Consider the following 144,179-nt stretch of genomic DNA (forward strand, 5'->3'; position numbering starts at 1 on the left):
CTATAGGCCAATTACCACCATCCTGTTCCTACTTAAGATCCTGGATTGGGCAGCCTATATGCAAGTTCAGGATTTCCTGGCTAAATACAACATCCTGGGCCAGAGACAGTCTGGTTTTTGAAGGGCGCACAGCACAGAGTCTGCCCTATTGGATCTCAAGGCCAACATGAAGATGGTCTTGGAGTGGGGCAGCTGTGAGAAACCTGAGGGTATTCTCACTTCTAAACCCCCTGGATCCTTCTCTCAGGTGGCTAGGGAAAGGTAATCGCTTTTGGATCCTGGGGGTGGAGAAGTGAGGGAGGATCACCTGGGTGGAGGGTTGCAAGTGTATAAAAAGAGAGCCAGAGAGCACGGCGAAGAGGAGAAACAGGGAAGCCTGTGTGGAGAGGACCAGCAGGGGACCTGCTTTCGTAGGTGGCAGCCATGGTGGGACCTGTAAAGCAGCCAGGATTCCGGCCAGCAGCCTAGGGAGGGAGCCTTCCTGATGAGAGAACAGCAGCCGGAGCTGCAGAATTATATGAGCAGAGCGGTAAACAAGCAGGACTGGCAGAAACCGGCTCATCGACCTACGAAGAAGGCAGAAGCAGCCATAGCCGGCTGACAAGCAATGCTGGAGACCAGTGATTGTCAAGGAAAGGCACTGGGTAACAGGGGCGTTCCGAGCGGGCTGTGAGTGAGGTAACATTTACCGCAATGAACGAAAACATGAAATTGAGCAAAGTGAATGCATGAAATTTTCTGAATTAAATGGAAACCTAAAATTAAGCTTAATGAAAATATATTCAATACCAAAACTAAGTACAAAGTTGAACTTAAACTTATCAATAGCATATTGAATACCGAACCGAAGGAAATCTTGAAATCAAGCATAACGAATATCCATTCAATATCGAACTGAATGAAACCTTGCAATGAAGCATATTATAATGTGAAATGGAGTAAAACCTCAATATGCAAATCAGGGAACTGCCAAGGAGGAAATGCCCATATGAAAGTTACATATGAGAACACAGTGCAAGTGTGAACGAGTGCCATAGAAAAGTGGGCATGAACAAAACCACTACAAAGTGAACTGTAAGAGTAAATGCAGTGCGGTAAGGCCCACGGCTGGCAAGAGGTGTGTGTGACACATTATGGCAGAGCCAAGAGACTAACCAGGAGAAGCCAGAAAAGTGTGAACCTGCATGTAAAGTCAATAGGCCAACAAAGAGCAGTTAAGTGAAAGTAACTCTGGAGCCTGCGAATCCTGGTTGCGTGACCTGTGATGTGTGAACCGTGTGGTCTGTCAACTGCGCCTAGACCAGTGAGCCCTGACCTATAAGAATTAAAGACATTGTAAAATCAACCAAGGAGACATACTACAAGTGAACTGGTGAAGCAATCCAGAAAGAGGGTCGGGCTTACCTTACGTTGTGTTAACCCTTTTAAAAGACTGAAACAAGTACAAGTGATTGAGTTAAAGTCTTGGAGAAGGGAACCAAAGAATTGAGGAACTGCAAGTATTGTCTTGAGAACAGAGTCTCAAGACCTTGGGCCTCATTACGACCCAGTCGGTCCGGAAATAACGGTGGCGGTAAACCCGCCGCCACCGTTGTTTCTGGACCGCCTGAGTCTGACCCCTGCAGGCGGGAGGTGATGTTCCCGCCAGGTCTGACCTGGCGGGTTTAACACCTCCCGCATGCAGGCGGACGAGGAAACACCGGCAGCATTACGAGATGCTGCCGGTGTTTCCATGATCCCCATTTCCATCGAGTCCCATAGGACTCAATGGGAATGGGGATTTACAACATTCTACCTCCGTGATTCCCAGAAAACCGGGGTTGTAATGCCCCGGTAATTCCGTGAATCACAGAGGCGGAATGGTAATACGAGTCCGGCGTTAACCAGGCGGTTTTACCGCCTCGGTTAACGCCGGACTCATAATGAGGCCCTTTGTCCCTTGTGAATTGTGTTGCTTGGAACTCGGGGAAGGGAACCCAGAGAATTGCCTGGAACTGCATTACTTTGAAAGTGAGAAAGGAGATTTTGCGACTTTTTTTCTGTGGAACTTTCTTGAACTTTGGGAAGGGGAGCTGCAAAGGAAGCTACGAGCTGGAAGAAGCTCAGAACTTTGTGTTGATCAACATTTCTTTCAGTTTTAACATCCCTACACATTGTTTAGCTTTAGTTGTGAGGGCAAGCATATGTTTTGGACACAGCCAGACTTTTAAGTTGAACTCTTTGACTCAGACTTTTCCTTAGTTTCGTTCAGGCAGGGATATCCCACCTTATTGCAGGGCAAGTTAGGCCTTCTACCACCCTCACATTTAAGTTAATAAATATTGTTTGTTGGCACTTTAAGTCTGTTGTCTGTGTCTTACTTCATGATGCCTTCAGACAGCACAGCTCTCTTCATGCTTGTAGATCTGTCGGCTTACTTCGACCTGGTCGATCAGGATATACTGGTTGCTATGCTTGTCCATTCTGCCGCCTTCTCGCAAGCAGTAGCCAGCTGGGTCACATCGTTCCTGACAGATCGGGCTGTCAGAGCGTTCTATGGTGAGGCCAAGGCAGATGATGTTGGGGTGACTTGCAGAGTCCCTCAAGGCTCCTGCTTGTCCCCCACATCATATAATATCTTTAGTAGGCCTCTGTAGGATCTACTAGATGCCGAGGGTGTATGCTACTCCAATTATGCTGGTGGTACTCTGTCTCATCCCCCTTTCGGGTTATTACACCAGGGACACTGAAGTAATCAATGAAGTCTTCACCCGCCTTCAGATCTGGAGGACGGATAATGGACTAGCCCTGAATGACTGCAAGACGGATCTCATGATAGTTGGTACAGTGACTCAACTGAAAAACTTGAGTCCATATTTTCAGGCATTTCAGTTAGCAGGCTGTGTCAGATTCCCACTTCCTGAAGTGAAGACTCTGGGCATAGTCCTTGACCAAGAACTCAGCATGAGGGCGCATGTGAGTAGCCTCATGTCGTCCACCAAGCTCGTACTATATGAAATTGCTTGTTCAGCTAAGACCTTTTTTGACTCATGATAACTGTGCCACCGTTGCACAAGCAATAATTGGGCCCAAATTGGATTATTGCGCTAGCCTCTTGAACACAATGCGGTCAGGGCTGTTGAAGCTCTACGCAAAAAAGATCATGTGTCAGAGGCCAGGAGGACCTTGCACTGGTTGCCTATTGCCAGTAGAATTACTTTCCTACCATTATGTATTACATATAAGTGCCTGTATGGTGCCAGCCCCGGTCACTTATCCAGCAAACTCTCCTGGCTGCTTGCACGTAGAGTGCTGAAGTCGAAGAATCTGACCCTCCTTCATGTACCCAGGGTCTTAACTGTGTCATCCAGGGATCTATTTCCTATGCAGCACCAAGAAGCTGGAATGCTGTTCCTCCATACATAAGGACATGCCCCTCGTTTGCAAACTTTAAACATGGTTTGAAGACATTTTTGTTGCACTGGTTTCTCTGTTTTGCTCTCCACGTTCCTGGCACCTGGTTCGATTTATGTTTTCTGCCGTTTTTGCCTTGTTAGCGCTATCATGCCTGCGGTCCAGTTTCTGGTGCTATATAAATGAATAAAGTAAAGGTGAGGAAAAATATGTAAGGGATGGGGGATGGACAAACAAGTACCGTAGGGGATATGTGGGCAGCTGGCAATGGGGTGCAGAGGGAGAATCCCTGCGAATGAGAGGAAAGGAAAAGTAAGAAAGGATTTAAGGAAGAAAGGAAGAAGGAAAGGAAGAAAACAAGTGATGAAAGAACAGAAGAAGAAAACTAAGAATGGAGAAAGGAAGGAAATGGAAAGAAGGAAAACAGAGCAAAGGAAAGGGGATAAACAAAAGCAAGAACAGATATGAAGTAAATAAACTATGTAAATGCAAAAACAGGCATGTCTTAGCACAAGTTGAAGACCCTCCAACTTCCAAGGATGCACTCGGAATGGCGGCAATTGCAGCGAGGTAGCCCAGGAGACAACTAGTCAGTCCACCAGGTGGTACAGGGACATTTCGGAAGACTCAGCAGGCACAGAGCCTTGAGCAAGGGTCGAGACTGGTAGTTACCACCAGTCAATGGGTTAAAGCACAAATGAGGGCCTTCTTGAGATCACTGCAAAGGAGCAGAGCTTCCCCGGGACAGCACTGTAGTTGATGCTGGTCAGCTGCAATGGTTGTACTTAGGTCTTCAGGGTGCTGCACTTATTCGTACAGGTCTTGACACTAACAATGATCTGTTGAATGACTGCAGGTGTCCTCCTTTTATCCAGGATTTGGACTGGAGTCGCCAGCAGGCCCACCAATGGTAAGGATCTGCACGCTTCAAACTGGCAGTGGCTATCCAACCATGAATAGTCACTGCCCAAACATTCTGCCCAGCAACAGACAAACAGGGAAACTTAAGTGAACTAGGACCTCACAGCCGTAGCCCCCACTCCTGGCAACACACACAGTCCGCCACTTTGCTCGGGAAATCATATGCTTCGCCTGGGAATTCCAGACCTGAGAAGGAAGAAAGAGGGTCAAAGGACATCATGGCCAAAGGACAGGCAAAAATCATGTGGCACGGTCATTTTAGATTATATGGTACTGTTTATGTCATTATGCGGATAAATGCTAAAATGCATGAGTAAAAAGTAAAAAACACAGTAGAAAAATATCTGCTGCCACCTGCCCATCCTGAACACATTCCATTTGTAACCTCAAAGTTACCAAAGAAAAGGTTATAAGAATACAAATTATCCTAGCCGCACTTCATGTTAAGGTGACGTGTGCAGCTTTTAAAATACAAGAAATTCATTAAGGGAGACACTGGGGCTCATTATAACTTTGCTGTTCCGGAAAAAATGCTGGTAAGTCCGGCACCAGCACTTTTTCTCGACCAGCAAATTTCATGCCTGCCAGTGGGGGCCCAAGTATCTCCCGGCAAGCCTGACCTGCCGGTAGATCGGGCCCCCACCAGCAGATAGATGTCTAAATCACTGGCACCAGTAATGCCGGTGCCGGTTATTCAGAAGTTCCCATCCCATGGGGTCCTATGGCACTCCATGGGGATAGGAACTTACCGTTACTCCACCATCCGATATCCCAGTATGCCGGCAACCCTGTAATGAGGGCCATTGTCTCCCATTAGTGATAGTCTTGGGGACTGATCAGTTTCACCGTAAAAATGAGCACAAAGCAAGGGAAGTAGAGACTAAGGCTTTATTTGCCTCCACCAAGTCAGGCCAGCAGCCAAAACAAAGCAACAAGAAAGGGTGTCCTATAGAAGTATGTGGGACGAAAGCAGCAAAAAGTAAATCTTTCCTGGACCTGGGCCATAGCAGATTCATGCACCTCTGCTTGATTTTGAGAGATGATAAAATCACATTAACGTGCCTCCCCTGAAAAAGGGGGACCATTGTCCATTTTTGTTTCTTCTGGTAAGCCATGACTTGACAATATCCTCTCCGAGCTTCAATGATCCCTCTGGCTGCCGTGGAACCAATTAAGTATATTTCAGGGTACCGTGATCATTGGTCAGTGACAACCAGAAAGTGTTGGTCATTTTTGATCGAACCAAAATCCAGGCTCAGATGTGACCGAAGGACTTTTACTTCAACCTCGAGATTAGATTGGTTAAAAGCCTAGCACCAGACACACCTATCCACACATTTGTCAAAATTAGATTTCAAGTTAGGGAGCCAGACCTTTTTCTTTAACATTGCCTTGGTCTTCCGGCTCCTGGGAGGCCTGCCAACACTCTCCTGAAGGTGTAGTGGAAGACCTCATCCACCGACGATATTCTAAAGCTAAGTCCCTTATATTGGTATAGACCTTGGTGGGTTGTAAAGGTGGTAATATATCAGGCATGAATGAAGGTTCAGCACCACCTGATGGTAACTGGCATTATGGTCTAATTTGGAAACAATTTATGCTCCCTGAAAATCATCCCCCACATCATTGATGGTGGGTGTTAAATGTCTTTAGCGCTTTATGGCTTTATGTGGGAGGTGCATGTCTACGCAGGTGCTCAGAGATCGAGGCTTTTTAGGTATTGTTGCGATGGGCGATACCCAGGGAATGGGGCCGTTCACCTGTTCAATTATATCGTCTACACATTTCAGTTCTTGCTTCATTTTGTTTCTCATGTGGAAAGTTAACCTTCAGTGCTGCTATGCCACTTGCTGTATTGTCTCATCAAAGAGCAATCAAATCGGTTACCCTTCAGGCACCCTAATCCCTGAATACTTACTAGTGCCTGCTTACATGATTGGCCAGATCTTTGATATACACTCTGAATGCAAAGGTCACCATCTGGAGTGCCTCTGCTGTTTCATTCCCTGCAACAGTGTCCTCGCTGATCTTTGTGACATAGAAACGAGAGCAGATGTTTTTCTGTCTGTGGCACATTTCTGCCACAAATGTTCCCTCAATATGGATTCATTCGGTGCCCCAAACATATATTCTCTCAATTTCATGGGGGACAGTTCAGTTTTCTTGTATAATATGCAATCCAAAATAAGGTGACCGGAATAATATAACCCATGCCCTCAAACACTGGGATTAACTATGTATACACCAAGTACCTATGAGGAGCATGCTAAGTATCACCAACCGAACACAATTTGAGTTATCTCGGGGTCATGTGTGTTATATAAAATATAGATTCAATACAAAAAATATATTCCCTTTTAGTACCCGGCGAGAGTCAAGCAGAATGCAACACGCATTCTGATTGGCTCTCGCCGGGTCCTTACCCGGCCGAGAATCCTTTGATTCTCGGCCGGGATTCCACCCGCCTTGTCATCGGCGGGGGGGGGCGTGGCAGCTCCTCAGCCAATGAGGAGGCTTGAAGCGGGGCCATCCCCGCTCCGAGCCTCTCCACGGCTGAGAGGCTGCCTTTGCCCCCCGCCGGGGAACTTGGGTAAGCTTTTTCTTTTTTTTTTCTTTCCCTCCCTGCCCTCCCCACCCCATTTACCTTCTATCCCTTGGTCCCCGGTGGGGAACGATGGCAGCCTCCTGCTGTGTGGAGACTCGGAGCGGGGCCATCCCCGCTTCGAGCCTCCACACGGTTGGACGCTTCCATCGTCCCCTGCCGGGGACCCAGGTATGTTATTTTTCTTTTTCTTTTTTTTTTTCTTTCCGCCCTCCTAACCGCACTTACCTTCCTTTTTTTTCGGAAACCGACTGTTTTCCCTTTCCCGGCAGCCATTTTCTTTGTCGTCTTCTTCTTTTTTTGAAACGCTGCAGCGTTTTGAGGAAACAAAAAAGCTTTTAGTGCCCTGGTCACACAGTTTTTGCGGGCCGGGGTACTAATAGCTATATGCCCCGAGTGGCGGGGGCATTACGGACTCTGATAATGCCCCAGGGACTTCGTTAAGCTATAACTATGGGCCCCGGGCATTACCTGAGTCTGTAATGTCCCTGCTGCTCGGGGCATATTGCTTTATTCAATACTTCCAGACGTTTGTAAAGGGTTCTACGTGTGTAAAGAAATCAGCAATACATATTTAATCTATGTGTATTCTATGAATTTGATTATGTTTTTCTTGCATGGAACTATGATAAAATTAAACAAATCTGCTGTCATTCCTACTTTGGAGCCCTTTTAGAGAGAAGGTATGGTGCGGTAGGGTGGTGCAGGGTGGGCACGTGAGTACATCGAAGCCTGCAGGTGGCAGGCCCTTTTGTGGCACCAATAAGGCCCTTGAGACAAAGGCAAAAAGTAACGATTTTTGGCAGAGTGATGTCTGGTGTCAATATCATGCGAGGCTACAATACAAGGACTACCAAAAACAACATACATAATGATATCTCGCTAAAATATTCATATAAGAATAATGGTAATACATGAAAATGTCCAAATTAATCTTTGTGGAAAAACGCAGGCATAGAGACAGTCTCAGTTAAAAGGCGCACTTTGAAAATGAGCCAAGCGAATGGGGTGAAGGCAATGCAAAGTACACTCAATGGATGGCCTGATTGCTACTGCATACGCAGTGAGTGCGGTTTGGGGGCTCCCAGCCTGGCACTCAATAATGTCTGAAGGCCTGGAGGATGAAAAGAGCAGGTGAAGGCCAGCTGCAGGGTGGTGCTGTCGGGGTGGGGAAGTAGGGTTTTATGATGAAAATTTCAGCTTGTTTCTGTGTATAGTATGGGATGCTTTACCAGTCACCTCCGGAAGACGACGCATTGGGAAAACATCAGGGAATAAGTAAGAACAATACATAAGCAACAATAAATACTGAACACATCTACTGGCCCCCAATGCTTATTTTCCCCTAACCAAAATAAATGGAATAAGATAAAAACAGACCCAAAAAAATAGAGGATACAATTAAATAAATAAATGAATACACAATGCAGTGCACTCAGTAGTGCCCAGAGAACAATATTTCTTTGTTGTCCCATCTGCAGTACAGTAGTTACTTTTACACTATACTATCTCCTAACAAGCAGAAATAATAAATACCTTAAAAGAATGTCTACAGCATATTATATGCCTTGACCACTCAGGTGTTAGATGTACTGTTTAGTGAACTCATTCACTGTGCATTAAACCAATAAATAATAAATAAAGAGTAGTGTCCAACATACATATGAGATAATGATATGAATGGAGTGGATTGAAACCAGGTGCCCAGTTGATTGAGGGGTCCGCCAGTTGATGAGGTGTTTGCCCAGTTAATGTGGTATTCATCAGGCGTAAACCTTGGCATGCAATCTATCACATGTCATCAGATGCTACAGGTGGACATGGGCGTCTGAATGCATGTGTGCTTGAAATGACATGTGTGAGAAGGCATTGCAGTGCGGCAGTGTCAAGTCCCCTTGATGGCCCCTGATGGGCTAAAAAACCCTGCACTCAGCACTCACTCCAGTATGAATGTGGGGAAAGAGGAAGGCAGTGAGGAGATAACAGCTTTAGCTGAATATCGATTTTGAAGAAGTTAGTGCTGCCTGGGCGATGCAAGGGGGTATTTGAAGAAGTGCAGATGTTTCTGTGTGTTTCTGTGTACACTATGTGATGCCTTTTCAATCACCTTTGCAAGCTCAAGATGCATGTTGAGTGTGGTACGTGCAAACATGCTCAATGCATTCTGGGACATGTAGTCCTAGATCTCGTATAGGGAGAACAAAAATGCAGCTGTTACTCTCGACTGAAGCACTGGCCCAAGTCACATAATGTTAACTCCCCACCCCTCCACTATACTTTAGCTCAATAAAGCAAGACATATTTTAATAGCAATGATACTGTAAAATGGCTTGGGATAAAAAAACAAATAATAAACAAGTAACAATAAATAGTGAAGAAATTCACCAACATCGCTCACTTTTTTTCTCCACACAAAAAATATTAGAATAGATCAAAGCAAACCTAAAAAATAAGCAGGGAATACTTAAAAACAAGAATTTATAATAACAATAATTCTTATTTTTAGGGTATTTATTAAGTGCAGACCTAGCTTCAGAAAGCAACAGAGCACTTGGGGGAAGAACACAGTGTAGGGAGCAGAGAAAAAGGGAGTGGGGAGCTAACGGGGGAGCGCAAGGGTGGGCACTTGGCACCAAGGGATCTACAAGCAACCAAGAGAGGAGACAGTGGGGAGCAAATCGCAGAGTCTCGGGTAAGGCGGGCAGTGCAGTATGTGTGGGCCTAGGCAGTTGAGTGGTTATACTAGTTAATCATACTTGCCTAAAGTATACATGATGCTGCAATTATGTTGAACAATAGAATCAGTGTGATGAATTTCCTGTCCATGAAATTAGCTTTATTGCATCCCAGTGTAGTCTTGATCACAGCCAACATGTGATTCGACACAAGGTCCTTGCTGTTCACTCAAGCCCATTAAAATTCCGGGTAATGTTTATCCGCTATACCCTAGCTGGTGTTATGTGTATATTATGTTCCTCTCTTTTAGTTCGTTACCCCATTCCCTGATTTTATTAATGTGGGTGCAGCAGATTATTATTTCTCCTTTGTCAATGTGCTCGTTGTAAGGCTGCGTTTCTTTTATGGATTCCCCGCATTTATCGCGTGTGTCAGGCATAGGCGTTTGTAATAAATAAGCAAATAAATAAATAACTAAGGTATTCAATTTACTGTTTACCAAATACATCCCAAAAACATTGGTTGTAGGTGATGAGGTGTTCGACCACTTGATGAGGCCTTCATCAGGCTTAAACCTTGGTGCTAAATCTACTAAGAGTAGGGCAGGCACCCAACTTTGTGTCCCCCGATGTTAAAGAGAACCATAGCGCCTGAACATCAATGTGCTTGAAAGGTTACATACCTCACACTCTACTCCTCTTCAAAGCACATTTGTGGCCCTGGCCAGCACATGCAGGTGTAGGTGCTTCAGCCACCTTTGAATGACAAGGAGTAACCTAGTGGTGAAATGCTAAACAGGGTTTGGAAAGGCTGGGTTTGCTCCGTATCGGACATAAATTGGGACCAAAACAATGGTGAAGTGTGTCGGCAAAATGAACAATTCTGCTAGTAAAGTAAGCAATATGTACAAATGTCGCACTCCAGTACAGTACCAAGGATCTATGTAATCACTGCGTGGCAGAACATTTCCCAAACGGAAATTCCAAATGCGAAAATGCAGGCAGGACTGGTTTTACACCAACCAGCTTGCACCCTAGGTGGGAAGCATCGTTGACGCCCCCCCACCAACCCCCACCCCAAAAATGACAACCAGAAAAATGGTTGTAAATAGTGCACTCAATAAGGAACTAGACGGAAATACAAATGCAATAGAAAATGCACACATTAGATACTAGGTGGCAGTCTTAGAATGTTTCCTGTATTATGTGTTCAAACAGTAACCTTTCTTGACTTTGCCCTTGCAAATTGAAGCACAGCGTCGGATAGATCCAGTAATTGGCCAATGTCAGTTTCAATTGATAAAATAGAAGCAATGTCAGTCTTTCATCAGCCATTGTTGATCGGAGGTATGTTTTAATGAGCTTCAGTTTGCAGAAGCTGCACTCACCACATGCAACTGTGACGGGCAGAGTGAGCAGAATCTTCAATGATATCCAGACATTTGGGAAAATGTTCTTCAGGTTAGTGTCATGAATATACTGAAGAACTGGTAGTGGTGCAACTGTCCCTCTTGGTAACATGTTGCGTATATTGTCCAATTCAGCATGAAGATCCTTGCCATTGATGTCAGAAGATTCATCGTGTTTTAGTGTCTGGTGAAGGTTTGCAACATGAAAGTGAGTCTGGTACCCCTCTTTCCATTCCCCAGTGTTCTAAAACGAAGCCACAATTAAATCAACCACAGATGCCTCACATATAGACTACTGTCTAAAAACCTAAACCCAAAATGTATATAATGATTACAAAAGACTTTATTGAAAAATATATTATTTGCACATGTTGTATAGCATTAAAAAGGCACTAAGTGCCAAACACACAATAAGACACATTTTAAGGCACTTTGCCAAGTCTTTTTGACTTATTTTGAAGAAATTCTGTCCTGAAGATGGCCATAGAAAAGAAAGTTTAAAGACACTAGGGATAGTGTCTGGAATAAATTAAAGGCCGAAACATGTCGACAACGATCTAGAATACCCATGCTAATTCACTATGGGATTGTGTTTCACATGAACAAAGTGGTTAGAATGATATGAAACCTTGTTATAACACCTTTTTGTGTGTATCCCCTTTCTGAGACGTTTGATTGTTGAACAACGTTTTTTTGGTTTTTCTTGTGATTTATACCTTTTTAATCCATTGGCAAAGTGCCTTAAAATGTGTCTTATTGTGTGTTTGGCACTTAGTGCCTTTTTAATGCTATACAACATGTGCAAATAATATATTTTTCAATAAAGTCTTTTGTAATCATTATATACATTTTGGGTTTAGGTTTTTAGACAGTAGTCTATATGTGAGGCATCTGTGGTTGATTTAATTGTGGCTTCGTTTTAGAACACTGGGGAATGGAAAGAGGGGTACCAGACTCACTTTCATGTTGCATATTGTGCTCATCTACGAGCTAGTTCCCTTTGAGTATTGGTCCCCCGATAAAAAAGTTTGGGAACCTTACCTGTTTTTTGGTAACACTGGTGAAGGTTTGTACAATGCTCCAATAGTGTTTTTTGTCCATAGAAAGCTTGCCAAGGTCATACAGAAAAAAGCCCCAGCTTCTTTCATGATTCTACATTTGTCCAGATCTTTCTTGAATTGAACCATGAACTGTGTCAACAAGCACACAAAAAATTATCTATTGAACTTTTCTTCTGGACTTTGGGTCTGTGTTACATCATCTCTGCCTTCATAATCAAACTGCCTCTTTCTTTGACGAATACCAATCTCCTTGAAGGCCGGCTCAACTCCTAGATCAGCTGCCATTCGTTTGGCAGCAATGATGGCATTTTCATATCCATTGTCTCTGTAGGCTACATAGGACTGAAGGCATCCTTTCATCAAAGAAGTAGCAGTCACAATGTCCACAGACGTATTTTGAAGTCAGTTATCTGGTTAGCCAGACTTTGGGCCTCATGTCTGACTCCTGCATCTGCTTTGCTTAACTACTAATTCCATTGGTGTGTCATAGATGTCAGCCACTCTCCCAATGGGTGTCGCTTAGTGGCTTTACAGTGAGATTTCTAACATTCTTTGGGAGGACTTTCCACCTAATAGTAGATGCTGAAAACAGAGTGTATATTCTTTGTAGTAATCCAAAGAGAGTTACTGAATCCAAAGATGACAATGCTGCATCAGATTCAACCAGATTGAGGGAATGGCAGCTGCAAGGCACAAAAAAGTCTCTTGGATTAAGAGCAAGAATCCTAGCCTAAACGCCACTGTGTTTACCTTTCATTTTTGCGCCATTGTCATATCCTTGACCACAGCAGTTTTCAAGCATTATTTCATTTTTATTCAGGACATTAATAAACAGTTCAGTTAGACCTTTTCCAGTAGAGTTGTCCACAGGCTTAAAGCAGACAAAGTGTTCCTTTACTTTCATTTGTCCATCACTGTCATCAAAAAATCTCAACGTCACTGACATCTGTTCTATGTGACTAATGTTGAAAGTGCAGTCCATGATAACTGAGTAGAATTTTGCTCTGCAGAGTCGCATCAATATGTTCTCAAGCACCTTACTTGCCATAATGTCAATCAATACATTTTTAATTCTTTTGCTGCAGTAAATGGTCTTTGCGAACTACTTGTTTTAAATGCGTACACATGACATCATCATATTTGCCAAGGAGCTCTACCAAACGTAGAAAATTGCAATTATGATCAGTGAACAACGTAGCTAAGTTATTCTTTGCGAGGAAGAGAGTAATAGAGATTAAACGTTGAAGCACATTTCTCCAATGAGCGATTTCTGAATTAATTATCAGCTGGTTTTCTGAATCTATGCATTTGTTCTTAGTCTAGACCCTGCTTCTGCCCATTTTAAGTAAGCCATAAAATGAGCATGTGACATGTTCTGATTCTTTAGAGCATCAGGAATGTTAGGTCAACAGTTGTAACCAGAAAGTGCAAGCATTGATTTTTCAGCCCTATCAAATATTTTACAACAGATGAATACTTTATCACCTAATTTCGAGTAAACGAGCCAAGGTCAATGCATGATCTCACCACTCTCATGCACTCTTTGACAGTGTGATATTGAGAAGTGTTGCTTCTGTTTATTCACTGGGAATCTAATGGCTTTGATTTTACTTGGTCCATTCAAAATGATCCGGTCTATATCAGCAGAACATAGGACCTCTTCAGGCCACAAAGCAGGATCTGATGCATCAAAGCTTGATGTGTAATTTGCTTTACTGCTGGTTCTTTCCCCGGATTAATTGGTCCCTTTCTTCTTCATATGTAACAGATTCTTCGGTTTCATGTGTTAATATCCCCGCAAAAATATCGCCTTACAAAAATATTGCCATATATTTGCGGCGATATTAAGGCATGGAACCTGCGGGGGACACCCCTGCAACCCCTGCATTATTTTTAAAGGAGCAGGGGACACCCCCGCAAACCCTGCTCCCAAAAACCCCAAAAATTATCCCCCCCAAAAATATTGCCTATGGCCATTCCAGACTACCATATATATGGCGATATTTTTTGGGGCGATATGTAGTGACACTGATTCTTCTTCTGCCTTATCCTTCCCTTCAGGTGAGGCACATTCCTCATTATTCTCACTCAAGCTGCATGGTTAGTTTGATGATTCTGCATCATTTGCAGACTGAGCACCGCTCACTATTTGCTCGGTATCGCCCTCTGACTGACCCAAACATGTTTTCATCAATTTTGCAGATTTCTGTAAATCAGATTCCAATTGAGCACTTTGCTTCTTATTCTAAGCTCCTGACAGTTTCTTTGGAGGCATCTTTTAAACTCTCACCCCTTAAATTAAAAAAGACACAGATTATTTTACCTTTCAGTGTATTGATAAACATGGTTTCAGAAACAAAACTGTACTCAGCTAGTCACCATGAAAGGTTCCCCACTCAGCAAACATTGCGGTAGTCCATCATTGGTGAAACAGAGATTGAGAATGCTTAGCTAATGGCTTGATAACTGATGTGCTAATTAAATGACAGAAACAACACAAATGAGCACAGGCCGGGTCAGTCTTAAAGTTGTGTTACGACACATTTAATATAATTATAATTGTACATGTCCCGAACATCACCACAGAGAATGGGTCATACAGACTGACTGTCCCTGAAATTCAGTAGGTGCAGGAAAGTGACATCCTCCATCCCCTACCCACTCACCAAAAACCCATCGGGGCTGACTGAAAGGAATACTTTGACATGAAGAACCTGGCTTTTCTATCCTGGGGTCCCATCATTTCCAAGTGTCCCAACATGCTCAGCCTTCTTAGGCTTCTACACAAGAGGAGGAAAATAATCACACTCCTTTTGCTCAACATATTTCAATATGAAATGTATGGATTTGTTGTGTTGCACTTTTCAAGTAATTTCTATACAACAGAGTATTCTTAAAAGCCAAGCTTACTGTAACGCTCACCTGGTTCCCACGGGGGCGCTGGTCTAGTCTGGATTGCTGTGGCCTCTTCTAGCGTGATGCGCAGGACCCGGAACACCGATTGGACAGGACCTCCAAATCGTGCTTGCCTGGCCCGTAGGAATGTCCTTCAGCAGATGAGAAAGGGGATTAACAGTCTGCAGAATAGTGTGCTTGCTCCCCCCTTTCCCCCTTCGTTCCTCTCTAACTTCCTCCAAACCCCGGTTTAAGCTCACCTTATGGTTTGGAAGGATGAACTCTCCATCCTGCTTCTGGTGCAGGGGCGCGCGTTCGTCCAGTTACTTCACTGGTTTTCAGAATGGCGCTGGCAAAATCCACTTGACTTTCCTGAGCGATGCGCCGTAAGTATGAAAATTCAAAGTTCAAGTGAGGCCCCCTTTATGTTGTCTTTCTAACCTGTGATCTGTCCTTTATTTCAGGTGCAGAATGAAGGCGATGCGTCGAGGGGTTAAACTGCCGAGGTGAGTAGTGATGAGGGCGATCCCTCTAAATGTCCTTATCATTCCCCAGAAATGTCTCTTGTCCTTTCCCCATAGGGGCCGGGGTACGGTACCTGCCAACGGGGCGGCGCCGACCCGAAATGTGGAAGAAAAGCCGGTAAGTATTATGGCTTTTAATCAGGCTTTCCTTCTATGTTCCTTCTGCTCACCTTTTGTTTCTTCCTCTCTCCCCTAGGTGCAGAGATGTGGCGTCCGATGCTGACAGCCGCGATGGAGCCGGGAGATGTCTCGAGGACAGGTGAGTGAAGCGTGGCGCTGCAGCGAGCAACGCAATGCTTTTAAATGGAAGTCTTTCTTCAGGGATGCTGGCGAGAAGATTCCGGATGCAGGTAAGAAGTTTGAAATAGTCCTTGGTTTTCACCTTTCTCTTCTCTTCCTTCCTTGCAGGTCTTCCAGGTTCGAGGCGGGCATGGCTGGAGTCCAGGAGCAGGAGCAGACACGGTGAGCGTTAAGCTGCAGGAAGCAGAACAACGCGAAGCATGAGCTGCTGTCTGGGCGTGGCTTAAATAGCCTCCAAAGAAGTCCCAGGTATGTATCCTTCCACAACTAGGTATGTATCCTTCCCTGGCCACGCCCGAGTGAAAAAATAGTCCCTATGAAAAAATAGTCCCTTTCAGGTCTCAGGGAGGCCTGAAGCGTGCAGCATGGTCTGCATCAGGTAAGTGCACAAAACACCTCCCTTTATGAGCCTGGCGCCTATGGCGCCAGGACTGATGTCCAACATGAGCCTGGCGCCAAAGGCGCCAGGACTGAGTCCAAAGAGCCCCTATAAGGGGCCGCTGGGCTTTTACCCGAGGGCATGATGCCTGCTTCCAGGGGTGCTGGGCCTGGCCTGGTGCTCCGGGGGTAGGCATCATGACAGCACTCCCCCCCAAGGCCCCTCCCAAGGTCGTTCCTTCTGGAGGTTTCGGTTTGTTTGGGAAATTCTGATGGAACCTTTTTACCAGCTGAGGTGCATGTACGTGATCACTGGGTTCCCAAGACCTTTCCTGAGGCCCGTACCCTTTCCAATCAATTAGATAAAAAAGTTTTGATTTTGAGATCTTAGAATCCAAAATGTTCTTCACCTCGAATTCAGGCTCCCCATCTATCTGAATCGGTTCTGGTGGCTTTGTTAATCTGGTTCCTGGGTGCACTGGTTTCAAAAGTGACACATGAGAAACGGGGTGAATCCGCATGTTAGCTGGTAGATCGAGCTTGACTGCCACTGGGTTGATTATAGCTTTGATCGAGTAAGGGCCTAAATACCTTGGATTAAAAGTTCGAGGCCTCTTGAGTGATAGGTGTTTGGTAGCCAACCATACTTGATCCCCTATTTGATATGGAGGCGCCTCTCTTCGATGCAGATCCGCATTCTTTTTGTATTTCCCTTTCGCATGTTGCAAATGTGCAGTTGCATCCCTGAAGGCTTGAGTAATCGTAGAATGCAAATGGTCCACTGCGGGCATTTCAAGGCTCAGAGGTGAGTCCAAGTCTGAAGTACGAGGGTGATGTCCATATAGGGTATAAAAGGGGCTCTGACCAGTTCCAGAGTGTATCGAGTTATTGTATGCATATTCAGCCACCCATAAAATGTCCTTCCAATTACCCTCCGATTGGTGCAACATACATCGTAGATATTGTTCAAGGGTCTGGTTCGTTCTCTCCGTCTGACCATCGGTCTGTGGGTGGTGGCTGGTCGAGAGTCTTACGTCGATTTGTGCCAGTTGGTTGGTTTCAGGGTCTCTCTGAGACAGGACAGCTCCCATGGCTAAGCTGGACGCGTCGGTTTCGACTATATATGGGAGATCGGGACGCGGGTGCTTCAAAATGGGTGCGGACGTGAACTTAGCTTTCAACTCCTGAAAGGCTTGTTCGGCTTCCTCCGTCCATTCAAAACGTTTATTTTTTCGCAAGAGTGCAGTGATGGGTTGCACCACACGTGAAAACTCTGGGATAAACCTGTGATAAAAGTTGGCAAAACCAAGCATGCTTTGGACACCTTTCACCGAACTAGGTGATGGCCATTTGAGGATGGCATCCACTTTCCGTGAATCCATTCGGACCCCTTTAGGTGTCAGGATGAATCCGAGAAACTCAACCTCGGTGGTATGGAAAACACATTTTTCCAGCTTGGCAAACAGTTTGTGCTGGCGCAGTTTCTCTAGGACGGCCCCGACATGCTTTCTGTGATCAGATTCCGAAGAGGAGTACACAAGAATGTCATCGATATACACGACAACACAGACATCGATGAGTTCCCGAAGGACATCGTTCATGAAGAATTGGAAGGCTGCAGGCGCGTTGCACAACCCGAAAGGCATCACATGGTATTCGAATAGTCCATATTTTGTACGGAAGGCCTTTTCCATTCGCCGCCTTCTTTTACTCGTACCAGATGATAAGCCCCCCGGAGATCTAACTTGGTGTATACGCAAGCGTCCTTCACCTGGTCAAGGAGTTCAGGGATCAGAGGCAGAGGGTAACGATTTTTAACAGTTATCTGGTTCAATGTGCGGTAATCGATACAAGTTCTAAGGTCGCCTTCTTTTTTAGGCACGAAGAACAAAGCTGAGGATGCCGGGGACTTTGACGGGCGAATGAAACCATTGGCGAGGTATTGATCTAAATATTGTCTCAAATGCAGATTCTCTGGTTCAGTAAGGGCGTAAATCCTGCTACAAGGGGGTTGTGCACCGGGCACCAGATCGATTTGGCAATCGTACGATCTGTGGGGAGGTAACGTGTTGGCCTGTACCTTTTGGAAGACGTCCTGAAAGTCTTGGTACTCTGGAGGTAGCTGCACGGGGACAGAGGTTACTGATGCTAGATTAATCTTTGGATTTTCTGGGTAGCAGGTTTGTGCACAATCCGGGAAGGTTATTCTCTTCGCTCGCCAATCAATTCGAGGATTATGTGTCTCTAACCAAGGGATTCCGAGAATAAGCTGAAACTGTGGAGCCTTGATTACATCAAACACAACTGCCTCCCGATGGCCATCCGGACCTACAAGTGTCACATCAGCTGTGGAATGTGTTACCGGTCCAGAGGCAATTTCAGTTCCATCTACTGTGGTGATGACATCTTTGTTGGTTTTAGGACGCAGAGGGAGGTTTATCCTAGAAACCAATTCTCGATCCACATAGTTTCCTATAGCCCCGCTATCGATGTATGCCTTTATAGCATGCAACCGTTTAGGCTGTTCCGGATCTACGAGGACCATTGGCACAATGAAATGCGAGGTCTGAGAGTTAGTTTTCAAGCTCGGCAAGCGGACCCCTGCGCTTGCCGGGCGTGGTCGTTTCCCGACACAGAGTTTTCATGGATTTTATCAGCGGCTCCTACCACCTTCTTGGGCGGCTTAACCGGGCAATCTCGTAGAAAGTATCCAGAGGACCCACAATAAAGGCATAATTGCATCTGTTGTCTTCTTTCCAGTTCTTTTTGAGTTAGGGGTCCTTTAACCCCTCCGATTTGCATAGGCTCCGAGCCATCAGCCCACTTGGGGTTAGCGTGGGTCTTGGCCAACACCCGGGTTTCAAACTTGGACCGATCTGCTTTTCTGTTTTGCAGCCTGTGATCCAATTGGACCACTAAGTCTATATATTCAGTGCATTCTTGGGGCGGATTTACAACTTGTGCCAGGACATCTTTAAGTTCTCCGCGTAGACCTCGATAGAATAACGTGATTCTTTTATCCTCTGGCCAACCAGTTTCCACAATTAGTCTATTGAAGGTTGCAATGTAGGATAGAAGGTCTTGATTGCCCTGTCGCAGAGATAGAAGTTCGTCATCCAGAGCCTGTCCCTGGGAGTGTCGAGCAAATAACCTTTCCATGCTTGTTTGAAATCCTTGAACATCATAAAGAATCGGGTCATCTTGAGTTACCAGTGGGACTGACCAATCGGCAGCACAGCCGCTGAGATATGACAACACAAAGGCTACCTTGGTCTGATCATTAGGGAAGGCCCCAGGTCTGCATAGGAAGTGCAAACGACACTGATTCATGAATACGGCGAATCGTTTGGGGTCCCCAGCAAAGCGTTCAGGTGGGGCCAGCGGCATGTTTCCAGGTAGATTAATCTGCACCGGGTTACTGGAAACCACAGGAGCGGGGTTCCCCCCGGAACCGGGTGAAGGAGTTTGTCCAGCTTGACCTTGCAAAAGCTGTTTAGCCAGGTCATCAGCTCTATCCTTTATTACAATCACTTCCCTAGTCTCTTGACGAGCGGCGTGTACTTCGGCCCGTAATTCCCCCAGTAATTGGGCCAACTGGTCAGTTTCGGAAGTTTCCATAGCGCCTGGGTGGGAATTTGTAGGAAGGCTTTCGCGTTCTGTAACGCTCACCTGGTTCCCACGGGGGCGCTGGTCTAGTCTGGATTGCTGTGGCCTCTTCTAGCGTGATGCGCAGGACCCGGAACACCGATTGGACAGGACCTCCAAATCGTGCTTGCCTGGCCCGTAGGAATATCCTTTAGCAGATGAGAAAGGGGATTAACAGTCTGCAGAATAGTGTGCTAGCTCCCCCCTTTCCCCCTTCGTTCCTCTCTAACTTCCTCCAAACCCCGGTTTAAACTCACCTTATGGTTTGGAAGGATGAACTCTCCATCCTGCTTCTGGTGCAGGGCCGCGCGTTCGTCCAGTTACTTCACTGGTTTTCAGAATGGCGCTGGCAAAATCCACTTGACTTTCCTGAGCCGTAAGTATGAAAGTTCAAAGTTCAAGTGAGGCCCCCTTTATGTTGTCTTTCTAACCTGTGATCTGTCCTTTATTTCAGGTGCAGAATGAAGGCGATGCGTCGAGGGGTTAAACTGCTGAGGCGAGTAGTGATGAGGGCGATCCCTCTAAATGTCCTTATCATTCCCCAGAAATGTCTCTTGTCCTTTCCCCATAGGGGCCGGGGTACGGTACCTGCCAACGGGGCGGCGCCGACCCGAAATGTGGAAGAAAAGCCGGTAAGTATTATGGCTGTTAATGAGGCTTTCCTTCTGTGTTCCTTCTGCTCACCTTTTGTTTCTTCCTCTCTCCCCTAGGTGCAGAGATGTGGCGTCCGATGCTGACAGCCGCGATGGAGCCGGGAAATGTCTCGAGGACAGGTGAGTGAAGCGTGGCGCTGCAGCGAGCAACGCAATGCTTTTAAATGGAAGTCTTTCTTCAGGGATGCTGGCGAGAAGATTCCGGATGCAGGTAAGAAGTTTGAAATAGTCCTTGGTTTTCACCTTTCTCTTCTCTTCCTTCCTTGCAGGTCTTCCAGGTTCGAGGCGGGCGTGGCTGGAGTCCAGGAGCAGGAGCAGACACAGTGAGCGTTAAGCTGCAGGAAGCAGAACAACGCGAAGCATGAGCTGCTGTCTGGGCGTGGCTTAAATAGCCTCCAAAGAAGTCCCAGGTATGTATCCTTCCCCAACTAGGTATGTATCCTTCCCTGGCCACGCCCGAGTGAAAAAATAGTCCCTATGAAAAAACAGTCCCTTTCAGGTCTCAGGGAGGCCTGAAGCGTGCAGCATGGTCTGCATCAGGTAAGTGCACAAAACACCTCCCTTTATGAGCCTGGCGCCTATGGCGCCAGGACTGATGTCCAACATGAGCCTGGCGCCAAAGGCGCCAGGACTGAGTCCAAAGAGCCCCCATAAGGGGCCGCTGGGCTTTTACCCGAGGGCATGATGCCTGCTTCCGGGGGTGCTGGGGCTGGCCTGGTGCTCTGGGGGTAGGCATCATGACACCTACGCACACATTTTTAACAATTAGACATGGGAACGTATATGCTTACGTGCCTAAGTTACAGGCTGGTCTCAAATGTGAGCTTCACCACAAAGTGTGTGATCCTGGACACATGATTTTATCTCACTGTGGTTTATCTGCCAAAACGTGAAGTTATTCAGTTCATACTGTACCATACATGCCAACATTGACTAGCCCAGTCCTGATTTTAACTTTGCAATCTGGGACCTGTAGTCCTGCATTTATAATGTGAAGATCCAGGACGACAAGTCCCAGAATGCAAAGTTATAATCAAGACTGGCCTATCATCTCTTGAAAGGAATAGATATGTTGGCCTGCATGGTGTAGTATGCTATTTAAAAAAGGACTTCTTCAAGGTATTTTGTTTCATGTATTTGTCAGCTTTTTAGAGTACAAACTTCGGTTGGGTGATACTGTATGTAAATATGTTCTATGTAAAGTGTTTTGGTGAAAGCTCTATAAAAACAATGAATCATTACTGTATTTGCTAAACTTCCCCACTGAACAACCTGCTCTCGTACAAGGCTAAGTCAACCCACTATAGAATAGAGGCACCCACACCATAGATTGGTGGATCACTCTACTCAAGCAAGCCCGGCTGAAGATGTGTGGGGGACCATTTCAACAAGATGTTGGGGGCTCCCTCAGAGCAAAAAACGTCTGAAGCACCCATGGGTTGCATTGTGCATACATTACAATAGCGACAAAGATGAGGTTAATAGCTGCCGATAATCACGAGGCGGCCAGCCGGCAGGGAGCTTTAACACAAAATGCCCACTGAAGATGTTCAAACTCTTCTTTGTCAGCAAATGGTTCATGCGGAGGAACCACTGTTAGAAGGCAATGAAGTGATAAGCGCTGCCTCGCAGCAAAGCCTGATGCAGACAACAATCCACCTGAAGTTGGTCTTTTTGACACAGCCAACCCTCTGGATAATTTAGCAAAATCCACAATCTGTTTGTCTATCCACTATTCATCTGACCTGGCAATAAAATGGCTCAAGCCAGGCACTGCTAGGATCAACCAGCCGCTTTTGATGTGTGCAAAGAAGCAAAAAGGCCATGAAATGTGTCTGTTTGATGTAAAATTCACTATTAATCATTTTGGTAAAAAGGATGACTAAACAACTGTGTAAAAGACCTGTCAGCTGAGAGGGCAAGTCACTCCCTCACTCACCTGCCTGAAGAGATGGTCAGTAAAAAGGCATTCTTAAGTGTCAAAAATGTAAAGTAGCAGCTAGGAATAGACTCGAGGGGCTAAGCCATCAGCTGAGCCAAGCCCAGATTTAGGTCCCACTGCATCTGGATTTGTGGTGCCAGCGGCCAACGGATCACCAGCCTTTTCAATAATTGGACCACAATGGGTATCCCGAAAGGAGATCCCTGCGCTGACTTGCTCATGAACATGGAAAACACAGCCCGATAACCCCCTCGCAGTAGAGATCTGCAAATGTTCCCTTGCCACCAATATTGCAAAACCCAGCAAGCTAGTCACCAGAGTAGTGAACGTGTCAGTGCTCTGCTGGTAAAACTGGAGCCATCGACAAGAGTAATGTCACTCAGCTAGCACCAACTATAAGGTCCAAATCCTCTTCAGACATAGCGGGAGATGCCCATTGGCCATCCCCAAGTCCTGTGGCCGGTGTGTTACAATCACATCATGAAATAACAACAGACAACTTTGTAAGGTTATTTGGAAGAAACAAGGTCACAGTTTTATTTTTGGAGCAACCATAAAAATGGGTAGGACCCAGTCACATACTATACATTACACAAGAAAGGGTGAACCATGTCATCCCTGTTTGCCAAAGGCACAAGCGGACTCTGCTTCTGGTTACTACCAATCAGGCACTGGTTACTACGAGTCAGACACTTTTGGGCACTGACAAGAGTGTTGTTGGCCTAACGCCCTGGAAGGTGAGTCAGTGCCCGTCGCTGGATTTGGCTCGGACGCGACCAATCCTGAACCACTACCACCGAACCAGCAGCGTGAAAATCCCTCACTGGCTAGGACCGCCCTGACACTCCACCTGCAACAGAAAAAGAAAATTAGAAACTAAATACTACAACACAATACCATCAAATTATTACTACATCAACACTGCACTCCTTAAGCGATGCGAACGCCTCACCATGAATGCAGGAACCTATCCTAACTCCATCCCATCTACTTTGTTTCTTAACTCTTTTCACCAGTAAATTGACACTATTCAGAAAAACATAGGGTGTGGGTGGGTGGGGATCAACACACGGCAGGGGTTGCTGGGCAAGAGACTGACTCCCAGCAGCTCCTGGTTTATATGCGTGCCCCACGAGCCCGCCACCAGAAGTCAGGCCCTGGGGGACCCCTCTTCCGCCTCCACTGGGAGGAAGAGTAGAGGCTGACCACCCCCCGGAAGGTGGCGGCCAGAGGGGCTGGTCGACCTCTGGTCATGCACATTAAACCTAAGACAATAAAGGGCCAGACATAAAACGGAGTGCTCCCCCTTCCCCTCTGAACACTGGGTCGGGATGAAAGACCTTTCCCGGCTCCTACATCAGACAGTTTGTTAAGTCTCTGAGCTTACAGCATACAAGGCCATCTAATAGACCATAAAACGTTGTTCTGTCTGTGGAGACTAAACTTCCTCAGGACAGTCTCCGGCAGGGGGAACATAAGGAACGCATATAAACTGAAAGCAGCAGCCCTCCGATTCAGGAGAGCATCACCAAAGAATTGCGGTATGGGGAAACTCCCAGGAGCTGTACTGGTGACACCTTCAGTTCAAATATGTAGCAAACAACTCCACCTTTGCAACACTCAACACCTCCAACATGCGGTTAACTTCTGGCTCGTGCAAAAACCACTCGTGAGGCACTGAATGCTGCCTGCATTGCTCAGTGAGTCAGCCCTTGCATTGCTGGGATGCCGGTATACGGCATTGCCTGAGGGAGTGCGGTGACATTGAACAAGGCCTTACAAAAACAGTCAGTGGCAAGTACTGCAAGTGTCAAGCGACAATATACACATTGTGCCCGCAAAGGAGAATGGCGTGCCTGGACAGAAAAGATACATGTTCAATGTGCAGATATTACAATTTTGAAGGAGTGCCAGTGTGGCGCATGGGCGAGCAGCATGTGAGGCCTGTGCAGCTTGAAGCACAGTGCGAGTGATGACGATGGACGAAGCGGTTGTTTATTCTGCGCACCCCCTTGAGTAAAAATATTGTTTCCGGGTTGCCCCACGAACTATAACTGCATAAGTTTTTCTTAAGGAGAGGGGAGAAGGCAGCACCATAGTTTGAAGACCACTACCAATAAACTCTTGCTTTCTCGTCTGATTATTTTACTGCAGCGATGAGAGTTTTTCTTTAAAAGATTTTGCGATGCCCCTTGTTACAGAATTCTGTGTGTTGTCTTTCACAGTTTATTAAGTCTCTTCATATCGTTTACATAGTTGCTGAAATAAAAGTTCCCACTATCTCAGTGCTACTTTGCAACTTCCTAATAACTCCTGGCAGGATCGCACTTGGCCCTGTTTGCTACAAATTGCTACCAACACCCTCCGCTCTGGCATCGTTGTATAAACACGTGCCCTTTTACCAGCTTTCGCAGCAACTGCGCAGGTTTTAGTCCCCTCCCTTCAGTAAACATATGCAACCCTCCTGTTTATTTCAATTGCACGGGCGGTATGAGAATGTTAATTCCGTGTTTCTTAAGCACACCTCTCCCACGTATAAGAGTGTCTGGTCCGGGCAGCGTGCACATGGGTGTCTGACGTTCTGGTCAGCAGACAACATCCTGCCCTAGTAGTCTTCCTACGCGCCGGGAAGCACACCTTGCCAACGGCTTCAAGGTCGGATTCTCTGACTCGCTACACTTTGGGGTGCACTAAGGAGGGGCGCACTGTCCACGAGAAAGAGCCTCCGCGGCCGTGCTATATCCCAGGTGCTGGCCCGCGCCAGCCACATGCCGCAGTGGAAATCAAAGTGCTTTCCCCTCGGCTGAGAAAATCCAGGACCTGCAAATTGAAGGGTCACCTTTTTTTCCTCACAGGGATAGACATGGAAAATGTTTCTCTGTCATGGAAACTGGACTCGGTCTAAAAGTAGAAAAATTGAAACTTTAACCACATAATTTCAGAGTAGGCTTTTCCCAGCAGCCGGCTAATTAATTAAAAAAACTAACATAATAATTTCTACCTACATGCAAATCAACAAAGCAACGGGGGAGGGGCGGAAGATTTAAATGTACCTTACTTTACATTGCACATAATACAAATGAAAGGTTTACCTTCCAACACACAATTAATTTAAATTGTATGAAGGGATTAAAGCATTCATCTGAGCAGAGTAAAAAGGGCTGCTACAAAAACTTAAAAATAAATGGACAGATGCCTGTTCCAATGACCCTCATTTTTCATATTTTAGGAGGAGAGGATAAAAGGGGGCGGGTTTAGCAAACTTTATAAGAGCATCCCCTGTGGGGCCTTGGGCCGTGCCAGGAAACTTTACATTTTTGAAATCGTTCATTACCCGCTTTGTATCTTGGTACACATTTTAAAGGCCTGGATATAATGTATCCCCAAGACGCTGTTATTTTTTCCTTGGCACACGTGCACATTTTCATAGAAATTTAAGCGGGAACCAGCAAAAACAATTCTAAGGTGAAATTGCGACATAAGAGCCCCGTCGCCTTGCTGTCTGCGATAGGGGCGCGTGTTGAACTATCTGTTAATGGCGAGGCGGAGCAGCTTGCGGGCAATTGAAAAATGGTCAATTATGGGATTAAGACACTCTGCTTGGAGGCTTAAGCGCTCATTTTATGGATGTGATAAATGAGGGATGTCACAAACGAATAGAAGACGCGATTTGTCGGCCCCCTTCCTTATTGTAAAGGCAGTGCTCTTGCCAGCTATAAGGTCGATACTGCCAGGACATTGGCAGTAACCATCCTGTATTCAACGTGTTTCTCCTTAAACCCACTGACCTTGCACATCACATAGTATTGCAGAATTAACCCTCATGATACTGGTAAAATCTTACTTACCAATAACGGTTAACGTGCACCATTTTGCCAAATGCCCATTTTGGAAGGCACACAGGCAGCTCCTGGCCTCCTCCTGAGTTCTGCGGTGGCATTGGCACCTGCCTGCTTGTTTGTTTGTTTGTTTATTTATTTGTATGGAGCACCCCACCCGGAGGTATCTGGGCACCTTTTCCAAAAAGGAGGATTCAAGTATACTTACAGCTTAGGTTACAATAGCTACAGTAGATTATAGATACAGTAGGTCATACAAAATAGATACAGTAAATTATACATAATGAAGCAAAGAGAAATATACATACAAAAGATACAGGATAGAATCCATCTGTGGTTAAGGTACAGGTTACATTTCAGAGTCTGGTAGTCATATGTATACACATGTACAGGGCTGAGACTATCAGTTGAGTCCTTAGCTGCAAGCCAATTGATGGTGTTACGCCTAAACATGAAAAAATGTTGGTGAGCTCTCAAGGCCGGAGGTAGGCCGTTCCATGCTTGTGCAGCCATGACAGGGAAGCTACTTCCCCCTGCTTTTTTAGTTTAAATCTGGGGATGACCAGGCAAGATTAATTGACTGTCCTTGTGGGTCTTGTTGAGGATGTTTTGATAATTCTCTCATAGAGGTGGCGAGGGGCAGTTTCATTAAGGCATTTATGCGTTAGAGAAAGTTTTTGAGCAGGATTTTGTCTTTGGTGGAGAGCCATTTGTTTTGTCTCCTTAGCTTAGAGATGTGCTCTCTCATTGGTATTCCAAATGCTGATCTGAGCGCATTATTTTGCAGGATTTAGATATTATTAATGATATATTTACTCGCCCCCAAGTACAATGCATTCCAGTAATCCAGCCTGGAGAGGATAAGGGCTCTAGCTAGGATCATGCAGCTTTCATTGGAAAAAAAATGATTTGCATGCCCTGATCAGCTCACAGGTGTATGCTGTAGAGGAGGCCTGCCTTCTGGACGTCCTGCCTGGCTGGGCGGCTGGGCCTTGATCCTCTGGCAATTAAGTCCAACTTAGCACTAACTGAACATACACTCAAAGAGGTCACAGGGCATGCAGCCACTGCCAGTCCAATCAATGAACCCCTTGTCACTGCAGCGCATGCGCTGAAGGCGGGCATGTGCGGCCAGGCATGGGGCCTGGCCCACCAGGGAAGTGAAAGCAACAAATGTTGCTATTTGCTACCTGAAGCTGCTAGGATAGCATCATAAAAATCAACATGGTGCTTGGCTTTGCTGGACAGCAGCAGTAGCACCGTGAGCACGTATGCAGACTGTCAGCGCTACTGCTCAGTCAAACTGATTCTGAGGCACCGTGAAATGAATTAATGAAAATGTACACACTACAGTGACTACACAACAATATTAATTTATTTAACTAACTTTTATTTTTTTTATGAGATTAATGCAGCAGCATCCTGGACTCTCATAATGCTGGAACAGCGTTATCTAGAGGCTGGCACGTCAGGCAGCCAGCCGCCTGTACTGCCTTACGGCGGGTGCCCGGCGTGCAGGCGCGCAGTGATCACATAGATTGCACAGTTCCTGCCTTGCGACTGAGGGGGGACACCTCCGGAAACCCCCAAACCCATTACACCGTACAAGGTGAGTTGGGGACACCCACGGCAGCCCCTGCTCCCCTTGTACAGTATAATGGGTTTTCGTGTTTTTTTGTCTACTGCCATTCATGGAGTAAACGTACATTGTTTTTTTCCTGACATTTTGGTACGAGACACAGTACCACTAAGAGATCTGTTAGCAGTTCTAAATCCAGCTACCACCTGGGTACACAGCAGCTGTATCTACATTAGAGTTTTGGTTTGGATTAGTACATTTGAAGTTTGCAGTTTATGATCTCCCACAACACTGAGTCACTGTTCTGCATTTGGCGTGACCGTTGCAGACGGATCTATGATGCGAAGAACGACACACTGGCCCTCATTACAAGTCAGGCGGTGGACCATGGTGCTATTAGCACCATGGTCCATGCCGGATTCCGCCATGGTGGATGGTGGAATTACCGCCCCATTCCAAGGTGAGTGGGGCGGTAATTCCCCATTCACCATTTGCCCTTCCCCATTCCCATTTTTGCCCCATAGGGCATAATGGGGATGGGGAAGGCGCTAATTACGGCACCGTAAATTACGGTGCCGTAATTAGCACCAAGGTCGCTTAGCGCCTTGGACTTTAACGCCTGCAAAAAGCAGGCATTAAAGTGTGAATCAGGCATTAAGGGTTAACGGCGCCGACGGCGCCGTTAAACCCTTAACGCCTGACTTGTAATGAGGGCCACTGAATCGGAATCTATGACTTAATGTATCCCGTTTTCCCTGTGTCTGTGTACCCTCCTTTCTCCCATGTGCTCTGGTGTGTTTTGAATGGACGTCTTCTCCAAAATAACAGTGAGATAGACCATGTACGCGAGGTCTCCAAATTTACCGTTTTGAGAGTTTTCAAACCTCCTTCAGTGGCACACGTGCATTGATCGCTGATTAAGCAGGGTGACTATCTCACTGTGGACAAGGAAGACCCAAGCAAAAGCCACACGTGGGTTTGCTTTTTAATTGGATTTATAACATCTCTCAATGGTTGTAAGAGTATTTTTTCACTTGTTTAATGACTTTGAAGTAATTTAAACAGTACATTTTACATCACATAGTCCCGAGATTGGCGACATGCTGTGCCATGATAAGTGCTTTAAACCATGCAGTTGCTGAAAGTGTTTTAATATAAAACCATCCCACAATGATTGAGAGGGTATTTTCCACTTGTTGAATGTGTTTGAAATCTTTTAAACTATATATTTTACATCAGCCAGTCCAGAGATTGGTGGCACGCTGCGGCACTCTGTGGCACATGCCAGATGTCACATTCGGCTCCTACCCATTCTCTTGGTTTGGTTGAGTCTGGCCACCTACATGCTTAGAGCTCACTGGGCCCTAGATGGTGGCATCATGTGTAACCAAGGCCCCTCTTACCTGCATCAAGCAGATTTCCTGAGTATGCAGGAGGGGGCTGCTGCTTGTTTCCTTTGAAAGTATTTTCTTTCTTTCCATACTTCAGTACGTGGCGATGTAGCTATTTGCTATTCTTGTGAGAGAAAAGGTGCACAATGTTCTACCATAGCACTCCACCTATGTGGCAGAGAAAAGGCCTACCTTTCCCAGATCGCATCACTCTGTAAGCGTATGTCTTTGTTTACTGTCAACAAGTCTTTGCTGAGTGGTTCATTTTGAATGATGATTAGATGCAAAGGCAATCCCGGACGGAAGTTTCTATTCTTTGTCTGTAAATGCATGTTCATGCCCTTACTTTTTATTTTTTATTTTATTTGAATTAATTGAATTAACAATTATGTTCAAAAAGAAACTTTTGGCATCAGTACATCAGCTTCGTCCAATTCAAAAAAAGAGAAAAAGAGAAAAGAAAAAGGAAAAGAATGGATTCAGGGGTGTGTCTTTGGTCGAAGTCTCCTGGGCATCAGGCTTTTAAACAAAGTTTAAAGTGGTAGACTTCATCATGGCAACTGAGGCCATGGTCGTTTTGGTTTGATCTCCACATATGAGAGTCCTCCAACAATCCTCTATGTCCATTGTTGCATGGTTATTCAATATTGGGGTCAAGTGTAGCTCTCTCAAGGGCTCCCATCTCATTAAGGTCATCAACAGGTGCTTGTTCGATTCGGTCTCTTAAGTTGGTGCACAAAACCGACAGGTTTTTGAGGTACATCTTCCTTGAATGTAGTTGGTTTTGTTGGTGTCTAACAGGTTTAGTCTCATTCTGAGGAAAGTGTCTCTGAATGATCTATCTGGAAATCTTTTCAGATAGCCTCTCCGATGGTTCAATTTTATTGGGATTGCAGGCAAGTTCTCCGCCAAACTACTTTTACTTGCTTTCTCAGTTGTTTTGACCCAGTCAAGTTCGAAGAGCTTTTCTTTATTCTCAGAGGATTCGTGACCAGATCCCTTTCTGAGCAACCAACTTCCTTCAGTGATTTTTGGAGGCTGTTAACCCAAGTGTTCATGACCCTGTTTGAGGTTTTAGACATTTTGTCGTGGATAACTTCGAATATTGATGCACAGAAAGGAAGCAATGTTTTTCGATATAGGTTTCGTGCCTTCCATTCCACAATCGCTTCCAGTGAAGTTTGAATGAGCTCATTTCTAATTCTAACAGTTCCAGCTGAGTTTGGTAAGTTTAGGACAGATCGCCAGAACTTACCTTCCAATGTTGACCATATTTCTATCGGCATGTGGATCAAACCTTCGGCTCCATATGTTATGGTCGGAACCACCTTGTTCCTGTAGAAGTTGACTAGACCAATGATGGAAAATCTTCCAAATCTTTTGTCCATCAAGCAACCCTGTGTTAGCAAGACTGTGATTTTACTCTTTAGAAAATCTTGGGCCGGTGCCTCTATGGGGCTGTTGTTAAAAATTACTCCAAGGTATCTATTGGAATCCACTTCCTCTATCTTTTTGTCACCCAGAAACCAACTAGGTTTAATCTTTCTCTGTTTTGCTTTTTGAAGGCAAATGATTTTGGTTTTGCTTTCATTTATCTCCAAGTTGTTTTCAAGCAAGTAGCGGGAGAGGCTGCTTAGTTGTCTTTGGAGGCCTACTACTGTTTGATCGATCATGATCAAGTCGTCTGCGTAGTGAAGTCTTGTTAGTTTCGTTTTACCCAGCTTAGGTGGAAAGGACCGAATTGATGGTTCAAAGTCGGGAAGGTCAGCAATATAGAAATTATAGATGGTAGGGGAAAGGGACAGCCCTGCTTGACCCGTCTCCAAGTTGGGATTGGCATACTTAGAAGGCCTCCTCTTTTTAGACGAACTCCGATCGAGGTGTCAGAATGTAGTTGCATTCATGGGTCAAAAATTTCTTGCGGGTATTTTTGCTTCTGAGGTTTTTGCCAAAGTCTTTGCCTATTTACCCTGTCAAAGGCTTGGGTTAAATCTACTGAGATGATGTATATTCTAGAATTCGCCTAATGGCTCTGGGCTTTTAAGATGTTTAGTAGTACGATGTTTGCTGCTGTGCCAATGTTCCGTGTGAAGCCCGTTTGAAAGGGATCGAACCAGCCGTTGATAGTTATCCAGCTGGTTAGTTTGGCGAGCAAGAAGGATCCAAAATTTTGCCTATGACGTCGAGTAACGCAATTGGGCGATAGTTTTGAGGTTTGTCTTTTTTCCCCTTTTTAAAGATGGGCACGATCGTGGCTGTCTTCCACGAACAGGGGATTTGCTGCGTTTTTGCAGATTTTGTCAAAGATGACATTTATAAAGGTTGCCCATTCTTCCGAGTTTTCTTTTAGCATTGTGTTACTTAGGCCGTAAGGCCCTGTTGCTCTAGATGTAGTGAGCATTTTGATTTTCAGTTGGATCTCTTCTAGATTTATACACAGATCCCAATATTCAGAACTATACGCTATCACAGGAGTTAAAGGTGTTCCTCCATCTTTAAATGGAGTCAAAAAGTGTTGTTCCCACTGTGACTCACTAACGTAGTTCTGTTGAGTGTCGTGGATGGTTGAGTGATCTTCTTTTATTAACTGCCAGAAGTCTCTTGAGTTTTTCTTGGTCAGAGCTTTGAGCATATTCTCTGCATCGTTCTGAAGGACAGTTATTTTACATCCAGTTACCCATTTTTTGTACTCTTGGGTAGCGTTCTTAGCTTCAGATTTTAGATTACTTGAGTTGGACTTGGCTGCAGCTTTTTTAAGGCGTCTGCCGATTTTGCATTTGTCTGCTAGTCATAGCAGTGCCGCGACACTTGATCTGGGATTTTCCCGTTTGATTTTTTGAGTTTGAAGTGGTCGAGTAAGGCCACAGAATCCACCTGGTTTGTGCCTTTGGTCACGTTCCCTCTGCTTGATGGGAAAGCATATTTTCCAGTTATTGTTTTTATGTCATTTGGTTTAATCCGAAGTCGGTCACCACTGTTATTTACTACAACGTCGGCTCCCATCATTGGCCTGCGAGTTTCTGATCCCCTTGTAAAAGTCATGAGTCTCAAGTTACGGTCGCTGTTTTTAGGTTGGATAATCTCGTGCTTTGTGATGTAATGTGCCAATTCAATAGAGACGAACACGTGGTCAATGTCGGCTGCCTGGTCTCCTCGCCGCCAAGGTGGAATTGCGGGTTTTATCAATGGACAATTCGTCTCTGTAGAGACTAGACTCCTTGGTGTCATGGCTGCTGACCAGAGTTTCCATCTTTGTTCTCAAAGTGGATTTAATTTGTGTGTGATTGTAGTAAAGCTGGATAGACCGCAGGCAGCGTTTAAATCTCCAGGTATTAAAAATAATAGGATGTCATATTTTAGTAGAGCCATATCGATTGTTGAAGTTATCAGTTCCATGAAGGCTCCATTTGAGATCAGCTCTGGGTTCCAGTAACAATTAATAACGATCAAGTTCTGGGTGGTTTTCTCAGTCTTCGCAGATTCAGCCGATGTCCAATCAACTCGGATTGCCAGAAGCAAAAGATCACAGATGAGCACTTCCTGTACAGATAGGCCTGACCCAGACTTTATTGCCGTTAGAAGCCCAGAAATAGGCCGACCTTTGGGTCCTTTTTTTGCTGGTGCCAGTCTTATGTCATAACCATCCATTAAAGGGGGATAAGCAACCATGTTTCTTGGAAACAAAGAATGTCAAATGCTCCCAGATTTAGGTCACTAGGTGCTGTCAGGTGTTTAAATCCCCTTGTATTCCAGGAGCCTAGTTTTAGCTCTTTACTGTTTGTGTAATTTGTGGTTATAAACTTGTTTTCCTGATAACAAACGTTCTCGAGTTGCTATTCAGTCGGGGTCCTTAAGTGAACATGTGATGTCCACCTCCATGATTTATCAGATGTTTTTTCTTTTCTGGTGCTCATCTATAAGGACCAGTTTTTCTTCTTCCGGTTTGTCTGGGTTGTTGCTCTTACAAGACTGACTGAGCAGCCCCACTAGGGTGTGACTGCTTAGCCCAGCATTGCCCAAGTTGATAATCATTATATGGTTTATGTAGTGCTTGCTAATGTAATTTTTACGGTTTCATAGAGCTTTACTACAATGAAAACTGTCTGTAATGCTTGCTAGCCTGGGTGTTTCAGTAGAAATGTAGAAATAAACTTCTGTGTTGCTTTCTCACTTAATCCTGAGGCTTTATTGTACTCCACTGCTTACTGAACAGGTGAATCTGCTAAAACGTAAGGTGTCCGGGCAGGACGTTTCCTTTTACAAATAACGCGCATGAAAGGACACACTGATTTTAGATTCCCAAAGTCAATGTGAAGAAGTTTAGCCTATTATTGTAAATGGAGTACTGCCCATAAAACCCCAGCAGGTGGCGCTGTGACCTTTGCTATAGTAGATTTGACACACCTTTTATTTTCCTTCTGAGAAGTGTGCTTGCAAAAACTGCGATACAACTTAATGCCAATATGGCTAAAACATCACGAACTTTTAAAACCGTTAAAAACTGAAGCCATACAATATACAGGTCCTCTGCTGTGTTGTTCTATGTCCGCAAAATCTTCAGACAGTGCAGTGACGTTTTAAGACCCATGGAGGGGGGAAGAAAGGGGGCTCCAGACCAATACTTTGGGTGGGCCCTTCCTTGTAGTTTGCATTGCCTTTTTACTTAAGCTCATAGTAAAAACAAGTTTTCAAATATAACTATTATATATATCTTCCATGCCAAACAGGAGGTTTTGTTACGAGGAGCTCCTTTTAGAAATCTTCCTAAATTAAGCAGAAGGGACCTGCTACGTTTGCACCTACGTGCAAAAACGTCCCGTCCAGGCAATTTTCATCATTTGCACTTCAGAGTGAAAATCATGTCCATTAGTGATGGTTCTTGCTGTTCCTGTTTGGTTTAGGGGTGAAGGGACACCGACCTGACTAAGTCTGATCTCCTGCACTTGTTGACTGATGCCTCTTGTCGACCCACTGTACTTCTGCGAGAAAACCTGGTCTAGTTAGAGGAATGGGGATATAACGTCATATTCTTTGTTTTACATCTACCGTTTATCAATGGACAGTAAAGACAAAATATGGCAGCGGTTCAAATGTAATACGACGATGCCACCGCTGCTGGGGCTGCTGGGGCTGCTGGGGCTGCTGGCACTAGGAAAAATTCAGACTCTCCTAGGTGGGCCTTGGCACAGGAAAGCGGTGCAGGGAGAACTTTTGGCGGCGAGATGTGGGACTAACGCAGGACTTGCATTTGTAGATAGAAAGAAAAACCAGGATGCCATGTGCCGGAGAAAGGGGCAGGTTGCCCTCAAGGTTAACTCTGAGATGGGGTGTTTCCTGAGGAGGTATTCACGTAACCTGAGCCAGCAGCAAGTGTCGATGGACGCGCAGGAGTTAGTTCCCTGAAGCGAGATCATGCCCCAGCCCCAGGAGTTGTATCTGTTCTCAAGTAATTCTAATAACAGACCAATTGGTTCGCATAGGGCCTAATTCACAGACGCGTTTTGTAATGGCAAAAACCCAAAGGAAAACGCTCTCTGAATCTGGGCCTAAGCAGTGTAATGTTAATGTTACTGTTAAAGGTATTTATATAGCGCACGGTGACCAACGGAGTTGGTCTCCAGGCGCTCAGGCGGATCTGTAAACAAAAGGTGGGGGGTGGCTTAGTGGGTGAAGAGGGCATAGGAAAGTGAGAGGTGGTGTACTGTTGGCAGCCTCAGTTCGGTTTTCACTGTGCGCTGAGCTTGGGTGTGTATATAGTATCGAAGTGGGTCCTCGTGTGCTGATGTTGGGATCTCTGTGTTGATTGTTTGTTGTTGCGGTGTGGTGAAGTCTGTACGGTTTGCTGTGAGAGAGGTGGTTGTGTGGGTTTTTGTGTGTATTAAGTATGCAGAAATGTGAGGTTTTGGTTAGACGGTTGTATGTCTCATAATCCATGTAGTTTAGTTTATGTATCAGGTTGTCATAATGGGTTGGTATATTCTTTGTCTTGGTTTACTGATGTCTAGTTTCTGTGGTGATGCCATGTCTGGTTCCAGCAGATTAATTGGCTTAGTACCCCAGGTTAGGTGAACATTGTCCCCTACTTAGATAGTGGTGTTATATTATCATTAACCAGCTCCTTTCTATCTATTTACTGTCAGTAGTTTATTGGGGGTGCTTTAGACTTATCTTCCCTTTCCTGACTGTCTAGTTTTAGGGCCGTGGGATGAGGCTGGCATGAGTGTAGTGGATAAACGTGTCTAAAAGACACTAATCTGGGGCATGGACTGTTGTTGCTGCTTTGAATTTAGAAGGAGGGGTGCTGCAGGTTATTGCATTACATTGCAATGTAATAAACTGACTTTTGAAATGTGTTGTTCTTATTTGTTTCCTTCCACTGAGCGGCTTCACTGACAAGGCAAACAGCAGGGGAGACAGCAGGCCGCCTTGCCTTGTTCCCCTCTGCAGTGGGATCTCAGTGGCCAGGTTATTGTTCATGCATAACTTGGCTACTGGGCACTTATACAGAAAAGAGATTATGGAAAGTAAATGGGCCCCCAATACCCGAAAAAGGAACATCCATTCCAGGGAATCGAACGCATTCTCGTGATCCAACAAAGCGGCAACTGCTGAGTCCTCAGGTTCAGGGTAAGACTGGGACACGAAATAGGCCCGGTCACCCAAAAAAAAGTGGCCCACCCCTTGCCTCACGACCCTTGACCTCTGATGACATCACTTCTGGTGATGGCATCACCAGAAGTGATGTCATTTGACACTACCCCAAAGTGACATCCCGGTAAGCGATGAAACATGACCTTTCACCCCTTTGACAAAACAGGAAGGAGCATCAAATAGCATTGTTCCTAAGTACACTACGAAACACATGGTTATGATTTCACTAATGTGATATACATTTCATACAAGAATGGATCACCATATTTATCATTAATATCTGTGTGTATAGATCCATATTGTCAAATTACTGTGAATCCAAGCAGACGTCCACGACCAAATTATAATATGTTATTGTATAGCACTTACGCTGAAGCTCTTTCTTATAGAACAAATATGCATACAATATCACCCAACCTGTGCTGGTACTCATTTATCGACCTAAGAAGGATGAAAGGCTTTTTTTTCTTCATTTTTTCATTTTTTTAAATTCATTTCTTTTTTTCAATAATTTTTTCTTCCACACCGGCCCACACTCCCCAGGGACGATTTCGGCCTGGCCACAGGCCGAAAGGCAGAGGGGCCAATCCGACCCTGCTCAGGTTTAAGTCGGTATAATATACCAAAAAGGCATCCTACCCCAAACAAAATGGATCTTCTCGGTATGAATCCAGATTGATCATGCTTCACCTGGGTTATGAGGGACTGCAGTCTTAAAATGTTGTCCAATATTTTGTTAGAAAATTGATAAGGGAGTTAGGATTGTAGGAAGAGCAGTTTCTGGGCTCTTAGCCTGCTTAAGCAGTAGAGAGATAATGGATTCATTCATTGATCCTAGTAACGTCCCCCAGGACACAGCTTTGTGATATACTTTGAGGAGGTGGGGGCTAATCACCTCTATGAAAGCCGTGTAAAATTCCTTGGAAATCCCACCCGTACCAGGAGCCTTCCCACTTGGGAGGTCTCTGATTGTCCTCTGTACTTCTTCAAGTTTTATTGGTTCGTTGGTAGACAATACTTCTTCCTCAGTGAGTTTAATTCAGCCAACCGCACACAGGTATTGTATCTGGGGATCAGTCTTACAGATATAAGAGGTGTATAAGTTAATGTAGAACCTGACAAAGGTTTCTATGATTTCATGAGTCCTACTGTGGGTGACACCACTTCATCCGTCACTGCTGTGATATTGGTTCTTCAGCTGTCCTGATCTGCCAGACAGGCTAACAGCCTACCAGGCCTATTGCCCGCCTCATAGCATCTCACCAACACCATCAACCTAAAAACCTGACCTCCCCGTCGGCTGCTTCCTGAAACTGTTGACTGCCCCATCTTATATGTGCCAATATCTCATCCCCCCTCTCATCCAGTTTCCACTTTTTGTGTTCTCGAGTTCCCTTAGAGTCGGTCTAGAGCACCCCATGTTCCTTATAGATATAAATCCTCCTAATATAACATTTAAAGGATTCCCATAATGTGGCTTTCAAATAGACTGAGGGTTCCTTAATCTCAACATTTTTATTTCTTCTGGTACCTCAGCCCTAAATACTTCTTCGAGTAAGGAGTGTGGCTTAAACCTCCATCGCCACACTGGGCATTGAACTGCTGGTATTCTAATTTTTGCATTGACTGATGCATGATCGGATGGAGAATGTGGTGGAGAATGACACACTCTTCAATCCACTTGACATGAGAGTCCGTTATAAAGAAATAGTCTATCCTCGAGGAAGAATTGTGGACTGGGGAGTACAATTTGAACTTCTTCTTTAGGGTATTTAAGGTTCTCCATGCATCAGAGAGGCAACTTAGCCCACATTGGTGGAGCAGTACTATGGCCGACTTCGAGTGGTCCCAAGGGGACATGGAAAGCTTATCCATCCCAGGGTCAAGTACTGTATTCATGCCCACTACCTCCAGACTATGTTTGATTCAGTCAGCTTTGCAAATCTAGGGGCTAGCCATTCATCGAATTCCAGAGCCTCGATAATCTGGGCACACATATTTACAATGGTGACCTTATGATTATCTATGGTGCCCACTACTATAAAAACATGGCCATCTTGATCTGTTATGGTTTGGTTATTGCCGAAAGTTGAGAGCTGAGTGTATCAGAATAGCTACTCCCCCGAGAGTGTCCTGTGTATGATGAGAACTATCCATGACACCCCCACCGTTTTGCAAAATTGGATTTTCTAGTTGGGCAGAGGTGGGTTTCTTGAAGGAGGGCAACATCGATGTGATGTCTAGTTAAGCAAAGCAGTGGCTTCCGAGTCTTAATAGGGTGATTGAGACCTTGCACATTCCTGGTCAGCACATGTGCACAGCCTTATGTCCAGCCCATCCCTCTAAATCTTGGGCCTCTGCTCAGATATTCCCAGACTCCCTCCCCATCCCATATAGCAGCCCATCACTGAACAGCTTTGCATCAGTATCATACCCACAAACCAGATGGAACATGCATTCCTCCGCTTGAGCAAACAAAATAAACAATAACATCTGAGGTCAGCTTTCCCCTAAACCCACCCCGATCCCTCGCTGACAAGCAGAGCTTGTCAGTGCAGTCCGCCATATAAAGTAAGATCCCCCTTTAGTGCTTGGAACACAGGGATAGCAATGGCCCGACCATGATCAGCCCACTGTGCAATGTATCCTTAGTATTTAACTTGGGATTCTAGTTGCTTCACCATATGCACCATGCAGGACATGCTCAGGTGGCCCCCTGTGGACCCTGCAGTATAAGTATGTCCTGAGTGGACTCTTGCGAGTTGAAGAAAGGGACCATGCCGCTGTAAACCACCTTCAGTTTAGCAGGGAACATCATTGCATATTTTTTATTCTTGGCTCGGAGAGCCTTTTTCACGCTGAGGGATGATTTTCTGGAGGCCTGCACTGCCACCAAGAAATCTGTATGAATTACATTGTTCTTAAAGTTCAGGATGCCTTTTTTTTCTGGCCAAGTGGAAGATCGTATCACAGTCATGTGGAACTCGTTCGGTATCACATACACTAACTACGCGGACAACACACGTCCTTCTCCCCTTATCGGGTGACTATGTGCTAGACACCACGACTCTCAAAAACGCCCACTCCACCATCCAAGCCTGGATGGCAGAAAATGGGTTGTGTCTAAATGGAGATAAGACCGAACTACTCCTGGTTGGCTCCACTGAAACCTTAAAGAAATTGGACGGCCAATACCTAGACTTCACGATCAACAACACACTAATCACAGTATCCCAGTCAGTAAAAACCCCTGGAGTCTACTTGAACTCCAACCTCTCCATGTCTAGGCAAGTCAACACCATTGCACCCTCAGCGGCCTACCACTCAAAGCTTCTCAATACAGCCAGACCCTTCCTGTCTAAGGAAAACTGCCTCTCCATTGCCAGAGCCATTATTGGGACCCGACTTGACTACTGCAATGTCCTCTTTGCTGGCACGTCAGTAAAAATGTTGAGAAACTCCAGTACATCAGAAACAATGCGCTCCGTGCGGGCATTGACATTCCCAGAAGAGACCACATCTCTGCTGCCAGGAGACAGGCCCACTGTCTACCCATCATAAAACATGTCCTCTTCAAAACATTGGCCGTTAAACATAAATGCATTAATCATTCAGCCCCTAACTACCTAACTCGGAGAATAAACAGATAAGCATCCTGCAGACCAACTGTAACACCTTATGCCAATCTACTGACAGTGCCCGAAGTCAATCGAGCCACAACCGGTGACTCCAGCTTCCTATTCATAGCTGCCCAGCCAGGGCCCAGCCACTCTCCACTTGCACTGCCTCCCTGGCTCCCCCGGCACTGTGGGACTGTCACTGTATCCCTACAGCCCCCTTCCTAGCACTTGCTCTGCACTTACCGCGCACTTGCCACCAGCTGGCCCTTTTATTTATTATTTATTATTTTATTACGCTACTTACCGTGTACTGCACTTTCCCCCCCTCCTCCTCCCCCTGCACTTTCTCCTTTTCCCCTTACCTCTGCACTTGCCCGATCTGAATGACACCTGGCCTAGTAGGATCGTTTGTCTGTCTTCCCCTTGTTTCCCTCCCTGCCTCGTCGCGCCTTGAAACACTTGTGTATAGGCGCGTTACAAATACCATATCATATCATATCATATCATGCAATGGAACGCCCTTCCATCCCACTTCAGACATGTGACTTCCCCCCAAGCTTTCCGTAAAAAGCGATCAAAACACTACTATTTGTTTGAACTCTACAGCTGCTTAGTGTCGTACACTATGCCATGTAAAGCGCCATCTGTCAAATACCTAACTGTATGTAATGCTCTTCATATGAAACTCTGATGAATGCTCTATGTAACTAAGTCGCTTTATAAATGTAAAAAATACAAATAAAATATATGTTAATTCAACAGCCTACTATGGTTCTTGGAGGTTCACCTGGTATGAGTTTGCCTGTTGGAATTCTGTGTGGTGTTTCCACAATAAATAAGGGCGAAAACGCATCTGCGCCAAACACCTCCTTGAGTAGTGTTTCAGAAAAAGACTCCATCACTTTTGACGTGACGTTGGTGCTTACTCCAAGGATCCGTATAGTGTGTCTCCGATCCCTACTCTCCAGGTCCTCGTTTTTTTGACGCCACTGGTTTCAATAGTGCCTACATATTAGACAAGCCAGCAGACACTGTTGCAATTGTGCCCTCTGCCGTAGAGATCCAACCCTCAGCCATGTCGAACCTGCCTCTGTATTTGTCTAGGCGAGCCTTCAGGTGGTACTCTTTTATGTCAAAGGGCCTCATTACACGGAAGGCGGTAATGGTTAACGGTCACCGTTAATGGTAACGGTGACCGTTAACCATTACCGCCTTACTACGAGGTCCCTTAGCGGGTTGGTGCTTTAACGCCTGCTTTTTGCAGGCGTTAAAAACCAACCCGCTAAGGGACCTTGGTGCTAATTACGGCACCGCAAAGTTGCGGTGCCGTAATTAGCACCTTCCCCATTCCCATTATGCCCTATGGGGCAAAAATGGGAATGGGGAAGGGCAGTGGTGGAAGGGGGAATTACCGCCCCGCCAAGCTTGGAATGGGGCGGTAATTCCCCTTTCCACCAAGGCGGTGCAAGTATTTTACCGGAATGGACCAAGGTGCTAATAGCACCTTGGTCCTCCGCCTTCCGTGTAATGAGGCCCAAAGTGTCCAACTTAGTGTCTCGTGCACCAATGCCTGCCTTCAATTGAAGAAGCATTTCTTTAATTTTCATGTTGTTTTCCCCGAGGCCTCCCTGTGTTACCAGATTTTTTCTTAGCAAGGGTTTTATCAAATAAAATCTTGTCCAGGTGCTTTTCAGGCTTCCCCATATTTACACTGGATTGGCTTCTTTGTTGCTGAACGTTTGCCGATCCGAGGCATGCAGTGTGACTGGATTGGGGTTGGAAGCAGTGGAGTAACTTTGCTGAAAATGTTGGGGGGGACATGACATCTGAAGAAAAGGTGCCCCAGCCAAATGAATGGGGACAAAATAGTGTGCCATGAAAGTTTGGGGGGACAAACGCCCCTGTCCCCCCTAAAATTACGCCCATGGTTGGAAGCCTGTGGCTGAAATATTTAAGGGGAAAAGATCGAAAGTTATTTTACAGAAAATAACTTTCAGTGTTCTCTCCCCTGAACATTTCAGCCTTTGCCCTTGCCCCCACCCCCCTACTTACCTTGCAGCGGCACATTTCGTTGTGTGCCGCCGACTCGCTGTGTCCCTGCAACGACTGTTGCCTTTCACTTCCATGATCGGGAATCGGCACCACAGAGTCCTTTCCTTTTTATTTTTAAATTACTTTTTACGGACCGGATGCGGGGGCATCCCCCACAACCCTCTCTCACAGTATAGTGAACAAAAGTGCGGGGGACACCCCTGCGACCGCGCAGCCCTTGCCACTGAATGGGGGATTTGGGCAAACTATTCAGCCATTCGGAATTTTTGAAACTGCCAAAACTCAGCCAAATCTCCTATTCAGTCTTTTATTTTCAGACTTTTTGGACGTTTCCGTGTGACCATTCCATCCACTCCCACCGCAATGTGGTTTTCTCATTAACTTTTCTGGTGGCCGGGTTTCCTGAGCTCCTCTGCGCACCTTGAGACCCACTTCCATCCACCGCACCTCTGGCGACTCTTCTTGACATGATCCTGGAGGAGCAGGCATGGCACCCCGAACGGGAGCTCACGCAAAAGGCTGCAAGCGGATGAGGACTTCACCACAGAGAGCAATATCACAGTGAGGCAGCAATAACAGAATGGGCAAACATTTATAAAGGATACCAGTGAGCAATATCACAGCGAGGTAACAATTAATATGGAGACCAGGGTGTAATATCAGAGTGGGGCAACAATAAGGCAATAATTAACCTGGTGCATTCAACGCGGGACAGCAATGCATATGGACACCAGGGGATAGTGTCACAGGGGGCGGCAATTAATAAGATACACAGGAGTAATATCAAGATGGACACCAAAGAGCAGTTTTACTGTAGGCAAGAAATTAATAAGGGAAACCTGGGAACAATATTATGATATAGTAGGAATTAATACAGACACCAGAGAGCAATATCACTGTTGAGAAGCAATTTTTGGTGAACCCCAGCGGTAACAGAATGGGGAACAATTAATAAGGGATACCAGTCAGTAATATCACAGTGAGGGAACACATAATATGGGTATCCGGTGATTCCATCCAATACAATGCATCGAATGCAAAAGCATTGAATGCAAAAGCCTCGGAAAAATGAATTTGTTTCGTAGGTGAAGTTTTTTTTTATTATAATGGGTTTTAAGGGGTAAAAAAACAGGGGTTGGGGTGGACCCCACATTAAAAAAAATGAAGAAAAAAATGCATTTTTTCCAAGGCTTTTGCATTCACTGCTTTTGCATTCGATGCTATCCCTATAAACCTATAAATACCATAGTGAAGTAACAACATGGACACTATGGAGCAATAGCATAATGGAGCAACAATTGACATGGGATAGAGAGCAGTCGCAATATTAGTTTGTTTGAGCTTACCTGAGTGGTGCACTTTCTGTGGCATTAGCAGGGCTTGGGCAATAAGGTAAACAGATGTCACCCTTTCCATTTACTCATCACCAGCTGCCCAGGTAATACTGCCCTGTGTGAACTGGAGAAAAGGTTGGGAAGGGCCAGATTAACCCCTCTGCCAAAAGGAGGCTGGGAGTTCAAAGGAGATGAAAGGAGGGGGGATGGATGCTTAGAAAGTGCTTTTGGAATTAAGGCCCAGTCAGTAACATTGTTCATAATGCACAAAATACATTAGGAAGGGTAGCAGAGGTTCTGTGGACCGCCAATCTCTGTTCTGCAATAAGAGCAGGTCTCGGGCTTCTTAACTTGTTTTGCTGAGGCAGGGGAATAGGGGGGTACATAATTTTGAGGCCACACCTGAAAGAGCTAAAGAAAAAGGCCTTGATTGTAGTGTGACCTGTTATGGGGGCTACACCCCCAAAAGGATAAAGAGAGGTAGACCTCAGGTGGAGTGTTGTCCCCATTTCTGGAGTAAAGTGTCTTATTACAGCATGAGCTTTAGGAAATGAGGGTGTGTCATAAATCTCCTTTTGGAGAGGCTTAGAACTGACACAAGAAATATCCTATGTTGTAGACGTTGTGGTGCGCATATTCTTTTGCTTTTCAGGGAATGTGGAAATCATGCAAACAGTAATACAGCTGTAGCACCCCTGGACGTGGCAGCAAGGGAACTCTTAGGTAGATAAGGCCAGCTTCCTATTGCATTGAACGTTCACACTCAGTGAGTCTAATTTAAGGAGACACATTGGAACGTTGGAACAGAATAATTATACTTAAGCAATAAGCACCTGTTCTGGGGGCTTCACTGGTTGGTAACTGACGGTTATAGGCCAGAGTACGGCTACCACCCGGTGAAGCCGGTAAAGCCCCCAGAATGGGTGCTTATTGCTATTAGCACTCCAGGTTTTCAATTAGGAAACCCAGGGTGCTAACAGCAATGTATTTTGTTTGAATGAACGGGACGCCAAACAGAATACTTACCCAAGATGGCCACCATGGAGCTGGAAGACAGGGCTCCATATGGAACCCCTCTTCCATTTATTTCCAGGGCAGCCCGCAAGGACATGGAGCGGCAGCAGTGGTTGGGTGCCACTGTCGAAGAAATCAGGTAAGTGGGGCATCCAGTGGGAAGGGCTCTAAAAACCTGAGGTGAAGGGGGGAAGATGGCGGCTGGGGGATGCAGCCATCAGGCTGCTTGGAAAGTAGGGTGAGAATGTCAGATTCAGCCCATAATCCAAGCAACCTGATTGGTTTGCTGCACCGCCCGGCTGCTAATATGGCAATAATAGTCCAGCAGCAGGAGACACACTGGCTTGTAATGGCTGCCTCCCAAGTTAATGGCTTGAGGGTGATGGGCCTTTATCAGACATATGTGGCCTGGCTTGGGGCCATTATCATGATTAGTACCCCTATGCGCCATGTGGGGGGCTGGCAGGCATTAAGGGGAAGAGGAAACGCCAGAACAAATACCTGTGCAGAACAGTGAATGACATGGGGGGGGGGAGAGAGTGAAGATGCACTATGGAAGAGACTGTGGAAGCAGTTGATTAAGGGAGTTGAGAAGAGCAGTGGAGAGGAGGTGCAGAGAGCCGAGTTGGGGCAACGAGAAGGCAGAAGACACTGTGAGGGAAAGTCAGGGGAGTAATAACCGCAGGCCTTTGAGTGAGCATGAAGGAGGCGAGGCTAGTAGGGAATTAATGCAGAGAACGTGGGATTACACCTTCAAACAAAGTCTATGGACACTGGGAGGTTTGCTCTGAAATGAATGCCTTTGGTTCATAGTGGCGCTTTAGAACTATTGGGCTAGGGATGCATAATGCTGCAGAATAATATACGTGTGTTGATAGGTTAAGTACCAGCACGTAAGCACTATCACCCAAGGAATGGAAGGCACCCAGTAGCTCTATTACATGTGCCATTACATAAATGAGTGTCGGAACTCAGATTCCCACTCCCTCTCTTTTCCTCCAAAACAATGATTCATAATTGAGTCTTTATGTTTTGAAGGGAAATGCTGGTGACTGGGTGTCTGTCTCATAAGTGAGCCAGCGTCTCATTTCCTGAGTGTGATTCTCACGGCTGGAAAGACAGTCACATTGGGTGTTAGTCTCAGACAATGGAACATAGCCTCACACACACTGTCGCCTATTGCACAGCATGGCACACCTCACTGGTTGAATGTCAAGCCTCAGCGCAGTTTCAGACTCATTGCGTTTGAGTCTCAAACCTTAAAGCATAGTTCCCACATACTGGGTGTGACTCTGAGTGTCTCTTGTTTTCTCAATCATTGAGTCGCATACCTAGAAACACAGTCTAATGCGCTTGACTTTATGAGAGCATCACATGTTATTAAAAAGCCACACTCAGAGTCTAATATTCGGCACCATAGTTCCCTTTACGTGGGTGTGAGTGTCACACCATGGAGTACAGTCTCAGGGAGCATGAACCTCACACTTAAGAGCAGCCTGTCCCTTTGTTGTGAGCTTGAGAGCTCAAAGTATAATTTCTTGTAGTGGGTGAGTCTTACTCTTTGAAGCCCACCTTAAAGCACATTGGGCCTCATCAGGAGTCTGGCGGTATCCCGGCGGCAATACAGCTGGGATACCGCCAGTGAAAATAGCATTACCGCTATTTGGTCCGGCGCTATTAGCACCGGATCACGAGTAGCGGTACAGTGGTAAGTTCCCATTCCCCATTGGTCCATTAGACCCAACGGGGTTAGGGGCTCTATTACCACCAGTGGTAATTGCGCTGTCGGTAATTGCGCCTATAAGGGCACAAAATGGGCAGTAAGTGGACATTTTTACCTCCAGCAAAAAGCTGAAGGTAAAGCTCCCACTTATCGCCCACCTCATGATTGGGCCAACCCTTAAATGCGGCGGTTATAGCATTACTGCCGCATTTAAGGGCTAAGGCCCGACTCATGATGAGGCCCATTGTCATTTATTGTGTGTGAGTCTCACACCTCGGTTCACAGAATCATTTATTGAGTGAGAGTCCCACATTTTAGAGCACAGACTCATTTTTTTAATTTGATATTTGTAAGGCGCCTATACAACAAATTATGTTTCAAGGCGCCACAAGACAAAAGAAGGGGGGGCGGGAACAAGGGTGAAAGATAACAATAACGGTCCTACTAGGCCTTGTGACATTCGGATTGTGCAAGGGAGGGGATGAGAAGTGCCTGTCTGCACGAAATGTGAAGTGCCAGGGTTTGAAGGGAAGTGCAGGGTAAAGAGGAGCAAGTGTAAGTGAAAGGGGGAAGGGGTGCAGGAGGGGGGTCACTCGGGATGGCTAGGCAAGTGCTATGGGGATGCCAGGAGGATAAGTGCCAGGGAGTGCATAGAGTGAAGGGGGAGAGGGTCCACATGCTAAGTGCAAGGAGGGGGGTGGACTGGGTGGGGGGCTGGTGACTGTAGAACTCGGAGGGAACCAGACAGCCAGTCACTGCAGCATATGGGGGTGCTAGGAGGGGAGGGGAGAGGGAGGAGAGAGAGGGAGGGAAGAGGGAAGGAAGAAGAGAAAAGGAGGGTCTTGAGTTTCCAGAACTTTAAGAGATCCAGCTGAAGCCTGAGAGGGGCTGGTAGACCATTCCAGATGGAGGCTCCTGCAGAGGAGAGCGATCCACCCCCAATTCTCTGTTTAGAGAAGCATCTGATCAGCAGAGATTTGGAGCTAGAAGATGCAAGGGCTCTAGCAGGGAGGTATTTAGGGAGAGAGAGTTGGATGTATTGGGGTCCAAGGGTGGGAGCCAGTGGAGACATAGGGCTGGAGAGACGTGGTCCCTGGGCTTCAGGCCATGGATAAGTCTTGCAGTCCTAGTCTGGATTAGTTGAATGGGGTTAAGGGAGGATAAAGGAAGATTGAGGAAGAGGCAGTTGCAGTAGCTCAGCCCAGAGAGGACCAGAGCTCTGGAGACAAGGAGTTTCTGGGGAAAGGTGAGCAAAGAGAGAATGCCTCTGAGGGGGTGCAACTTATAGTGGGCCTTCTTGGCAAGGTCTGCGATGTGAGGAGAGAAGGAAAGATAGGAGTCAAAGATGACACCAAGATTTCTTACCTCACAAGAGTGTGAAGGGAGGGGACCTATAGGGAGCGGCCAGAGGGCAGGAGGGAAGCAGGGAGCTGGGCTCCCAATGAGAAGGATCTTAGTCTTACTGGCATTAAGGCAGAGATCATTGGCAGCACACCATGCCTGAACAGCAGTCGGACAGTCAGGGATGAGAGAGGAGGAATTGGAGGAAATAGAGGGAAGCTGGAAGGAGAGCTGCGTGCTGTCTGCATAACACTGGAAGTGAGGAGAGAAGGAGGAGATCAGGTGGGCCAGAGGGGCAAGGTAGATGTTGTAGAGCCACAGCAAGAGGATAGAGACTTGAGGGACGCTGCAGGTGGAGAGTGTGATAGGGGAGAGGAAAAGGCCCTGTTGAAACTTTTTGTGGAGCCTCAGATTCTAAAGCACAGTTTTACATTGTTGCTAGTCTTACATCCTCAAACACAGTCTCTCGCATTGTTTGTGCACCTCACACCTAGGTGCATGGACTCATTTATGCAGAGTGAACATCTTATATAACTTTGTGAAAATCTGACACATTGTACAGAAAAATCAAAGTCAGTAGTCAGTAGGAGCACTACCTCATGTATTGGTGTGAATCCCACACCTTGGACAACAGTCTCACTCGTGTTTTTTTCCCTCACCTTCACACCTCAAGGATTATGTGTAGGCTTGCCTGTTTTCAGTGAAATCCGATAACATCAGATCCCCTCCCCCCCAATCCCCAGGAAGAAAAAATGCCTCTAGGTTTAAACTGAAATACACTGTTTCCCCTATCTTAGTGGTGCCTTAGTGTGATCAGGGATGGGAGGACGTTTGGTGGGTGAAGGGATGGCTGGTGAAGGGGCTTGGCAGACAATAGGAAAAGGGTCTGACTCCCCCCTACGTATGCTAGTTTGCTTTCTCCCATTGCTCCCCCTCCTGTCCACTAACCTTATTAAAAAACACAGCACATTTAATGTTACATCATTTTCTTTGTCAAAATAAATATCTGTATTCGTATGTGGTCAGCGCTATTTTGAGAAATTGTAGACAAATTTGAGCCATTTTTGTGGTTGCTGATTCATGTCTAAAAATTGGCTAAAATTCCTCAAAATAGTCCTCGATCACTGACAAATATTTGTATTGACAAAAAATGGTTTAACATGGTTATTTCAGTGTCTCTGTGCATCTGTCTGAAGTAGAGCTGAAAAGTGTCAGCGGCCTGTCGGCTTTAAAAGGAAAGCTGTGTGAGACTTCCATGTACGAAGCTTGTGTGAGGCCACTGTGTCACGGTCACCTGCAAACCTCCTGTGGCTCTCTTTAACACCCACACCAAGAGACCCATCAGAAACAACAGGGCCCTTAATTGCTGTTTAGCACTTTAATCTTCAAGGAGAGTTTTAAATTAGTCACTTTTAAATTAGTAGCGATTTATAAATGATGGCTCATTTAAGGGACCATTGTTTTGGCCAAGACGCGTGTAACCTTTCCGTGTGGTTGGGAAGCTTGCTCAAGTATTTGGCTACCAGGATTTTACCCAGGTTGTCATGTTACCAGTGCAGACGCTTAAACACAAGAAAACAAGCAATTGTCTCGTATTGGGTTTTGTTTTCCAGGGAATATTTCACTACAGATTGTTGGGTTTAAAAGGTGAGCACCTTTTTATGCTTTAGTTTTTATTTATTTTATTTTATTTATTTCTTACAACACGCCGCAACCCGCAGGCATCAGGGCGCACGTGGAACATAAAGAACAGGGACAACTCACAACACTGATGGACAGTTGGTGGGAGATCAGCAGAGGGACAGTAAATCTAATTGGATAAAAGGGTCATAGCTGTTAGTCAAGCAGTAACTCTAATTAAATAATAGTGTCTTAAGCTGTTTGCGGAAAATGGGGAGGCTCTTCTCTGTACGCATCTCAGCTGGCAGGCCATTCCAGGTGAGTGTTGCTATGACTGGGAATGAGCGTCCCCTGCTGCAGGTTATTTTGACCTTTGAGTGTTGCTAGATCTTGTTGATCTCCCCTGTGTTTGCAGGGTGAAGCAGTATTTTTAGATAGATTGCTGCATGACCGTGCAGGCATTTGTGCGTCAAGGTAAGGATTTTGAAAGTGATCTTAGATGCAATGGCCAGCCAGTGAAGTTCCCGACAGGAGTTATATGATCCCTTTTATAGACATTTTTAATCATTCGAACAGCATCATTTTGAAGAGTTTAAAGTTTTTGTGTGCTGTTCATGCTTGTTCCACCAAGAAGGGCATTACAGGAATCTATGTGGGGCATTACAGTGGCTCTAACCAGGGTTTTGCAGGTCTTGCTGGTGACATAAGGTTTCACCAGTCTAAGTAACTTCAGGTGATATTGGGATTTGTTTACAAAACGTTCCACGTGCGCATCAGCTCCTAGAGACTGATCTGCTAGCACTCCCAAGGTTTTAACTTTGTCAAGGGTTTTGATACGGTGGCCATCAATTAAGAACTCTGAATATCCTGGATCCAATTTCATCCTTGCTTGAGAGGACCCAAAGACCAATAACTCAGTCTTTAGACTGTTAAGGCAAAGCCAGTTAACTGTCATCCAATTATTTACTATGTGATAGATGCTTTGAACATTCCTTACATCCTCAGCATAGTCCCCACTCAGTTCAATCAGTAGCTATGTGTCATCAGCATAATTTGTACATATATTGCACAAGGGACGTAGGTAGATATTAAAGAGTGTGTGAGATAAGCATGCTCCCTGTGGGACTCCACAGTTAGACAGTATTTGTGCAGAAGATGCCTGTTCCCAGCAAACGCTCAACATCCTACCAGACAGAAAAGACTTCATTCACTCCACGGCTGAAGGCAAGCAATGGCCCACAGAGGATAGGGTGGTCAGTAATTTCTTATGATCCAGGAGGTCAAAAGCTGCTGATAAATCGAGCAGCATCAGCAAGCCTGCCTTAGTCCTGTGCATTCAGTCCAGCATCTGGCTTTGGAGGTCAACTAATGCACTCTCTGTACCATGATGTTCTCTGAATCCAGACTGTCTTGGATGTAAAATATTAGCTTTGTTCAGATACTTTGCAACTGTATGGTAGCCACCCGATCTACAGCCTTCAAGAGAAACGCGGCATTAGTAATGGGTCTATAGTTGTTAAACTTTTACGGGTCTAGACCTGCCTTTTTTAACAGTGGTGTAAATACACCCTTCTTGACATCTTGCGGAATTATTCCATGCCGGAAGGTGGCATTAGTGAAGCATGTGAGGAATGGTGCAGAAGTACTGGCGTTATTCAAAATAATTTTAACCGTCAAGGTATCGACATTGCAGGAAGAAGGGCACATTTTCCTGAGAACTTCCTCCATAGCCTGTACTGAAATAGCAGAGAAATTGAAAAGTTGAGACTTCTCATTCAGGGCTAAATCAGTATTCTCAGGCGGTATAGCTGAAGCCGGGTCTGCTGTGATTTTTGCATGTGCCCCTGTAATTTTGTCCGTGAAAGCTTGTTGGATGTTAGAACAGTCATCCATTGTAGGGGAAAACAGGTCTGACTTTCAAGTGTGATTTCTCCAGTTTTTTAAAATTTCAAACAATTTGCTAGTGATGTTGGAGGAGCCTTAGTTTTCAACATTAAACATTTTTTTCTTAGATTTATATATATTATCCCTGTACTGTGTTTCTATATTCTTCAAGATGATTTTATTTTCTTCTGTCTTATTTTTGTTTCGGTGACGTTCTGCTGTCCTCTTCTCTGTTTGAACTTGGTGAGTTATGAGGAGAACCAACTACTGTGATTTTGCCTGTCCCTGATCGTCTTGGTCTTAACAGGCACTATATTATTAAACAGTTCCATCATAACTCGATCATATCTGAAGGCCAGAAAATCTGGTATTTGTCAAGATATTACATAGGCAATTATTAAGATCTTCCTGCCTGATTTTATTTAGATTCCTACTGGTCACTCTTTTAAGTGGGTTTCCTTCCGGACCCTGTTTCCCAGGCAGAGTTATTTTAAAAAGGATGGTCGACCGGTCGGACCAGACACAGGGAGTGGTGCAAATGGAGTCACCCTCTATATTTCTAGCCGCGACCCAGTCCAGGACATTGCCCGTAACATGCGTCCATTCTTTATTATGAAGTTATATGAATATTCTTTCAATTTTGCTCCAAGGAGATCACTTCTTTATCTACAGCATTCCCCTTCCACCTATTAAAATATCCTATAAGCAAAATGGATGAGTTAAGAGTATTAAAGCCTGTTAATATACCCATAAGCGCCTCATTGAAATTTGGCATTTCATTTGGGGGTCAGTAAATTACAATAAGGTAAGTGCAATGAACTGGACTGGAGTTAATTTTTAGGTGTAACAATTCACAACCTTCACAGGTCGATGGGGATTGGAAGATGCATAATTCCTCTTTGGCGATAAGTGCCACTCACCCTCCATTGCCCGACTCTCTATTCTGCCCCAGAAATTCGAAACCCCTATGTTTGGCTAAGTCACTGATAGGACCACTGGAGTCTTTCAGCCAGGTTTCTGTTGAGGCCATGATATCAACATCATTATCCAAGATGTAGTCGTGGACATCTATGGTTGATTTCACTAATGAGCTAGTGTTCAATAGGGCAACCTTTAATGTTGTTCCCTTTAACAAAATAGGTTCCACTACTGCCCTATCTAACTCTTTGTCGTGGGTGACACCAGAGATGTTTGCAGTGTTACCACATGGAGACTCAGTCAAGGGATTGTAAGCTGGGGCAGGATGTAGCGCTAGCTGTTCGCTAGATTTACAATTATCCTACAAGTGCCCCTTCTCTCTCAATCAGAACACCCCCTATTTCCATCTGCAGTATTACTGGCAGTTGAATCAATTCACATGGTTAAGGGATCCCTTGGGATTTTTTGCATACCTGTAGTATTATGCCTTTCCAAGTCGTCTGTATACATCTGTAGGCATTTATCAATAATACATTGCCACGGTAGTTGCCGTACAGCGGAGGTGGAAGAAAGTTCCATGTTAGGCTCCATACCTGGTGTCAGACTCATACTGTCTATTTGCCAGCATCTGTATTGGAACATTTCCTCTCTCAGGTTATTTTTTTAGTGTTAATTCTTTTTAAAAGTACACTGCTCTTTTGTCTTGCACACTTCCTTCTAAGGGGAAGGTCAATTTAACTACATTTGTATATTTCACTTTAAGATATGTTCACTTACTGTGTGTATATTAATGGGCACAAGCTTTTGATTTTCTCCATGAGGACAAATGTTCCCACACAGAGTGAAGCGAGAGAGCTTTGCTCATACCCAGTCCAAACAACACATTTTCCAGGACATGTTGCAGCAGGAACAGGAAAAATGCCATATGATTTATAGGAAGGTATAAACATATAACATCCCAGCAACAATCACCTAACCTGCTCAGTTGCCTCTGCAACATTCTGCTATAGGATCCCATGATATTCTCGCACCTGGCAAACAGTTTTGGCTTCTCACTCCCTCCATGACTCACAAGGTACATTAATGAGACTCCCTTCTCATTCTCTAGTGAGCAGTACTTGATAAACAGTTATTTTCTGCTTGGAGTTTATTTCTTTTGACAGTCAAAATAATCCTTATATCCACCAAATTGAGTGCACCAGGGCAAATCCATTTATCACACAATGCCTTAGCTGCTAAAATTATAAGTCTCTACAATGTGGAAAGGTCGTTTTCACAAATCATAGTCTTAATGGAAAGAAAAGAAAGAGCAAGGATGGGCAAAAAGTCCCTGAAAAAGTATTGCATTATTTGCTACAATAATTTGGACTTGTAGAAATTTTAGATATTACTGGATTAACACATTAATTTTTATTCTCTGGAAAGTTTTCATAACATCATGCCCTGAAAGACATGACCCTACTTATGCACGCAATGAAATAATACAAGAATATTTGTGTGTTAACACTGAGAAAAACAGTTATCCACGATTTTTTGAAAGGGGGCAAATGGAAAAACACTGACAAACACTGATTCTGAAAATATTTGAATACCCTCGATACAAACCCTGCGAAGTAATAAAAAGGAAACCTCTAAAACAGGAAACACCTTTAAGCACACTGTGATTCATTTCATGTAAATCTAACACATCAGCATAGACTCACCAATTCTGTGTATGTCGTACCTTAAAGCACATTCTTATTCATTCAGTGAATTACAAACCTTGGTGCATTGTCTCACTCGTATGATGTCAATTTCTGGAAACAGTTTCAATTATTGGGTGGGAGTCTCCAGTTGAATTCCCTCACCATATCACATCCATATCACATCCATATCACATCCATAACTTTACTTTCTTGTTTCTGCCCCCAGACTCACTCCTCCCTCTATTCTTCTGTCTCCACCCTTGACTTCTTCCTAAAACCAAACCCCTGACCTCACCTCTTATCTAATGGCTGCTGTTTCTGTTAAGGTAGGACTTCAATTTATTTCACTGCATTTTGTAATATGAATGGTAATTGCATACAGGGGACAAATGGACTCTGGTGAGAGGCACACTTCTACTCAGTGCCACAGAGAACAACATATATATATGATATTGCATATGTTTTGTAAGTAAATTGAGAAGTGTGAGCACGTATTGTGCAACACAGTGCCTGACAAACCAGTATGTCTGGAAATAGAGAACTGTATATTATGCAATGTCTCTTTTCTTCATCCTGCCCCTATTCAGCATACTTAAAAAGCTTATGGCACATTGTCCCTAACCTGTAACACGCCCCCCACCCCCAGTGGCAACAATATAGTGAATGGCATATATAACCTGTTATGGCAAACCAAGAAGCCTTTTTAACCATAGTCTCAACACTAGTGTTTAATGAATTGTACCAGTCGCCCCCCTCCCCATCTCACATTCATGGCCTTGCATTCCTTTCCTTGCCCCCAGCAACCACCTGCACTCTCTCAACCCCTGACCCTCTTTCCTGTCTAATGGCTACCTTTGTCTGCTGTTTCTGTTAAGGTAGGACTTCCATTTTATCCACTGCATTTTGTAATATGAATTGTAATTGGGTGCAGAGGATGAATGTACTGAGGTGAGAGGCATACCTCTACACCGTGCCACAGAGAACAACATATATATATATCACATGGCCTGTGGTAGCGGCTCTGTAGTTATGGTTAAGTTGCTCAACCAATAGGAAGAGCACATTTTGGATGGCTCATAACTTTGCCGGCCTGGACGACTCCTCATGAACTTTGCATAAAAAGTATATGGCCCCATCAGATTGATTCTGCAAAGTTTGGTAAGGTTTCATCTTGGTGGGGTGTGGGGGCAAAGTTATAGGGGGGGTCCCTGGACGGATTTTCACCAAATGTGTGCCAGAAGCAGAGGCTTGGTCACAAAAGCGTGCTTTTGTAAATTTGGTGTAAATCCGTCCAGAATGTTCTTTAAAACAGCCAAAAAGTAGGTCAAAACAATTTGTGCTATCTGGGTTCAGTCCGTGGACTCATTTACCTGTTCGGTCCACGGACAGGCCTCCGATTGACCCTGAGGATGACGTGATGTCCGCGGACATCAGACGCGTCCGCTGATTGGATGGTCAAAAGCATGAGGTGCATCATATTTTCTGAAATGCCCACCATGTTGTATCCGCGGACAGTCGCAGCTGACCGCGGACATCGCAGTGGGGAAAAAGTCTGGAAACACAGTTGGGGTTATTTGGTGGTGGAAAGAGGGGCTGGGAAGGGTGGGGGAGTGGAACAAAGATGATATGGGGCTATTTTTATGGTTGTCCGTGGATATCGCGTAAACTGACGGGTTGGGAAACACATTTAGAGTTATTTAGTGGGTGAAAGAGGGTTTGGAAAGGATAGGGGAGTGGTATAAAGATGGTATGGAGCTGTTTCTACAGATCCTGCTTAGTCTGCAGTCAATTTTGGTGTCCACTGGCATAGTTTGCATTGGAAGGGGGGTCTGGATGAGTTTGGTTGTTTCAAAATGTATTGTATGTACTTGTTATATGGTTTCATTATATTATATTGTGTTGGTTGTGGCCACTGGCCACACACACACTATAGTAATATGTGTACAGTAAATATAGGTACTGTAGGGGGAGTATACAGTACTTGTAATATGGTGGCATAGTACAATTGAAGTGCAGTACAATTGAGGGTAGTGGCCATGCCTCCAAGAATCTGGCCACTGCCTCCATACACTATAGTAATATGTGTATAGTAATTATAGGTATTGTATTGTATGTGGAGTGTACAGTATTGGTAATATGGTGGGATAATGCAATTGAAGTGCAGTACAATTTAGGGTAGTTGTTATCGAATTTGTTTTTATTTATTTGTAAACATAGCAAATAGGATTACATTTGGTAGGGTTACTAAGTTGCAGATGGTGATGAAGGAGAAATCTCTGGTTCTTTCTCTGTGAAAATAACACAGAATATAATGTTAAGTGGGATTGTTTAAAATGTTTAATTGCATACAATTTCACATATTCATGTACTTTTTAGAACCTCAAAAACAGTACATTCTATGTACTATGTTTGGTACAACAATAGCGTGTGCTACACTGTTGGTGTATTGACATTAAATAATAATTGGGTCATTGGAGAAAAAAATCCACACATGATTTAAAAAAATCCCTACTACATTTTTGTGAGTGTAAGCTTGATAGTATGTTTATTTGAAGTGTGTTGTACTTAAGGGAATGATTAAAGTGCTTAGATTCTTGTTGCTGTATTCTAAGTATATTTGATGTTAGAAGAAGTGTTGTAGTAAGAAAAATTGTGAGATCCTATAAATGTCATGATTCCTGCCCCACATGTCCCCAGCCCTCAAAGATATCAGGCTGGAGCCAGGCCACAATCACCTACATGGCCCTCAAGGGCCTCTCCATCCCTCCAAAGACTCACTTGGAGTCAGACTTGGTGCTTGAGGCACCAGACTCACTCACTCCCGTAGGATAACATTGGGGATTGGACTTGTAGTGCATTGATGGGGACAAGATGGATGCCCCCACATATTTTGGTTCCCAGAACTGCATGTGCAGTCTAGTCTTTTGGGTGTGGTTCAGCCCAGAAACACCTGGGATACCCAGAGACTATTTAAGCCACGCCCATGCTGAGAAAAATGCTTTGCGTTTTCTGCACCTGCAGCGTTACACTCACCGTGTTCGGATCGGTCTCCAGTAGGCCAGCATCTTTCTTCTGCGCTCAGCTCCTGCAAGAACAAGAACACTGTTAGGAACAGCCGGAACAGCCTTACCTTGCAGCGCTTCTGCCCAACATTCATCGCTCCTTCTGTTCTGCGGGCATCTTCGGCAGTGTCATTCCCATCCCGGCACGCCTCTTCCTAAGGAAAAGGGAAAAGAACAGAAAAAAGGCATTAGTAAGCATTCTGCAAATCTTCGCTTATTTTTAATGACTGTACGATCTTCAAACGCTTACCTGAATCCCAGCCACTCTGGGGGAACTCTGTCTCCGGAACTTTTCATCCATCTGCAAGAGGGAATGACACTCCAGGTTAGCGTGGAAACATCTAGAGGCGCCGCATATCACGCTTACCCACTACATTTGTTCTTCATAACCGGTATCCACGCTGAAAACGTCGCGGCACCTAAAAGACACAGAAAAAGAACTCAGTTCACCAAATACGAAAGGGGTGCATCGCGCTCTCACTCACCTTCAGCGTTACTCATCTCAGTAGCATGCCGCCATCCCCGGATGCCGGCCATCATCTAAGGAAGGAAAGGAACGAAGTTAGAGAACTGTTCAAAAGACTCATTATACTTACCTGTCGGACTCTTGCCAGTGAAGTAACTAGGCAGCAACGAGCCTGCATCAATCAACGCGCCCCTGCGCTGAAAGCAGGACGGAGAGCACACTAGACAAGAAAACAAGGTGAGCTGTGGTTCAAAGGGAAGGGTTGGACCACGGGGAAGAAGGGGTTCAAGCACACAGAGACAATAGGGAGTTAAACTCTACCAATCCTGTGTTTCAGGCCCAGTCTCCAGTCGAGTAGCCTCCAGGGAAGGGTTCGTGGTCGTAAGAGGTCAGAACAGGCTGAGTGACGTCCCCGTGGATACCAGATAAGCGTTACAATAAATCGTCCAGCAATCAGCCAGTTACTTGTGGAAATTGTTGAGCAAATTCAACAGTTACCGGATCATCTGATGAGTTTGCCTGAATAAGAAGAGTTTTTCTTTCCTTAAAAACTAATTACAGGCAAACATGTTTTCCATTGAGCATATTGCAGGTCCAGACAGTGAGCAGAGTCAACGATGAGTAGAGAGACGTCGATGGTGGAGCCACATGTATTGGTGTATAATATATGCTTGCTCTATGTTTATCATTGTTTTTCTGATTCTGCTAATTCTTGCTTTGTATTTCATTGATCCAAAGAGAGTAGTGGTTCCCTTGGTTCTTCCTACTCCAGTTACCTTGGACAGAACTAGACATTGTTAGAAAGCCAAGGCCTTATGTAATTGTACCTAATCCAGTAACTCATGTAGAGGCACCTATACATATGACAAAGGACCCACAGTTTCCCTTTGGAGGAAGATCTGTTTTTGATTTACTTTTTGGTCATTATAGGGAAACGTATTTGGCAAGAATGAAACAAAGATCTAAGAGAAGTGCAAGGGAGGATGATTATGAATTGAACAATTATTTGGTCAGTACAGCACATTTGGGGAACAATATCTTGTACCAGCACATGAAAGAGGTGGTAAAGAGAACCTCTGAGGAGGATTGCTATGTATGTGCACTTCTGCCTTATGCTATGGGGAAGTCTGAGATATTCATAGCTATTGAAATAGATGTTCAAACAGCTCATTGCCTCACTCACCTTGCACTCTGCCTCACAAAATGTCAATTCCAGGGCAGAACCGCATCTTTAATATGGGTAACAGAATGGCCAGCACCTGATGAAGATGATTATGTACAAGACATAAAGACAAGAGCAAGACCACATACCAGGAATCATGTGATAAGATAAGAACAGCCTGCTATGAAGGGAGGAGGAATCCGATGGGAAATCAACCGAGGACTTAATTGTCAAGGGAAAATATGATACAGAGGTTCGATGATGCAAAGAAAGAGGCCAGATACATCTGGGGAACAGTGCTTTCTCCAGACGGATGGGAAGAAGGTGTGGTTATATGCAAAGCACGTGCAGCACAGGGATCACATAAAAAAGCTGTAGAAAATGCATAACTGTTGTGCAAACCTTTACGGCCCAAGCTTGCAAAAATGCTGACATGGATTGAAGACAAGGGAGGTCCATTGCAGATAGGGCCTTTTGCTAGTGCAGAACTACGCTTCAGAAACAATGGCACAAGAAAAGTTGGAGAAAAGAAGCAATGTGGATGTATTTTGGGCCTACCAGGTATGGAGCATGGGACAGCAGTGATAATGGTTCACTACTGGGCCTGTGGATGCAGAGCTTACATGAAGCTGCCCAGAGATTGGGGAGGACTATGTTCTATAGTGAATGTTCATGTTCCAGCGTTAGTAATCCTGAAGAGTGACTTGAACATTGGTGAATTTCCTAAAGCAGAAGCTCACCTGAGGAAGAAAAGATTTGTTGAGCTCCTGAATCAGAAGAAGAGGGAGAATTATTTCTCAGCCAAGTCAATAGAAGCCTTTGATACCATTCCATATGAACACAGATTGTTTAGTAAGGCATCATCAATATTCACTATAATCTTCATGCCCAGGATCCAGATGGAAGCAAACACTAAATGGTTACAAATAACCAGCTGGGAGCTTTTGCAGATGATCAACATCACCATAAAAGGATTCAATGCTACCAAGGAGTAGCTGAGAGCCATAAGACTGATGACTCTTCAGAACAGATACGTCCTGGACATGATCACAGCTATGGATGGAGGTGTTTGTGCCAAAATGGGAGAATCATGTTGCACATTCATTCCTTCTCATGATGACGAGAATGGCACCTTGACAGAGGCCATAACAATGTTGACAAACCTGCATGTCAAGATGGAAGATGAAGTGATGACAGCTGATTTGGATCAATGTTCTCATGGGTTCCACAATGGATGGCGAACATTTTCAAGTTACTTGGAGCCCTGCTGGTAATGATCATGTTTGGATTCTGTGTGATCAGGATAATAATCTTACAATGCAAGAATACTGCAAAAAAGGCCGTAGGAATGAAGATTGTGATTGATGTTGAATCTGGATTCGAACCAAAGGAGCTGACAAATGAAGAAATCAGAGACTACGTAAAGGCCAGCATTCATGGACCTGTGGGAACGAACTCCTGTATCCTAAGAACCATAAGAAGTTTGTGGGGCGATGGATTTACTGCAATCCCAGTGGACAATGCATGCTTATGACTTGGAGTGTTGATGAGCATGTGAAATCAGCAGGAGGCCTGAAAGAAGTCATAAAGATATGGGTCCCAAAGAAGCATTTCTTCAGAAGAGGATGTCTTGATGTGAAGGGTGAGAGAATGAGAGAGTGGTTGATGAATCGCCCAGAGGGGGGAGTGTAGAGGTGGAATCAAGTACTCCAACCAAAAGCTCTACCCCCATGCTGCCTATATGTTGGGAACCGGAAATTGCAATACGTGCAGTGCCAGTATGGATCCCTGTATCGCAGAAAATCATGGAAACAAGGTGCCCATTAAGAAAACCATATATGCATTCACAAAGGAATAACAGCCTTTTGGTCAAAGTCCCGGAGGAAGTGTGAAAATGAGTGGAAGAGAAGACTGGTGACGCCATGCGGAGCAGAAAATGACACACCTGGAAGATGTATGAGGCAGAAGAATATAGATATTCTATAAGCTCTGAAGAGAAGATGGAAAATAGGAGCAACATCTCGGGCTCGAGATGAAGATGCTAATGCTACAGAAACGCTGAAGAATAAGTAAACCAGTTTACATTTGTACAGATGCAGTAACACAAGTAGACAAAGTAATCTTAAGGCTGGCTACGTAGTGAATAGTTTTTGGCGATGCACCAATATATAATACATAGGAATGTATCGAACCTGGATATTCCACAGTGCACTTTTAAGCAAGGCTGAAACCTGTGATTGGAAAGAGTTTTCAGTGTGGCGTAGATGGAAAACTGCTGATGGTGAGAGAGAAATTCAAGAAAGGCCTGGCTGGCCCAGCACCAAGAAGACGAGGCCACCGTGAGCCTGGATGTCCATCCAGTAGTTACAGTGAACATGAGAAAGAAACACATTTCTGTTTGAACTGGAATGAAAAAACACAGAAGGCGTCAAGAGTTCATCATTTAATAGAATTAAATGCTGTAAAAAGGCTTGAAACTGCAGTCTCCCAGTCACATGGTCAGATAAAAATAGACTTTGGGTTGAGCTACACCGAAACCAAGAGGATAATCCCTTTATTTCTCAGGTGCAGAGAGCCTCCACAAGGCCATGTTCAAAGCCCAATTGACTGTCAGGCTGCAAGAGTGATGATAGATGTGGGGCTAATTAGAAGGGGAGGCATGATCACGCCGACCGTCCATGCACCTGGAGTGGTAGCCTACATGCTGCTAGCGTGTGGAATATTCCAGAGGGGTAGTAAGGTGCCAAACCAATGGTAGAGGGCTATGTATCAGAGAGCCCTTTAGTTTGTATAACCAATGAAGTGTCGAGTATTAGAGTGACACGACAGATGATTTGCACTTAGGATGGGCTTAGTTGCCCACCTGAAGTAGAGACCCAATCACTTCCCCTGTTAGTATGGAACGTATACCTAGATGTTCCTTGTAATCCTAGCAGTAGGATTTTGTAGTTTACCACGTAGAGTGATGTCACTTTGGATGTGTTTTTGCTATAAAAATACTGTTTTTTAAGAAATGTTCCGAGAGACATAGGGCCTCATTACACGGATGGCGGTAAGGATTTACCGGTACCAGTATTTTACCGGTACCGGTAAATCCTTACCGCCTTACTACAAGGTCCCTTTGCGGGTTGGGGAATTTAACGCCTGCTTTTTGCAGGCGTTAAAAACCAACCCGCAAAGGGACCCAGGGAGCTAATTACGGTACCGCAGTTTGCGGTACCGTAGTTAGCGCCTTCCCCATTCCCATTATGCCCTATGGGGCAAAAATGGGAATGGGGAAGGGCAATGGTGGAAGGGGGAATTACCGCCCCGCCAACCTTGGAATGGGGCGGTAATTCCCCTTTCCGCCAAGGCGGTGCCGGTATTTTACCGGCATGAACCATGGCGCTAATAGCACCATGGTTCTCCGCCATCCATGTAATGAGGCCCATAGAGCGAATGTCGAATGATGTCCATTGTAACTCCCTGTTTTAGATCATTGCAAATCAAACAGCACCATTTTGCCAACTTCTAGAGGCGGTTTGATTATTGATGTTTGAGTAACTTCTGCATCTCCATCCATCTCAAAGTATTGCTACCTCGTCTTAATGCGCCCTAGATCTATGGGTTCACCAAACTCGGTTGTATAAACGGCCCCGGCTAGCTAAGCTCAATCCCCATCCAAAGACCCTCCACTAGTAACACGTGAATCAGAATTGTTTACCGGATGTGTGAAGAACTCCCTGTTGTGAATATGAACCTTGATTTCTTTGCCCCTATTAGTAGTTTTGGCTCTATTTAATTCTGTCGAAGCCTGGTGTGCAATTGAAAAACCCAATCAGTGCAGGTTAAATGTTTCTCGTCTTATCACTTCTGCTACCAGGTTGGATCCAACATAGATTGTTGCAGCATTGGTGCGTGGTAACTCATGGAATTCGACATGGTCGATGTCTTTAGGGCTTATGACAGATAGATTCGGGAGTTCAGAGAAAACTGAAAAAATTGCTAACCTATTGAGAGCAATTAAGTAATCGTTCTTAAATATGCTCTCTGTAATAAATGCATTTTATTTGGATGTTTGTATTGGATGGCTGGTCTCAGATATCTGAATGCTGTTCCTACCTACCTTGGTGCCTACATTTTCAGAAGGTCTATTATCGCAATGAGAGTGTTTACCATGGGCACCCCTCAATACACTGTAAACCTGTGGTCTTGCATTAGAATCCAAAGAAATTTGTTTAGGAATATGTAGTGTTGATAGAGACTGTTTATCATGAATTAAGGTTGCTTTATGGTCCAGGATGGTCAGATTTTCACGCATCTCTGGGTGCTCTTTTCTCTGAGGGACCATATTGTCCAAAGATCCTTCTCTCCTTGGATTTATTTGATCCCTCAAATTTGAGACTGTCCCGGCATAACAGGAGTCCAAGCCTTTTCTGTCTTAAGTACTCCATCTCTCCAGGCAACACCCCTGACCTCCACTGGATGCTGCTGGAGCAGCGACCCTTCATTTAGAACAAAGGAAAGCTCGCACAGGCTTTTCTGCAGCTGGGTCTCCATACTGTTGGGGAAGTGGTCAGCGAGCGCTTTAACGCTCGACAAAAATCGAGTGATTACTTATGCATGTTCTGGCCTGTTTATTAACCACAGCCACACTTTCAAATGAGGGTCTCGCCCCTGCTGACTGACCGCAACTATAAAGAAATACTTTTTAAAATGGCCATCGCATCGGTGTGTGTTTGATCAAGACTTTCACTGAGTCTGCTCCCTTCCTGCTGTCTCTCTGATTGGGCAACCCCTGGCCTATTTTGGCTAATTGCGGGCACCAGCAGGTGGAACCCGGCCCCTCACTACCAAGGCCCCCTCAGTAAGGCTCTGTCTGTGCCTGTCCGGGCCTAGGAGGGTGGGGAGGGCCCTCACCACAAACTATGCTGCAGCCTGCTGTGTACATCCTGCTCTCCCATGAACCTAAGCCTCAGCACCCCTTTGATCTGTGGAACTTCCAGCGAGTTATGGCTGAACCATTCATTTGCCTCCTCCACTACACCCTGGTCAATATCTGTGCCTTTCTCACTTTGTTTTTCATTTCCTTCCCTACTCTCTCTCTGCTTTTTGTTCATTGCATATTTCTGATTTTAGCAATGTCTATTTATATCCTGCACCCTAATTTCACTGCATATGTGTCTTTTCATTGAAAACCGATTTTAGCTGTATGTATTTACACCCTGCACCCTAATTTCACTGCATTTGTGCCTTTTCATTGAAAACTGAAAAAGCACAAAAAGGACATCCTGCGTGCAAGCCTCGGCCTTTCCATCTCAGACATCTATGTCAGCGCAACTTCTAGAGAGGTGGTCATGGATATCATTTTATCTATCCGCTCGCCAGATCTACCTCTCCCCTTTAATTTCCTCTCCCATTAACAGGGTACCAATTTGGAAGTCCTCTTGGCTGGCTTCTCATCATCACATTGCATCGTTAATGTCTGCCACACTGGCACTATCCTGGTTCAGGGTCCTCAACCCAACCTCCTTCTCTTTGACCGGATCCTGCCTTCCTTCATTAACTTACTTCCTTCAGCTGCCTCTCCCCCACCAATCTCTGTCTCTCCCCCTCCAAGCAGAGTACCACGCCCCTGTACTACTCCTCAGAAAACCTTCAAAGGCAGAGACATCCTCCACCTTGCGACTCTTAACGTCCGCTCAGCCAACAAACACTCTGTTGACATCTGCCTCCTTCTTGAAGACATTGACCTCGACATTCTTGCCCTCACCAAGACTTAGTTCAATGCCAACTCTGTCACTGCTTTTGACTCCCTCCTCCCTGACAGCTTCAAAATCATTTCCAAGTCTCGACCTCAATGTGCTGGTGGTGTGGTCTCCTTAATCTATCCTGAGTGGGTTCCTTCTTCCATCGTACCCACCCAGCTCTACTCTTCCTTTGAGAGCGTGGTTTGCAAGTTGGTCATCTCTCCCTCCTCCACTCTGACCATTGCTACCATTTACCAGCCTCCAGGCGCTTCCACCCTGTTCTTCTCTGAATGGGCTGATTTATGCTCCTCCTTACTTTCAACCACCTCCAACCTCCTCATCTTGGGTGACTTCAACATCCAATTGGACTCCCCTATCGCAGCCTCAACTCTTTTCATTGACATCTGCGCCTCTCTGTCCCTCTCCATTCTCAACTCCAGACCAACCCACTCGGCGGGACACACCCTTTACACCATCAACCATGCAGACCTTTTTCTCGCTCCCCCTCTGTTCACCCCTCTCTCTTGGTCAGACCATTCTCTCACCTCCTCCCACCTGGGTCTATATATGTATGGATGCGTGTATGCTTGTGTTATGAGTGAGTGCATGATGGGTGCTCATGTTGTGTGTGTGTGTGCTGGTCCGAGATGATTTTGACGAGTGGGGGTAGGAGGTTTGTACAACAAAGGCATTTTAAAAATGCCTTTGTTGCACAAACCCCCTCCCAACTGGCCAAAATCAGCTCTCCGTCTGAGGTGCTGTGGGGCTCAGGGGACATGGATGCTATTTTATTACTGTAAATCTTTGATATATGTATAGTAAAAAAATACTTGCCCCCGCCCCCCCCTGTCCTCCCAGCGCCTTGCACACACATAATCTCTTTGATTGTGTGTGTGTGTTTGGCGCTGTGCGGCCCAGGGGAAAGGCATGGTATTTTTTTTTTCCAGATTATTTTTATTACAATTTTTGTATTAAGATACAGACCACAACATTGAAACAATGGGACTGTCCCCCAGCCCTTAACTCTTTCCCTCCCGCCCCCCCCCCAGATGTCGATTATTGACTCAGATCTTCAGTCGAGGCCTCTAGAGTTTTAGTCTATTTAAACATGTCCAAGATGCGGATTTTGTGGGGGCACCATTTTAACATGTGTAGTTGCTCTGCAAATGTTCAAGCGCAGTGCCCCAGTCTGTGAAGAATTTTTGGGTTTCTCCCTGGATGCTGTTCGTAATTCTCTCCATGGCTATATGGAACCAGATTCTTCGGAGCCAGTACAGGTTGGTCGGAGGTGATTGCTGTTTCCATTTTTGTGCTATTTCTATCCAGGCCGCTCTTAGGAAGCCCATAAAGTTCTTTTTTGAGCGGTCGACATAGTTTTATCTCCGGAGTTCCACATACCACACATCCATACCTCTTCTTGAAGGTTTTCTGCCCCGTTAAACATGGCGTGCATGTGGGATTTTACATTTGACCAGAACTGTGCAAGTTTCGGGCAGTCCCACCAGATGTGCCTCCAGCTCCCTGTGGAATCGCATCCCCTCCAGCATTTGTTCTGGATGGTATTATATATTTTATGTAGTCTTTCGGGGGTGTACTGCCATTGGATCATGATTTTTATCCATGCTTCTTTTATCTGAATTGCTCTGGACCATTTTGGGATGATGCACCACACATAGTCCCATTGCTCTTTTGTTACTGCTTTCTCCAACGTTGTTTCCCATCGCTTCATATATAGCCATTTGACCTTTTCTGTTAGGGTATTAAGAAATCTGTATGTGGACGATACAAATTTTTGGGATCCGGTGTGTGTCAGAATGTATTTTTCAAATGGAGTCGGGTTTCTGTTCATCGCGAGTTTTATCTGCAGAGAGGATAGCCAGTGATATAGTTCATTGTATTTGTCTTTTTCCGATAATCCCATTAGATCTCTGCATTCTGCGAATGATCTAATTTGTTGTTCACTAAACATATCTCCCACTTTAGTGCAATCTGCTTCTTCCCATTTCTGGTATTCACCCCTCTCCATGCCTGGTTGGAATTCCGGGTTGCCTTGAATAGGCATGAAGGGGGCTGGGTCGATTGTCAGGATCTCTCTTCTAGTTGATTTGTTCCATATGTCAAGAGGTGTTTTTATCACTTCAATGATCCGTACATTCTGGTGCATATGCTCTGCCTTGGTCCATAGGAGCCTGCGAAGTCGATTCCTTGCCACCGCTCTGTCTCGTGCTGGGAATTGTCTGGGATCCATTCTTTGAGAACCCACAGTTGGGCCGCTTCATAGTATTTTTGAAAATGTGGGAGCGCCATGCCCCCCCTTCTCTTTGCGCTGTGTCTGGTTCGATAATCTCGGGGGGGTTTTCTGCCAAATGTACGCCGTTATTGCTTTTGTGAGGGATTTAAAAAAGGTGTGCGGGATGCGGATGGGGAGCGCATGGAAGGTGTATAACAATCTGGGTAGGACCGTCATTTTTATTACTGTCACCCTTCCCCACCATGAGATCGATAGCAGGTTCCACTTTTCCAGATCGCCCATGATCTTTTCTAAGAGGGCCGTGAGGTTTTCTGAGTAGAGGTTTGTTATGTTGTTTGTTAACGTGATTCCCAGGTATTTGATCCCTTTCTTTGCTACTTTCAGTTGTAATTCCGCTGCTTGATTATGGATTTCTTCGTTATTGCCTGCCAAAATTAGGGTTTTGGATTTTTGCCTGTTGATTTTGAGCCCCGATATAGTGCCGTAGGTCTCAATCTCTTTCATTAGGGCCAGAAGGGATTCCTTCGGATTCGACAGGGCCAGCAGCATGTCGTCTGCATACGCCATCACTTTGTGTGTTATCCCCCCATGTCAATCCCTTGTATTTCTGGGTTGTCTCTTATCTTCTGCAGGAGTGGTTCCAGAAATATAGTGTATAGTAGTGGGGAGAGTGGGCACCCCTGTTTGGTTCCTCTTTGTATTTCAATCTTGTATAAGAGCTCCCCATTCACAGCTACCCGGGCCGATCGGGTATTGTAGTTTGTCCGTATCATTTTTATAAATTCTTCTCCCATTCCCATTTTCTCTAGGATGTGGAAGAGCAAAGACCATTCTACTCGGTCAAACGCTTTTTCTGCGTCGAGCGCTAACAGTGTGGCCGGTGTTCCTGTATGAGAAGTCTTTTCAATCAGGTGGGCGACCCGTCTGATATTATCATGGGTCTTTCTGTTGCGGATGAATCCCGCTTGGTCTTGATGAATTAATTTGGGGAGCACTTCCGCCAGTCTCCTGGCCGAGATTTTGGTATACAGCTTCCCATCCAAATTTATTAACGCGATGGGACGGTATGAGCTTGGGGTTTATGGATTTTTCCCTTGTTTATGGAATACTAGAATCTCCGCTTCGTTCATGGAAGGTGTAATATTTGCTTGATTTTTAAAGGTATTCTACAGTTCTAATAAAATCGGGGCAGTTCTCTCGTGTATGTTTTATAGAATTGTGAGGTGAACCCATCCGGTCCCGGTGCTTTATTGTATGGTAGGTCCTGTATCGCTTCCTTCACCTCTTCCTCTGTGATGGATTCGTCTAGTCTTTGTTTTTCCTCCTGCGACACTGTCTGCAGTGTCACATTCTTCAGATAGGCACTCTGGTCTTCTTCTCGGTTCTCGGTGGCGTATAGTTTTTGGTAGTATTGTTTAAAGACCCTTCCTATCTCGGCTGTTAAGGTGTGTACGTGGCCTTGGTCATCCTCCATGGCTTTTATCGATTGGGTTAGTCGCTTGCCCCGTAATTGTCTGGCCAATAACTTATCTGCCTTGTTCAAGTGCATGTAGTACCACTGCTTCAGGTGTAGAAGATGTTTTTCCGCTCGCTTGGTCCGTAGGGCCTCCAGTTGGCCCTGTACATGTCTGTATGCTCGTTTTACTTTTGACGAGTTGTTATGTGCCATTTCTTCTCTCAACCCCTTGCTCTCTGCGTCTAATTCGGCTTCCCACCTGTTGTTTACCCCTCTCTTTGTGCTTTAAGCGCTATGATGTGTCCACGGATCACCGCCTTATAGGCCTCCCTTAAGGTTGACTTGGTTAAGTCTGGCGTATTGTTCTCTTTTAAGTATTCATCTGCCCGTTCTCTTATGGACTCTCTCATGGCTGGGTCTTGAAGGATTTCCCCTAGTAGCGTCCATCTCCATAGGCGTGATTGCTTGCAGATGGTGGGGATCGAGATCCAGAGGGGGTCATGGTCCGATAGCAAAATGTCACTCACCTCTATTTCACAGATCCTACCCAACAGGCTTGAGGACATCCAGATGTAGTCTATTCTGGCGATTGTACCGTGCACATGCGAGAAATGTGCATATCCCAGGGTCGACCCCCTGAGTTTCCTCCATGTATATTCAAGGGCTAGGTTGGCCATAGCCTTCTGCAGAGCCCTTGATGGAGTGTTCTGCTATGAGTGACTAGAGGTTGAACGGTCCATGCCGGGGTCCCATGCGATGTTGAGGTCTCCTGTTAAGATAATTTCTGCCTTCGTGAAGGATTCCAGTTTATCTATGCTATCCCTTATAAATCCGTCCTGGCCTGCATTGGGAGCATATATCGTAGCTATTGTCAGTGGGCACCCCTCTATTATTACATTTGCGAACAGGTATCCTCCTTGTTTATCCATCATTGTTTCATGGATGCATATCCGCAGGGAGCTGGCGAATGCTATTAACACCCCTCTTTTCTTCTCTAGGTCGTTTGCTTGGAGGATGTGCGTAAATCCCTTAATTTGGGTCCTCCCTTTGTCTTGTTTTTTGATATGTGTTTCCTGTAGCGTTAGGATGTCAAATCTCTCTTTGTGTAGGTAGTGTTCCACTTTCTTCCTTTTAACAGGGGAGTTTAACCCTCAGATGTTATATGTGAGGATTTTCAGCCCCATCTTTTATGTGCATCTTCTTGTCTTTTATGTCTCGACTGTCTCTGATGACTTGGGTCATTCTCCTTCCGGCGTGTTCCCACCCCCCCATTCCCAAATTCCCCCCTATCAAACCTCCTAACTCCCCACCCCCCAAACATCCCTGAGGAGGGCTCTGGGCCCTATGATCCCTTGGGCGTACAGCCCTTCGCGCCATGCCCTCTCAGTCTCAGGGCTAACTAGGCATGAGGCGTTCTAAACTTCACTAAATGTCTCTTACGGTTCCCTTTCGATGCCAGTTCGCCGCTGCTCATTGTCAGCGGTGGTCGCCTTGCTGTCGTAGAGTTTTTGGTGGAGGTCTGCCGGTTGCGCTCTGTGTCAGTCCGGCGATTGTGGTAATTATTTATGTCTCGTAGATTTTGTGGCTCGTCTAGATTTTGCCTTCACTATGGACCAACCTCCTGGGATCCTTTTCCCTTGCACTGGTTCTCTCCCCGTGTGTTGCATCCCCTCTTTCTCCTGTATGTTCAGGATCCGCTCTCCCTCCTCGCTCGTGACAATCCTATGCTGCTTTCCTTCCCATGTGAATAACAGACCAAATGGGAATGTCCATTTATAGCGCACTTGATTTGCCGCCAATTGCTTAGTTATGTGCAACATCTTTCAGCGTTTTTGCAGGGTTGATACTGCCAGGTCTTGAAACAGTTGTATTTCTGTCCCATTCATTCTGATGTGGTCCATCGTGCAGGCTTTCCGAAGGATCCGCTCCTTTTGAGGGTATGACGCTATTGCCCCAAGCACGTCTCTGGGGCGGGCACCAGGTTCTCCACTGTGTCGCGGGCCGACTCTGTGAATCCTGTCGATCAAGATCACTTCTCTGGATGTCTCGAAACACCCGTTGGACCGTTGGACCGCTTGTTTAAGGTCCTTGTCTTCCACGGACTCTGCCATGTTTTTGATCCGGATATTGGATATTGGATCTGCGTGAACGATTTTCTAGGTCTTCGCATTGAGCTTCTAGTTCTTGGGAGAGTCTCACCAGTTGTTCCTGTGCTTCTGCGACTCTTCATCTAGGTTCTGTACCGTCTTTTCCAGTATGTCGGTACGTTCTTCAAGGTTCCCTATGTCTGTTTTCAGGTCCTGGATCGCCCGTTTCATTTCGCCCTTCATGGACTCGAATTGGGTGTGCATAGAGGACATGAATTGTTCTTGGAATCCTTTGAACCATTGCTTCATGTCTTCCTTGGTAGTCATGTCTGTGCTGTCTTCCTCCCCTCTGTCTCTTCCCCCTTTCTCGTTTTGAGCGATAGTTTTCTGGCTCGTTGGTGTGTTCGCCCCCCAGAGACGGTCCAGGTTCAGATCTGGTTTCGACTTGTTAGCTGTGGCTTGTGTTTGTCTTCCCCTGGATTTGGACATGTGTGCTTCTTCACCGTAGCGGTGGTTTGAGTGCTAGGACGGATCTCTGTAGGCTGCACGGTATCTTGGAGGTATATTGTGGAGACTTTATGCCCCCCGTTTCCTATGTCACCCTACCCTGTCATTTATATCGCCTTCCTGTGGAGACTGTGTTGTGGGGGGGTTGCCACCTTGGACTGATGTGGTTTGGGGTGGCGCAGTCTCTGGCTGATTGCCCCCCTCCTTCACCCCGACGGTGGCTTTCAATTGTTAGCGGGTGGTTGACCCCCACTCTTGGGTATCCATGGGGGTACGCCTTGCGTCTTCGGCCTCTCCTTATCCGTGTGATATTGGAGGGGAGGTGGCTTTCTCCTCGGGCAATGTGGGGGTATGCCCGAATCTGAGTGGGCTGTGCTGCGAGCAAAAATGGACTGGGAGAGTTCCTTCAGGTGCCCCGCCAGTGGCTTTGTTGTAAGCTGGTGGCTATGAGCCGGCCCCCCATGGGGTGCCCCAGTCGTCCCTCTCACCAGAGACAGGGGCGGCGTGTTCTGTTGTGGGTGGGAGAGGGGTGGATCCTCTCCCCCGTTGTTCCATATGTGAAACCGGGGGATGTCCCCGCTGGCCTGGGCCCCCCCTCGCCCGCTCCTCACCTCCGCTGCAGGAACTCCCTGCTCTGAGGCGGGCCCCCACAGGGGCGGCCCCCTCTTCCTCAGTCCACCGGGGCCTCCTCTTAGACCGGGACTGCTGGGCCTCCCCCGTCTTCTTCCCGCCTCGTTCCCTGCAGATGCTAGTGGTGGTGGCAGTGCGTCGGGGACAGGGGTTCTCCTCCTATCTGGCATCAATCCACTGGGCTTTCTCATCTGCCTGCGGGACCTCTCCTTGGCCGATTCCACAGGGGTGGGAGCTTCACTCTGCAACGGGTGGCCTGAGGCTGCTACCGGGGCCTCGCTCCTGGTGGTTTATGCGGTCCTGCTACCAGGAGCTGCAGGCTGGACAGCTTCACGATCCCTGTGCCTTCTCTCTTCAAGGCGCAACCGCCTGGTCCTTGCTCCCCTGGGGCCGCGGCAAGTCTTTATTGTCTGGTTTATGTCGCAGAGTTATGCTGGCGGATGGAGCTCCACTCACTCACGTCCGTCCAGCATCGCCGCCATCTGGGAGTCCAGGCATGGTATTTTTTTTTACTGTACATATATGATAGATGTCTAGTATCAAAATACCATGCCTGCACCCCTGGCACTCCAGCACCTTGCATACACACATAATCACTTTGATTCTGTGTGTGTGTGTTTGGCACTGTGAGGCCTAGGTGACAGGCACAGTATTTATTTTAATAGATGTCTAGTAAAAAATACCATACCCGCCCCCCCCTAATACCTCTGCGCCTTGCATAATACACACATAATCACTTTGATTGTGTGTGTTTGGCAGTGTGAGGCCCAGGTGACAGGCATGGTATTTTTCTACTGGACATCTATTATAGATGTCCAGTAAAAATACCATCCCCGCCCCCTGCTCCCCTGGTGCTTGGTATACACATATAACCACATTGATTGTGTGCCTGTGTGGGAAGCTCGGGACCCAGGGGACAGGCGTGCCATTTTTTTTGTACTGGGGATCTATGATAGATGGTCAGCACAAAAAACATGCCTTACCCCACTGCCCCCCAGCGCCTCGCAATCACACATAATCATATTCATCATTATTGTGATTATGTGTGACTGCAAGGCGCTGACACACCATGGAGCAGGCATGGCATTGTTTACTGTGCATGGTTGATAAAGCAAGCATGATAAGTGTTATTACGAAGCAAGACTGACATTTTTAATGCTACCAGTCTAGCCATTTCTCATTGCAGTATGACATTTTGTATTGGGCATCTCTGATGAAGCAAGCATGATAAGTGTTATTATGTAGCTCGACTGTCATTTTAGTACAGCCAGTTTGGACATGTTTGCATATTTTTACATGCATTTTCAATGGTGAAGCCAAATGGAGTATGTTCTTATGTGGGGATACAGTCATATATTGGCAGAGCAAACATGGACATGCGTTCTTATAGTAGCATTACTGGCATTATGCCCAAAGCAAACATGAATATGTTCTTATATGGGAATAATATGGTATAATGTTGCAGTCAGCATGGAAATGTATGGGCACAGCCAGTGTGAACATTTTTTATATTGGAACATATTGTGGGAAAAGGCATCATGAAAATGTGTTGGAGAAATGCTCATGTGCGCTGTTGGTGACATGCATCTATTGGATCTTTATCAGGAGTTACCCTACAAAACCCAATTGCAAACTGTTTGGCTTTTTACCCAATTTTTCTAAAATGTGTGCCTCAAAATGCACCATTTCCCCCCATTATTAAAAAATGATTATTGAACGCCCCTTGAGTGGTGTGGGCTCCATCACTATGCTTGGTGGGTGTGGCATATCAGGGACACATATTTACACCACTCCAGTCAAGAAATTCACCAGCTGCCACTGACACCCTCTCCCGCTTTATCCAGGGAACCCGGGCACTGAGCCCACCGACAGATCGTTACTTGAAGCCTTCGAGAGATCTATAGATCACTATTATGTAGAGAATTGTTTACAGCCCACCCCTGAAGACTGCACTGCAGAAGATACCATCCAATTTGAAGAATTATGAGGTGATCACAGAAGATGGCTCAAAAAGATCGCAATCTGACTGTGGTCATAAAATGGATCACCTGCGTAACATAGAGGAAGGGCCTGCATTTCACGCTTCCCCACATTGCCTAAAAGATGGACTCTGTGGGCAGCACCACGCATTAATCATCAAGTTTGCAGATATACCAGCAATTATTGTTGATCCCATGGAACCGATGAGTGATCTAAGGGACGAGTTAGCAGAAATGTCCAAGGAAATTGTGGGGTGCCCGAGCCCCCATGGAACCAGATTGCCTTATCTATTTCAACAACACCTGATCAGATCTCCCTCTCATTGGAAGATGATATTAATTGGGGGCGCGAACCAGACAGATTTGAGATCTTACAAATTGATACTGATCATCAACAACAGTCACAACCTCGACAAATCGGACAAAACAATATCACTAATATGGACCAGCAACCCTTAAATGGGAATAAGAGAATATTGGAGCTGTGGTTGAATCACATACATTCTTCTGTGTCTGATATTAGGGCTGAGATTCGTATATTACAATCTCTAAGATCCAGAGATGAACAGCACCTTGACAAATGCCTAGAAATCAATTTGAAAATTGTTGAGGTCAGTGCTAAACAAGCACCCTGTAGAGTCAATGAAGAGCTGGGAGGGTCTGATTTTGGAACCCAGACTGTACATTTACAAGATTATGATCGAAGCCCCTTTTCACTGGGAAATCAACCTCACACTGATGCAACCTCCATATTGCATCCACATACTACTAAAGCTATATCTCTGGCAAATAAACACCACAAGGGTCTGCATGGAGAAGTACCAGCAACGGCAGAAAAGAACCATCAAGCAAACTCAGGGACTCTAACACTTGTCAAAATGAAGCACAATTAAACCAGACATATTCTAAACCACTTGCAACAATTGACAAAGTCAATTCAAAAGAGCCAGCATTGTCCAGATCCATTCGCGGGTTGGAGGAGAGATAACAATTTGCTGCTTCAAAGGCCTTAATCATGGAAATAAGAACTCCTATAAAAGAACATTGATTAAGGCAGTGATGGAAACCTTGGGGATCTCTGAACTATCTTTCAGGATCTTCACAGTCACACAAATTCTATCAGATTACATGTACTGCGGCAGGTGCAACGTGAGGTTTGGGATGTCAGACCAGTATCTTCGAGCAGCCATAATGAACTACGCAGAACGCTGACATACAGAGGCATAGAAGTGTGTCAGGATTCACAGCATAATATATGTCACGTACATGATACTTGGCACGTAGCACTATATGACACTCATACTTCAAAAATGCTCACCCATGAAGTTGTGCGGCTGAAGAACATCGGTACCAGTGGCTCTCAAGGTTTAACAAACATGATGGACATGAGCCAAATTGCCCTAGAAGACGCATTGATCAGATCCGCCCTACTTTTGCTAACAACTAGGATGAAGGACACAGTATATGGCTGTATCACACACGTTCTGCTGCCTAAGTCCTAATAAAAACAGTAATTGTTCGTGTACTATAGAAATTGTCTCATGGAATATCACCAGATTGGGAGGTAGACTCAAATATACAGAATTGTTGGCATTTATGAAACAAGCTGACATTTTGCTGCTGCTGGAAATATGGGCATTGGACACAATTCACTTGGACAACTTTGAAGCCTTTAGTGTAAAGGTGTTACCAAGTAAAAAGGGTCAAAATTGCAGTGGCCTGGCAACTTATGTCTCAAGTGCATTGGAATTTAAGAAGATTCGAATATACTTTCATTCAACCACACTAATGGTTATAGATATAGAATGGGCAAAGAATATTTTGTAGCACATAGTGAATTTCTACAATTCAACTCATTGCAACATGGGTGGAGGGCCACTATTGGAGTTGTTAAATATAATGCACACTGCTAGAAACCCTGTAGCCACCCCGACAAACATCATATTCTTAGTAGAGGGGGAGATTTTAATTTGAAAATGGGGAATTTCAGCAGGTGTGCTGATGATGTTGGAGAGGAGGATTTGGCCTTTGTCATCCAATCGCCGGCCTTCAAAGTAGCAAGTAGTGACAACAAAGGTAGTACATTCGCAGATATCCTCATTGAACTGGGGTTTAGGGCAACAAATGGGAGACTCTGTTAGATATCCCAGGAAAGATGCATTTCTAAATGCTAGATACTGTTCAATGATCGACTGGTTCATATTAGGCATAGTAAACTGGTGCAGGGCCCTAGAGTTTGAAGTGGCCATTAGGATGGAAAGCAAGCACGATCCCCTTGACAATACGAAATGGGGAGGAACCAACCCACAAATGTAGTCCCCAGATGGTAGTAAATGGGGTTGATAGTGGCGGGTATAAAACAATATGTTTTTGTAAATTTGGTGTAAATCTGTCCAGAATTTTCTTTTAAACAGCCAAAAAGTAGGTCAAAACAATTTGTGCTATCTGGGTTCAGTCTGTGCACTCATTTCCCTGTTCAGTCCATGGACAGGCCTCCGATTGACCCAGAGGACGACGTGAGGTCCCTGGACATCAGACGCGCCCGCTGATTGGATGGTGAAAAGCATGAGGTGCATCATATTTTCTGAAATGCCCACCATGTTGTATCCGCAGACAGTCGCAGCTGACCGCGGACATCGCAGTGGGGAAAAGTCTGGAAACACAGTTGGGGTTATTTGGTGGTGGAAAGAGCGGCTTGGAGGGGTGGGGGAGTGGAACAAAGATGATATGGGGCTATTATTATAGGTGTAAAAAGGGTGTGCTGGTGTAGCGGTAGTCCGCGTGCATTGTGGTTGTCCGTGGATAGCGCGTGAACTGATGGCTTGGGAAACACATTCAGAGTTATTTAGTGGGTGAAAGAGGGTTTGGAAAGCGTAGGAGAGTGGAATAAAGATTATGTGGAACTGTTTCTACAGATCCTGCTTAGTCTGCAGTCAATTCTGGTGTCCACTGGCATAATTTGTATTGGAAGGGGGTTTTGGGTGAGTTTGGTTGTTTCAAAATGTATTCTATGTACTTGTTATATGGTTTCATTATTTTGTGGTGGTTGTGGCCATTGGCCACACACACTATAGTAATATGTGTACAGTAATTATAGGTACTGTACGGGCAGTATACAGTACTTGTAATATGGTGGCATAGTACAATTGAAGTGCAGAACAATTGAGGGTAGTGTCCATGCCTCCAAGAATATGGCCACTGCCTACATACACTATAGTAATATGTGTATAGTAATTATAGGTATTGTATTGTATGTGGAGTGTACAGTATTGGTAATATGGTGGGATAATACAATTGAAGTGCAGTACAATTTAGGGTAGTGGTTATCGAATTAGTATTTGTTTATTTGTAAACATAGCAAATAGGATTACATTTGGTAGGGTTACTTAGTTGCAGATGGTGATGAAGGAGAAATCTCTGGTTCTTTCATTGTGAAAATAACAGAATATTATGTTAAGTGGGACAGTTTAAAATGTTTAATTGCATACAATTTCACATATTCATGTACTTTGTTTGGTACAACAATAGCGTTGTATTGACATTAAATAATCATTGGGTCACTGGAAAAAAAAATCCACACATGATTTAAAAAAAATCCCTACTACATTTGTGTGAGTGTAAGTTTGATAGTAAGTTTATTTTAAGTGTGTTGTACTTAAGGGAAGTGCTTAGATACTTGTTGCTGTATTCTAAGTATATTTGATGTTAGAAGAAGTGTTGTAGTAAGAAAAATTGTGAGATCTCATAAATCGTCCAGCAATCAGCCAATTACTTGTGGAAATCGTTGAGCAGATTCAACAGTCACCGGATCATCTGACGAGTTTGCCTGAATAAAAAGAGTTTTTCTTTCCTTAAAAACTAATTACAGGCAAACATGTTTTCCATTGAGCATATTGCAGGTCCAGACAATGAGCAGAGTCAACGACGAGTGGAAAGACGTTGATGGTGGAACCTCATGTATTAGTGTATAATATATGCTTGCTCTACGTTTATCATTGTTTTTCTGATTCTGCTAATTCATGCTTTGTATTTCGTTGGTCCAAAGAGAGTAGTGGTTCCCTTGGTTCTTCCTACTCCAGTTACCTTGGACAGAACTAGACATTATGAGAAAGCTAAGGCCTTATGTAATTGTCCCTAATCCAGTAACTCATGTAGAGGCACCTATACATATGACAAAGGACCCACAGTTTCCCTTTGGAGGGAGATCTGTTTTTTATTTCCTTTTTGGTCATTGTAGGAAAGGTATTTGGTAAGAATGAAACAGAGATCTAAGAGAAGTGCAAGGGAGGATGATTATGAATTGAACAATTATTTGGTCAGTACAGCACATTTGGGGAACAATATCTTGTACCAACACATGAAAGAGGTGGGAAAGAGAACCTCTGAGGAGGATTGCTATGTATGTGCACTTCTGCCTTATGCTATGGGGAAGTCTCAGATATTCATAGCTATTGAAATAGATGTTCAAACAGCTCATTGCCTCACTCACCTTGCACTCTGCCTCACAAAAGGTGAATTCCAGGGCAGAACAGCGTCTTTCATATGGGTAACAGAATGGCCAGCACCTGATTAAGATGACTATGTGCAAGACATAAAGACAAGAGCAACACCACATACCAAGAATCATGTGATAAGATACGAACAGCCTGGTATGAAGGGTGGAGGAATCCGATGGGAAATCAGCTGAGGACTTAATTGTCAAGGAAAATATGATGCAGAGGTTCAAAGATTCAAAGAAAGAGGCCAGATGCAGATTTGGGGAACAGTGCTTTCTCCAGACGGATGAGAAGAAGGTGTGGTTATATGCAAAGTACATGCATCAGAGGGATCGCATAAAACAGCTGTAGAAAATGCGCTACTGTTGTGCAAACCTTTATGGCCCAAGCTTGCAAAAATGCTGACATGGGTTGAAGACAAAGGAGGTCCATTGCAGATAGTGCCTTTAGCTAGTGAGCTAGTGCAGAACTATACTTCAGAAACAATGGCACAAGAAAAGTTGGAGAAAATCAGCAATGCGGACGCATTCTTGATGTACCAGGAATGGAGCATAGGACAGCAGTGATAATGGATCACTACTGGGCCTATGGATCCAGAGCTTACATGAAGCTGCCCAGAGAGTGGAGAGGACTATGTTCAATAGTGATTGTTCATGTTCCAGCGTTAGTGATCCCGAAGAGTGACTTGAACATTGGTGAATTTCCTAAAGCAGAGGCTCACCTGAGGAAGAAAATATTTGTTGAGCTCCTGAATCGGATGAAGAGGGAGAATTATTTCTCAGCCAAGTCAATAGAAGCCTTTGATACCATTCCATATGAACACAGATTGTTTAGTAAGACATCATCAATATTCACGATAATATTCATGCCCAGGATCCAGATGGAAGCAAACACTAAATGGTTACAAATAACCAGATGGGAGCTTTTGCAAACAATCAACATCACCATAAAAGGATTCAATGCTATCAAGGAGTAGCTGAGAGCCATAAGACTGATGACTCTTCAGAACAGATACGTCCTGGACATGATCACAGCTATGGATGGAGGTTTTTGTGCCAAAATGGGAGAATCATGTTGCACATTCATTCCTTCTCATGATGACGAGAAGGGCACCTTGACAGAGGCCATGACAATGTTGACAAACCTGCATGTCAAGATGGAAGATGAAGCAGACGACATTGGTGATGACAGCTGGTTGGATCAATGTTCTCATGGGTTCCACAATAGATGGCGAACATTTTCAAGTTACTTGGAGCCCTGCTGGTAATGATCATGTTTGGATTCTGTGTGATCAGAATAATAATCGCACAATGCAAGAAGACTGCAAAAAAGGCAGTAGGAATGAAGATTGTGATTGATGTTGAATCCAGATTCGACCGAAGGAGCTGACAAATGAAGAAATCAGATACCATGTAAAGGCCAGCATCCATGGACCTGAGGGAACAAACTCCTGTATCCTAAGAACCATAAGAAGTATGTGCGGAGATGGATTTACTGGAGTCCCAGTGGACAATTCATGCTCACGACTTGGAGTGATGATGAGCATGTGAAATCAGCAGGAGGCCTGAAAGGAGTCATAAAGATATAGGTCCCAAAGAAGCACTTCTTCAGAAGAGCATGTCTTGATGTAAAGAATAATGAGAGAGTGGTTGATGAATCACCCAGAGGGGGGAGTGTAGAGGTGATATCAAGTACCCCAACCAAATGCTCCACCGCCATGCTGCCTATATGTTGGGAACCGAAAAATTGCAATACGTGCAGTGCCAGTAACGATGCCTGTGTTGCAGAAAATCATGGAAACAAGGTACCCATTCAGAAAACCATATATGCATTCACAAAGGAATAACAGCCTTTTGGACAAAGTCCCAGAGGAAGTGTGAAAATGAGTGGAAGAGAAGACTGGTGACGTCATGCGGATCAGAAAATGACACGCCTGGAAGATGTATGAGGCACAAGAATATAGATATTCTATAAGCTCTGAAGAGAAAATGGAGAAGATGACCAACATCTCGGGCTTGAGATGAAGATGCTCATGCTACAGAAACGCTGAATAATATGTAAATCAGTTTACACTTGTACAGATGCAGTAACACAAGTAGACAAAGTAATCTTAAGGCTGGCTACATAGTGAATAGTTTGCGGCGATGCACCAATCTATAATACATAGAAATGTATAGAATCTGGAAATTCCACAGTGCACTTTTAAGCAAGGCTGAAACCCGTGATTGGAAAGAGTTTTCAGTGTGGCGTAGATGGAAAACTGCTGATGGTGAGAGAGAAATTCAAGAAAGCTTTGGCTGGTCCAGCACCAAGAAGACAAGTCCATCGTGAACCTGGGTGCCCATCCAGTAGTTACAGTGAACATTAGAAAGAAACAAACTTCTTTTTGAACTGGAATGAAAAAACACGGAAGGCGTCAAGAGTTCATCATTTAATAGAATTAAATGCTGCAAAAAAGGCTTGAAACTGAGGTCTCTGAGTCACATGGTCAGATCAAAATAGACTTTGGGTCGAGCTACACCGAAACCGAGAGGATACTCCCTTTATTTCTCAGATGCAGAGACCCTCTACAAGTCCAAGAGCAAAGCCTAATTGACTGTCAGACTGCAAGAGTGATGATAGATATGGGGCTAATTAGAAGGGGAGGCATGATCATGCCGACCGTCCATGTACCTGGAGTGGTAGCCTGCGTGCTGCTAGCGTGTGGAATATTCTAGAGGGGTACTAAGGTGCCAAAACAATGGTAGAGGGCTATGTATCAGAGAGCCCCATAGTCTGTATAACCAATGAAGTGTCGAGTATTAGAGTGACACGACTGATGATTTGCACTTAGGATGGGCTTAGTTGCCCACCTGACAGTGGAGACCCAATAACTTCCCCTGTTAGTATGGCACATATGCCTAGATGTAACCTTGTAATCCTATCACAACCCCAAAGTAGTTTTTTGTAGTTTACCACGTAGTGTGACGTCACTGAGTTTTTGCTATAAGAATACTGTTTTTTAAGAAATGCTCCGAGAGAAATCGAGCGAACTTCGGATGATGTCCATTGTAACTCCCTGTATTAGATACTTGCAAATAAAACAGCACCTTTTTGCCAACTTCTTGAGGCAGTTTGATTATTGATGCTTGAGTAACTTCTGCATCTCCATCCATCTCAAAGTATTGCTACCTCGTCTTAAAGGGCCCTAGATCTATGGGTTCAACAAACTCGGTTTTAGAAAGGGCCCCGGCTAGCTAAGCCCAATCCACATCCAAAGATCCTCCACTAGTAACACGTGAATCAGAATTGTTTACCGGATGTGTGAAGAACTCCCTGTTGTGAATATGAACCTTGATTTCTTTCACCCTATTGGTAGTTTTGGCTCTATTTAATTATGTCGAATCCTGGTGCGCAATTGAAAAACCCAATCTGTGCAGGTTAAATGTTTCTCGTCTTATCACTTCTGCTACCAGGTTGGATCCAACATAGATTGTTGCAGCATTGGTGCATGGTAACTCATGGAATTCGACATGGTCAATGTCTTTAGAGCTTATGACAGATAGATTCGGGAGTTCAGAGAAAACTGACAAAATTGCTCACCTATCGAGAGCAATTAAGTCATCGTTCTTAAATATGCTCTCTGTAATAAATGCATTATATTTGGATGTTTGTATCGGATGGCTGGTCTCAGATGTCTTAATGCTGTTCCTACCTACCATGGTGCATACATTTTCACAAGGTCTATTATCGCAATGAGAGTGTTTACCATGGGCACTGCTCAATACACTGTAAACCTGTGGTCTCGCATTACAATCCAAAGAAATTTGTTTAGGAATATGTAGTGTTGATAGAGACTGTAGTTTATCATGAATTAAGGTTGCTTTACGGTCCAGGATGGTCAGATTTTCAAACGTCTCTGGGTGCTCTTTTCTCTGAGGGACCATATTGTCCAAAGATCCTTCTCTCCTTGGATTTATTTGATCCCTCAAATTTGAGACTCTCCCGGCATAACAGGAGTCCAAGCCTTTTCTGTATTAAGTACTCCATCCCTCCAGGCAGGACAGCAGCACCGGGGATAGACGCCTTCACCCCCGACCTCCACTGGATGCTGCTGGAGCAGCGACCCTTCATCTGGAACAAAGGAAAGCCTGCACAGGCTTTTCTGCAGCTGTGTCTCCATGGTGTTGGGGAAGTCGTCAGCGAGCACTTTAACGCCCTACAAAAAGTGAGTGATTACTTATGCACATTTTGGCCTGTTTATTAACCACGGCCACACTTTCAAATGAGGGTCTCACCCCTGCTGACTGACTGCAACTATAAAGAAATACTTTTTCAAATGGCCGCAGCATCGGCGTGTGTTTGATCAAGACTTTCCCTGAGTCTGCTCCCTTCCTGCTGCCTCTCTGATTGGGCAACCCCTGGCCTATTTGGGCTAATTGCGGGCACCAGCAGGCTGAAGCCGGCCCCTCACTACCAAGGCCCCCTCAGTAAGGCCCTGTCTGTGCCTGTCCGGGCCTAGGAGGGCAGGGAGGGCCCTCACCACAAACTATGCTGCAGCCTGCTGTGTACATCCTGCTCTCCCATGAACCTGTGCCTCAGCACCCCTTTGATCTGTTGAACTTCCAGTGAGTTATGGCTGAACCATTCATTTGCCTCCTCCACTACACCCTGGTCAATATCTGTGCCTTTGTCACTTTGTTTTTCATTTCCTTCCTTACTCTCTCTCTGCTTTTTGTTCATTGCATATTTCTGATTTTAGCAATGTCTATTTATATCCTGCACCCTAATTTCACTGCATCTGTGCCTTTTCATTGAAAACCGAAAAAGCACAAAAAAGACATCCTGTGTGCAAGCCCGGCCTTCCCATCCCAGACATCTATGTCAGCGCAACTTCCAGAGAGGTGTTCACGGATATCATTTTCTCTGTCCCCTCCCCAGAACTATGGACCCCTCATCTCATCTCTACTCTCTCCCCTTTCATTTCCTCTCCCATTAACAGGGTACCAATTGGGAAGTCCTCTTGGCTGGCTTCTCATCGTCACGTTGCATCATTAATGTCTGCCACACTGGCACTATCCTGGTTCAGGGTCCTCAACCCAAACTCCTTCTCTTTGACCGGATCCTGCCTTCCCTCATTAACTTAGTTCCTTCTGCTGCCTCTCCCCCACCACTCTCTCTTGTCCTCCCCCTCCAACCAGAGTTCCACGCCCCTGTACTACTCCCAGAAAACCTTCAAAGGCAGAGACCTCCTCCACCTGCGACTATTAACGCCCGCTCAGCCAACAAACACTCTGTTGACATCTGCCTCCTTCTTGAAGACATTGACCTCGACATTCTTGCCCTCACCGAGACTTGGTTCAAGGCCAAATCCCTCACTGATTTTGACTCCCTCCTTCCTGACAGCTTCAAAATCATTTCCAAGTCTCGAAGTCACTGTGCTGATTGTGTGGTCTCCTTAATCTATCCTGAGTGGGTTCCTACTTCTATCGTACCCACCCAGCTCTACTCTTCCTTTCAGAGCCTGGTTTGCAAGTCGGTCATCTCTCCCTTCTCCACTCTGACCATTGCTACCATTTACCAGCCTCCAGGCGCTTCCACCCTGTTCTTCTGTGAATGGGCTGATATCTGCTCCTCCTTACTTTCAACCACCTCCAACCTCCTCGTCTTGGGTGACTTCAACATCCAATTGGACTCCCCTATCGCAGCCTCCACTCTTTTCATTGACATCTGCGCCGCTCTGTCCCTCTCCATTCTCAACTCCGGACAACCCACTCGGCTGCACACACCCTTTACACCATCAACCACTCTGACCTCTCTCTCGCTCCCCCTCTGTTCACCCCTCTCTCTTGGTCAGACCATTCTCTCCCCTCCTCCCACCTGGGTCCATATGTGTATTGGTGCGTGTATGCTTGTGTTATGAGTGAGTGCATGATGGGTGATCATGACTGTGAATGCTTGCTGTGTGTATGTTGTGTGTGTGTGTGCTGGTCCGAGATGATTTTGACGAGTGGGGGTAGGAGGTTTGTACAACAAAGGCATTTTAAAATGCCTTTGTTGCACAAACCCCCTCCCCACTGGCCAAAATCAGCTCTCCGTCTGAGGTCCTGTTGGGCTCAGGGAACAGGGATGGTATTTTTTTTACTGGAAATATTTGATATGTGTATAGTAAAAAATACCTGCCCCTTTTCCCCCCAGCGCCTTGCATATACACATAATCTCTTTAAGTAGACCTAAAACCGCAAATTGAAGACCTGAAAGATAACGGCAAGATCGCACTCCTCCTACTCTTGGATTTATCAGCCGCTTTCGATCTGGTGAACCACCAAATCATATGTCAACATCTCAGAGAGGCAGCCCACTTCTCTGACAAAGCCACCACTTGGATCAAATCATTCCTGGCTAACAGATCTATGAGGGTCTTCTCCCCTACTGCGTCAGCTGATCCTGCTCCAGTCCTTCGTGGTGTCCCCCAAGGATCTTGTGTTTCACCTAAGCTTTACAATGTGTTCAAAAAACTGCCCTTGACCATCTGGGTGTCACCTACATTAATTACACGGATGACATCCAGATACTCATCCCTATCACCAGCGACCATACAGCTGACACCAAATCCTTAAACAATGTCTATTTGATTATCCAGGCGTGGATGGCCCAACACGAGCTCCCCCTTAACGATGGTAAGACAGAGCTCCTCATCCTAGGCTCTGCCAACCGTCTGAACAGATTAGACCTCATATTCAAATCCTTTGTCATTGATGGCAACACTATCAAGGTGACCAACGACACCAAAACCTTAGGTATTTACTTTGACTCATCTTTATCGCTATCACGACAAACCAACGCTGTGATTTCAGCTTCGGCAACCTTTCATTTCCACAGCTAATTGCATCATTCTTGCTAGAATTTTAATTATGTCCAAGCTCGACTACTGCATTGCCCTTTACCTTGGGACCAGTCAACAAACCCTCTACAAGCTTCAGGTCACCCAAAATAATACCATTAGGGCAGCCCTGAACATCCCGAGGAACCAATAAATATCTGACACTCGACGTAACTTGCATTGACTCTCTGTTGCCCAAAGAGTTTCCCTTAAAACTCTTGCCCTTACTCATAAGTGTCTGACTAACAAGGCACCCCATACTTGGCTGCCCGGTTTTCTCTGCACACCTCCACCCGCCCTCAAAGAGCAGCCCAAACCCATTGCCTGTCAGTTCCCAGATTTAAATTTCCCGGTCCTTGCTTCCAAATTATGGAACTCTCTGCCTACTTCCCTCAGATTGGAACCTTCCTCCTCTGCTTTTAAGAACAAAGCCAAATCTTGGCTCCTGGCCCAAGACTCATACAACCACTCACTGTAAAACCCTCCAGCAAGATCTGTTCTATCACTACAACTGTCGTAGTCTGTTTTGTAAATATTCTGAAGATTTTGTCTATAAATATGATGTATATACCTTACAAATGTATAGTATGCTTTTATCTGTAACTGTATAATACCGCTTCCCTTGTAACCTAAGATGTGTGCCCAGATGCCCTTGGGCCAGATGCGTGATATAAATAAAGAAATACAATACAATACAATATGCTCGGTGGCTCTGGCATGTTAGGGACACATATTTACACCCCTCCAGTTAAGAAATTCACCAGCCGCCACTGACATCCTCTCCCGCTTTCCTCAGAGAGCCTGTGCACTGAGCCCTTCGACAGATCGTTACTTGAAGCCTTGGAGAGATCTATAGATCACTATTATGTAGAGAATTGTTTACAGCCCACCCGTGAAGACTGCACTGCAGGAGATACCATCCAATTTGAAGAATTGTGAGGTGATCACAGAAGATGGCTCAAAAAGATCGCAATCTGACTCTGGTCATAAAATGGACCCCCTGCGTAACATAGAGAAAGGGCCTGCATTTTGTGCTTCCCCACATTGCCTAAAAGATTGACTCTGTGGGCAGCAAAACGCATTAATCATCAAGTTTGCAGATATACCGGCAATTATTGTTGACCCCATGGAGCCGATGAGTGATCTAAGGGACCAGTTAGCGGAAATGTCCAAGGAAATTGTGGGGCGCCTGAGCCCCCATGGAACCAGATTGCCTTATCTATTTCAACAACACCTGATCAGAGCTCCCTCTCATCAGAAGATGATATTAATTGGGGGCGTGTGTTATGTAGTTCGATCCCTGATTCCAATAGATGTCTGACCATGGATAGAGTTGCCTGTTGGGGTATCTTAGTATACAGGGACTCAATATCCATGGTGACGAGCCATTCGGTGTTGGGGTGAAGATGAAGTACCTAAGATGAGAGTGTACATAAAAGACTCCACCGCTATGTTGGTTCTACTGGACACGGTTCAAGGATCGAACTACATAAGACACCGGTAGGGCTGATAGCACAACTAGCTGAAATAGTTCTTACAAGGAATGTTTTCCTATGCAATGACGTCTACTACCAACAAATATCTGGCACAGCTATGGGTGCAACCTTTGCCCCTAGCCTTGCTAACCTCTATGTAAATACATTTGAATATAATTCCATCTACCATGAGTCCAACCCCTTTCTATCTCAAATTAAAATCTGGAGAAGGTATATAAACAATGTCTTTTTGGTATTCACAGGCACTGCACATGAACTCGAAGCTCTCATGCCTGGATTAATACACAAAATCCACATTTGAAATTCACATTGGAATATAGCAAAGAAACAATCAATTTTTCGGACTTACTCATCACTACTAATGGTGACAAACGATGTTCAAAAGTGTACAAAAAAGAAACCGACAGGAATTTATTACTAACTTATTCCAGTTACCATCCACAGGCATTCGAAGACAATCTGCCCTTGGGGCAGTTCTTGCGATATAGAAGACTGTGAACTCAAATATCCGACTACGAGGCCCAAGGAAAAAACCTGAAGGCTCAATTTACCAACAGAGGGTATCCAAGGAAGATAATAAATACCACCTACAAAAGAGCATGCAATATTCCTAGAAGTACCATGCTGCAATAATACCCTAAACCACCACAACAAGAGAACATCATGGCAGTCCTTAGTTACTCCCCTATGGTGAATAAAATGAAAAGGGAAATTAAGTCACTATGGCCCATCTTTAACACCAGGCAATACACACTGGCAGAACCCAAATTTGCCCTGAAACGCAGAACCAACCATGGAGATAAACTTGTGAAAACGCTACGAGAAGACAGAGTAGTTCAAGCTCCCACCATATGGCAAAGTAATCCTCCAATTGGGCATTCTCTGTGCGGCAATTGTCCATGTGCCCACAAACGGAGCGGACAAAAGAAATCGTCCTCGGTATGAAGACTCCCTGGAGGCAACGCCATTTTACAAATTGCAGCACAGCAGGAGTAATATATTTGATAGTCTGCCCATGCAAATTGCGCTATATAGGGATGACCTTGAGACCTATAAAAAAATGGATGATTGAACACCGCTCTTGCCTCAGGACTAAAAAACGTACGGCTCCATTGGTGACGCACTTTGTAACTGCAGGGCATCGCCCTGACGATTTTAAGTGGACAATCATAGAAAAAATACAAATGCCTAGACGAGGTGGCAATTACCACAATATCTTCTTAAGAAGGGAACAAAATTGGATCTTCAGATTAAACACTCACAAGACAGGACTCAACGAACAGATCCAATGGAATGAACTGGCTGTGCTTCCAGGATGAACCCTGCACCTCATCTATATTACCAGCAGGGGATGTCGTTTCATTTACATTCATGATGGCATGTTTAGCACACTCCCATTATACTCTTAGACCTGCATCTAGAGCTAGATATGTTTATCACAGAGTAGTCCACCAACAGGGAGGTGCCCCACACATAGCTAGATACCACTAGAGTTAGTATTGAACATCTCTCTCTACATTAAACTCTGCAGTTGGCATACACACTCATTCCATCAGTGACCAACACTCCTGCTTTAGCATGCACACGCAGATGCCGGATGCATTTTCCGGAATTTGTTAATGATTTTTTCTAAATTGGGCAAGGCCTATGATTCTACGCATATATAGTTACCATACGTAGCTCTAGTCTAAGAGTACTATGCTAGTAACATGATCCTGACTAGATACACTATCTCCGTAGACACGCTGGAGTTATGATTTCAATTCACAGCACAAGCTCGATCATCACTAGCTTCATCTAGATTAGCCATGGAGCATTTCTGACCCAATCCAAGACGGCTGCTCGATACTCATGCGCGTCATCATCCAAGATGGCGCATGTACCATAGAGTAGTACCCTCGTACGCGAGCCCATCCTTATCTAAGATGGCCACGACACTCGTTACAGCATACCACATACACCTCCACGAACACGGGCACGGCATCCAGCAGCAGTGCAACGGTAAGGGACACTCGCCGAGGGAGACATTCGGGCACGTATTGAGTCATTGATGCCTCATACATTGGGCCTCATTATGAGGTGGGAGGTAAGGGCACCAGTGCCGGTAATCCCTTACCTCCCTACTACGTGTTCCCTTTGCGGGTCCTTGCTTAACTCCTGGTTTTTGCAGGAGTTAAGGACGGGACCCGCAAAGGGACTCTAGAGCGAATAACAGTACCGCAATTTGCGCATAGGAAAATCTCCCTAACATCTGGGTTCTACTATTAATTATGTGTTTAAGTTCCTCTCCCACCAAGGGTAAATGGGGAGCTAGGGATTGGAGAGGAGAACCCTTTAGTCCAGGAACTTTTATCAATATACACACACCCTCGACTGACATGCGTTTTGTTTTATATACACACGCACGCATGCACGCACACTTACACTTACTTTCAGTTTTGCCTTCCATTTGAGTTAGTGGATGTGTATACCTTTATTATTGTCGGTTGTAGACACTGGACTTTTACATTGTGGGCGAAACCAACTCCATGTGCAAGTCACATGTTTCTTGAAATGTTCTTACCTGAGTGGTACAGTACAGACTGCTGAGCCCTGAAAACCATGCCTCCAGATCTGCAGACTTGACCTGCGAGTTTGAGGACCACCCCAATTTCAAAACAAGCATTGGCATAGCCAATAGTTTTTTCTACTGCGTAGGCATGGGGTCAGCATTTCCCACGCACTGCCACAATGGTACTAGCGAACTATAAGATGGCAAGAGCTGGAAAATGGTGTTGGTACATCAACATTTTATGGTAGTGCCTGGCAAATGGCTATCTAATGCCTATACAAGAGCCATAACGGTTGGCCAGTGCTTGTTTTTAGCGGGAATTTAGTGCAAGGAGACACATATTGCTCATAAATCAATTAGCTGAAAGCGCACTTGGTGAAGAGATTTCTATAGCACCAGAAGCTGGTTTATAGGTGCAGGTAAAAAGCGAAAACAATTTTGCCTAGTGCACACCTTTTATTTAAATTGAGTAAAAGTATTAAAATACTTAGCGGGGTGCAGGGGAGAATATCAGCCCTGACACTGGGTTGTACCTAACTATGTGAAAACAGCAGGTGTCCACAACCTTTGTGGAACACTCCCGTCCCTTGCACACCCTGTAGTTGAAAAAACAACCAAATTCTCTTGCGTAATCTCAAAATAAAACTTTATAAAGAGATGATTTTGTCATCCATAAATTCTAATTTTTTTAACAACAAATAGACTGTGAGCATGTTGGATTTTTCCTCTAATCAAGAGACTGTGATCATTTTAAATGTCATGTTTTTTAGATCCATGTAATAGCTCAATGGACCTACATTACCCACCATTAGATATGTTTAAAAACAGAGGTTCCAACTTAGCCTTTTAGACTCTACCCTGTTTTATAAATACTGCGCATTATATCGTGTCAAAAGTAAACATTGTGACGTCACCACGTTGTCACGCATTGACGTCATTACACAATATAAACATTACGACAGCCATTTTTCTCAGTTGCCGTTCGTACGAGCATCAACACAGGATACATGCACAAGGGCGTCCCCTTTTCAGGTAAGCTGTACAAGAACCTTGTGACATTTATACTCACCACATAGAATGACTCAATAGCGTTTTTTCTAACTGGTAAGAATAGCCTCTGAGGAACCTTTTCCGTCTACAGGGCCCTCGTTACTTCTGATTGTGCTGTTAAGACCCACTACAGGATTACAGAATTTAAATAAAGTGGGAGATTATCCAAAATCTTGACTACGACCTGCAGATCAGGTAATTACTAATACCCTTTTTCTAATGGATATGTTTGAGAATACAAACGTGGTTGTTTATATCTAATACCCTCACTTCTCACTACGGTGGGGACTTATAGCCCCCTTTTTTATTATTTTTTAGGATTGACAAGAACATACTAATCAGGATGGAACTTGAATTTCAAATTGAGAGCATACTAAGACACTAACAGGTGATTATATATAAGGAAATATCCAGTCATGACAGACAGATATTACTATATATCACGATGATTAAAATAACAATATACTTTTTACTGTTGATACAGATAAATTGAAGAAAAAACAAGTCTAGTAGACATCTTCTGAAGAAGGGGCTCTATTGGCCCCGAAACGCGTAAAGCATACTGTACTTTGAAGACTTTGGCTCTGTCTGCTAAGACGCATTTAACATATCACATATTACTGTGAATGTCGGACTATGAGTTAAAATCAAGTACAAACTGTCTACTATAAGCCACATGAATTGTAAATGGAAGATTTTGGTTGTCTGGACTGTAAAATATAGTTACCATTTGTACCATGTACTGTAAAAAACAGTTTACTTTATGTTATATATGTTGGTTATGAACTGATACAAATTGAATGTTGAATTATTGTTTGTCTAAATTAACCCTAACTGGGGTATAGAACTTATGGATGACAAAATCATCCCTTTATAAAGTTTTATTTTGAAATTACGCAAGAGAATTTGGTTGTTTTTTCAACTACAGGGTGTGCAAGGGACGGGAGTGTTCCACAAAGGTTGTGGACACCTGCTGTTTTCACATTATAGGTGCAGGTAAGCCAATACCTTTCAGAGGACTGCGGAGAAAGCACAGAGCTAGCTCAAAGAGATCCCAGGAGTATGTGTTTTGGGTGGGGAAGAGCGGGTAGTGGGTGGGAATGGCCATCTTTTTGCTTGGTTGTATTCGGTTGTCCAGCAGCAGCTCGGCCCTGCAAACAAGCACATCTTCCCATGCATGCGTTAGTGCATGAAAGTGGCACTGCAGCTGAGGCAGCAGTGCCACACCCCATCCTTGCATGGCACTGCCTACAGTACGTCTGAGCAAACCTACGCCATCTGTATAACGTACATACATTTGCTGCCTTGATCAGAGAATTGAAATCTGAGCCCTCTCGGGCTGTGATGGGTGGTAGCTAGGGCTCACATCCGAAAATAAAAGTGGGAGGGTTCTGACGTATGCAGTGGGGTGTGACGTCAAAGTCAGTGAAGGTAAGTTGACAGAAATGTGCATATTTCATTTTAGGATGTCTTTCCCAACTCAAGAAAGTCCATTGGACAAATATATGCATTTCCCCAGAGAACATGCTTTCTTAAAACATTGCTTTATTAAATAGAAAAGGTGTGCACCTTTTTTGTCTTACAACCACATCGGCTGGGCTCTGTCATTTAGGGCTGCTTGGTAATGTGCATTTAAAGTGCGAGTGGAGGGGGACGTTTAAACATCCCTTGCGTTACTGCTCAGTTTAAAAAGCCTTCTTAACCAAGTCTTTCTCCGGTTGAAGCCACGCCAACCAGTTTGGTAATTAATGGAGGACCTATATTCGATTTCACAGTTAATTCAGTTCAGCGGCTCCTACCAATAAAACCAATACGGCCAGTCAAATTTCATATTTTGCTATCCTTGCTTCTGCTTTTTAGTACAGGGAACTTTTTGGTGGCCTCACAAGCTTCTGCAAACAAATCAATGCGCAGCCGGTGCTTCTGCTATTTCATGCCGTAGGCGTCTGCCAGTTACCATGCCAACGACAGAGCCACCTCCTGAACTCCCCTTTCTCTCTCTCTTTTACCAGTACCAATGTTTTAGCGTTAAGTGGCGCTAGCGCCAACAAATACGTTTAAACCAAATAGTCTTAAAGAGAGTTTTATTCCTATCTTTGTGACCTTCAGGTAGCATCAATTTACCCACAGGGTGTATCCCTTTCACCATCGTCAGCTGACCTGACCATCCCAGTGTGCTTGCTCCACTCAGCTATGTAATAATAGTGTAGGCTATTATTGCATAGCTGAGTGGAGAAAGCACACTGGGATGGTCAGGTCAGCTGATGATGGCTAAAGGGATCCACCCTGTGGGATCCAGTCTATCACCACTGTCATCAGGCAACCCAGATAACTACTGGCCTGTGCAGCCAATGCACACCTGCTGCAGTATTTTATGTATTTGAATTTATAAAGCGCACAGCGGCCCTGGGGCATCGTGGTGCTGTTACAGGATACTTGCCTAGGCGAAACATGTTACAATGGTATGATACAGTAGTAATGGCGATAGTACATAAACATTAACATGGCAAAAGGGTACAGTTGGGCGGTGGAACAGTCAGGTGATGGGGATATACTTGCAGGGCAACTGTGCCGCGGTTTGGGTTCAGCTGTTGCTAGTGGGGAACCCTGCGCTGTGGTGGGGCTAGTTGAAGAAGAGATGGGTTTTGAGTACCTTGCAGAACTCCTGTGAGGGATGTCTCTTTCCTGAGAGCGGGCGGTAACGCATTCCAGTTCTTCGGTGCTAGGACGGGAAAACTGGAGCCTCCTGCTTTGGATCTTTTAAAGGTTGGGACAACGAGCTGGTCGCAGTGCTGGGCCCGCTTGGGTCTGTTTGACATGGCATGGTGAATAGTTTCAGATAAGTAGGGAGCCGCTGTGTGAGATCGGCATGAGTGTGTGATGGAGAGGTCAAGGGCACATAATTTTAGGTAAGAAAGAATAACATCTGTGTGACCAAGGAATGCAGATTAATTTCACCCTACAGGTCTTGGATGTATAGCAACAGCAACAGGCTCACTGTTCCACAAACGGAGCACGTCTCTAGTCATGATGAATGCCACATAGGACAGACTCTATCTAGTGTCTTGCACCAAGACAGCATCCCAGGATTGACTCACTGCATTTCTACAGTAGCTGAGAGCAGCATTTGGGCATATCGCTTTTTTATATTTATAATCCGGTGCATACGTCACATCTTCCTCAGAGCTCTTTGGTGGGTTGGGCCTGATTTATCTTCAGTACTGATCATACACAGCATTTTGAGATGTTGGTGGCGCCTTACCGTTCAGCTGAGGTGGACGCACCTTCATGAGCGGTCCCTGCCCGCAGCCTAGCTGCGAGTGGGAGGAGAGTGTGACGTGGGCATCCTTTCGAGCACATCAGTGTTTCAACACCCGCCACTCTCTGTAGCAGCAGTGGCTGCTGGGCTGAACGCATACCTAGTGCGTCCATGACAGATTAGACACCAGGGTTTGAACTTGCTGTGAGACTCGGCAAATGCCTCATCAACTGGTTGGACCCTAAATCAACTGGCCCCCAGGAGTTAACCTGCCCCACCTTTATTACTTACATTTTGTTCAGTACATCATACATTTTGCAGCTGCCACATTTATTTTTTCCGAATTTATACTCTGCTTTTTTTTTACATGTGTTTTTGTCAGTGGCGTCACCAGGAATCAAATTTAGGAGGGGCACAGAGTGGGCCAAAGACGAAAGTAGGGGGGGCACAGACAAAAGTAGGGGGGCGCCTATGAAAGGTAATGAGTGACGCAGTGGCGTAACACAAAATGTGGGAGCCCTCCTGCTCGGCAACAAATCACGGTTCGCACCACACTCTAGGCCGGCCTAGATTATCACGCTTGCACAATACGCCCAAGCGTGCTGCTGAAGGGGTATGCCGCATACTGCACTAGGAGAAAGATATAAATGTGTTTTTAATGCAATATACAACACAATTTTATGAAAACATTTGGCTACGAAGCCATAGTGTTTGCAATTGTTTTGTAGCGTAACACCAATCCAATACGTGCAAGTCACCAGCAGTGCACAGGAATATTAATTCTTTGCTATTAAAAATGCCATGCCACAATCAAAACACGTCCAACTGACTCCACAATGTAGACCAGTGTAGACACGTAGACACGTAATAACATTACAGTAAAGCATTCCAGGCCAAATTTAGACATACCTCGACTGGTTCCACCAAAATGCCAGTCGAAGCAATAACAATCATCAAGAAGAGAGCACACATTAAAGCCTGCGTCTCCACGGTCTCTAACAACACGGCCAAACTCTTTACAATCTGGAAGGAAATGGTCAATACTGTTGCGGTCTCTACCACTCCTGTTCCCTCCCAGGCCCTCTGTACATCTCTGGCCTCACACTAAATCTCAGGACATCCTGTCCGCTATCTCCTGTTCCTCTCCCTCTTCCTCTCTCGGCCTCCTTTGGCCATCTCTACCTCTTATCCTACTTTTTCCTCTTTCTCTCTGACAACACCTGAAAAGGTTTCTAGACAAGTCCGATCTATGAAAATTTCATCCAAACAGGTGCTCACCTGCTCCTCCAGAACCATCAAGGACCATATTGACACCCTCTCTCCAGCCTTGGGCGATTTCTGTAATCACTCTTTTGCCACTGGAACATTCCCCTCTCCTCTTAAGCACTCCTTTGTGGACCCACACCTCAAGAAGCCGTCTGCCGATCCTAACTGCCCGGCAAACTATCGGCCATTCTCCATTTCCTCTTCCCTGGGCAAATTCTTGGAAAAGCTTGCCATCTCCCAGCTTACTCTCCACAATGAATCTGTTGGTTGTCGCCATGACCATCAGTATGGCTTCAGAGCTGCCAGAGGCACGGAAAATGCTCTCCCGAAAACCTGTGAAGATCTGCTCACTAACCGTGATTCAAGCATTCCTTCTGTCCTCATCCTCATCCTCCTTCTTTCCTCAGCTTTCGACATGGTCAACCACGCCATCCTGATCAATCGACTCTGTGAGAACCTGGGCATCACGGATCAGGCCCTGTAGTGACTGATCGCCTTCCTATTGGACCACCCCTCCCCTCTCAGGTCCAACTTGGTTCATTTCTCTCCGCCACCTCTCCCCACCTGTGGCATTCCCCATGGGTCTATCCTCTCACCCTGGTTTTTCAACCTCTTCTGGACACTTTGTCTCACCTGATCTCTGCCTTCTCCTCTAACTTTCAGTGTTATGCGGATGACTCAGCTTACCTTCAGGCTCCCCTCAGCCTCCTCTCCTCTCTCGCTCATTCCTGACTGTCTATCTACGATTCAAGGTTGGTGTACCTCCAACGATCTCTACCTTAATGCCATGAGATCCGTCTCATTGGGACCCATGCCCCTGCTTTCCCTCTCTCACTCTGGCCTCCCACTATGGGCCCCCTTCCTTCGCCTTCCTGAGAGGCAAAAAACCTTGGTGTTATCTTGGACTCCACTCTCTCTTTCTCTCCTCACATCTCCGACGTCGCCAAGATGTCCCGCTAGCAGCTGCTCCTCCTCAAAGGGGCTCTTCCCTTTCTTACTTTCCACCAGAGGCTCACTGTATCCAGAGCAATGGCTCTCTCTAGGCTGGACTAATGCAACAGCCTCTTTCTCAATCTGCCTGCCTCTACTCTCCGTCATCTGCAACTAATCCAGAACAAGACTGCAAGTCTTATCCTTGGCCTCAAGCCCAGGGATCATATCTCTTCAGCCTGAAATCTCTCCACTGGCTCGCAGTGGTGGCAAGGATCAAGTTCAAGACCCTTTGCAAGGATTTCTGGGGCCATGGCCCGCACTACATCCAACGCTCTCTTCCAAAATCCCTCCCTTCTCGAGCCCTTCGGCTCAGCTACCTCCAGCTCTCTATGGGTTAGACCCTTCTCCAGGCAGATAGTGGGGGGTATATCTCTCACCTCTGCAGGTGCCTCTCTCTGGAATGGCCTCCCTGCTCCTCTCAAACTTGAGGCAGACCACCTGATGTTTCGGAAGCAGCTCAAAACGTTCCTCTTCTCCTCTTCTTTCTCTCTCTCCCTCCCCTGCTGACCTACCTGTCTGCTGTACCGACTGGTTGCTTGGCTACCCTCAGAGTCTCTCTGAGTCCAGGCACTTTCTTGATCGGTTACCCTTTCACTTTCTCCGGGCCTACCATGCACCTAGGGGCTGTAACTGTAACCCTGAAATCCCTTGTTCTCCTTGCACTACCCAGAGCCGTGCTGCCCTGGCTGCACCTACTCAGAGCATTGCTGCCCTGTTTTTCCCTCCCCTCCTCCCTTTCCCCTTGCACTTCTCGTTCTCGCACTTGCACCATCTGAATGACACATGGCCTAGTAAGATTGTTTGTCTTGTCCTCCGTCTATCTTCCCTCCCTTGTCTTGTCACGCCTTATGTACGGGCGCGTTATAAATGACTTATATCATATCATATCATTTTATCACAGATGCCCAGAAAAATATGAAATGCAGCAGTAAGAAATTACTAGACTGGCAGCACTGAAATGGCAATCTATCCCGGTAATTACACTTAGCAGGACTGCTTTATCAGAAATGCCCAGTTAAAAGAAAGTCATACCAAACTGAGGAATGACTAGACTGGCTGCATCAAAATGCCTCTCTAGCCACTAATGCCATATATCATGCCTGCTTAGCCTGGACATGGACAACCATTATGATTTATCACACAATCCCGCCCCTCCAAACCTCCCCTCTCCCACCCCCTACCCCAACCTCCAAAATCAGCTCCTTGGCCCAGAATTACCTCCACGTCCCTCGTTCTTGTCCAAGAGCTTACGTATGAGGCTCTTTGCCTCATAGGTAAGTACTGGGGTGAGGAAGAGTGGGACTAGGAGTAATGAAGATTACAGGTAGCTAAGTCAGACATTACCGCCATGTACCTCTTCCTCACCCCAGTATTTGTGTATGAGGCAGAGTGCCTCAAACACAAGTACTGCCTCATGCATAAGTACTGGGACGAGGAAGAAAAGGGCTAGGAGTAATGAAGATTACCAATAAGTAATCGATGCATTAAACACAAGTAGTAGTGCAACACCATTGAGTTGACTGTGCTTCTGCACTCCCCCACCCCCTCCTGAAATTTTGTGCTATGTTGACTCGACCTGGCTGACCTTTAGAGCAGCTGCTGGACAGAATAGGACTCAGATGTTAAACGGCACCTGGGTTTCACTGTTAACAAGGGCCCAGAAATTACCAATGTAAAGCATTTCACTGTTAGTACCTGCCTTCAAACGCCACATTTTTTAGGCAATTGTGATGTGGGATTAGTACTTGCATGCCAGGGGAGTAATTGGTAGGGTGGAGAGGGAACAGGAGACCGCTCATTCTCACAGTAGTCCATAGCTTGGTGCTTTTAGACTTAAAGGAGAGAGTTAACTGCTTGTAACCTTGAATAGTCTCATTAAAATGCGTAAAGAAGTTAGATGCCCCCACACAAATACGTTTTCCCCTCCCCACCGCTCGTGAAGTTAGCGCCTCTACCAACATTTGAAGGATTAGCCCACCCGAAATGTAGGTTTTGTTGCACCCCTGAACATAAGCACAGGCACGATTCACCATATACACACATATGCACACCCAGCTATCCATACATTTAAGTGTGCACCCTTTCACCATACAGGCACACAGGCTGCCACCTATACATTTAAGTGTGCACCCTTTCACCATACAGGCACACAGGCTGCCACCTATACATTTAAGTGTGCATCCTTTCACCATACAGGCACACTCAGGCAGCCACCCATACATTTAAGTGTGCGCCCTTTCACTATACAAGCACACACGCGCAGCCAGCCACCCATACATTTGTGTTCACCCTTTCACCATACACTCACACAGGCAGCCACCTATACATTTAAGTGTGCACCCTTTCACCATACACTCTCACACGCACACGTCATGGGGTTGAGGGGAGGCCTATTACTTCAAAAAGAAATGTTTTTTTTTAAGTTACTCTGACTTCATTAAGAAATGATTTCCGGTAAGGACCAAACCATAACGGAAATGATTTCTTTATGAAGGCAGAGTGACTTCAAAAATAAACTATGGGCCTCATTCTGAGTCCGGTGATAACCGTGCTGTTGCCACGGGAGGATTGCCGCCAGACTCGGAATGATTTACAGCACCTGACTTCCCAGTGCCACCGGGAGATTACAACCCCGGCAGCCCAGAAAGTCAGGCGCCGGTAAAATGTTTCTCCCTATTCCCATAGGACTCTGTTAATTGTTAATGGTGCTGGTGCTTGCATGGCGGTCTGCCTACCATGGGCGCTGTGCTGGGCAGGGTCAAACCTGCCGGCACGGTGGCTATGGCAGGCAGACCTGTAATATGCTGGTCCGGAAACAACGGTGCCGGTAAGCTTACCAGCACCGTTGTTTCCAGACCGGCCAAGCTGTAATGAGTCCTATTTCTTTTTGAAGTCATAGGGATCCCCCGAACCCCATGACATGAAAGCCTCGAGCCTAGGGTCTACCATGTCATGGGGTGGGGGAGGTAGGGGAGGGCAGACTTCAAAAAGAACATTTCTTTTTGTAGTCACTCTGCCTTAATAAAGAAATGAGTTTTGTTAAAGAAATCATTTCTTTATGAATGCAGAGTGATTTCAAAAAGAAACAAAACTTTTTTGGGGGGGGGAGGGGAATATTTCATTTTTTGTCTCAAAGTGGGACCCCCTCCCAGGGGCCCCCTGAACCGTGGGGGCTGCGGGGGCCCTCGGTATGCCAGTGGTGGCGTCACAAGCACTCCTGCAGAGAGGCTTTTGTGCACACCAACTACCCACACCCCACGCATCTCCCCTCCCTCCCATCAAAATGCAAGCATGAAACAATTCAGTGACTAATGGCCCATCATTAGCAATTTGGTGGCTACATTCTGATGGGAGGGGCTGCAAGCTGCTCGAGCACTACTCGCTTTGAGACAAAAGGAGTATTGCCTTGTGATATGCAGACATTTGCCTCAGTGAGTGTCACAAAACCACGAACAGAGAACATGGTCACTGCGCGCCTTAGGTAGGGGGGGCACAGGACTTCAGAGGGGGGGCACTGGCCCCCCCATGCCCTCCCTAGCGACGCCACTGGTTTTTGTATACTCTAATTCCTTGGATGGAGGAAATGAAATAGGCGCTGACGGATGTGTGCAGTGTACATTTATTTATTTTTTTGCATTTTTAAAGCGCTCACACAGGGGGCATCGAGGTGCTGTTACAGATATATGACTTAGTTGCATATTTATAACGCGCTTAATACCCAGAGGTTTCTAAGAGCAGACCCGGGGATCGAACCTGTGTTGCTTCGTGTCTTGTTTCCACACGTTGCCACTGAGCTATACTCCCGGGACGATACATGTTTACTATGTATTCTTATTTTGTATGCCCTCCTGTTTTGCAGTGCACGTTGAATGCAGTGGGAATACTGCATTCTACGTACAACACAAAAAGGAACAATCTATAGTACACCTCTTGATGAACCCCCACTTCACCATCTTATTTAAAAGTGTTGTTCTGTTCAAGCGCAACCAGCATTCACCTCTCTCACCTCCCTTTCCCACTGACAGCGCCCGGATATCACGTGACAGGATGCAAGGTGCAGACACCTTGCACAGCGACAGAGGTGGTAACGAGTACTCTGCAGGAGGACAACTTCTTCATATGAGTGGTGCACTCCCACTGCATAGCCACCACAAGCCACAATTCTAAGGTGTTGTGACAGTAAACAACACTGCACAATCTTTGTTGTCTTTCTGTACTCTGATTGTTAGTTTTATGTAAATTATTTTCCTTGGACCTCATTATAAATGTGGCGGTCACAGTATGAACGGTGCCGGTAAGGCACCGGCACCGTTCATACCGGTCCGTCGCATTACGAGTTCTGCTCACGGGTTCCTGACTGCCCGCCAGGTCTTACCTGGTGGGCTGTGCGGCACCCGCGAGCAGAACTCATGATTGCACCGGCACCGTTAGAAACGGTGCCGGTGCAACCATGCTCCCCACCCTATGGGCAGAATGGGGATCGGGTGCCCGGCATTACCGCCACCCGCGAATGGTCTATTACCGGCCCATTCATCTCGTAATGGGCCGGTTATTGCCCAATCGCGGGAGGCGGTGCCGGTAGTGAGCATGGTGGTAGCCGTGCCTGCCATACAGGCACAGCTACCACCATGCTCGTAATGAGGCCCATTGTGTTTTAGTGGTACCAAGCCTAATTTACATACAGGGCTTGATTTTGAGTATGGTGGTGCGGGACAAAAGTGACGGTAACAGAATTACCGCCACTTTTCTAGCTGTACCATACTACGAGTTTAGCACTGAAGTGGGGGAATTTACTTCCAGCATCATGCTGGTGGTAAATCCTCCCACTTTCTGATGAAAAATCGGCAAAATTGGCGGAATTAATGTGGCGGTAATTCCGCCGAAATGCCCAATGGAGTCCTATGGATTCCAAATTAATGGGGACTAACACTGCCACTGCCACTTGTAATCCAACGGTAAATCCACCAGACGAGGTGGTGGTAACAGTATTTCCGTTGGGTGGTATTCCGTCTGATTTACTGCCTGAATACCGTCCAACTCGTAATGATGCCCATAGTCTTTCCCCTTCTGTAATGGCATGGCAGGCTGAAAGACGATGGCATTGAGGGTTTCCCAGAGCAATGCCAGATATAATAATTAATTGAGAACCTTTCAGCCATCAACCTTAAGGTTATTGGTAAAAAATGATACTATAATATTATAAGATTTTTTTTTATTAACAGTGGCCTCCCACAGCGTCTACCTGCAGAAGCAGAGCGCTATCCAGTGAAACATGGCCGGCAGATGCAAAGGCTGCAAAATCTTATATTCAGACTTCAACATCTAAATTAGTTCTCTGGACAAAGTAAAGAGATGCAAGATGCTTGAAAGTGGTCTAAAACAATAAGGGCCGTCCTTTAAATCCGTTAGAGTAAGTTGCCTCAAAGCGGTGAAACGCTATGAGGTTTTCCCAAATATAAAGAATATTCTGAAAACAAGAAATGTTAAAAATCAAAGCAGTCATCATGTTTTAGGACCAGATCAATAAAACATATGATGGAACAACTAAATGGAATCGATTTTTTTTTATTGAAGACTTCAAGGGAATCAGTGCTGAGGCAATCAAATAAACTGCACATGCTTCCATTGTATATTTAGAGTTCAGTATTTATACTACGTTAACATCTTCATATTCGAGAAGCGCCCTTTCTCCAAAGGAATTGAAATACGAAATTGAAATGGGGAAATTAAAAAGGTAAAGGAGGGGTATCTAAGGAGTCAAAGCGTACTTAAAATAAAAACGTGATCCCTAACAGTAGCACATCTTTGATTAGAGGGGAAAAAACGGTTCCATGTCTTATAAACGAATAACTAAATAACATTTAATACCCCCAACCCCTTTTTCCCCTTGCTAAAAACCCACCGCGACCGGTGGACTGGGAAACGAAAGAGGCCCTGGATATTTGTTTTGAGGCGGCTCTATATTACACATTTTCAGCAAGCCCAACCCCTTTTCCTTTTCCAAAATTTGGAAATAAAATAGGTTACCACACAAAAGAGGCCCAGGGTGCAGAGACCTACCGGGAAATCTCCAGAGTACCCGATAGGCCAGTCCACCCCTGCCCACCCCAAACCCCTCCCCACAAGATTTAACTCTTTACCCCACCCCATATATATTTTCTTTTAAAAAGTCAGTATTTTTCATTATTTATGTTTCGTTAGAAATGTCATGCTTTATTTATTTTTCGTTATAAACGCTGCATCCCGAAAGAACAGTATTGGATAATGGTGAGAATCTTGGGAGTTGTAGTCTAAAACATCGGGAGAGTTGCAGATTGCAAAATCATACACAAAAGCCAAACTACCCTTGCCATGCTGGTTTTCGCTAGCTTTGAAAGAGTATAACTGGAAGCATTAATAGACATGCTTGGAGAGATAATGATCCTGGCATACCGTGGTGCAGAGCAATGTGATTGCCACTTTGTAGATGAGTTCACTGTTTGTGTTTGGGGATGTGCTAATGATCCTCTACGCTTCTCTCGGCTTCATCTTCATGATGTTGGTGATAGTGTTCGCCTCTAGGGGTTTGGTAGCTGGAGATAGTCTCTCCATTCATCGAGACACCCAGGTATTGTTTGAAATAACACCTCTAGGTATCAAATAGCACAGGTTTGGAAAATCTTGACAGCCAATGCCGCTTTTGTGTAAAATAATAATAAGCACAATGGTTGCTCTTTATTGTGGCATTTTTATTGAAAAGAGTGTTGTGGTTTGGACTGCCTTTTTTAATTTCTTACCTTTCTTACTGTGCCTTTACATTTCGGGTTTAGGCGGTTGCCTTGCTGTAAATGTTAACTTAGTAAACAGAGCTTAATACTGGTTGTATACGAATTGTTCGAACTACAATTGTTCGAATTACAATTGACCTTTGCACAATTGACCGAATTGTGAAGGTCAATTGTTACATATATGCGGGGGGAAACCCCCCCGCAACCCCTCATAATATATATATATATATATATATATATATATATATATATATGGTCAATTGTGCAAAGGTCAATTCGGACCCTCGACTTTCGGTCAATTAGGTAATTCCAACAATTGTGTTCGAACAATTTGGGTAATACCTTAATACAGCCTCTGTTTGCACCTTGCACACCCGGTTGCTTCCAGGTATGAATGAGTGGGGTAGGGTAGCTTGAGGACTTAAGAAGTGAAGTACACATTTTTTTTAAAAACATACTTTATTATAATTTTAACATGAATGAGAGAAAAAGGAACACATGGTACTTTAAAGGGTGGACAGAAAAAAGGGGTGAGCGAGAACATGTGGAAAAAGGACAAAGAGAAAAAAAGGGGTACAAAAGAAAACAAAAAAACAATTAAGGAGACAAGGGGGGAGATTAGTGAACCTAAGGGATTTTTTTTTAAATTTATTTTATTGTTTATGGTAAAAAAAACCTTTACAATACCAACATTTCATCAATGATTACTTAAATAGCATTTACAGTACAATTAAACATGATCAATTTAAATTAACAATAAGCAATAAGAAATCTGGAAAGAGGTATGCTAAAAAAGACAAATAAATTCAACAAATCTCATGCAATACATTGTTTTCTAATCAGCTAAAAATATGTCATTTGCTACATAAAATACCAAAATATAATCATCAAATTGCAATTTGGCATGATTCATTCATGAAGTAAACAAACTATCTAAAATAAGTAATTGGCATTAATCATTCTTTTTGGGGCCATAGTACATTGTTCCCTCTTGTAATACATTTCGTTAAACTAAGGAGTAGGGATTGACTCTCTCCCCACATGCACCTTTCCCACAAGCACTCTCTGCTCAAATGAGAAGCAGTGAAAAGGTGTACACCAAGGATTAACATCCTATCAGCCTTAAAGTAAGGGCAGTAAACAGTTAAATGTTTCATCGATTCAAGCACATTAAAAGAATGACAAAATTTACATCGACCCAAGTTTAACCTATCTTTATCTTGATACCAATGCTGCAATTTTTCATTGATTTGAATTTGCTTCAATCGAAAACGAATATATGTTTTCCTTAATTTATTACAGGGGAAAAACTCTAGGTTTCCTGCTCGATGACCCCATTGACGAGTGAATTTTGCATACTCATAATATGACTTACTCTTACTTATTCTATCTACTAGGAGACATCAATAATAGCGCTGAAATTTGAGTTTACAAGAGGGGAGACCCATAACTAATTCTTCCTTAGAGATCATTGCAGCAAGTAAGATCGCATCCATTTTATTTCTGAATTTCAGAAACGATGGAGGACTTCCGTTTTTGATCATGACGGCCAAGTCCTCGTACAGGGGAGCTTTTGGTGGCGCCAACATTTTCCCATAACTGGAATTTAGCAGACAGAGGTAATAACCCTAACTCGTGACAAAGAAGCATGTTAGGAGTAGATAATGCCAACCACAACACTATTTTCCACATTCTCCCCTGAATAACATCTAAGAGCTCCTACATGTCATATAAGCAAATGTCCAGGGAATACAATAAAATGGGTTCAATTTTTAGTAAATAAAACTGCAAGTTGGGAAGTAAGGAAAAGTTTCCAAATCTTCGTAATATAATCCTCATCTGTGAAGTAAATTCCTTAGCCTTGTGATTCAAAAGTTCCTTCCAAGCAGCTACTGAGTAAGTACTGGCAAAATTATAGCCAAGGTAGCGCATTGAAAGAGTCTGGGGAATTGGAGTACCATTTAGGCACCATGTAAACTTCAATCACTTCCTCCTTCCCTTGACAAAGGACATGATAGAGGACTTGGTTGGGTTTACGTGTAGGTTGTTATGAGCAGCATAGGTAAAAAATAAGTCAAGCTTCGTCTGTAGACCAAACGGAGTACGGTCAAAGAATAATAAGTCATCCACAAAGCTTAACCAAGTCAACAATAAACCGCCTAACTTAACTGGAAAGATAATTGCCTTATCCCACCCAACATCAAGGTCCAACAGATATAAATTAAATAGGACCGCTGCCAAGTTGCAGCCCTGTTTAAGCCCTGTGGCAGTAGGGATCAAGTCGGTTATGGCTCCATCTTTGGACAGCCGTATTCTATAGTTGGAGTGACGCTGTAATGGCAACCAACTCAACCGGAAATCCATACCTTAACATTTTTCCCCACAACAAGGCTTTGATTACTGAGTCAAACGCTGCAGTAAGATCAAGGGCAGCCATATAGATGGGCCCTGTTTTAGAGAGTTTGATATGTAGGTACAGGTGACTAATTATAGTGGCATTAAGAGGACATCCCATATTCTTACGAAACCCTACTTGAAATCTAGGTAACTAGTTAGCTTGTGTGATGTGAGACTGAATTGAATCTAATAATAAGCGGCTGAAGATTTTAGCTGAGGCATCCATCAGTGCTATTGGTCTAAAATTGCTTGGATCATCCATTGCCCCCTTTTTATATACATGAATAATAATTGCCGAACACCAAGAGGGGGGGATGGTTCCATGCAGATGGATCGAGTCAAATTTAGTTTTTAAGATAGAGGCCCATAAATCCGGCTCAGCTTTAATAAGGCACGGAAGGATGCCATCTGGCCCTGGAACACTTGGTTTTAACAATCACCCCACGTATATCTTGTATAGACCATAGACAAGTTCTAGCAATTGAACTCTCTAAGTTGGGGTACCACACATTTACAAAAGCACTAGGCATTGCAAATTTAGCTTTCATAAAATCAACCCATGTTGATGCTGATATTGATGGTTCTATTAATGAGTCAGAGACCCCAGTAAGGGTTTTCAACGTACCCCACACCTGTCTGGTGTTGTTTCTAAGTAATAACTGAATCATATTTTGGTTATCATGAATAGCAATTTCACACTTTAAAGTTTTCAACTTTCCTTGATATATTTGCATAATTTGTTGTTTATGGGTATGATATGCCTTTAGATCAATATCCATTCCTCTGAGGCAGCGTAGCTGTCTCCTTTTTTCTTTTCTTAGATTCACTATCTTGCTGTTATAGAAATGCCGATATATGGCTGGAGCTCTAACGGCATACACGACCATAATTTGGTTCAAATGTACATGGATTCTCCTCGTGTTTTGAAGTTCGGCAAGTATACATTCCATACCACCCTGAGTCACTGCTAAAACAAACCACGGATCGTCTAGCATATTACTAATCAATTTTTGACATATTTTTGCGTGCCGTCTAAGTGATAGACTTGGCCAATCGTATTCAATAACTGTCAATGCCGGTACTACAGAAAAAGTACCCAAATGCAGATGAACCTTTGATTTCAAAGCAAGATGATCGCCATATTGCAAATTACATATCGATGTTGGGTCAATCATCCCTAACAACCTAGTCGATACAAAAACATAATCAATCATAGAGCTCCAGGCTCCTCTTGACCAAGTATGTCCATATGTCCCCCTTGCAAAGGGTACCAATTGGATATCCCATGCGATAAAGTAATCAACCCACATTTTTTCCATTTTTAATTGATGTTATGGCAGGTCCTCATACACTGGAGCTATCGTCCTTTAAAGAATATTGGCAAGCAGAATTAAAATTGCCCCCTATCAAAATCCCAACTCCTGGGTTGGAGGGATAAGTATCTTCAAGGATTTGATTGATCTGTTCTAACACATTTTCAAAGGAAACATTAGTGACATTCCAGTATAGATTAATGACTAAAATACTCCCAAGGTTGCTTCCTAATTGCCGGAGTTCCACTGCCAAAAAAGAATCCTCTGCGCACACCAGCGAGGAAGCAATCCTTAGGCGTTTATCAATCATAATGGCAAGGCTCAGAGATGGGCGACCCTGTAGGCCCCTTTGGACAGGTTGAAAATAAATCTCATATCCTTCCACCTGGAAAGCACCCTGATACATGGTTTCCTGGATCAGACAAATCCCTGGGCGAGACAATACATCCAGATTACTGGCCCATGACAGCAAATTGCCTATATCACAGGAATTCCATTACATCAGGGTCAGCCCTGTGTCAGAATCCTAGTGCTTTTCATTTGTCGCCTGAGCTTGAGTCAAATTGGCCATTCCAACTCCTGTCATTCCTGAGAAAGCTGCAGCAAAGCTCATAAACTGCTTAAATAAATCTTCAGTAAATTGTGGGGAGACATTGCCAAGCATCAAACCAATCAGAGTCTCAGTCTTTAAAGGTGGTGTTACAACAAAGGCGTTAGCTTGTTCTTCTGAGATAAATATGGACGGACTCAATCCCAAAAGTTCGAAGTCCTCTCGTTGTTCCCATATCATTTTCATTATAATATGTGACTGGTAACCACAAATCATCCCAGTCGGGTTATTAGGTGATAAACAAACCCAATCAATATCATCGCTTCTAATTGTTCTCAACGCCGGAATTGCCTGAAAAGCCTTTAGCATTGCAGAACGATTTAGGTTTACTTTCAAGTTAAACGTCAACTTTGATTCCCACTCCATAATCGATGGAATATCAGGGGTCAGTGTCAGCATATCCGACTCAGGCACAGGCTCTATCTGATCTTTCCTTGGATCAATATTAATTCCGACATATTTTACCCTCAACTCATTGATTGACCCATTAGGATCACATACCTCTGCATTGGCCCTCCCATCATCAGTCGGTGCTGGAATAATCACAGTTGCAATAGCAGACGGAAACACTTCTTGTGTAATATGTTGTTTTTTAGATTCATTTATTCCATGTATGTCAGACTGAGCCAGCTGAAGTTTTAACCCCACTGGGTTCTGCTTGGTGGACTTAGTATTGCTCACAATCTTATTTGGGCCTGCCACTTTGATTTTATTTAGCACCTTCTTGATGTCTAATGAAGGAAAGAAATTCAATAGATCTGATTGTTTCTGTTTGGCCAGGCTCTCAGCATAATTTTGTGGTAATTCATTAGTGATTTTTAAACCTGGTTTGTCACATTGAACAACTTGTGGTACCTTTTTGATTTTATCTAGGTCAATATTCAAAAGAACTTTGGATTCTTGATTGAGTTGTTGAAGATCAATATTCTCTTCTTCACTTATTGGATATTTGGGATCAACCTTTGATAACTTCAGAAAATCATTTTATGTTTTTTAATTTTTTTCACTCAAGTGATTTTGCTTGATGTACTTTACGTTTTTCTGCCCTCAACACCAATCTTTTTTGCTTCCTAGTCAAAACGGGTTTGGGAGTCAATTCGTGAGCCATGTTCTCAATAGTCGGCTCATCTGGCCCATGTTTTTTATGTAGTTCATCATCCAAATCTATTAAATTGGTGAGGGCTGAGGGACTATCCATCTGATAATCAGATATCGGACATCCCTCCTGCGTATTATTATGAGGTAATTCTATCTTACCCAAAACACTTTGTTGCATAATAATTTTCCCCTGCAATAGCTGCTGAATTGCAGTAGTATTTGCTGATACCACCTGGGCCAAGTCATTCCTTACCCCGTTCAGCTCGATCTCTTCTTTGTGGTCATTTGATGCCACTAATTCAGCAAATGTTTTAATTGTGTTACCAGCCATCCTCGAATCAGCTAACGTTTGAGTACCTTTGTTATCCGTGGTTAGAATCACATCTTTTTTACCAACAGTTAATGCTGCAATGGCCGCCATCTTACTCACTTTCGTTATGACCTCCATTAACAATCCATTTACCGCCACAATTTGAGCATGAGTTTGCTCGTGCCCCATGTCAAGCAAGTTAAGAATCCTTGTAAGGACAGGAACATCTGAACCTAAAACTGAGGCTTCCAGCAAATTGTGGTTGGTCTCAATATCTGGCTCAGAGATTCTGGGTCAAAGATTGGAAGGAACATAGCTATTTCAGGTTCCGATAGAGTACGAGTGCCCAAAGAATTCACAATGCCATGGATTTCAGAAGGTGAGTTTGATTTAAGATTCTGGAAATCTTGAATGGTATCATTGCATTTAGGATAACTGGCATTTTCAATTGGGAAAATTCCACCCCCTGCTTTTCCCAGCATATCTGGGGATTTAGTAAACATGTGCACACCCTCAATGCAATATCTACTTTGCTTAACCGGGGTCGATGGACCCAATGAAAATCTCATTTGCTTCTCTAGTACAGCCTCAATGGCCGGCGCAATCATTGAAACATCAGAAATTCTGGGGTTTGTAGTAATAATACCCATTTTGGATAGTAATTCCCCTTGGTTAGGCAATTCAGGGTAATCATTAATTGCATTGTTATCTCAATCTTGATTCATGTCCTTCATTTTGAAAGTCTTCAATACAATAGCTCCACCTATTTTGTTACTAATATCAACGGGCTGTGCATTCTGAGTTTCGTCATTAGAAATAACAAGGTCATGACTGAGTGCTGACAAACTTGCAACACATTGTTTTTAATCACAAATCGAGGTACCAGCTCCTTGCAAGCATTCACTTTCACTTATATCCAATGCAGTCACAGAAGCAGACTCAATACAACCTTCTAATGGGTGCATCATCTGCACACTCTGTGTCTCATGGATCTTTCGACCACTGTGGAGCCCATTAACCATTTTAGTAACACTGTAAAGGTTGCAAATAATAATCGCAATCAGTGGAAATGTACTCACACCTGACTGGGCAACCGTGCCTTAGTAAACTTTTTCTGAAATTCAGAATCAAATAGCAAATACTAAGGAACAAAGTGACAAAATGCCCGTATAGAACTAGTATGATAATAACTAAAAAAACAATGATGATAGTGTATCTGGCCAAGCCCAGCCCCTGGCCAGTCGAACAGTCCAACAGTCCATGCACTTGCCAATGCACTTCCTGGATGCGTGCGCAGGATGCGCGTGCACCAGGACTAAGTAGGAAGTTGGAGACGATCCGTGGGCGGGGCGTAGGCTCTCAAGCAGCAGGCTCGAATTGGAGACGTTACTTCTATTGGAAAAGGAAAGGGAGACTTATTCAGTATGCAGTACTCGTAGTAGTGCTCATAGTACAGCAGTACAGCCGAGCAAGAAGAAGTAATTCACACCAATACCCAAGGTCCAAAGTAACTTGGGACGTGTACCGCTTCACGCTTTTCTCTTCACACAGTGATTCCTCTTGCCGACTCCCTCTCAGCAACAGAAGTCAATCTGGGAACACAAGACGAGACGAGTCAGAAACACGGCCAGTCCAACAGTCTGTGCACTTGCCAATGCACTTCCTGGATGCGTGCGCAGGATGTGCGTGAACCAGGACTAAGTAGGAAGTTGGAGACGATGCGTGGGCTCTCAAGTAGCAGGCTCGAATTGGAGACGTTACTTCGCTTCACGCGTTTCTCTTCACACAGTGATTCCTCTTGCCGACTCCTTCTCAGCAAAAGAAGTCAATGATTTTGGGGTTAGTTACATAGTATAGTATTTTGTCTCCATTGTCTCCCAATGCTCATTTTGATCTTGAACGTGGATACTCATCAACCAAATAGAAAATATTTAATGTTTCTGGCAATCCACGACCGTCTGGACCGGTCAGACGGTTCTCGCCGCTCCTCTCTCAAGTTTACGCTGCTCCCTGGGGCTGGGGTTACATCGGGGCAGGGGAGTTGCTAGGTCTGGAAAAGACCCGGGGCTAAGATGATGTCGGAACTGTTGGGACTGGGGGCTAGCTAGTCTTTTGGCTGTAGCTCCTGAGATCCTATCCGGGGCTACAACCAAAAGATCAGGGACTATAGCCCCCTTAGCCCCACCCTAGCAACGCCCCTGCATCGGGGTCGTACGCAGATTGACATCAAATGTACTGTCCCCGTTTATTTTTTTGATGAGCCAGCAGGCGTCGCTGTACACTCTAGGAGGGATTTCAAACATATAAGTCATTAAAGGCTTTATAGACCAACAATTGATGGCTGGCTACAAGATCTGACTATTCTATGAAACAGGGAGAAAATCAATTATCAACGGGTGAAAAGAATGGACAAGTATCTTGCGATTTGGAATGCCTTTAATGACTTATATGTTTGAAGTTCACATTTTAATATAGACGTCTGCTTAGTTTAATTCTATAGCTCTGTAATAAATAAGATGTTTTAAAAATAACCAAGGTCAATTCCAAAAAGCCATTGGCAGAGGTGGTTTTCAAAGCCAGCTCTCATGACTGCTCCTCATTCACAGACCCTATGTCAAAGCCACTTGCCAATCCCACGTGGGCGGGCCAAGCCCACAAAAGCATAGATGAGCTTTCACACACCCCCATATGCCACGATGCACTGAGTTTGAGCATAAGATTGCGCATGGGCAGCACGAATTCTGTCTGGTGCCACACTGTGGAGAAAGTGGGGAGATGCAGTTAGCATATCAGCAAAGGCAAAAAGGTCAATCGATGATACAAGGGGCCAAACGTGCATCGTGTGCCAGCCAACATTTCAAATGGTGGTGACAGGCTCTGTATGATACACCCAACATCTTTCACACATACACAGGCAAGTATGTGAGGCAAGTATTTGATGCAGCAACAAGAATGCAGTGCAAAAATCAGAGCTCTTCTGTGGCCGTCACATATGACAGCCAACATGATCCACTTGGCAGACATACCGACAATGCACCCTTCCATCGACACACACACAGACTTTGGCTTACAACTTCTGCACAATCCAACAACATTACAAGACTACACTGGCTAGGCTCCCTGAGCTTCTGCATCACATTCCACCCTGATGGCCGGATCATGCCATTCCACGTATTGTAACACCCCCTCTGTATCTCATATGTTACACTGAATGACATGTATAGCACTTGGTTGCTTCCTAGTAAGGTTCACACTATATAAAACACAATGAAAACAAAAATAAAATACAAATGCAGTTTGCAGATGTCCAGTACGCAAATGACAATTAGTGTAATAACAATCAAAATGAGTCCATAAGCGCCTATCTGCGAGAATGAACATGGCCCGTTGACCTGTTCTTTGGGAAGGTTCCCACTCGAGAGTCTGCAGCCACACTTCGGCTCACTGTACCTTTCACAGGTGGGAAATACCCATTTGCATATCAGTCTTTGTCCCACCCACATGGGCAGTCCAGCACCGAAATGCAATTCCCTTCTGAAAAAGACTACCAACATCAACCCCATACACGTGTTTCAGCCTTGTTGGGCCTCATCAGTGAGGTAGAGCTATGCCTCTCTGAGCACAGTGAGAAAGGGCTCTACGTCTGGATGACGCTAGCAAACTTAGGGTGATTAAACCAAAGTCTCTTAAATAATCAAAAATAGTCCATAGGCTGTGAGAATGAACATGGCCCATTGACCTGTTCTTTGGGTAGGTACCCACTCGAGAGTCTGCAGCCCCACTTTAGGTCACTGTACCTTTCACAGATGGGAAATATCCATTTGCATATCAGTTCTATGCCCCACCCACTGGGCAGTCCAGCAACGAAATGCTTTGGCAATTCTCTTCTGAACAAGAGTACCAACAGCAACCCCATACACGTGTTTCAGCCTTGTTGGGTCTCATCAGTGAAGTGGAGCTGTGCCTCTCTGAGCACAGTGAGCAAGGGGTCCACGTCTGGACGACCCTAGGAAACCTATGGCGACTAAACCAAAGTCTCTTAAATAATCACAAATGGTCCATAGGCGCCCCTCTGCGAGAACTAACATGGCCCATTGGCCTGTTCTTTGGCAAGGTACCCTCCTGAGCGTCTGCAGCCACACTTTAGCTCACTGTACCTTTCACAGATGGGAAATATCCATTTGCATATCAGTCTTTGTTGCACTGTTTGTTTTGGGTGTGTCTGCTATTTAGATTAATGGATGTTGATTCAGTGGTGTTCTTTGGTTGACAAATTGCATTTGAGATGCATTTCTTGGATGTTTCTATGTTCTTCTGTGGCCTGTTTGATCAATCCAGTGGAGTCATCATGGATTCTCGGCGATGACCTCCTCCCATGTCCTATGTGGCCTGGGGATAGCAGTCACTTCGTTATCCTGACCCTGGGGACCTCTATATGAGGGAGGATGACATGGGAGGAGACAACTATCAGGGAGATGTCATGACTTCACTGGACGAGACGCAGTATCTCCCCTTTCCCATGAGGAAGACCCTCTAATACCCAAAACCTTTTTACCCTCAGGAAAACCCTCCAATGCCCAAGACGTCATGGCCTATTGTCAATTGTATATTCCCCCTTGTAAAGGAAGTAAAGAAATCTCTTCCCCATATTCTTTGGGTCAAAAACCTATTTTTAACTTAGACACACAAAGCTCCAACAAACCCCTTTTTGCTTCCCATATACCTTTTTGTGAAAGGGTTCTCTTATGTGAAACCACAGAGAAAAACTACCAGCATGCTATTTGTCCGATCACATCTATGGACTCCAACTCCCATAATCCCTGCAGTAGCAGAAAGAAGAAGATGATGGAGTTGCTCCAAGGTAAGGAAAGCCAGTCAGTCAGTCAGAGAAACTTTATTTCAGACATTATGCCATAAATGTTTTCGCAGCAAGTACAAAACCATCAGATTTAACATGCACATTCCATTCAAAAGTAAATTAAACTTGGAAAAAACAAAATAACCTAGGGATCCAATAATGACTCATAAATGAATGGGTTTGTAACAGCAGAAAGAAAGTCATACCGCTGAAACATCAATGCACCCTAAGTCGTAAAAGTCTGGGCCAGGTGATGTCACCTAACAGCCCTTTGCCCAATGGGACAGCATTTGCTCCGGAGAGTACACACTGTTGAAGCGTTCTTTCCAGAGGATAAGCACTGAGTTCAATCGCACTATTTGCCGGTGGATGGCGTTTCCGGTAAAAACTCAGTATGCTCTCGGCCAAAGCTGGGTCCCTGAAGTCAATTCTAATGGAATCATGGGCCTTTCCCCCCTACAAGCATATTCTAGTGCAGCTTACAATTTCCTCCGGGGCCACAAATAAACATCCCCTCACTGCCCGGAACAAGTGCAGACATTTAGTAAAGCATCCCTGGGTTCATGGCAGTTCAGGGCTAATTTCTGGACCCTGTGGAGATATATTGACCACACTGCCTTAAATGGAAATGATCTGCTAGTTCGTACAGAGGAATAGATTAGAGCGCGGGACGTCCTATCAGATGGGTTATTTGCTCTGGGTGGATTGACTTCCTTCAAGCTGGGACTCTGCATTGGTGGAGAAAAAGCAGAATGATGTGTTCCCTATCTTGGATCATATCCGCTTGAACCCAATTTAGGCTGTATTCCATTGGTCTCTAGGGGGAGTGTGGGGCTAGGGCTTTTTTCAATCCTTTTGGTGGGTTCCCTCTCACCCTCAGTGGCAGCACTGTTGTGGATTGTGGTTGTTTGCCCGTAACGGAAAAGATTGCGGTCCAAACGACAGTAGCTAACTTGACTGTTACGGTCAAACAACCCATACATTAGGAATACACTCATCCCCCAATCACCCACTTACCTATTTGCAGCACACCTACTTGGGTGCTGCTGCCGACTCCCCTGACTCCCTGTGACACTGATTCTATGCACTTACGGGCTTGGGAGCCAGAGCTGCAGGGTCCTTTCCTTTAAAGAAAAAATCTTTATTATTGGGATGCGGGGGACACCCCTGCAACCTCCATTCCCATTATAGCAAACAAGGGGAGTGGGGACACCCCCACAACACTGATTCCCCTTGTTTGATATAATGTGATTGAATGGCATATTTGATTGAATATTTGGTTGTACAAACTTTTCATACAGCCAAAATTCAGTGAATATATGCCATTCGATCTTTTAATTTGGGTCTTTTGGGGGTATTTACACTGTTGTTCAGTCTGATTTCAACCAATGGCACTCCAGAGACCACCAATTTGTCAGGTGCCCTTTTCTCCCCTCTTGATTGTGCATTCAATCCCCATTATTCACTCCTTTCGCAACTACTTCAAACAAGTACAGAACATATTTTTTAATATCAGTAGTTCATCTAGTACAGTGTTACGCAGACAATCTTTCGAGTCTATGCCCCCCTCACCAGACTGTTTTGGGATCTGCTTTACCACTTGCTCACGGAGAGATGTTGATTTAGTTGATCCCCTATCCAGTGGGACGCCACTAGTTGCCCCTATGGGCATTTACTTCGCTCCGCTCAACCACATTACGCCGATTTCCAGGCTTGCCATTAACATCACCTAGCAATGGTCCACTTTGAAAACCATGTGGGCAGATAGAGGGAATTATAGGCAAAGGGAGCATGTCATAACTGACCATTGGGTGGGTCGCTAGCCCCACCCCCCACTTGATGCAACAGTACCAGCCGTTCCAACAGTAGCTAGAGGGGGATAGAGCTGGATGAGGGGTTCAGCGGCAAGGGGTATAGTAGTTAGTGTTAATGTTAAAGGATATTTGTACCGCTCACTATCATCACCGGAGTGGTCCCCCGGCGCTCTGGCGGCTCTGAAACAAAAGGAAAGGGGGGCTGGGTTAGTAAGAATGATCTGGAAAGTGCAAGAGAGCAGTGATGTGCTGTTGGCAGTCTCAACCCGGTATCTCTGTTGGCTGGACTTGGGATGTTTTCCGGCCGGTAGCCGTCGTGCGAGTCTATATGTGGTTTGTTTTGTTGTTGCAGTGTAGTGAAGTTTGTGCGGATTGTTGTATTTATAGGCTTGTGGTTGTATTTGGTTATCGTTTGAGACGTGTATGCAGAGGGGTGAAATTGTTAGTGGATTAGTTAATTGGCATAGCTAACATTCACGTTTCTATCTAAGTGTGGCACATACTAACATTCATATCTCTATCTAGATGCGACACCTAGTGTTTAAGATTCCATCTAAGTGTGGTACATGCTAACATTCAAATTTCTATCCAGGTGTGGCGTGTGCCGACAAACCCCAACTCAATCCAGGTGTGGCACTTTCCCCCATCCACAATCCCATTTAGATGTGTCTATGGCCAATGTTCACAATTCCAACCAACTGTGGCCCATGCTATCATCCACAATATCATTCACAAAAGTAGTCACCATAGTGGCAGCAGGGATAAGGGACCCAGTATCATAATCAGGACCTTCCCCCGAGGTCATACTCGAATGGACTCCAGTGATTTCAGGCTGTACATTGCAAGGCCATAGATAATCAGGGCAAGATGGGCACCCCTTGTCATGCCCCAAGTGACACCCAAGTCCTACATTTACTTTCTGAGCAAATGCAGATATTTCAGTAATGAAGGCGGCCTTAGTATTTGATGAATTGTGTCCCATCCCCTCCCCCCCCAGCCCCCGAGGGATCCAGGCTAACTGGAGCGTTAAATGCACCCAATAACTGATGGATTTCACTGATATGGGAATGCACCTTTCCCGGAGGCCTTGCAGACTTGGGTCTCTCCAGAATGTAGTGGGGGAAAAGGGGCTGTAGATTGAATTTTCCTTTTTACAATCAGCTTCCTCCTGGCAGATATTGGCACAAGGGCTGGCACAGGTGTGAGGTCAGGCGTTACCAGCGCGTTAGAGAGTGACACGACGAACGGGCTTTCCGGGAAGTAAAGGTGGCTTTAAAAAATGTTAATGGTCACTATGCAGTCCTTCGACACTTGGGACCATAAACATGTCAGTAGCCCATAATAGTCAAAGTTAATCTCTGCTACCTTTAATGATTTGAGACGTTGTAGCACCTCCTCCTCAGGTCTTACCTTGAATCACGGCTTTAGTTGATTTACTTGCACCAGTGCCAGACTCCAGAGCTTTTCTCTCCCACGTGATAGGCCTCATGCAGAACTGCAAAGCTACTCCAGGTGTCAGCCAATAACGTTGTCGGAACGTTGTGAAGCAACCGCATCTCCCTCCTGAGGTCTTGCTGAGCTTCAAAAGATCTCCCAGTGTCACTTTTTACAATCCCAGCCGCGAATGCCCTTCAGACGCAAACGCTGGTGCTCTTAACCCACACAGGCTTCCCCCTCATGGGTGTTAGTGTTGTTAATAAGTGTTCTGGAGGGGGGCGGGCGGAGCACCAGTCCGGCAGCAGCAAACAGCAAGGGGAGGCAGAGGCAAAGCCACCCTACAGGCGCAAACACCTGCGTCCTTAACCCCTGTGGGTTTCGCCCTCACTGGAGTAAGTGTTGTTGATACGTGTTCTGGAGGGGGTAACAGAAGCTCAAAGCTTAATGTGCAGACTTGTTGATTTTACAAATCACCTGTGCGTGGGACATTTAAAGATGGAAACCGCACAACTGTGCGTGGCAGTGCAGGAGAAGATGTTGGGTTCTATGCAGAGGCTTCTGGACGCAAGAGACACATACCGATGTGGCAGAGAAGAAGAATCCGTTGAGGCAGAAGGAGAACTGAAGTGCACAAGCAGGAAGAGCTGTGGAGACGCCGGGAGCCGCAAGAGAGTTCCTGGGCGCTCGCCAGCTCGAAGAGGCACCGTTCTCCAGACCGGGATCTGAAAGGAAGCAGGCATTTTATCAGCCAATGAAATTTGGTATGTGACTGTGTGGGTGGGGTCAGTTGAATGCCTAAACCCTTTCAATTACAGAGCGGAGCCCAGAGGTAGCTTATGCAGCAGAGCCATGTGCGTTCAGTGTGGCCTGGTCAGGGATTTAAGTGGGCTCGGTCAAGCCGGGGAAGAGTCGCGGCAGCCTACAGAGCTTGTTTCTGAGACGGGGCCCTGTCGGGTATCCCTAAATTCCCCTGCTAGCCCCAGCCCACTAGGCTGCTAGAAGGCAAGGCTTGTTTTCTAATGTCTGAAGTTCTTGTGTGTAAGCAAAAAAGCATTGCATTTTCATTGTGTCGGCTACTCCCCTGCCAGCCACCCATTTCATTAGAGATGCAGGGGTGATAACTCGAATGAAAGGAGTGCCTGGCAGGGGGTCAGCGACATAATGAAAAGGTGAGGATTTTTTTTGTACAGTCTGAAGCGCTAGCATCTAAGCAAAGAGTTTCAGCCCACTTAAGGCACTGGGCCTGGCCCTTGTTGACCAGTAAGCAAGTATGTGCCACTGCCCCCAATCTGTCCCGCAGCTCGACTACTACTCCATTTAATGGACCAGTAAAGCAGGAGTCCCTCCTCTGCAGCCGCAATACAGCAGTCTTCCGTTCCCTGCAGTTTTCAATGCTCTCCATCACTCCAGTCCCTTCTGTGACAACATGGTCATTGGGGGGGGGGATTTGGAGACTGTTGGCAATAATTACTTTTTACCAATAATCATGTACCTACATGCATTTAGCCTATATGCGGGTTGTCATATTCAGTGTCAGCCATTTGCGCATGGTGTCAGCACTCCACTTTTGACCTGATGGTGCAAGCCATGACCTCACTTTAGCCCCACTGCATAATATAGCCACATTTCGCATTCTGCATTTAACCTAACTGTATAAGATAGTAAACTCAGCATGTAGGGATTGCCGATACTCGCCACAAACCACTCTTGGAGAGATTCGCAAAGACTAGCCATGCATCAGTTAACACTCAGTTGGATTCAGGGGTTGAAATGCGATGCATTTAGATGTCTCTCAAGGGTAGGAAATGGTAGACTAGATGTTTCCCCCTTCATGCTTTGTCTCAAATCTAGGTGTCTCGCCCACTAGTGGTGTAGGCAGCGGGTACAGCCACTACTGTACTCCACTAACTACCCCACCTTTCTCATTACCTAATATCCTACTCCCCCAGGCACTCAGCCCACCTATGCGTATCAGCCATAGTCAGCATTTACCACACTTGTATAAAGAAGCAATTTTGAAATCAGCCTCAATGTGTAAGGTAACCATACTTTGCATCAAGGCAATCGTGTTAGTCAGCCACAGTTGGCATTATTTGGCCAGTTATGGATGGGGTAGAATTGTGAAGATTAACATGCGTTACATCCAGATAGAATTGTGAAAATTAACATGCGTCACATCCAGACACAATTGTGAAGAATGTCATGCATCACATCTAGATAGAATTGTGAGAATTGTGAAGATTAGCATGCGTCACATTTAGATAGACTTCTGACGAATGGCCTTGTGTCACATCTAAATAGAATTGTGAATATTATCATGCGTCACATTTAGATAGAATTGTGAAGATTAACATGTGTCACAACTAGATTGAATTGTGAAGATTAACATGCATCACATCTATGCAGAATTGTGAAGATTAGCATGCGTCACATGTTGATAGAATTGTGAAGATTAGCCATGCATCACATCTAGACAGAATTGTGAAGATGAACATGCATCACATCTAGATAGAATTGTGAAGATTAGCATGCATCGCATCCAGATTGAATTGTGAAGATGAACACGTGTCACATCTAGACAGAATTGTGAAGATTAACATGCATCACATCTAGATAGAATTGTGAAGATTAGCCATACATCACTTCTAGACAAAAAGGTGAAGATTAACGTGTCACATCTAGACAGAATTGTGAAGATTAGCATGCGCCACATCTAGGTAGAATTGTGAAGATTAGCATGCGTCACATGTAGATACAATTGTGAAGATTAGCCATGCATCACATCTAGACAGAATTGTGAAGATTAACATGCATCTGATCTGGACAGAATTGTGAAGAATGTCATGTGTCACATCTAGAAAGAATTGTGAAGATTGTCATGAGTCACATCTTGATGGAATTGTGAAGATTGTCGTGCGTCACATCCAGACAGAACTGTGAAGAATGTCATGAGTCACATCTAGATAGAATTGTGAAGATTAGCATCTGTCACATATATACAGAATTGTGACAATTAGCTTGTGTCACATCTAAATAGAATTGTGAATATTAGCATGCGTCATATTTAGATAGAATTGTGAAGATTAACATGTGTCACAACTTGATAGAATTGTGAAGATTAGCATGCAACACATTTAGATAGAATTGTGAAGATAGCATTCATTGCATGCAGATTGAATTGTGAAGATTAACATGCATCGCATCTACGGTGAATTATAAAGATTAACATGTGTCACATCTAGATAGAATTGTGAAGATTAACCATACATCACATCTAGACAAAAATGTGAAGATGAACACGTGTCACATCTAGACAAAATTGTGAAGATTAACATGCGTCACATCTAGATAGAATTGTGAAGATTAGCCAAACATCAATTCTAGGCAAAAATGTGAAGATTAACATGTGTCACATCTAGACAGAATTGTGAAGATTGTTATGCGTCACATCCAGCTAGAATTGTGAAGATCAGCATGCGTCACATGTAGATAGAATTGTGAAGATTAGCCATGCATCACATCTAGACAGAATTGTGAAGAGTAACATGTGTCACATCTAGAAAGAATTGTGATGATTGTCATGAGTCACATCTTGATGGAATTGTGTCGATTGTTATGCGTCACATCCAGACAGAACTGTGAAGAATGTCATGCGTCACATTTAGATATAATTGTGAAGATTAGCATCTGTCACATATAGACAGAATTGTGATGATTAGCCTTGCATCACATCTAGCTACAAGTGGGAAGATTAGCATGCATCACATGTAGATAGAATTGTGATAATGAGCCTTGCATCACATCTAGATAGAATTGGGAAGATTAGCATGTGCCACATCTAGGTAGAATTGTGAAGATTAGCATGCGTCACATCTAGATAGAATTGTGAAGATTAGCATGCATCACATGTAGATAGAATTATGATGATTAGCCTTGTGTCACATCTAGACAAAATTGTGAAGATTAACATAAGTCACATCTACATAGTGATGCCACTAAACAACCCTACTAAATAAACTCACCCCTCTGCATGCACCTCTCAAACTCTAACTAAACACAACTATACCTTTAAAGCACAACAAACCACACACACTTCACTACACTGCAACAACAAACAGACCACACATAGCTTCGCACAACAGGACATCACAGTACCAACCGAGAAACACACCTAGGCTCAGCAAATGGTGTAAACCGAACTGAAGCTGCCAACAGCACATCACAGCTCTCTTGCGCTTTTTACCCACTCAGTCCTACTAATTTACCCTACCCTCTTGCTTTTCAGATCTGCCAGAGCACCAGGGGACTACTCCGGTGGTGATAGTGCGCGGTATAAATATCATTTTTTTTATATGGTTGTTTTTAATCAAACAAAATGATTTTTGCAACTAAAATGTATTTCTGATCATGATCATAATCTCGACTGAATGGTCAACATTGTCGTCGACAGTAGACACGAAAGAGGCTAGCTGCACCGGAGGAACGGACCGTTTTCATAAGTCAACTTGCCTTTCCAGTGTTGAAGTGTTCGAGATCTCTTGGAGAGTTGTTGCTATGTGCTGTAGAATTTTAAAAGTGGCAGTTTGCCATGTTGCTTTGTCTCAGCTAATCATTCTGAACCACAGTGTTTCTTCATCTGCCAGATGAGGGTTTATAAAAAAGAATTTGATGTATTGGGACCCACCCATTCCGTACCCGGGCAGGATAGGAGGAGATGGCGGATAGTCTCCTTCTCGTTTGTGTTTTTGAAAATTCTACAGGTGTTCGCCATTGAGAGACCTCTGATTTTGTGAATCTCGTTCGTGTCTAAGAGGTTGGGCCTGGTTCTCAGTATGAAGTTACGAGCTGGCCTGCTTGGGAATTTCTTGATGTATCCTTGAAGATCGTTGAACTTTTTCCAAATGGGGTTAGGTGTGTTGTGAGTTTGCATCCGTCTGCCTCCTTTAGTGTGTCGATCCAGTCCAGTTCTTTTAGTTTCTTCAGGACTTTATCCGTGTTGCTGATTAGGTCGTCTTCTCCGCACAGTGTTGTTTCCAACAAAAGTAGATTTTCGGTTTTCCACCATTCCAGCATTTCACAGTTAGAACCTCCCAGAGTTTTGTTTATCAGAGTGTACAGGTAGGTTCTGCCTGGCATCACACATTTACTGTAGAGCATCAGGGAGTTGTTATTCACTGTACCCTTCATGGAAAGCAAGCTGAGTTCCCGTCTTAATAGAGCGGCTGGTGTTGATTTGGGTAGGCCTAGGACTGTTCTCCAGAAGAATGCTTCTAGCTTTACCCATATTGCTTTAGGTAGCTCTGGCATTGTATCAGCCCCATATGTGATAGTAGGGAGAGCTTTTTGCTTGTAGAAATGTAGGGCTGGGATAGAGGAGAATTTACCAAATTTCCTATCAATAGCCTTGCCTTGCGCAGCCAGTTTGCCGGTCTTCATGAGCAAGTTCGTCTGCATTGCTTTGTCTTTTTTTGTAGAATCCATAGTAACTCCAAGATATTAAAGTTTGTTACTTTCTCTAATTTTTTTTGTCGAGAGTCCAAGTAAATTTTTCCTTCTTCTTGGGTACTTTCTCGAAGACCCGTATTTTTGTCTTCTCGATGTTAATGACAAGGTTATTTGCCATAGTTTAGGCTTGTAAGTTATCGAGTTGACGTTGGAGTCCAATTTGAGTGTGATCGTACAGAATTAGGTCATCTGCGTAGAGCAATCCACTGATTTTTATTTGCATTAGGTTTGGCGGGAACGATCGCACAGAGTCTTCAGATTGCCGGTAGTCTCTGATATATGCAAGGAACAGCGCTGGGGCCAGAGGACACCCCTGTTTAACTCCCCGGAATGACGGGATTGAGGCTGACAGGAATCCTTGCTGGCTCAGACGGACCTTTACGTTGGTATTTGTGTATAGTGCTTTGATAGGTTCCAGAATTTTTTTCGGACAATCCCAGTGCGCCAGTTTCTCCCAAAGATGATCTCTGTCTACCCGATCGAATGCCTGGGATAAGTCTATAAACGCGGTGAAAAGTCTGGCGCCCCCCTCCATTACTTTGTTCTTCAGTGTAGTTATTTCAAGATGTTGATATTTGTGCCTGTATTCTTTTTTAATCCAGATTGAAAATCATTGTTGCATACCGCTTTTGAGGCCTAGCTTTGGAATTGTTTAATAACAGGGAGCCGAAGATTTTTCCTATCAGATCTAGTAGCGCTATAGGCGGTAGTTGGCCGGATCGTTGTGCACAATTTACAATGCATGCGCTTGGTTGTCAGCATGTGTTTTTCTCCAAAACTGTGTGGCTGCGACACAGATGCAATGCAAGTAAAAAAAGGGGATTTCAGAGAAGTTACTCATATGCGCCAACCTAGTTCAAAAATTGTTCAAGGGCGAGTCTGTGTTTAAAGTTTTTTCTTTATTTTTTACAATATGTTAGAAATTAAGCTAACAGATGGTTTCCAAATGGGTGTTTTCTTCACACTTTATATCTTTCGCAAAAATTGCTATGTGCAGATCCTCTTTCCAAATTGATATGTTTCCATATAAGTTGTTATACACAAATCCTTTACACAAATTCGTATGGAGTGTTTCTTTACATCAAATCCTTGATACAAAATAATGCAAGGTGTTATCTCCACACCTTGACACATGTTTCCCCATTGTTACTAACAGTGGTTCATCAGGAGAGGAAAATGTTTTTCCAATCAAATATTTTGTCATTCGTCCAAATAGGTTTTGAAGATTCAAGAAAATAGTCAATATGGCTTGATAATTTGCTTAAAATAGATTGCATCCTATTTCAATTTCTGAGTGAAGTCGAAAATATAACTGTGTGGGGAAGTCGCGCAGGTGCGCCATGGTCCACAAATGACAGGATACACAGTTCCCTTGGCATTAGTTATAATCCATTCAAGAACATGCATGCATGCAATTATCAAGCCATATTGACTATTTTCTTGAATCTTCAAAACCTATTTGGACGAATGACAAAATATTTGTTTGGAAAAACATTCTCCTCTCCTGATGAACCATTGTTAGTAACAATGGGGAAACACGTGTCAAGGTGTGGAGATAACACCTTGCATTATTTTGTATCAAGGATTTGATGTAAAGAAACACTCCATACGAATTTGTGTATAACAACTTATATGGAAACTTATATCAATTTGGATTGAGGATCAGCACATAGCAATTTTTGCGAAAGATATAAGGTGTGAAGAAAACACCTAATTGGAAACCATCTGTTAGCTTAATTTCTAACATATTGTAAAAAATAAAGAAAAACCTTTAAACACAGACTCGCCCTTGAACAATTTTGTAACTAGGTTGGCGCATGTTAGTAACTTCTCTGAAATCCCCTTTTTTAGTTCCTTTTTTATAGATTGGGACCAAGATGGCAGAGGTCCAAGAGGTCGGAATTGATTTTGCATCTGCACATCTTGTGAAGACCTCTGACATGAATTCTGCCCATTCCTCGGGATGAGCCTTCAGGTCGATGTTCGAGATGCCATCCGGGTCTGCTGCTCTTGAGTTTTTCAGTTTTTTTAGGAGGTCTGTGATTTCAGTTGGATTATCAAATTTGATCCATTCAGTTAGATATGAGTCTGATCTGTGTTGGACTATATTCAGAGCCTCCACCAGAACCGTAGATGTAGTATGTTTGTTCCCGCGTGAACCTGAAAGGGTTCGGTCACATCCTTCTGGGGCTTGGTAAAGATTGGTAAAGTGGCTTACCCATGTTGCTTCCCCAATTCTGTTTGAAACCTCATCGTTGGTTTCTGGGGTTATAGATCTCAGAAGAGACCAAAATTCCTTGGACTTGTTGCTGCAGATTACTTTGAGCATGGCTTCAGCATCTTGTTGATGAAGTTGCCAATGGTGAACTCTTGCCCATGAGCGATAGGTTTTAACTGCTTCTGTGATGGCTGTTTTTGCTTGGACGGGGTTCATGTTAGTAGCTGCTCTTTTTAGTCTCCTGAATGTACAGATCTTAAGGACCACGGCCTTGTCGTATGTATGTTTTTTTTGGGACGTTGCTGCGAGGTTTCCCTTAACTGTTTTATGATAGGCCGTCAGCAGCGGGCCGTAGTCTACTTGTTTGTTGCCGTCTAGAGTCTCATCCTTCATGTACCTCTGCATCAGTTCCTGGATACTTTTTTCAGATAGTTTTAATCTGTTACGTTGGTTGTTCACTTCCAAAGGATGAATTGATCTTTGTTCGGCCCTGATGGTATTCTTCAATGTCGTCTGTAGGAGATTGTGATCGCTGGCTTTGGTTTGTATCACTTCAAAGGACGTTAAATGACTAACAAATATCCTTTAACATAACATAACAAGTCTTGTATGCTACCGCACAAGACTGAGGGTCGAGACTGGCCCAGGTATATTAGGACAGGCCCAGAATGCAAGCAAAAAATTTGGGCCTGATTCACATAGCATTTTCCTATGGGATTGCGCCATTATAAAACGCTTCTGTGAATCAGGCCCTATGTCTCCTCCTCTCTGTCCACGGTGGCATTAAGTATGTTTTGCCCCAGGTCCAGGCTGTAGCACAGCTGGACTACTATTCCATTAAATGGACCACAGGCCCATACCTGCCTACATTCCGTCTCCCTGTTTCGCCCCCCAAAAAAAGAGGAAGGAAAAGGAAAGTCGGGGCTCGGCCTTTGCCTCAGTATTAACCAGCAGAAGTGAGAACGCCCAACACCCTGCCATTTGCTTCACCCCGGCCGCGGCCCTCTGTTAAGAGGGTGCTCGAGCAGCTGGGGGAAGGCAAAAATGCAGCCCCTGTGGCATCTGCCACCAACTCAATTGTCCGCTCCCACCATGGGAGAAAATGCCCAGCTCCACGATCAAAGCTCCAAAACAAATTACAGCCCCTGCGGCATCCGCCGCCAAGTAATATGGTTTACTCCCGCCTGGTGGAGAAGTGCATGCTCCATGATTGGAGGTCCAGTCAGAAGGTGCGGCCGGCCCACAACACTGCTGCCGTGAGTGAGGTGTCCCCGCTGGGAAAAGAGAAGAGTGTCTTCTGCGGCAGCAGTAGTGGTCTTCTGCATTGGTGCAGAGGGCGGCGGACCACCTGTGCAACTAAATGTCTCCTGCCCGGTGCAGTAAGTGTGCGCCACGCCCCCACCCCCTGTCAGCAGCTGTGTGAGGCTGCGGCTCGCAGCGGAGGTCCCAGAGCTATCCTGGCCTGCGGGCGGTGAAGCGGCTGTCCGCCACCCAAACAGAATTCACGAGCAGCTGAGTGGTGAACAATGAAGAAGTAAGAACCCGCTGGGTGCACAAGCCAACCTGGGCCCACAGGCAGTGAAAAAGGTAAAATGCTCTGTGTCGGAGCAAGGATGTAAAATCAGCCAGGTCTGAAAGGCAGTGATGGGAATAGCAGCGTGCCATGCCGGTGCAAGGAAACAAGATGCAGAAGGCCTTCTAATAACAACGGGCCACTGGCGGTGACAATGAGTGTGTTCCGGTATCGGAACTGTGACAATAAAATCTCCAGTAAAATCCCGGGCCAAGTGGCGGTGAATAGTGAAGTGCACCACGTCGGAGCATGCACAATAAAATGCAGATGACTACCGGCAGAGTTCGGGCCCAATGGCGGAGAGAGGTAGGAAAATAAAGCAAGAGCAAAACATGGGGAAAAGAAGGGTGTGTGTGCTCTGCCTCAGGTGCAGTGTGAAATAGAAAAGGAAGCGCTGAACTAGCACATGCTAGTTGCAAAACGCATGAGAGTTGCAACTCAAGGTTGAGTGCTTGTGCGCCCACTGCTACTGGCAGTGCCCTGCCAACAGCTCCTACCTGGGGGAGCAAAAGGAAGTGTTGAGGCCCGAAACCCTGCTATCAGTGTCACCAGCCTGCTCCACTATCCATGAACCAGGCTGATGTGGCCCCCAGGTGTGGGTTTTGCCGGTCCCTAAACTGGGCCATCAACTTCTAAATTTTCCTGCCAGGAAAAGGGGATCCTAGGACTGGCCCGGACTACTGCCTCATCAATAGCACTGACTTCTGCCTGGGGGAGTGTGAGTGAACATCTCCCACCTGAAGGAGGTAGAGACCAAGAGCAACTACCCTGCTGACAATTGGGCAGCCCATACCCCCCTCAAGTCCGTCAACTGGCTGCTGCTCTCAACCCAAGAGAGTGCTTGTGCAGCCAGGTCACTAAGAGGACCGCAAGACCTCCTGCCAGGGGTGGGGGGCAGCGTGGCCGAAGCCCTGCTGGTCAGCATCTCGCTGCCACATATCCGCCACCAAGAGGAAGGTGACTCCTGCCTCGGGGAGAGAGAGACTGAGGGCGGCCTCCTGCTGCCGTGGGAAGACATATGACTCCTGCCTGACGGAGTGTGGCTCACACACCACGCCACCAATGTCTTGCTCCCCAAAGTGGCAAGGATGTGTCTCCTGCTTGCTGTGCAGTGCAACCTCTCCGAAGACGAGCTCATCATCATGCCAGCCCGACCATGCTGCGGCCCTCTACTGAAAGGGTGCTCGTGCGGCCGAGAAGGAGCGTGAGTAATATGCTACTGCCACTCCCTGCCCTGTCAACATCCAGAGGCATTCAAGCCTGGGGGAGCCTGAATGTGGTGCAGCCTAAACGCCCTGCTACCAGTGTCTCGATGCCTGCCCTGACATCAAGGAAGTAAGCCAGTGTGGCCCCCGCTGCCCCGAGTGTGGCCTTGCCGGCTGCTGAACTGTGCTATTGACTGTCCTGAACTGATACTAGTGCAAGTTTGAACTGGTTTCCTGCAGCCCCACAAATGATTAAAGAGGACTCAGTAAATATGTATTCTGATGCTGGCCTGCATGTATTTTCCATGCTTAAAGTGGTCTCAGTAAGGATATCTATGTGAAGCTGTGCTCCTGCAGATTGTTGGCATGTTCTAGGTAGTGCTAGTAGCAGACAATGGTGTCATTCAGTAGTTGGAGATTCACTCATCCCAGATTAATAAAGGGTCTCTTAAAATGTGGTAGAACTGCCAACAGACCACCAGCAGTTCACCAAGCCTGACTGTCCCCCGCTGAATATGTATAGAGTGTTCGATGTGTGTTATATGTCTGCAACTACCTGAGTCCCTATGCATCTAGCATTGGTTTATCCTACAATTCCAAGTGGTCTAAGTATTGTTGTTTTGTAACGGGGTAATCTGTTTATATTCAGTGATATTTGTTTTGGTTTGTTGTGACAAAGGAGGAGTGCTGTGTGTCCCTCCTATGTGTATTGCCTTTTTAAGATGGGTCCTGACCCGGGCTAATAAAAGGATATCCTGCATGCACATGCCTCAGAATGGCTGCAGACTCCAACAATGGAACTGCTGTCTGCGTCTCTCATTTTGGGCCTGCATGCCCATACCGTGTGATGTGGGATCACGGTCCTGCAGGCCCACACCGTATGATCACAGTCCTGTAGGTCTTGCTGATCCGGGCCCCCCAGATCAATATGGTGCCCTGGGTCTGCCCAGGCCACCTTAGATCCCGGATGCTCCCGGCATCCACGGTGCCCCTGGCACCCCAAGCCCATGTCCACATGGGCCACCAGGATGAGTCCTGCAACAAAGTATGTCTGGGTGATCATGACAATACACGAAGGTGCTGGCCCCCCAGCACTGGTGAGGCCGGCCGTCTGACCACCGCCGGCCCCGCAACACACTTCCCTGTACCAAGCCTTTCCAGGCTTTTGTTATTTTCAGCCCAAGACACAAGTCATAGAGCCATTTTTATTGGCAAGGCTGAAGGAGGGATAATTAAAATGTCCGCCTCTTCTTTCCTATGGCGCCCTGTCTCTTTGTGCACTGGCGACAACAGAGCTGTTACAGAGAGGCGGTTGGGTCGAGAAGCACAGGGCGGCCTTCTTTGTACCTGTTCATTGTTCATTTGGTACATGCTCTGTCAATTTATCTAGTGCCATACCAAATAGATTATTTTTCAAGTCACTATTGCCATAGCCCGTTTTATTCGTTCAAATGAAAGGAGAAATTGTTACGCAATGTTAACACCTTCAAACATGTCCATTTAACTAATTACACGTTCCTGATTTATTTATTTCACTTAGGACTAAACCTTCCAGGTGTTATGTTCCTGGCCAATCAGCACTGTGGATTAATAACTGCAGCCTTGAGCACCCCCAGGTCTCTGGTAGGCGCCCAGCTGCTGTAAAGCTAGGCCGTTCTAATGAGCAGGACACTCCAACCATTTCTCAGTGCACGCGTGTGACCTAAACATTCGCAATCTCTTCTCACTGCCCTTTCCGGTTGATTCTAATTACCATGTAGAACTGCCCTCCGATGACTGTGCGGTACGTTGCTGCCGATGTTCGCATAGTAGCACGTGTTTTGGGGATTCATTTAAACATACTAAATTAGCTTTCTTCAGACTGTATGTTCCAACGTGCCTCTAGGGTAAACAGTTGGTGGTGGCCCAGCGTTCTGCTCGAAGCTTGGCAGACCCCTTTCCCACACTGTCAAGGCTGCAGATTTATTAATTTTGAGTACACATGGAATTTTGTAAACACATGGGAAACCCATTTAATGAGAGTCTTTTATGTACTCAGAAACGCTTGATAAATAATAAGTACTTGGCAACAGAATAATTATCCCGTAATTAAACTTTGAGCAACCGAAGCAATGGCGAGGAAGACTGGCATTAGAGGTAGGAGACATTTTTCAATAATTAAATGGCAAACCAGTAATATTTTACCTTAGTTTCTCCCCTTTCAAATAATGCCTAAAATCCCACCCCATTAAGAGGATTAATGCATATTAGCACCCAGGGTGTGGGGTTGGAGGGGCAGCCAATCAGGTTGATTGATCATGGGCTGAATCCCACAATCCAAGTCCCCGTTCCAAGCAATCCGATGGCTGCTTCCCCAACTCCGTCCCGACATGTTCCCCCCACCCATCCTTCCATTTCCTATGAATTTCCCCCAGCCCCACTTACCTCCTTACTGTGACGGTGACAGTCCACTGCCGCTGCTTCGCTCCGTCTCCCTGCTGCTGCCACCATGGAAATGGAAGAAGGGCTCTGTAAGGAGCCCTGCCTTCCAGCTCCATGGAGGCGATCTTGTGTTAGTATTTTCTTTCAATGAATGGGATGTTCTGAGGCGTCCCTTTCATTAAAAGAAAATACTTTGCTCTTAGCCCCCTGTGTTTCCGGATATGAAACCTGGGGTGCTAATAGCAATACTCACCCGTTCCAGCCCATGAAAAAGGGTGATTATCGCTTCATGAATGCCAGTAACAGTATGAGAAAATAATTATTTTTCCAACATTACTCGATATATATATATATATATATATATATATATATATTGAATTTCTTTATGCATACAAAATAGTACCAGCTATTCTCAATACAAGCTGCTGAAAAATACGCCGTTTGCACACGTAAGAATAATGTACCATCATTAGTACCTAAAACCTAATGATTTTTAGATCATATTTCTGTGGGTTTGGGCAGTAAATTGCACATTTTGGAAGCCATTTTTCCAAAATGTTCTTAATGTGGGTCGGGCTCGTTTACTACGATCGCTCGGTTGCAAATTCGCCCTGCTAAATTTGCACCCCCCCCACCTTTCAAAGTCACCAACCGCCATTGCCTTTTTGTTCAGTTTTACGATTGCTCATATTTCCTTCCTTACATGGTGCAATTGCTTCTTTCCTGACCATGGCTGTCACTCAAATTTACCTTAAAAACTGTCCCATTCCTAACCATTTAGTAAGTTACTGCCTGGCTATCCGTATGTGTTTTTTTATGAACTCCTTACCAATAGGTGTATTCTGGACAAGGCATTCCTCTGTGAGTATCTGCAGATATTTAGTTAGAGGTCATTTAGGAGCATGCGCCCTTGTGGGAAAGGTGTAATGCATGAGGCAGAGGGCATTCTGGCTGCTGTTGATGCTGTCCACTCTGGAGCTTCCGTGCTGAATAAGGCAGAGTACATTATCCACACATGTAGAAAATGTTCTAAAAGAAAACTAAATCAAACAGAAATGCAACAGGATGTCACTGCAAATACTCCAAAGAGACTAAAAGAAACTAAAACTTCATCAAGTACCACAAGCAAAAAAGAATCAATTAGGGAAGGTAAACCAGGTACTTCTTTAAAGAAGGAAGACAAACTCCAAAAAAAGCAGTTAGATACAGAACTACCTGGACCATTTAAATTCTCAAATATAGTTGGTGTAAGTTGCTACGCAAATGTAGCAATCAATATTCTATTTCAATTACCACCAATTGTTGACAACATTTACTTACACAGTACAGACCCATTGTGTTTGCAAATGTTAGTACTTCACAGAAATGCAGCAAACAATCCTGACAACACGTATAGTGTTTTTGGAATAAGACAACAATTGGACTACTGTGCTGGAATGGTGAAATTCACTATAAACTCACAGGAAGATCCACAAGAATTTCTAATGTACTTACTATTAGTACTGGAAAACAAAAACATACCTATAAATTAAATCTTCCAGATTTCATACATGTGGAAACATACATGCACTCTCTGCAACAATGTGACACAAGAACAAATCCCCAATGAGTGCTTTGTCTATATATCAATACCTAATTGTGAATCCGTTCCATTTCAGCAACTTGTACAAAATGGAAACCACGGTAGATTATGTTCTACCTGCAATTCGGATAATCGCTCCACATTACTAATACAAACACATAGTAAATACGTAATACTAATGCTTCTACGTTACAATGCAGATGGTACGAAAAACAACTGCAAGCTGACTGGATTCACACATGGTCAAATATCACTTGGTAGGAAAACCTTCACAACAATAGGTATAATCTATCACGCAGAAGCCACAACCAACTCAGGGCACTACACTGCATATATAAAAAAAAATGTGGATGGTTTGAATGTAATGATAGTACCGTTACTCTAAAGCAGAGATTACCAGCTAATCTTACAAAGGCGTATTTAATGTTCTTAAAACCAAAATTTGATAACTGAACTGTACTTAAACCTTAAGTACACTTGTAGTAAAAAAATATAAACTGTCACAATATTTCAAAACCTATCTAACTGCCCAAAGATTCTACAACAACTAATCAGATAAATTAATACCACTCAAATAGAGCAAAAAATAGACAGTTAGAATACGCCAATTGGTATCTAACTGTCCCAAAATTTACAAATATGCAAACAGATAAATCAATACCACGAAATGATATCAAAACATAAACAGTTAGAATACGCCTACTGGTATCTAACTGGGCCAAAATGTTACAATATCCAAACAAATACCTAATATCTTACTGCTCACAAAAACTGAAACAATCCAATGCATAAAGCATTAGGCAGAAAGAACAAGTAAACGCGGAAAACAAACAAATAAATAAACTGTAGCATAACAGAAAAAGGGTTTTTGTTTTAATCCAACATGGATTTTTTTTCTCCCACAGACCCAATGATTTTAGCAACAAACACAGAAACTTGCACAGTACTCTGGTTTGTAATCTACTAAATATGAGGGTCAATAAAAAGAAGAAAATGTTGATTTTACAATGTAATAAGTCATTATAAAATACTAATACTAACATGCTATTTTTCTTTTATTACAGAAATGAACAATAAAAACATGGACTGCCGTTACTAAACCAAATAGTACGTATAACAAGATAAATAAAACCATCGGACCATATCACACCCGTACAAGCTTATAACATTGTTCCTTATAAATTAGTTTTTGACCCAAAGTTAAAAGCCACTATGAATCCTGGACTCAAAATTTAAGTGAGATAAACTCTCCACTCAACGAATTCATTGTCAATCCCACGCGGACATGGTTGTGGCCAGGGCATACACTCCTGGCCAAGTGGCCATGCACCCAACATTCTATGGCCAAGTGGCCATGCACCCAACATTCTATACCCTGGCCACAACCACCGCAGCATATCACACCCATAGATGCAAGCATTGCAACCATTTTTATGTCCGCGTACAGGGGGAAGGTCCTAGGACACATTCAACTTGCCAGAGGACAATACAAACAGCGTCCTCAGGACACCTCCATTTTCTTGTAGGAACATTTCAGGACACCGCGATTGTTCTTAAAACATTTTCACCTTGCCAACGAACAATACAGACAACGTCTCCAGGACACCCCCTGCAAACATTCCAATACCCCACGAGTGTTCTTAGAACACTTTCAAGTTGACACCGAATCCATTCTGTTTATTTACGAACATTCCAGAACAGCCGTGTTGTCCGCAGACAAATCAAACACAACAAAAGCATCTAGCACATAAATAAAATACAACTTTGAACCTATCTCATACTCCTCCATCCTCCCCAAAGACTTCTACACACCAACACACTCTAATAAATACACATTTTGAACAAACTTTCACCGCGCTGTCTGCGGACGTCCGCAAATGCAAGATGGCGGGCGCGACAGAAAATCTGACGCGCATCACACACCACGCCGCCCAATCAGCGAACACGTCGCTTGTCCGCGGACATGACACAAGCCGCTGGGCCAATCGGGGTGCTGTCCGCGGAGCGAACAGGGAAGTCCGTCCGCGAAGCGAACACAGATATCACTAATTTTTTTGCCTTACATTTGGGTCATTTTTTAAAAAACTACTGGACGGATTTACACCAAATTTGTAAAAACACGCTTTCGGGACCAGGCCGCCGCTCCTGCCGCAAATTTGATGTAAATCCGTCCAGCGGTTCGGGCTGTAGCCGTGCGCAAAGTTTTTTCCCATTCAGTCTATGGGAAATTTCAGTTCAATTTCAGTATTGCAACCTCTTAGTTCTGGCGATGACAGTTCAATATTACCCTCTCTTGGCTTTGTAAATGTGGGTTACAGTTTGATTTCAATGTTTCCTTTTCTTGGCTTTGGCAATGTGGGATACAGTTTACTTTTAATCTTGCCCTCTCTTGGTATTGGCAATGATAGTTATAAACCTCTTCTTCCTGGCTCCTCTTTACATATGGGTAATAGCAAATTTGCTTTCTTTCATTAGTTCGGCATTCAAAACAATTACACGCAGCCAGCTGTGTCTCACAGAGCGCTACGGGGTCACCTATCATAGGCCAACTCACCAACTTCTCCTTGCACGTCTGATTTGCACGCTGCTGCTGCTTTTGTAACCACTTTGGTCTTCATGGCTGGATTCTTTGACAGCTCAGGTTGAGCTCCCAAGTCCCACGTCTCTCATGGAAGGAGCCTGCTTTGCTCCTGGCTTTCTCTGATGCTCGCCAGCCACCGTTGGTGAGAACAGGGGATGGTAAGCTTCTTTCTTCTACAGGGCAGCCTGTCAGCTCAATGCTTCCTGCTGTGTGACCTCTGCAGTTTGAGCTTCTCAATCCTACAACCCTCTCAGTGCCATAACCCGCTGCCAAGCGTTTGCCTTTACCTGGCCCCCTTGAGGAGAATTTAGGCAGGGATTCTGTGAGGACTCCGCAGGATTCATCACTGCTCCCTGAGACATACACCGAAAAGGGAAAAGTCTGTCCTGAAGAGAACCTCTTCAGGGAGTCCTGGCATGAATATCTGTGGCATGGATGTAGGCCTTTAGAGCACCTCGATTTTTATGGTGGCTTGTGGATATGGCTCTATGTCACCACGTATGCATATCATCTGGGCCAGGGTTCGTAGTTGAAGTTCTTTAGAGGGTACCATATTGGCCCTAATGGCAGTCCCTTTTCTTCACTGAGCCCAATAGGGCAGATGTTGTAGTTGGATCCTTTTGTGCTCTCTATCCTGCCCCTGCCTCTGTAGGACAGCCTGTTCCGCCATTTTATGGGATTATCTCATTGGTGTTTAAGGCTTGAACGGCCTGTTGGGCTTCTCCTGCTAGTAGAGGGGTAATATACTGGGCCTAACGATCTCGGTGCCATCCTACAGTCTCAGCCACTCTTTCAAAGTTCACGAAGAAGGTGGCTGGATCTTCTCTATTACTCAATTTTTGCAGGATAAAGGGTGGCAGAGCTGGTTGTTCCTGTCTCTCATTGATAGCTCCCTGCAAGACCGTAAGGGTCTCCTTGTGTTGACTGTTAATAGTGAGTTGGCCTTCCACCAGGGCCTGTAATTGTCTTCCATGGGTGTTGGTGATCAGTTTATTCCCCAGGAACTGGGATCCTTGTCGGGTCGGGTGGTGTGACTGTGGATTCTGCCTCTTCCTCATCTTGATCCATGGGTTTTCTCCACTGCTAGAACAAGTATCCAACCGGTATGCTTGGTAGACCGCTTCTGCTGGCTTCAGTGTGTTTCAATCTGCTGGTTGTTTCCCGGGCATCTAGTATCTGCTCCAGAAGACTTCTTTGGTTCCTCTGCCACTGTGGTTCTATATGCAGTACTGTCAGATCTGGCCGAATCCTAGGAGTCTTCTGATTCTTTTGGTGGGGAATAAAGACTAAGAAATTCCAATCCTACTCCCACTTCCCAGATCTCTCGGTTAAGGGGTTGATGGGTTCAGTGCTTCCAGGCATCCAGGAGACTCCTGCCTCTGGCCTACCATCCCGTTTTTCTCTCTCACGTGGGCAGCCACTGTATTGGGCTTGATGAATCCCACTTTTGACACCATGTCTAACAGATGCCCTCAAGAGCACATCAACTCTCAAATATGGTTCAAGGGCTTTTATTAGTATGTTTGAAAAGTGACTTAGAGCCTTCACCCGCTCTCTCTCGCCTTCCGTGGGCTTGGGCCTCCCTAGCCCAGGCATCCCTAAATCCCAAGGTATTCATTAGAGATTGGTAAACCCTATTATCTAAAGGTCTGACTGACCTATCGGGAGGGTCTAAAGGCAACCGACTTATCTTGATGGATCCAAACATGGGTTATTATTATTAGTGTAAACATTATCATGGCATTTATTGAGCCAGGACCTAGCTATGGGAAGCAAAAGAGCACTTTACAATCATAGGGGGAAGTACACAGTGAGGGAAGCATAGAAAAAGGGAGCAGGGAGCTAACAAAGGGGAGGGCAGGCAATTGGCCGCAAAGGATCTACAAGCAGCCAGGGGAGGAAACATTGAGGAGCTGATCACTGAGTCTTAGTTGGGATGGGGAGTGGAGGGCGTTTACATAGGTGTTAGGGAGGAACCCGGGTCCCACAATAAGAATGTTATCTAGAAGTGGTTTCTTCCAATCACCCAATTCTCATTCAGTTTTAACCTTTGCTGCTCTGGTACCCCTTGCCCTGATGTTCTTTACTTCCTTTCCCTTTCTTCTGCTCTTCTCCCTTCTCCTCCCCCAATCTCATCTTTCGCTCACTCTCTCTTCCCTCTCTGTCCCTCCAATATTCTTTCTTCTCATGCCTGCTCCTATTCTCCACCCCCCTGTCTGCTACTCTACACTACCCCCCACTCCATTCTCTACTATTCTCCACTCCCCTCTCAGTTAGTCTCCACTACTCCCCACTCCACTCTCTACTATTCTCCACATCTCTCTCAACTACTCTCCACTTCTCTCTCTCTACAGTATACTCGCCCACTCCTTCTCTGACAATCACCCTCCTTTCACTCTCTCATTCACTCTTTCTCACTTGGTCCCATTTAAACCCCCTACTCTTACACTTAATCTTAGTCACTCTCTTCACTCACCATACATGCACTCTCAAGCCAGGTACCACTTTCTCTCACCAACCAACACCTCACCTTGCACACCCACTCTACAATCTTCCTTCCTGCTCCACTGCACCATCCTTCCTCCACCTCGAACCTTGGTCTGCTTCCTCACCCAGTGACCTCACCTGAACAATCCACACTCCTGTTTTTTTCTCCTGTCCCTTTATTCTCCTCCTCTCCATCCCATTGGCTTTTCCACTCAACTGGTTCCCCAGACCAATTCCTGCTTTGTTTTCCCAATGTTCTGGGTTATGGAGATGAAAACTCATAAAACCCTCATTACGCCCGTCCCCTTTTTGTCTACCGTCCTCTAGTAATCCGCAATTGCATGCAATCAAAGTCTGTTTCCGAGTTTGTGTTTTGCGTCAGATTAACGTCTGATGTGCTGAGCGGCACTCGCTGGTGGGCTGTTTGCTCTGTTCTTCATCGCAAGGGATTCTGGTGTCAGCAGTCCTAGGACATAAGAGAGAAAACACTGGCCAGCATGTGGTATGGCAGGCAGGTGATGATGAAAAGTGGTACATAAAAATTGTAAACTGGCACATGATGTGGGACAGAAACTGGTGGTCTCTCACCCTTCAACTCTATCTCTGGGCTTGATTGGCTCTTGCAGCCACCCTGGTAGGCCTCCTGCCCCAGGCTTAGAGGGTGTCACCCCTCTGTCTCCCTTGACAGGGTTAAGTCCCTGACCCTGCTAAAAAGCAGATTTTTTATTTTATTATTGTGCGTTAGTTTTACAAAGAAACTTTTTGCACATAAAACCAATCAACAACAAGCATCTACTTCATTTTGTGTCAGTTTTTCATTCTTTCGCACAACATACTTTTACACTTTTTTATTTTGCTACTGTGCTGACTTTGTCATGAGGTCCGTTGTCTTTGACAATTCTCGTGAGATCTAATTTCCGAAAATTACAGTTTCCACTTGCACTGCCTGTTCTTGTTTCAGCCGTTGCTCATTCATTAGGTACTGTAAAAAGTTTATCCCAGCACATGTAAAGCGTGGATTTATCCCTTGAATAAAGTCAAGCCACCAATCATCTGTCATTTTGATCGTGAAGGCTTCTATGTATGGACTTAGCCATCTCGATCTTTCTTGTGTCAGCACAGGGCATTCCAGTAGCAGGTGCTTTGTTGATTCCATTACATCTAATTTTTTACAGAATCTACATGAGCCATTCATTACTCCTCGCTTTCCGGTGTTATGCATACATTCATTAGTTGGGTAAAGCCCCAGTCTTATTTTCATCAAGCATTCACGGAAGGCTTTCGCTGGGAATCTCTTGACGTAGTTTGGGATAGTATCTCTTCGCTGATGTTCTATAGCAGCATTTTTTGCGATTTGAGTGCTAGTCACGCCTCTCTTGTTTTTATCCAGTCCTGTCTTTTTAGTTTTGCTTTTACTTTGTTGGGATTGACAATGAATTCGTTGAGTGGAGAGTTTATCTCACTTAAATTTTGAGTCCAGGAATTCCTCCATTTATTCAGTAGCACTGCACTTTTGCCTGACTCCTCTGCAAATAAGATTTTATAGCCGGCTGGTGAGTCCTTTGATAAGACCTTCCTTAATAGCGATAGTGATTTCCATCTTAGAACCCCATAAAGGGATTGTAGCCCCAGTTCAGCTCTTATTGCCACAATTGTTGTACATCTGGGCAATTTTAATATTGGCTTCCAAAAGATACTCTCTAATTTGGCCCATATTCTCCATGCTAGGTTTAGGCCTGCTTCCCTCCCATACGTCAGTATTGGTGTTACTTTATGAATGCAAAAGGATTGTACCGCTCCAATTGTGAATTTACCAAATCTTACATTTATCCTGATTCCTTGATAGGAAAGTTTTTTGGCCTCACTGAACAATTCCACTTCCCATTGTTTTTCGGCTATTGACTTATTGATTAGAATGCCCAGATACTTTATGCTATTTACCTTTCCTAGGCTCTGGTCGCCAATCTTCCAGGCAAATCTTTTTTCAATGGCTTTCTTAGTTTCTCCAATCGTTAGTATCTTGGTTTTATTTACATTTATTTCAACCTCATTTAGATCCATATAAGCCTGAAGTTCATTGAGCTGATGTTGTAAGCTGATTGGGGCTCTGTCAACCAGCACAATGTCGTCTGCATAGCACATCATTGCTATTTCGTTGTTATTGATTTTGGGTGGGAAATGTCGAGTATGTTTCAACGCCTCAGGAAGATCTGCAATATATAATTTAAATAGGGTGGCCGCTAGCAGGCATACTTGTTTCACCCCTTTTATAGTTATTATCTCCTTAGTTAATTTTCCTTCATAAGTTCTTATTCGCTTTGAAGTACTGGCGTGCAGTGCTTTTATGGATTGCAGGATGTTTTCAGGGCATCCCCAGCATTCCTATTTTGCCCACAGGGTTTCCTTGTCCACCCTGTCGAACATCTGCTTTAAGTCTATAAAAGCCAGATGCATCTTCTCTTTGGCTTTAATGGCGTTGAGTTTGAGTATGGACAAATTAATAGATTTAATTCTGTGCCAATGCCTTTTGTAAAGCCTGCTTATAAGGGAATTTCTAGCCACCCACTCAATCAAATTTTTTTGCAGGTCTGCAGCAAAGGCTTTCCCAATGGTGTCAAGCAGGGCTATGGGCCTGTAGTTTGAAGGATCTTCTCTCTTCCCTTTCTTGAAAATAGGTACTGTGATACTATTAGTCCATGATTCTGGCAGTTTTTTTGCATATAGATGTTCTTGAAGATCATGTTGATTAATACCACCCAATTTGCTGGATCTTTTTTCAGATGTAGGTTTGTTACCCCGTCTGGGCCTTCTGCTGACGTGGCCTTTCGTTTTTTTAATTTTCTGTGTAATTTGTTCTTCAGCCATCAGAGAAATCCAGACGTGGCACTTGTTTGATTTTGTGATTTTTATTATAGCTGTCTGGCTTCCAAACACCTTAGAATAGTGGTTTACCCATTCAGCTTCTGTTACACCACTTGCCAGCCAACTTTGCTGGTTCAGTGTTCGATTATTGATTATTGCCCAAAGGTCTCTTGAGTTGGTTTGTGTTAGAGCCCTCAGCATTTGTTCTCCTTGCTCCTGATCACTCTGCTGGCAAAATCCTATTAGCCAGTTCTTATAGTATTGGGTCTGCTGTTTAATCTTTTGCAGTTGCGTTGTGCCTACAAAGACTTTCTTTATTTGTTTTATATCTTGCCGTAGTTGTTTCTTCTTGGCAACTACATTACTGCTATACTGGTGTTTTGGGTTGAGCAGAGGTAGCTTCATCCCCATCCATTTAGTTTCAAAGGCCTTTAGTAATCCATCATACGAAGGTTCAGGGTCCTCATTCCTCATTTTTTGTGAGTAGTTCTCGGTTAGGATAGCAATATCACTTCGTTTTAGTCCCAGCCGATTCCCCCCGTTGCTTATTTCTCACAGGGTCGAGTTCTTATAGGGCGTTTCCCTTTTCTTTAGACCTAACCATTGGAGTCTCAAGATGTTATGGGCACTACCATTTTGCAGCACTACCTCAAAACCACTTGAAGTAGACAGTTTTTGAGGATCCATATATAATCAATTGTTGAGCTTGCAATGCCATTCGTCCAAGTTGGCATACTCAGGATGTCTCCCTTCGTCTGTCCATTCAGCATTATTAAGTTGTTCACTTCAGCCATCTCAATCCATGTGCTTCATTTGTTTCGCCAAGTTTACATTTTTCTAAAATCGGGATGCCTCGGTTGTTTTTGCATTTTCTGTTCAGATCTCCACAGATGACCAGTGTTAAGTTTTGGTCTTCGCCCATTTCATCCGTTATGATTTTCACAATGCTATACAGCAACTTCTGTGCATTTATTCTTGTCGGATTCCAGTATATATGTGTCAGGGTAATTTCTGGGGCCGGCAGAGCCGCGCCAAGGGTCCACGGACTCCCAGCTCATGGAGGGCCCTAACTCCTTCCCTGGTCCCAAGAAGTCGAGGTCCACACAAGGAGCAAGGGTTTACTGTGGTTTATTAGGCAAACACACAGGGATCACATGCCACTACAAGGTTCAGGCACATCTCGCCACAGTGTGGCTTGCAGGCCACTTTTGTGTCCTCATGACGCAATAACCTTCGGCACCTGGCGGACTCCCTCACAAGCCTATCGGGCTGGGGATTGGCCCACTGACTGGTAGGTCCAGTATAGGACCCTATAGGATGGGTTACTATTGGACAGGTCTGTGTCAGGTGGTATACTTGGTTCATCCCCGAAAGTTGCTGCACTAAAAGTGTTACAGTGAGAAAGTCTGTTGATTGGTTGGCACCCCTCGTCATCTGCCCCAAAACCCTTGGTTCTAATTGGTCAGGCTGCAGCCCCCAAGCCTGAGACAAGCGTTGTTCCAAGCCCGCGAAACACCTGTTCTCAGGGCATGTCTACTATATTTCCATAATTGCAACTATGTGTTTGCGTATAACAATAGCGTGAGGACCACTACTGCCATGAGAGCGCTCCATTCCCATCGTACACGGTGTCTGGAAAGTAACAAGTATGTTGCAAGTCGCTGTCCAGTCCTGGACCTGCTGCTCGTTCTCAGCCTCTGAGTCTTGGCTTATTCACTCCTTGGCCGGATCACGTGGCCAGAGACCATTCTTGCAGGCTCAATTGTCTCAAATTAGTGTGTATTTTACAGGGAACAGTTGCTGCTGCCGCCGATGCCACCGTGGCTTAGGATATGGAATGTCACTTTGCAACATGATGTCCTTGGCAGTCTGTGGCTCACGCCATAGGCATTTCTGCTAGCGCAGCACCTTTCAGTTTGGAATTTCTCTGCGATCGCTGCAGCCTACTGTTTTCTTCTGGGGCCTGCTCTGGCTTCCAGTATGGAGTCGGCATAGTCCATGTGTTAGTATGAGCTTTACGGTTGGTCCGGTCCCTTGGGTGCTCCTGTCCTTCCATAGGGTTAGCTGCATGGAAGCATCAGCAAGCGTATACAAGCTCTTCTTGCATTCGTGCGGTGCTATAGCAAGCCTAATGATAAAATACGAAATGTGCCACTGTGTAGGTGTCACAGTCCTCTATCTAACAAACTGTACATGTTCTTTCATGTAGATTAGTGTGTGTGTATTTGTGAGTGCGCAGATTGCGCGTATGCTTCATGTCTAACGGAACTATGTAGTTGGGATGTATCTAACGACCTGCATCATACCAGCCTTGAATACAGTGGGCCTCATTACATGGTAGGCGGTAACCATGGCGCTATTAGCACCATGGTTGCCGCCGGTACCGTACCGAGTCAGCCATGGTGAATGGCGGAATTACCGCCACATTCCAAGGTTGGAGGGGGCGGTAATTCCCCATTCACCATGTCACTCCCCATCCACCATTTAACGGTACCGTTATTTGCTCTGGAGTCCCTCAGCGGGTCCCTTCCTTAACGTGTGGTCTGACCACACGTTAAGTACGGGACCTGCTGAGGGACCTCGTAGTATGGCAGTAGGGGATTACCGGCACCAGGGCCCTTACCGGTGCCGGTAATCCCCTACCACCATCCGTGTAATGAGGCCCAGTGTCTTTAGTCGAGTCGGTCCATGCGGCTTTCTCCAACTCGGTCATGTGTCTCTTGGTCTGTTCTTGGCAGGGTTTGGATACCGCTTGTGGTAGTTGTTCCTGGTTGGAGCATTAGGGGCGGGCATACATTTGTATGACCGGTGGCTATGTTGTTGTTGGTGCTTCTTCCGGTTGGGGAGTCATACAGGTCTGAGAGTCGACTCAGGTTTTTCCTCTTCAGTCCCCCCTCTGGTAGACTTGTCGACCACATCATCATGGTACCATTTGTAATTCATCAGTTGCCACACTTTCGTTATGCCACCCAAGTGTCTGTAGTGGTTGACGTGATCTTCAAAGGACCAGTACATGTAGACACACCTGCCCCGGGGCTTGCAGTAGACCCACTTCCCTAAATACTTCTTTGGGTTGCGCAGATTTTCTAGTTTCATTGTAGGAGGGTACACATCTACTTGTGTTATCTGTTGTCTCAGCCGCTCTCTTTCTTCCAGTGCTTTGTCCATATGTTCGTCCTTATTCCTAGCCATCCGTATTTTCATTCCCACCGCTTCTTCTGCTTCCTTCTTACATTTTTCCATAGAGAATTTCACACCGAATAATGACGCCCCTCCGGTCACCAATCCTCCCATTAGTACCTTCAGACCATCAGATAACCAGGACCATAGGTACAACTTTTGTCTGTTTTGGTACCTTTCGACTCCTCTTCCATCTTGGCGTGCATTTGTGCCAGCTGTGTGACTACTTCAGACAGGGTACCGTTGTCTCCATCGTTTTCTGAGATAAACATACAGCAGGAACTCCCTACTTTGGCGCAAACTCCTCCTTCTATAGCCGTGAGGAGGTCCAGGACGTCTCTGTTCTGTAGTGCCACCAGTCGTATTGCTCTGGGCTCCTCCTTTATTGCATTGAAGCCATTCACTGTTGAGTTGATTGTCATCATCAGTTCCCATCTTGTTATCTGGAGCCACTTCGCATTTGCGTACTTCTGAAATTCTGCGTGAATTAGTGCTGAAAAGAACATTTCCGTTCTGCTGAACAGTCTGTGTGCTGGGTATCTCGTCTAGTGCCACCTCAGATGGTCCCCAAAAACAGTTCCCTCTCTTCAGTTTCTACACTTGGTCCTTTCCAATTGTTGTACTCATCCTAGTGTTTTGGGTGATGGTAATGAACTCTTCTTCCTGCTGCTGCCTTCGTCCATCTTGAAGAATTTGCTTAAGTCAACATGCGTTTTGGGTACCATAAGTGAGGGCATGTTAACATGCACCAAGGAACATACCCCTCCCCAGTTCGGAGGAAGTTTCTTGTATGCTTTGGAACCGCATGCCCAACAGTGGTCCATTAGCACTGCCGTGCCTGTCCCCATTTGTGGTATCTTCTCTTTTCTTCTGCATCCTTTGTTCTGCCCCACTTTGTCGGTGCCATCGTGCTGATAACACAAGGCAGGTGTCATGCCACGGGCTCTGGGGAGCCGCTGGAGACTATGGAACACTTGGCGATGGCGGCGCCATTAGGATGTCCCAGGTTTTGCTCTCTACTTCCTGGTTGCCGTTCTAGTCTTTTTCTTCTGTCTCTCTGTTTTCCTATGTAAGCCCCGCCCCCTCTCCGGGCTGGCGCGTTGCAACTTTGTCAGTACGCTCTGTTGCTTGCTCCCGTGCTTTCGCTTTGCTCCAGCCTGTGCTTATTTTCCCCTTGCCTTCCGTTCTCCTCCCTTTCCCTCCTGTCCCTTCTCCTTCTCCCCTCAGCGCCTCGCCGCCGCCTTTGCTTTCCTTTTTTCTGCTGGCCTCCCGCTCACTTTTGCTGCTCCGGTGAGCCCCGTCTCGCCTGTGCTTGGATTTTCCTCCTCTCCTGCTACGGAACTCTCTTACCTGCCGGAGCCGGACCTGCTGCTCCGTCTTCTCGTGGAATTCCCTTCCTGTGTGTCTTCTTCAGACATTCTCCCTTCCGGTCCTGAGCTGACTAGTCTTTTCTACCACACTCATCCGGACACTGTGCAGTTACGCTTCTGTTTTTCCATTTCACTTTTCAACCGGACCGGCCAAGGCATTCCTTCAGTCTTCAGTTGCTACCATCTCCGAGAGGGTTTTTTTGAGCCGTTGCTTTTTTCCCTCTTTTCTGGTTCCTGCGGGAAGGGGGCCCACTGCTTCCCTGCTTGGCAGGGAATCAGGGTGGCTACTCACCGCGGGCGACCGTACCTCTTCTCCAGAAGAAAGAAAACAAAGAAGAGGTTTACCCGGCAGGAGACATCTTCAGAGGATTCAGGTGAGGAGGAAGGGGAGGCGGATGCTGATATCACTGACAACCCTCCTGTCACTGCTAAATCTGATAGCAGGTGTGTTCAGCCTGATAATTGTGAGTGGCCCATCTTCCTTGTCTACCCAAGATAGCCGGCTTGCACTCCTGGCCCATTCCTTGAGGCATTTGTCATTTTCTTCTTGGACCTTGGTTACAGCGGCTCTTGTTAACGTCACTGCCTTGCTCACTACCACGCCATCCTCCCAGCCATCCTTCGTATATACCTTGCCATACACCAGCAGCTGCGGTTGCTTCCAGCAACCGGGTTCTCCGCCAGTTTCCTTCGCTCCCCATTTGCATGGCAGGTATTGCAGCGTCACTTCTTTTGTTTCATCCTTCTCAGGTCCATCAGTAACATATCGTAGGGCCTCTGCCTACTTCCAATAATTGCCCATCATCAGTAGTGTCTTAACGAAATTGTCCTCATAGGGAAATGTTTCCTTTGATCTCCAACTTAATGTTGCCGTCTTCCCTTGGAATCTCCCCTGCGTCTGGAACATAGTGAGGTATAGGAGACATTGTGCTGTTACTGCTAGTACTTCTGTTGCTTCATAGGTCCTGGAGGCCCCCATGGCATATATGATCAGAGAGCAGACATAGCAACTCTCCCTTGTTGCGTCCTTACCAATTTTAGACATGTGTTTATACCACATGTTGTTAGCTACATGTGCACTGTCAGTGAGATGTGTCAATCCCGCTTAAATAGTCCCACACTACGCTTACTTCTTCTTACCTTATTTACTTCTTCATTGGAACCACCTGATATAGTTGTCCTTGCCGCTATGGTTGGGGGAGTGTTAGTATTTGATGCAGTCGAAACATGCAAAGCAGTGTAGGTGTTCCAGAACACCACGGCTAAAAGGCTCATGAACAGCAATAACCACACAGGTTTTAATACTCTCTTTATTGGAAATAACATTTCTACCTATTCCCTTATTGACGCTGTAGTAGATGAGTTGATAAAGTTGCCCGCCTGAAAATCGCAGTAAAAAGTGTTATTGTGTTAGTACTTGTAAGTATCTTAAGCTCCGCAATCTAAGTAATCATTTAGTGCCATTGCGAACATTTCCTCCCATATCTTGTGTACTGACCGGTGTCTGAGGGTTTGTATAATATGGTGCAGTTGTGCGTATGTTTGGGCTAGGTACTCAGTAAATGCATGATAGTATACTCGGGGTGGCCGCGGTCTGTCGTAGGCGGCCCTCTGTATAGCATGCATATACTGATGGGACAATGCTTAAGTGTAGTCAACAGGAGGCAACATCTACTATCCTATAATCCTATCTTACACTAGTCACACATAAACAATTACAATCGCGACAACCTGCATGTACGAAGGAAGAGAGGGACAGAGAGAGAGAGAGAGAAAGAGAGAGAGAGAGAGAGAGAGAGAGAGAGAGAGAAAAACAGAAGCACTTGGCAGCTGGGGAGCAGGTGTAAGTGGATCTAGGTCACCTGGTCTAAGTCCCTCCCACCTGGTGCCTTCCTGCTTGCCGCTCTTTTCCCTACTTAAGGAGCCCTCCAGCCTCTTTTCCTTTGCAACTGGGGAGCAGGTGTAAGTGGATCTAGGTCACCTGTACTAAGCACCGCCCACCTTGTGCCTTCCTGGTTGCCACTCTTTCTCACCACTTAACAAGCCCCGCCCACCTGGTGCCTTCCTGCTTGCCGCAATTTTCCCTAGTTAAGGAGCCCTCCAGCCTCTTTTTCTTGGAAGCTGGGGAGCAGGTGTAAATGGATCTAGGTCACCTGGCCTAAGCCCCACCTGCCTAGTTCCTTCCTGGTTGCCGCTCTTTTCACCACTTAGCAAGCCCCGCCCACCTGGTGCCTTCCTGC

Source organism: Ambystoma mexicanum, chromosome 7q (assembly GCF_040938575.1).
Source record: "Ambystoma mexicanum isolate Mex_15411 chromosome 7q, UKY_AmexF1_1, whole genome shotgun sequence".
Taxonomy (NCBI): Eukaryota; Metazoa; Chordata; class Amphibia; order Caudata; family Ambystomatidae; genus Ambystoma; species Ambystoma mexicanum.